Here is a 105,912-nt window from a genome sequence, read left to right as displayed (position 1 = left end):
ACATTTGTTTGAGTTTTTCTCTCACACCCCCTCCCCCTCTCTCTTTCTTTCTTTTCAGGAAAAAAAAATCTGAAGTAATTCAAGCCTTTAATGCACCCCGCTCCCATTCCTTCTTCTGTTGTCCTCCCTCCTATTTTCCCATCTGTCACCACCCACGCTGTCCCCCCTTTCTATTTCACACTTTGTTTATCTCGAAGCTGGAAAAGGGTGAATTACATTTTGTTTGATTTTTGATCCCCTCTTTTTAAACTTTTCACTTTAGCTTTGTGTGTTATGCTCTGAGCAGTACTACAGTAGTAGTGAGTTTTGTTTTTAGAAGTGTTTTTCTCGACTCCAAACAAGCCTGCCGAAATGAACTGCACAGCTACATGTCATCAGTTTGGTCAGACTTAATACGATTATTATCTGCTGTAATTATCTTTAACACTTTCCATTACAGCAGTAACCCTAAGTACAGGATGAGTACAGTGTAACAATGCAGGAATAAGGGCACTGTAATGTAAAGTGAAACCCCATCTATCATTCCCCTAAATCACAGACGGGTCAACTCAAGATCGGCACCTTTGAGAATGGACATTCCCATGACGACAGGTGGGTGGAGGGAAGGATGGCCCATCTGAGGAGAGCCACAATGTCTCGGGTAAGAACCAACATTAGGCATATTAGTTATGAGACAGTAATAACCACTAGTTTAATAAGAGGGGTGTTGGTGGTGGCTGATATAGCAGAGGTACTCATGATGACAAAGTAAAAATGTCACTGTATTGATCTGTTCATGGTGTGCATGTAAACATGACCCTAACATAAATGTCCCAAAACAGATCAATCTAGTGGTAATGGGGTACTTCTCTGCTTTGAAGTTGTGGCAGTTGTCAATTGTTAATGTCTCACCAAGACAGGGAGCAAAGAGACAACACATTTAGAGTATACTTCAGAGATACTTTTCATTCATGTTTGCTCTTACACACACTGTGTAATCAAATCAAATGTATTTCTAAAGCCCTTCTTACATCAGCTGATCTCTCAAAGTGCTCTACAGAAACCCAGCCTAAAACCCCAAACGGCAAGCAATGCAGGTATAGAAGCACGGTGGCTAGGAAAAACTCCCTAGAAAGGCCAGAACCTAGGAAGAAACCTAGAGAGGAACCAGGCTATGAGGGGTGGCCAGTCCTCTTCTGGCTGTGCCGGGTGGAGATTATAACAGAACATGGCCAAGAGGTTCAAATGTTCATAGATGACCAGGGTGCAACAGGTCAGCACCTCAGGAGTAAATGTCAGTTGGCTTTTCATAGCCGATCATTCAGAGTACTCTACCGCTCCTGCTGTCTCTAGAGAGTTGAAAACAGCAGGTCTGGTGAACAGGTCAGGGTTCCATAGCCGCAGGCAGAACAGTTGAAACTGGAGCAGCAGCACGGCCAGGTGTACTGGGGACTGCAAGGAGTCATCAGGCCAGGTAGTCCTGAGGCATGATCCTAGGGCTCAGGTCCTCCGAGAGAGAGAAAGAAAGAAAGAGAGAGAGAGAAAAAGAGAGAATTAGAGAGAGCATACTTAAATTCACACAGGACACCAGATGAGACAGGAGAAATACTCCAAATATAACAGATTGACCCTAGCCCCCCGGCACATAAACTACTGCAGCACTGGAGGCTGAGACGAGGGGTCGGGAGACACTGTGGCCCCGTCCGACGATACCCCCGGACAGGGCCAAACAGGCAGGATATAACCCCACCCACTTTGCCAAAGCACAGCCCCCACACCACTAGAGAGATATCTTCAACCACCAACTTACCATCCTGAGACAAGGCCGAGTATAGCCCACAAAGATCTCCGCCCCGGCACAACCCAAGGAGGGGGGGGGGGGCATCAACCCGGACAGGAAGATCACGTCAGTGACTCAACTCACTCAAGTGACGCACCCCTCCTAGGGACGGCATGGAAGAGCACCAGTAAGCCAGTGACTCTGCCCCTGTAATAGGGTTAGAGGCAGAGAATCCCAGTGGAGAGATAGGAACAGGCCAGGCAGAGACAGCAAGGGCGGTTCATTGCTCCAATGCCTTTCCGTTCACCTTCACACTCCTGGGTCAGACTACACTCAATCATACAGTGAGGGAAAAAAGTATTTGATCCCCTGCTGATTTTGTATGTTTGCCCACTGACAAAGAAATTATCAGTCTATAATTTTAATGGTAGGCTTATTTGAACAGTGGGAGACAGAATAACAACAAAACAATCCAGAAAAACGCATGTCAAAATGTTATAAATTGATTTGCATTTTAATGAGGGAAATAAGTATTTGACCCCTCTGCAAAACATGACTTAGTACTTGGTGGAAAAACCCTTCTTGGCAATCACAGAGGTCAGACGTTTCTTGTAGTTGGCAACCAGGTTTGCACACATCTCAGGAGGGATTTTGTCCCACTCCTCTTTGCAGATCCTCTCCAAGTCATTAAGGTTTCGAGGCTGACGTTTGGCAACTCGAACCTTCAGCTCCCTCCACAGATTTTCTATGGGATTAAGGTCTGGAGACTGGCTAGGCCACTCCAGGACCTTAATGTGCTTCTTCTTGAGCCACTCCTTTGTTGCCTTGAAAGTGTGTTTTGGGTCATTGTCATGCTGGAATACCCATCCACGACCCATTTTCAATGCCCTGGCTGAGGGTAGGGGGTTCTCACCCAAGATTTGACGGTACATGGCCCCGTCCATCGTCCCTCTGATGCGGTGAAGTTGTCCTGTCCCCTTAGCAGAAAAACACCCCCAAAGCATAATGTTTCCACCTCCATGTTTGACAGTGGGGATGGTGTTCTTGGGGTCATAGGCAGCATTCCTCCTCCTCCAAACATGTTGAGTTGATGCCAAAGAGCTCCATTTTGGTCTCATCTGACCACAACACTTTCACCCAGTTGTCCTCTGAATCATTCAGATGTTCATTGGCAAACTTCAGATGGGCATGTATATGTGCTTTCTTGAGCAGGGGGACCTTGCGGGCGCTGCAGGATTTCAGTCCTTCACGGAGTAGTGTGTTACCATTTGTTTTCTTGGTGACTATGGTCCCAGCTGCCTTGAGATCACTGACAAGATCCTCCCGTGTAGTTCTGGGCTGATTCCTCACCGTTCCCATGATCATTGCAACTCCACGAGGTGAACTCTTGCATGGAGCCCCAGGCCGAGGGAGATTGACAGTTCTTTTGTGTTTCTTCCATTTGCGAATAATCGCACCAACTGTTGTCACCTTCTCACCAAGCTGCTTGGCGATGGTCCTGTAGCCCATTTCAGCCTTGTGTAGGTCTATAATCTTGTCCCTGACATCCTTGGAGAGCTCTTTTATACAGGTAACAAGCTGAGATAAGGAGCACTCCCTTTAAGAGTGTGCTCCTAATCTCAGCTCGTTACCTGTATAAAAGACACCTGGGAGCCAGAAATCTTTCTGATTGAGAGGGGGTCGAATACTTTCGAATACTTTACCTCATTAAAATGCAAATCAATTTATAACATTTTTGACATGCGATTTTATGGATTCTTTTGTTATTATGTCTGTCACTGTTCAAATAAACCTACCAATAAAATTATAGACTGATAATTTCTTTGTCAGTGGGCAAACGTACAAAATCAGCAGGGGATCAAATACTTTTTTCCCTCACTGTAGGACCTACTGAAGAGATGAGTCTTCAAAAAAGACTTAAAGGTTGAGACCAAGTCTGCGTCTCTCACATGGGTAGGCAGACCATTCCATAAAAATGGAGCTCTATAGGAGAAAGCCCGGCCTCCAGCTGTTTGCTTAGAAATTCTAGGGACAGTTAGGAGGCCTGCGTCTTGTGACCGTAGCGTATGTGTAGGTATGTACGGCAGGCCAAATTGGAAAGATGGGTAGGAGCAAGCCCATGTAATGCTTTCTATGTTAGCAGTAAAACCTTGAAATCAGCCCTTGCCTTAACAGGAAGCCAGTGTAGAGAGGCTAGCACTGGAGTAATATGATCAAATTTTGGGGTTCTAGTCAAGATTCTATCAGCCGTGTTTAGCACTAACTGAAGTTTATTTAGTGCTTTATCCAGGTAGCCGGAAAGTAGAGCATTGCAGTAGTCTAACCTATAAGTGACAAAAGCATGGATACATTTTTCTGCATCATTTTTGGACAAAAAGTTTCAGATTTTTGCAATGTTACATAGATGGAAAAAAGCTGTCCTTGAAACAGTCTTGATATGTTCGTCAAAAGAGAGATCAGGGTCCAGAGTAAAGCCGAAGTCCTTCAGTTTTATTTGAGACAACTGTACAACCATCAAGATTAATTGTCAGATTCAACAGAAGATCGTTTTGTTTCTTGGGACCTAGAACAAGCATCTCTGTTTTGTCCGAGTTTAAAAGTAGAACATTTGCAGCCATCCACTTCCTTATGTCTGAAACACACGCTTCCAGCGAGGGCAATTTTGGGGCTTCAACGTGTTTCATCGAAATGTACAGCTGTGTGTCATCCGCATAGCAGTGAAAGTTAACATTATGTTTCCGAATGACATCACCAAGAGGTAAAATATATAGTGAAAACAATAGTAGTCCTAAAACAGAATCTTGAGGAACACCGAAATTTACAGTTGATTTGTCAGAGGACAAACCATCCACAGAGACAAACTGATATCTTTCTGACAGATAAGATCTAAACCAAGCCAGAACTTGTCCGTGTAGACCAATTTGGGTTTCCAATCGCTCCAAAAGAATGTGGTGATCGATGGTATGAAAAGCAGCACTAAGGACTAGGAGCATAAGGACAGATGCAGAGCCTCGGTCTGACACCATTAAAAGGTAATTTACCACCTTTACAAGTGCAGTCTCAGTGCTATGATGGGGTCTAAAATCAGACTGAAGCGTTTCGTAAACATTGTTTGTCTTCAGGAAGGCAGTGAGTTGCTGCGCAACAGCTTTTTCTAAAGTGTTTAGATGAATGGGAGATTCAATATTGTCCGATTCGTTTTTTTAAAATATTTTTGGGTCAAGGTTCGGCTTTTTCAAGAGAGGCTTTGTTACTGCCACTTTTAGTGAGTTAGGTACACATCCGGTGGATAGAGAGACGTTTATTATGTTCAACATAGGAGGGCCAAGCACAGGAAGCAGCTCTTTCAATAGTTTAGTTGGAATAGGGTCCAGTATGCAGCTTGAAGGTTTAGAGGCCATGATTATTTTCATCATTGTGTCAAGAGATATAGTACTAAAACACTTGTGTCTCCCTTGATCCTAGGTCCTGGCAGAGTTGTGCAGACTCAGGACAACTGAGCTTTGGAGGAATACGCAGATTTAAAGAGGAGTCCGTAATTTGCGTTCTAATGATCATGAACTTTTCCTCAAAGAAGTTCATGAATTTATCACTGCTGAAGTGAAAGCCATCCTCTCTTCGGGAATGTTGCTTTTTAGTTAGCTTTGCTACAGTATCAAAAATAAATTTAGGATTGTTCTTATTTTCCTCAATTAAGTTGGAAAAATAGGATGATCGAGCAGCAGTGAGGGCTCTTCGATACTGCACGGTACTGTCTTTCCAAGATAGTCGGAATACTTCCAGTTTGGTGTGGCGCCATTTCCATTCCAATTTTCTGGAAGCTTGCTTCAGAGCTCGGGTTTTTCTATATACCAGGGAGATAGTTTCTTATGACAATTTTTTTTTGTTTTTAGGGGTGCGACTGCATCTAGGGTATTGCGCAAGGTTAAATCGAGTTCCTCAGTTATGTGGTTAACTGATTTTTGTACTCTGATGTCCTTGGGTAGGCGGAGGGAGTCTGGAAGGGCATCTAGGAATCTTTGGGTTGTCTGAGAATTTATAGCACGAATTTTGATGATCCTTGGTTGGAGTCTGAGCAGATTATTTGTTGCGATTGCAAACATAATAAAATGGTGGTCCGATAGTCCAGGATTCCGAGGAAAAACATTCAGATCCACAACATGTATTCCACGGGACAAAACTAGGTTCAGAGTATGACTGTGGCAGTGAATAGGTCCGGAGACATGTTGGACAAAACCCACTGAGTCGATGATGGCTCCGAAAGCCTTTTGGAGTGGGTCTGTGGACTTTTCCATGTGAATATTAATATTCACATTTTTGGTGACTTTATCTGCCATGACTACAAGGTCCGATGGGAATTCAGGGAACTCAGTGAGGAACGCTGTATATGGCCCAGGAGGCCTGTAAACCGTAGCTATCAAAGGTGATTGAGTAAGCTCAAAAGACGAAAACGTGTTTTTTTTGTTGTAAATTGATATTTGCTATCATTGATTTCTAACTTAAGGGGAGGACCATTCTCATTCAATTTCATTTAAAAAAATGTTTTAAAAACATTTAAAAGTTAACCTTTTTAGATAAAACTATACTAAATGTCACCAAATAATTTATTAAAACACACTATTTTGCAAAGGTCTACAGTAGCCTCAACAACACTCTGTAGGGTAGCACCATGGTGTAGCCGGAAGACCGCTAGCGTCCATCCTCTTCTGGGTACATTGACTTCAATACAAAACCTAGGAGGCTCATGGTTCTCACCCCCTTCCATCCTCTCAATCTACACGGGTGTGCATCCCTCCAAGAAAATTGTATTATTACACTGGTATTAGCTGTCTATAAAACAACCTTAATAGCCCTCTCACCAGTCATAATGTTTCATCTCAATCTCCGTCCTTTTGCAGCTGACTGTGTTTGGCCTCCAACATAGTCTCCCTGTTGGTTGTACTGGTCTCCATTGGCTACAGAATACGCTACATTGTACATAGCAGATGAGGGATGGCGCGTGGAAAGATATGTGAATTCTGATCCTGAAGTTAAAATAAAGAATATATGGCAATCTGTTGTGGCGTACAGCAGGTCAGCCACCAGGGGAAGACTCGTCGAGGTCCGGTGACAGACGGAGTATACATCACAAGGCGATGGCTCCATCTGCTGGACGTGCCAGGTCTTGACGGGCTCTTCGGCCAGGACTAATTGGGCTGATTGGAGATTGGTGAGTAATCAAGGGCTTGCTCACCAGCTGTACAACTCCCATAAAGCTGCCAGAAGGGCAGCACACAGGGGAGAGGCTGGGGAGGAAAGGACTCCCGTATAGTTGGGGACGGTATCAGAGGTAACAGGAGGGAGTTCAGTTTTTGATCCCCACAGGATACAGCAAGACCCGGAGCCCAGAAGACGGTATCCCAGAGAGGGTCTCTTGGGGGAGACCTATTATTTTCTTTTGGACTATTATTTTAATAAACACCTTTGAAACTGAGCTAATCCTACTCTGTCCATGTCTTTTCTGTGTAAATGTTTTGACCCAACCCCCTGGTCTGCCACAAGTGGTGGAGAATGCGGGCACTCTGATAACGTGGTCAGATCAGGGTTGACGTTTATGCAGCATCAGCATGGACGAGTTGATAGCTCAGTTCATCCAGGCCCAACAAGCCCAACAGGCGGTTCAGGAACAAATGCTGGAGGAACAGCGGCTACAAAACGTCCGCCTCATTGAGGAAATCAGGAAGCTACAAGGAGGAGCGTCTACTGAATCACATCCAAACCAGTTTTTAAATCAAGCTAACAGAAGATGACGACATCGAAACACACATCTGTACGTTTGAACGGACAGCACTAAGGGAAGGATGCCCAAGGCAGAAGTGGGCCAGTCTGCTGGCCCCGTGCCTCTCTGGGAATGCCCAAAAGGCGTATTGGGACCTAAACGTTGAACAGGCGGCTAACTACGATGGACTCAAATGGGAGATACTCAACCGCTACGGGTACAGCCTGACCCATCGGGCTCAACTATTCCACGACTGGAGGTTCGTAGCCGATGCATCCCCCCGAGCCCAGGTGAGCGACCTACTGCACATCACCAGGGGATGGCTCCTAACTGACGTATCCACCCTCTCCATCCTAGACAAAATGGTCCTGGATTGCTTCCTACGGGCACTACCCCACGACATGAAGAGGGCAGCGAATCTATGCGCGCCCCAGACCTTGGAGGGCCTCCTGGAAGCAGTGGAGACGCATCAGAACACTCAGGCCCTGCTGAGTGGGAGCCGGGCCGAGTCAGCGACCCGTTTGAGGAGTCGGAAGGACAGCCCCACTGCTGTGTACCCCGAACTGACAGTCGGCAGGACCAAAAGACCGCAAACCCGTGGAGAGACAGCTGGGGTAGGGCCGACCCGCCACCGATGACACCAGGTAGATGGAGACCAAAGGAGGTGTTTTGAATGTGGTGCCCGGGGGCACATTGCCTGGAATTTCCCTGCTTGAGAGGAGTCAATGCCATCAGCAAGCCTCGGAGGCGAGGTGGGTCACGCAGTGAACTACATCACCTCCTGTTGGGCACACCATGAATCAACTGCACCCATGGTCCCGGTGAAGGTTGACGGACACGACACGGAAGCTCTATTAGACTCCAGAAGTATGGTTACCCTCGTAACCACGAGCCTGCTGAACCAGAATACTGAACATGGTAGGGAGATGTCAATTTCCTGTGTTCACAGGGACACAAAGCGGTATCCAACCGTATGGGCCAACATCGTGACACCACAAGGGAACTGCCAGATGATGGTGGGTGCAGTACCAGAGTTGCCGGTACCTCTCCTAGTGGGACGAGATTGTTCATGACCCTGTGGGGGCACGAGATGAGGAAGAAGGTACAAGCTGGACCAGGATGAGAGCGAGGATGACCCGTTGCCTGTGCGGCCCGGAAGTAAATGGTTGATCAACCTGTATCTACTGGGTCGGAGTCGGAGGGGGTGCCGACCCCCCCCCCCCCCCCCCCCCCGGGGAACCACGGGAGGAAGAGCCTAGCCTCCCCCTCCTCGATTTCGAGGGGCCAGTCGAGACACCCCCCTGGGGGCCAACTGAGGGGACAATTCGGGACGGCCCAGTGGGAGGATCCTAACTTGAAAGCGATACCCCCATTTCCAAATCAAGAGTAACCTTTTGTATCAGGTGTCGCGCCAACAGGGGGAACTTCAAGAGGTATTGTTGCTGCCATGACGGTATGTGGGAACCGTTCTTCAGCTGGCCCACACCCACCTGCTGGGGGTGCACCTGGGAATGGAGAAGACCCGGGAATGGATCGCCGCCCGGTTCCACTGGCCCGGAATGAGGAGGGCCGTGGAAGATAACTGTCGCAGCTGCCCGGAGTGTCAAATGATTGCCCCAAAGGCACACTTCCGAAACCCACTGGTCCCCCTACCGATCATCGGGGTGCCCTTTGAACGTATCGCCATGGACATAGTGGGACCCCTGGTAAAAACAGCACGAGGACACCGGTACATCCTGGTAATAGTGGACTATGCCACCCGGTATCCCAAGGCCATTCCCCTACGGGTGGCGGTATCCAGGGGAATCGCCTGGGACCTGTTCCACCTCTTTAGCCGGGTGGGCATCCCGAACGAGATCCTGACAGACCAAGGTACTGAGTTTGTGCCGCCTTTGTGTGGAACAGGTCACAACAAGCACACAACAAGATTTGTGTGCTCTCCTGCAGATCAAGCAGATCTGGACCTCAGTCTTCCACCCACAGACGGATGGGCTCGTCGAGCGGTTCAATAAAATGCTCAAACAAATGCTGCGGAAGGTCATCGAGCAGGACGGGAAGAACTGGGACCGGCTACTACCCCACCTAATGTTCTCAATCCGAGAAGTACCCCAGTCCTCCACTGGGTTTTCCCCTTTCGAAACTCCTCTATGGGAGGAGGCCACGAGGCCTACTGGACCTTGCCAAGGAGGTGTGGGAAGCCCAACCGACCCCCTTACGCAGCGTGGAGACGATGAGGCAGCGAATGACAGCCATATGGCCAGTCGTGAGGGAACATATGGAGATGGCCCAACGCGCCCAAGCCCATGTCCACAATCGGGGAGCCCAGCCCCGAGAATTTCAGGTGGGAGACAGAGTGTTGGTCTTAATCCCCACAGCCGAAAGTAAGTTCCTGGCAACATGGCACGGGCCATACGAGGTGATCGAGAAGCTGGAACCTGTCAATTACCACGTACGGCAGCCGGGGAGACGGAAATCCCAACAGATTTACCACGTGAACCTGTTGAAGAAGTAGCACGAGAGGACAGCCTTGGCCGTGTTATGGTCGGGACCCAGGACGGCAACAGTACCAGTGGTGGTCCCGAACAATGAGGACCTTGACCCAGTCCAGAAGCAAGAGCTCAGGGAGCTTGTCGATCGGAACACGGCGGTGTTCTCCGAGAAGTCGGGCCGCACGACCCTCATTGAACACCACATCCGTACCCGGCCCGGGGAAACGGTACGAAAGAGGCCATATCGGATTCCGGAGGCCCGAAGGAAGGCTGTGAAACAGGAAGTGGAGGCTATGCTGAGGATGGGGGTCGTTGGAAGAGTCTCACAGTGCATGGTGCAGCCCCATCGTGTTGGTGCCCAAACCGGACGGTAGACTGCGCTTCTGTAATGATTTCCTGGGTGTGAACGACATAAGCTTGTTCGACGCCTACCCCATGCCGAGGGTGGACGAGCTCATCGACCGATTGGGAAAGGCCGGTACATCAGCACCCTTGACCTGACCAAAGGATATTGTCAGGTAGCGTTGGCAGCCTCCTCCCAGGAGAAGATGGCGTTTTCGACACCAGAAGGATTGTATCAGTACCGGGTTCTCCCGTTTGGTCTCCACGGAGCCCCACCCACATTCCAGCGACTGATGAACAAAGTACTTCGACCCCACCAGCAGTACGCAGCGGCCTATTTGGATGATATCATCATCCACAGCCAAGGTTGGGAAGAGCACCTGACGCGCCTCCAGGCGGTGCTGGACACGCTCAGACAAGCCGGGTTGACCACGAACCCCAAGAAATGCAAACTAGGGTTCAAGGAGGGGGAGTACCTGGGGTATTTGATCGGACGTGGGAACATCAAGCCCCAGGAGAAGGAAGTTCACGTGGTACGTGACTGGCCCGTTCCACGCACCAAGACACAGGTCAAGTCCTTCCGGGGACTGGCAGGATACTATAGCCGGTTTATCCCCACTTGTCCGTGAGAGATGAACTGTTCACTGACTCACCTAGCCAACAGGCAGGCTTTTGGCTCTTCAACAAAGATATTGTTTAGCAATAGCTTCTTTCTGTGTGTGTGTGGCTAACTCCATCCTCATCTTTACCTGTTTTTATTTCATTATCCAGCAAATATCATCCACCCAGCCTGATATGTCAGAAACAATTGAGCCTGGGGACAATTAAAGTGAAACCTAAAAATGAGAAGACATACTATTCAACCTACTCCTGCTAATCTTCACTTCAGCAGGCCTATAATCACTAACCAATCAAACGTGTTCATTTGAGTCTTTCTGGGTAAGTCTCTAAGAGCTTTGCATACCTGGATTGTACAATATTTGCTCATTATTCTTATAAAAATGATTCAAGCTCTGTCAAGCAGGCTGTTGATCATTGCTAGACAGCAATTTGTCTTGCCTTATATTTTCAAGCCGGTTTAAGTGTAAACTGTAACTAGGCCACTCAGGAACATTCAAAGTCGTCCCATCTATATTTGGCCTCGTGTTTTAGGTTCTTGTCCTGCTGAAAAGTGAATTTGTCTCCCAGTGTCTTTTGAAAAGTAGACAAACAGGTTTTCCTCTAGGATTTTGCCTGTGCTTATTAGCTCTATTCCAATAGTTTAAAAAAAGTTGTTTTGGTTTTTATCTCTTGCCGATGACAAGCATATTCAAAACATGATGCAGCCACCACCATGCTTGAAAATATGAAGAGTGGTACTCAGCGATCTGTTATGTTAGATTTGCACCAAACATAATGCTTTAATTATGACATAGTTAATTTGTTTGCCACATATTTGTTATTCTGTGCAAGCTTCCGTCATTTCATGTTTGTATTGTGAAGTAACTCCAATGTTGTTGATCCGTCCTCAGTTTTTTCCTATCACAGTCATTAAACTCTAACCGTTTTAAAGTCACCATTGGCCTCATGGTAAAATCCCTGAGCGGTTTGCTTCCTCTTCAGCAACTGAGTTAGGAAGCTCCCGAGTGGCGCAGCGGTCTAAGGCAGTGCATCTCAGTGCTAGAGGCGTCACTACAGACCCTGGTTTGATTCCAGGCTGTGATTGAGAGTCCCATAGGGCGGCACACAATTGGCCCAGCATCGTCGTCATTGTAAATAAGAATGTTATTAACTGACTTGCCTAGTTAAAAAAAAATGACTATCTTTGTAGTGACTGGGTGTAAACTTCACCATGCTCAAAGGGACATTCAATATCTGCTTTCTTTATATTGACCCATCTTCGAATAGGTGCCCTTCTTTGCGAGGCACTGGAAAACCTCCCTGGTCTTTGTGGTTGAATCTGTGTTTGATATTCACTGCTCGACTGAGGGACCTTACAGATAATTGTATGGATGGGGTACAGAGATGAAGTCATTTAAGAGATAGATCTTCCATAATATTTGGAACCAAGGACTGATCACCCCAATCCACAAAAGTGGAGACAAATTTGAGCCTAATAATTATTGTGGGATATACATCAACGGCAACCTTGGTAAAAAAAAATAATCTGCATTAACAGCAGACGTGTACATTTCCCCAGTGAAAACAATGTATTGAGCAGATGTCAAATTGTATTTTCACCAAATTACCATACGACAGACCACGTATTCACCCTGCACACCCTAATTAACAAAAAAGGAAAGATTTGTTGATTTCAAAAAAGCTTTCGACTCAATTTGCCGGACATTGGTGTTGTAGGAAAAAATACGACAAAACCCATGTACACAAACAAATGTGGTAAAAAGACAATTCTTTCCACAAGGCAGTGAGGGATGCAGCTTAAACCCTGCCCTCTTCAACATGTACAGTACCAGTCAAAAGTTGACACACCACATTCAATTTTTTTTTTATTACATTGTAGAATAGTGAAGACAACTATGAAATCATGTAGTAACCACAAATGTTAAATCAAATTGTATATTCTTCAAAGTAGACACCCTTGGCATTCTCAACCAGCTTCATGAGGTAGTCACCTGGAAAGCATTTGAAGTAACAGATGTGCCTTGTTAAGTTCATTTGTGGAATTTCTTTCAATGCATTTGACACAATCAGTTGTGCTGTGACAAGGTAGGGGCGTACACAGAAGATAGGGCTATTTCGTAAAAGACCAAGTACGTGAAGAAAAACCCTTGAGTAGGTGTGTCCAAACTTTTGACTGGTACTGTGTATATATACACACACACTACCGTTCAAATGTTTGGGGTCACTTAGAAAAGCACATTTTTTGTCCATTGTTAATATTGTAGCTGGAAATGGTTGATTTATGGAATATCTACAGGCATACAGAGGCCCATTATCAGCAACCACCACTCCTGTGTTCCAATGGCAGATTAGCTAACACATCATTAAAAAAAAATTCTGCAATTGTTAGCACAGCTGACTAGTTGAGCATCAAAATGTGTGGGTTCGATTACAGGCTCAAAATGGCCAGAAACAAAGGACTTTCTTCTGAAACTCGCCAGTCTTACAAGAATAATTAAGGCTATTCCATGCAAGAAATTGACAAGAAACTGAAGATCTCGTACAATGCTGTGTACTACTCCCTTCACAGAACAGCACAAACTGACTCTAACTAGAATAGAATAGAGGCCCCAGTGCACAACTGAGCAAGAGGACAAGTACATTAGTGTCTAGTTTGAGAAACAGATGCCTCAAATAGCACCCACAAAACACCAGTCTCAACGTGAAGAGGTGACTCTGGGATGCTGGACTTCTAGGCATAACTGCAAAGAAAAAGCCATATCTCAGACTGGCCAATAAAAAGAAAAGATGGACAGAAGAACATCAACACTGGAACTCTGCCTAGAAGGCCAGCATCCCGGAGTCACCTGTTCACGTTGAGACTGGTGTTTCGCGCATACTATTTAAGGAAGCTACCAGTTGAGGACTTGTGAGGCATCTGTTTCTCAAACTAGACACTGTACTTGTCCTCTTGCTCAGTTGTGCACCGGGGCCTCCCACTTTCTATTCTGGTTAGAGCCAGTTTGCGCTGTTCTGTGAAGGGAGTAGTAGATAGCATTGTACAAGATCAGTTTCTTGCCAATTTCTCTCATGGAATAGCCTTCATTTTGCAGAACAAGAATAGACTGACGAGTTTCAGAAGGTCTTTGTTTCTGGCCATTTTGAGCCTGTAATCGAACCCACAAATGCTGATGTTCCAGATACAACTAGTCTAAAGGCCAGTTTTATTGCTTATTTAAATCAGCACAGTTTCCAGCTGTGCTAACAATTGCAAAAGGGTTTTATAATGAACAATTAGGCTTTTAAGATGATAAACTTGGATTAGCTAACACAGCGTGCCATTGGAACACAGGAGTGGTGGTTGCTGATAATGGTCTATGTAGATATTATTATTATTTTTTTTTAAATCAGCCGTTTCCAGCTACAATGGTCATTTACAACAATAAGTGTCTAAACTGTATTTCTGATCACTTTGTTATTTTAAATAGACCAAAATAAATGATTATTTCAAAAACATGGACATTTCTAAGTGACCCCAAACTTTTGAATGGTAGCATATAAAAAAATAATATATATATATAAAACAAATAAAATTTAAGTACCCACCTCATGAAAGTCGCCATTACAGTTCAACATGTAGGTTCTATACATTGTTAATGTCACATTTTCAGCAAATGGCGTTGTTAAATGTTTTGTCCATTTATTAATTAACAGACAACACCCTAAATGTATTCCCCCCACACACAGCATTCGACACATTAACAGCAATTTTTTAAACCTTTATTTAACTAGGCACGTCAGTTAAGAACAAATTCTTATTTACAATGACGGCCTACCCCAGCCAAACCCTAACCTGGACGACGCTGGACCAATTGTGCGCCGCCCTATGGGACTCCCAATCACAGCCAGTTGTGATAGAGCCTGGAATCGAACCAGGGTCTGTAGTGACGCCTCTAGCACCGCTGCGCCACTCTGGAGGCCCAAGTTAATACATTTCACATTTATTTATTTTACTCAATCTGTTTATGTAGTAAAATAACTCATACAACTGGGTTGTCATAGGGGAATGTTGTCATTGCAGGAATGAGAAGGGACGGGACGTGTACAGGTGACATTTTCTGCATTCTGTGGTCCTTGTCTGATGTGTGTTGTCTAGTCAGTAGACGTAGTTAGCTGTGTGCAGAGACTGCATGGAGGCCTGGTCAGCGCCGCTCACCGCTGTGTACTCTCCCTTGGAGGCAAGGCCATTGCTCTGAAAATGTACATTTGTGATTCAGTAATCAAGGTATGTGGTTCCAGAATGAAGCTTTGAGAGCGAGAAAGGAGAACGCAAATGGGACACTACTTCAGGATACAAGAACTCCACCATACAATAGTGTCCCAATGATGTCCATGTAGCCTGCACCTCTAAGCAAGGTGTCAACCCTACCCTAAAATAGCATAGCCCCTCCATCTTACCTTGGCTCTGGAGGTGAAGGCATCCTGTGCCGCTTTCTTGTTGGCGGCCTTGCCTTTCCAGGCGGCGAGGGCGGAGGCCTGGAGTGCACGGCCGTAGGAGAAGGAGAGCTTCCAGGGCCGGTGCAGGGCCGTCTGGTTCATGGCGTTCAGGTTCTGAGTGGCCTCTTCCTCACTCTGGCCTCCAGACAGGAAGGTGATGCCTTAGGGGGGGGGGGGGGGGGGTAGAATGTTTAGCAATTTGGTGACGGTTTCATTTTGGCATCACCGATCAACCAAATATACGTTTTTTTACTTCAAGTCTACCTTTACACCTAACCCCACCTGTTTGGGACATTCATTGTATTGATCACATCCCACTACCTACATTACCATCACCTCGACAAACCCCCAACCCAGTCTCACCAGGCACGGCGGCAGGGACGGTGCGCCTCAAGGCAGTGACGGTGGCCATGCCGACCTCCTGAGGAGTGAACTTCTTGGGGCAGGAGTGTCCGGCGGTGACCATGTTAGGCTTCAGCAGGGTGCCCTCCAAGTAGACATGGTGATCGTTCAGGGCCTTGTAGGTGGCAGCCAGGACCTGGTGAGGGGAGGGTTGGGTTTAGAGAGGCGTTTGGTTCAGGTTCAGTGATGTGAACTTAAATTGGAGCATGACTAAGAGGAGAATGAGGTATGAGTTTGTAATTCCATGCTGGTAAACCAGTCCAGCACTGGCTTTGTGGAAGGGAGAGAAAATGAGGACAGAAATGTGATTCACAAGTGTTTAACTGAAAGCCAACAAAGTATTTGAGAGGATAACAAGGTTATGATCACCTTCTCAGTGACGTACTGAGTGCGCAGCAGGTCATGGTCTCCGTCAGGCAGAATCTCTGGCTCCACAATTGGCACCAGGCCATTCTGAGGAGAGGACAGTTATCACATGTGGACACTGTGTGGACAAACCTTGCCTTTGAGGAATTTCTCAGCTCATATGTTAGTTTTGTGCGTGAAGTCAGGTAGTGTATACAGTAGCAGTACTGTGCATCTAAGACAATTTCCCCCTCAGGGACATTATTTTATCTTACCCTAAACACTACAGTTTTAAGACGAAGAAGTTCTCACGGCATGCACACACCTGTTGGCAGATACTGGCGTATCTGGCAAGTACGTTAGCGTTCTCTGCAATGGCGAGGGCTGAGGGGCAGGCGTCTGAAATCTTGAGCACACACCTCCACTTGGCGAAGTCACAACCATCCTTCTTGTACTGAGCACAACGGCCCGAGAGGCCATCAAGACCTGATGAAAAAGGTTTTTATATTACATTGCTTCCATGGTCATGCCATCATGTCAAACTGACTAAATGTGGGCTATGGAGATTGGAGAAGCTGGTTGGTTTTAATGTATAGCTTTAATGCATTTGTTACTTACAGAGTTGCAAAAGAAATGAAGAGCTATTCTTACCCTGTGTGGTCATCTCTCCATCTGTTCCATTCAGACCAGCTGTGCCACTGTCCACCTAGAAAACAAATGGTCAAACTATAACCCCTTTCCTAGGGTTGGGCGGTAGCCAGATTTGCATACAGTGATAGCGATTTTGTACCATACCGGGGTATGTAATACTTGAAAGTGCACACAGGGGGCGTCATTTCCCCCAAACCTTTTTTTATGGGGGGGGGGGGGGCACAAAACAATTTAAAAAACTAATTTTATTGGTCACATACACATGGTTAGCAGATGTTATTGCGAGTGTAGCGAAATGCTAGTTCCGACAGTGCAGCAATATCTAACATGTAATCTAACAATTCCACATGTTGGGTTCCGAGAATATGAAATATGCTTATTCATGTCACTGAGGGAGTGCTGAGGTTTAGAGGGTCTACACCAGAAGTTAATGGTTATAGGAGGAAGGTATATAGTGTGTGCAATTAAGCTTGGAATGTGTTGAGTGCAGGGAAGCGATTACATGTGGCAGGCATTGATAAGGGGAGAAAGCCATGGATTAGTGATGGAGTGGGGTTGAGGTCAGGTCACCTTTAATAAGGGAAAAATAAAAGTTTATGGCCCGTATCACTTAGTGTCCTGCCTAGCAGTAAAGAACAATGTTTGTACAGAGGTGTAGGAGGAGACTCATCCTATGAGGTACGGTTAAATATCAGCGCTTGTGTGAAAATGTCTTTGTCTGATGCAGCTGCATTGACACTCTGGGAATTAGAACCTCACAACTACCTAATAAACACAAATCTAAGTAAAGGAATGGAATAAGAATATATAAATATATGGATGAGCAATGACAGAGCAGCATAAGCAAGATGCAATAGATGGTATAAAATATAGTATATACACATGAGATGCAAGATATGTAAACATTATTAAAGTGGCATTATTAAAGTGACTACTGATCCATTTTTTTAAAAGTGTCCAATGATTTCAAGTCTATGTAGGCAGCAGCCTCTGTTAGTGATGGCTGTTTAACAGTCTGATGGCCTTGAGATAGAAGCTGCTCCCTCTGTTTCCTGAAGTCCACAATCATCTTTGTTTTGTTGACGTTGAGTGAGGTTGTTTTGCTGACACCACACTCGAGGGCCCTCACCTCCTCCCTGTAGGTTGTCTCGTGGTTGTTGGTAATCAAGCCTACTACTGTTGTCTGCAAACTTGATGATGGAGTTGGAGGCGTGCATGGCCACACAGTCATGGGTAAACAGGGAATACAGGAGGGGGCTGAGCATGCACCCTTGTGGGGCCCCAGTGTTAAGGATCAGCGAAGTGGAGATGTTTCCTACCTTCACCACCTGGGGGCGGAACGTCAGGAAGTCCAGGACAAAATTGCACAGGGCGGGGTTGAAACCCAGGGCCTCAAGCTTAATGATGAGCTTGGAGGGTACTATGGTGTTGAATGCTGAGCTATAGTCAATGAACAGCATTCTTAGATGGGTATTCCTCTTGTCCAGATGGGATAGGGTAGTGTGCAGTGTGATGGCGATTGCATCGTCTGTGGACCAATTGGGGCAGTAAGCAAATTGAAGCGGGTCTAGGGTGACAGGTAAGGTGGAGGTGATATGATCATTTAGGCAACAGGGATCTTGATTGAATGTCTCGGCTGTAACCAAGAAGCTTGAGCTTGACATTTAGACACTTAGCAAACAAATGCATAGCTTGAGTCCTGAGCTGGAAATAGTTCATTTGACACATCATAGATTTCTTATAGTTATACTTAACTTTGTAATAAGTGATGGCATAACACACACTTTCAAAATACCCCAGTATATACAGTATAGAGCCCAAGCCTACCCTTTCCCAGTAGTGTTTGATCGTTATAGTGCCATTAGATTACATCACACACAACCTTGATAAGTGAAACCAGTAGATACTCCAGGAGTGAGTTGTTGGCTGGTTGGGCATATGGTTATAATTGCCTTCACCTAACCAATCTTATCAGTAGACTATGGGAAGAGTGTGGCCGTGTCCAAATACCCATACTAGCCTACTACATACTTCAACTGCATACTAATTTCAGCGTTTGATCTAGTACAATTCACTGCCCTGATCAAGGATGGCATTGCTGGTCCTCACCTTGATGCCGACAACAATGCCCTTGTCCTTGACGACCTGGGGGAAGAGGACACCCTTGTCAGACTTCTGATACAATGTCTCGTGAAAAAAGATGATTCCACCAATGCAGTTGGGGTCAACTGCAGAGAACAGGAGGTCGCGGAAAGTCCGACGGTTCTCCTCAGTGTTTTCCACGTTTATCTTCTGCAGGCGGTTACTCATGGTGCCTGGATGGAGAAATTATTGGCAGGAAAGAACATTAGTGGCATTTCAGGGGGGAGAACAATATCTAAGAATTACAGATTCCTACAACTTCTCAAATTAAGGCTACCTCCAACTCTTACACTTCAGATGCCAAACCCATACAGGCCACCACTACTTGCTGAGAAAATGCAACAGCTGTTTCCCACCTCGCCAACACCCTCTCCACCCCACTCATCCAGTCCTTCCATGGCCAGTTTGGCCTACTCACCTGTGGACTCGTCTGCTGCCAGAATGCCCTTCCCTGGAGCCACAATCCTCTGGGCTATGTCAGAGAGCTCCTTCTTCTGCGCCGGAGAGAGGGATGGGAACTGGGTAGTCATCCTGTGTAGGTGAGAAATGTCAGTTAAAAGAAAACAAAAAGGAATTTAATAAATTAAATCCAGTAACCTAAATCCAGTTATGTAGGCTAGTTTGTCCTGATGGTGGTTCAAGTGTGGTTTATTCTCAAACACTGACAGTACCCACTACCACTGTACAGGAACTGTCAACATTTGGCTTGTAGTTTGAACTTTAGTCTGAAAGCTGGGGTGTATTACGCTGATTCTGTTGCAAAAAAAAAACGTTTAGTTGGCTCTATAAAAAAAAAAATAAGTGGCTGGATGAAGTTTAAAGGAACCGAAGACATCACTCCACTTTAGAGCATAGAAAAATCTATAATTTATATGTGTAGCTTGTGACAAACACGTCGCTGACTTTCCAGATTGGAATGGCAACGTGTTTTAGACATTAAATTAAAACTGCTACAACTTCGTTTAATAATGCTTAGCGATTAACCGACATTTCATTTTTTTCTGATTATTAAACAACTAATTGACCGAGTTCTGTTCAATTACTTGAATTCACTTTAGTTCGTTTTTTTTTGTGAGCCCAACGTGCCTTTTCTCAAGAGAGGAATCAAATAATTCACGAGAGAAATCAAGTCAAGAACTATGTGGGACGCTGGGCTGAAAGGAGTTTTAGTTTTCATTAAGCAAATATTCAACCTAGTTCTGGTTATGGTAATTAGCTACCATAATCAGCGCCTGTTTCCGGCTCCGACAGAGACTGATCAGAGATCTGTATATAATGACGAGATGCTCATATCGCCGCCCTAACAATGGGAGTCGTTGTCCCAAAGGCGGGAAGACAGGTGACAAGCTTTGGCCCAAAATAACCCATAAACGCATTTTTGCAAGAGTGAAATCTCTCGATTCAGCTCTTCCCTCTAGAGTCTAGACATATACTTTTACGCCTGCTACGTTCGATACAGACTGCATAGACAGCATGGGAGAGGAATGTACACAACTAAATGACAGGTTGAAAGTGTGCTATACTTTGAAGAACTAGTAAAATTATTTTGTCAATGACAGCTCTGCAGCATAGGCAGGTTAGCTACATAGGTTGGCTAAAGACAGTAAACCTGGGGAGCACAGATAACGTTAGATTTGTCTGGTTGGCTGCCAGATACTGCCTGAGCAGAGATGAGATGACTGAGGAATTAAAAATAGTCAAATAAAAACGAATATACACATATATTTCATTGAATTTCCTATTCTTCTATTGATGTCTACCCAACGTGGACCTGACTGAGACAACGTAATATTTTCAATGTTTTGGCAGTACTAATGTTCACTATTATTTCTGTTGTCTTATGTCTGTGCTTTGTCGCATTTGTTTTTTATCCCAGCCCCCGTCCCCCACAGGAGGCATTTTTCCTTTGGTAGACCGTCATTGTAAAAAAGAATTTGTTCTTAACTGACTAGCCTAGTTAAATAAAGGTTACATAAAAACATTGGCTTTGGAATTTCCATTATAAAGCGCCAAAAATCAGTTTGTCATTATTTTATAATGCATTTAATGTTTTAAAACGAAGTAATCGAAAACTGTGATTATCCTAATAGAACTGAAAACGACCTCGAAATGCATTAATCACTCAGCACTATCGTTTATGTACCCAACAGCTTTTACGTCACCTTTAGTGTTTGGTATAAAACGTTTTGCAACAGAATCTGATAATGAATACACCCCTGATAAATTACCCTCTCCCTAGGACAAAAAGATTCACAGTAAACTGGGAGTCAGTCGAACCATTTAAATTATAATTGAAAGAGCGTTCCGGAGGACCATAAAAGTATATTTGCCAACACATTCGCGATAACAAGATTACCCTACATAATTAACACAAGTTAAGCCAGCCAGAACATAAGCGCAGGTAAAACGCGGATTTAAATCTACATTTTGTGGGGCATTTCAGACTACCTAAACACTGACAATCACGCGCTGTCGAATTACAGAAACCATGATTTCAATTATATACGTGTATAGTTACATTTGAGATAAGCAAAACAATTGTAGGCTTACACTTGCATTAAAAATGGTTAGCCTACACTGTTTTGACTAGACAGAAGAGGTATCTGACGCATAGGTTGCAGAGTTTCGCATACTTCATTGAGCCTAAACAAAAATGCTAATTTCCAAAGACTGTCTTGCAACATCGGGCTGAAACATTGTAACCTACTACAATCCCATTGCAACATTTCAGAGCATCTATTTTCAGCTCTGCTGTGCACCGGAAAACTTTTCCAACGTTTTAATACGTTTAGGCTAAGCATGAAGCTGAAAGGAAAACTTACTTAAAAGTATGACAAAGTCGACAGCTGCAGAAAATGAATAGACAAACGGTCTCCTACTTCCAAGCAACAATTATGACTAATTGAGAAGGCCGAATCCGGTTTACAAAGCATTATTTATTGGACGGGATGACGGAGGCGGGAGGCTGCAATTGGTCGAGAAAGTCGGACCGGGGCTTGTTAGTGTATCAATGCATCTTTTGTGTACTTTGAGTTGTATCAGAAGTTGATAGTATGACTTCCAAGAGAAAACACCACATATACTCAGCAAACCCTTTGTTATACATTACAGCACGCATTGAGTGCATGATGATGGTGTTTATTTTTTTATTTCACCTTTATTTAACCAGGTAGGCTAGTTGAGAACAATTTCTCATTTGCAACTGCGACCTGGCCAAGATAAAGCAAAGCAGTTCGACACATACAACAACACAGAGTTACACATGAAATAAACAAACATACAATCAATAATGCATTAGAAAAATCTATAAACAGCATGTGCAAATGAGGTAGGATAAGAAAGGTAAGGCAATAAATAGGCCATGGTGGTGAACTAATTACAATATAGCAATTAAATACTGGAATGGTAGGGTGTGCAGAAGATGAATGTGCAAGTAGAGATACTGGGGTGCAAAGGAGCAAGATAAATAAATAAATACAGTATGGGGATGAGGTAGATTGGATGGGCTATTTACAGATGAGCTATGTACAGGTGCAGTGATCTGTGAGCTGCTCTGACAGCTGGTGCTTAGAGCTAGTGCGGGAGGTAAGAGTCTCCAGCTTCAGAGATTTTTGCAGTTCGTTCCAGTCATTGGCAGCAGAGAACTGGAAGGAGAGGCGGCCAAAGGAAGAATTGGCTTTGAGGGTGACCAGTGAGATATACCTGCTGGAGCGCGTGCTACGGGTGGGTGCTGCTATGGTGACCAGTGAGCTGAGATAAGGCGGAGCTTTACCTAGCAGAGACTTGTAGATGACCTGGAGACAGTGGGTTTGGAGACGAGTATGAAGCGAGGGCCAGCCAACGAGAGCATACAGGTCGCAGTGGTGGGTAGTATATGGGGCTTTGGTGACAAAACGGATGGCACTGTGATAGACTGCATCCAATTTGTTGAGTGGAGTGTTGGAGGCTATTTTGTAAATGACATCGCCGAAGTCGAGGATTGGTAGGATGGTCAGTTTTACGAGGGTATGTTTGGCAGCATGAGTGAAGCATGCTTTGTTGCGAAATAGGAAGCCGATTCTAGATTTAATTTTGGATTGGAGATGTTTAATGTGTCTGGAAGGAGAGTTTACAGTCTAACCAGACACCTAGGTATTTGTAGTTGTCCACATATTCTAAGTCAGAACCGTCCAGAGTAGTGATGCTGGACGGGTGGGCAGGTGCAGGCAGCGAACGGTTGAAGAGCATGCATTTAGTTTTACTTGCATTTAAGAGCAGTTGGAGGCCACGGAAGGAGAGTTGTATGGCATTGAAGCTCATCTGGAGGTTAGTTAACACAGTGTCCAAAGAAGGGCCAGAGCTATACAGAATGGTGTCGTCTGCGTAGAGGTGGATCAGAGAATCACCAGCAGCAAGAGCGACATCATTGATGTATACAGAGAAGAGAGTCGGCCCGAGAATTGAACCCCGTGGCACCCCCATAGAGACTGCCAGAGGTCCGGACAACAGACCCTCCGATTTGACACACTGAACTCTATCGGAGAAGTAGTTGGTGAACCAAGCGAGGCAATCATTTGAGAAACCAAGGCTGTTGAGTCTGCCAATAAGAATGTTGTGATTGACAGAGTCGAAAGCCTTAGCCAGGTCGATGAATACGGCTGCACCGTAATGTCTCTTATCGATGGCGGTTATGATATCGTTTAGGACCTTGAGCGTGGCTGAGGTGCACCCATGACCATCTCTGAAACCAGATTGCATAGCGGAGAAGGTATGGTGAGATTTGAAATGTTCGGTAATCTGTTTGTTAACTTGGCTTTCAAAGACCTTAGAAAGGCAGGGTAGAATAGATATAGGTCTGTAGCAGTTTGGGTCTAGAGTGTCTTCCCCTTTGAAGAGGGGGATGAGCGCGGCAGATTTCCAATCTATGGGAATCTCAGACGATATGAAAGAGAGATTGAACAGGCTAGTAATAGGGGTTGCAACAATTTTCGGCAGATCATTTTAGAAAGAGAGGGTCCAGATTGTCTAGCCCGCCTGATTTGTAGGGGTCCAGAATTTGCAGCTCTTTCAGAACATCAGCTATCTGGATTTGGGTGAAGGAGAAGTAGGGGAGGTTTGGGAGCGCTGTGGGGAGCGCAGGGCTGTTGTCCGGGGTAGGGGTAGACAGGTGGAAAGCATGGACAGCCGTAGAAAAATGCTTATTGAAATTCTCAATTATTGTGGATTTATCGGTAGTGACAGTGTTTCCTAGCCTCAGTGCAGTGGGCAGCTGGGAGGAGGTGCTCTTATTCTCCATGGACTTTATAGTGTCCCAGAACTTTTTTGAGTTTGTACTACAGGATGCAAATTTCTGTTTGAAAAAGCCAGCCTTAGCTTTGCTAACTGCCTGTGTATATTGGTTCCTAACTTCCCTGAAAAGTTGCATATCACGGGGGCGATTCGATGCTAATGCAAAACGCCACAGGATGTTTTTGTGCTGATCAAGGGCAGACCGGTCTGGAGTGAACCAAGGGCTATATCTATTCCTGGTTCTACATTTTTTGAATGGAGCATGCCATCTTAAATAAGATGGCGAGGAAGGCACTTTTAAAGAATAACCAGGCATCCTCTACTGACGGGATGAGGTCAATGTCATTCCAGGATACCCCGGCCAGGTCGATTAGAAAGGCCTGTTCACTGAAGTGTTTTAGGGAGCGTTTGACAGTGATGAGGGGTGGTCGTTTGACCGCAGACCCATTACGGATGCAGGCAATGAGGCAGTGATCGCTGAGATCTTGGTTGAAAACAGCAGAGGTGTATTTGGAGGGCGAGTTAGTTAGGATGATATCTATGAGGGTGCCCGTGTTTACGGATTTGGGGTTGTACCTGGTAGTGTGTGTCCCTTAAATTAAATCCAGATAATATTTATTATAATGTTGCTTTTCTGGTTTCATACTGTCTTGTCTTTCCTGCTATTGTGTGCGTGTCTGTCTGTCTGTCTGTCTGTCTGTCTGTCTGTCTGTCTGTCTGTCTGTCTGTCTGTCTGTCAAATCAAAGTTAATTGGTCGCTTACACAGTTTAACAGATGATATAGAGGGTGCAGTGAAATGCGTATGTAGCTAGCTCTTTACAAAATAGCAAAATGTCAAACAAATACACCAAAAACAAAAAATAAATACAAGAAATGGCACTTTAAATGGGGAGGAGGCTCACAGTAATGGCTGGAACGGAATTTCTGCTGATCCAGTTTCTGCCGTTTTGCCTGTGGCCATGGCACCTCCCTGACCTGTTTACCAGACGTGCTACCTTGTCGTGTTGCTGCTCCAGTTTCAACTGTCCTGCCTGCGGCTATGGAACCCCTGACCTGTTTACCGGATGTGCTACTTTGTCCCGGACTTGCTGTTTTAGACCCTTTCTCTCTCTACCTACCACACCTGCTGTCTCGACCTCTGAATGCTCAGCTATGAAAAGCCAACTGACATTTACTCATGAGGTGCTGACCTGTTGCACCCTCTACAACCACAGTCATTATTATTTGACCCTACTGGTCATCTATGAACGTTTGAACATCTTGAAGAACGATCTGGCCTTAATGGCCATGTACTCTTATAATCCCCACCCAGCACAGCCAGAAGAGGTTCCATCCTTTCTAGGGAGTTTTTCCTAGCCACCGTGCTTGTACGTCTGCATTGCTTGCTGTTTGGGGTTTTAGGCTGGGTTTCTGTATAAGCACTTTGTGACATCTGCTGATGTATTTAATACAATATGAATGATGAAATGGTCTCAAACACATCAAACACCTGGTTTCCATCACAGGAGGTTGGTGGCACCTTAATTGGGGAGGACGAGCTCGTGGTAATGGCTGGAGCGGATTTGGTGGAATGGTATCAAATACATCAAAAAATGTGAATACAATTTTATTGGTCACATGCACTGAATACAACATGTGCAGACCTTACAGTGCAATGCTTACTTATAAGCCCTTAACTAACAATACTTTAAGAAGTTTGAAGAAAAAAGTGTTAAGTAAAAAATAAATAAATAAAATAAATGTTTAAGGCCGTCCTCTGACACTGCCTGTTATAGAGGTCCCGGATGGCAGGAAGCTTGGCCCCGGTGATGTACTGGGCCATGGTTTCCATGTGTTTGATACCATTCCATTCACTCCATCCCATTCATTATTATGAGCCGTCCTCCCCTCACAAGATATACTAAGAAGGATATGTACAGCAGTACATATATTAGAGCGAGCTATGTCAAGAATCCAGTATATAAACAAATATGCGGTGTGTGTATAAACAGTGTTAACTAAAATGCAATGTACAGTAGAATGAGCTATGTCGAGAACACAGTATTTAAATACTCAGTACAAAACCCCTTGGCATCTGAGACATCTTTCTCTACGTCTGGGTTTGTCGGTTTTAGAATGGAGTTATCGTCTACAATGGATTGGTGTCGAAATTACAGAACCCCCTAAAACTCAACTAATAAGTAATTTATGTCTGCATAGGTCAGCAGTATCTGATATATTGCTCTGATAAGGTTCCTTTGGAATCACGCAATACCACTTTATAACAGTTCAGGAATACAAAGGTCAACTGATGTGTGCCAACCAAGTAAGTCATGTTTGAAAAATAACTTATTTGGTGGAAATTGAATTGTGTTATGTGGTGTACACATTGTAATCATTTACTGGGGACAGATAAGTATTACTCTAATGGCCATGGGCAGGGACAACCTACAGTGCCTTCAGATAATATTCACACCCCTTGACTTTTTCCACATTTTGTTGTGTTACAGGCTGAATTTAAAATGGTTTAAATTGAGAATTTTTTGTCACTGACCTACACACAATACCTTATAATATCAAAGTGGAATTATGTTTTTCTAAATGTTTACAAATTATTTAAAATTTAAAGCTGAAATGTATTGAGTCAATAAGTATTCAACCCCTTCGTTATGGCAAGCCTAAATAAGTTCAAGAGAAAAAAATTTACTTTACAAGTCACATAATAGGTTTCACGGACTCACCTTGTGGGCAATAATGTTAATAATAACATGATTGGTTAATGACTACCTCATCTCTGTACCTCACACAAACAATTATCTGTAAGCTCCCTCTGTCGAGCAGTGAATTTCAAAAACAGATTCACCCACAAAGACCACGGAGGTTATCCAGTGCCTCGCAAAAAGGACACCTATTAGTAGATCAAAAATTCAAATTAAAAAAATAACCTGACATTGAATATTCCTATGAGCATGGTGCAGTTATTAATTACACTTTGGATGGTGTATCAATACACCCAGTCACTACAAAGATACAGGCGTCCTTCCTAACTCAGTTGCCGGAGAGGAAGGAAACCGCTCAGGGACTTCCCCATGAGGCCGATGGTGACTTTAAAACAGTTACAGAGTTTAATAGCTGTGATAGGAGAAAACTGAGGATGGATCAACAACATTGTAGTTACTCCCTTATACTAACCTAATTGGCAGCGTGAAAAAAAGGAAGTGTACAGAGTACAAATATTCCAAAACATGCATCCTGTTTGCAACTAGGCACTAAAGTAATACTGCAAAAGAAATGTGGCAAAGCAATTTACTTTTTGTCCTGAATACAAAGTGTTGCGTTTGGGACAAATCCAACACAACACATTACTGAGTACCACTCTACATATTTTCAAGCATAGTGGTGGTTGCATCATGTTATGGGTATACTTGTAATCGTTAAGGACTGGGGTGTTTTTCAGGATAAAAAAGAAACGTGATGGAGCTATGCACAGTCAAAATACTAGAGAAAAACCTGGTTGTCTGCTTTCCACCAGATACTGGGAGATTAATTCACCTTTCAGCAAGACCATAACCTAAAACACAATGCCATATCTACACTGAGGTTGCTTACCAAGAAAACAGTGAAGGTTCCTGAGTGGCCGAGTTTCAGTTTTGACTTAAATATGATTGACAATCTATGGCAAGACCTGAAAATGGTTGAATAGCAATGATCAACAACCAATTTCACAGAGCTTGAAGAATAAAAAAAAATGTAAATGGGCAAGTATTGTTGTATCCAGGTGTGCAAAGTTCTTAGAGACTTACCCAGAAAGACTCACAGCTGTAATCACTGCCAAAAGTGATTCTTACATGTATTGACTTAGGGTTGTGAATACTTATCTAAATGAGATATTTCTTTATTTCGTTATCAATCAATTTGACATTTCTAAAAACATGTTTTCACTTTGCCATTATGGGGTATTGTGTGTAAATGGGTGAGAAAAACAACAACTTTTTAATCCATTTTGAATTCATGCTATAACACAACAAAATGGTGTATGAATACTTTCTGAAGGCACTGTAAATCCCTGTTCCACTACAGATATCAGTCATGAAAGAAACGCTTAGATTGATCGAGATAACAGGCCAAAACAACAACGTTGTGTGAGAATGACATTGGGAAGGGGTGCTCTGCTACACAGCAGGGGTTGTGTGAATGACTGCATCAGACAAACGTATTTGAACCCTGGGTATGAGGTAGGCAGGGTGGGACGCTAATGCACAACCTCTTGCAAATCAAGCTTACACAAGATGGACCATGAACCCCTGATCAATGGTCTTACAAATACTCTCGGTCAAAGTACATTCCCATCAGACTCTCATTCACTTGAGAGAGGTGTATGCATGTGTAGCGGGTCTACTATGCACCACAGGAGAACCAAGAAATGAAGAGCGACACCACGGCTGTCTTTTAGGCTTTTATGTTGATCTGCAATAGTATTGTGAAAAGACAGGACAGGAACACATCAGTCTCCAATGCACCACCTGACAAGTTGTTCTTTCTCTCTCAGTGTTTTCTCAGACTCTCACAATCACACTCATACATAAAGCCATAATGTATAGTATAAAATAATAACCAGTCCTTAATACAAAGAATGTATAATCTTAATTCTTAGACAATAGAACCATACCTGCAATAGTATTGTGAAAAGACAGGACAGGAACACATCAGTCTCCAATGCACAACCTGACAAGTTGTTCTACACAGGAGCATGAAGAAAGGTAAAACACATATCCTGTCTCACATCCCCAATACATTGCTAGGTGCTTTCAGTGTTGACAGTACCAAAATACAACAACTCATGTACAAAAACACTGCAACACAAACAAGTTACAACGTGAAATCGCCTTTATCCCATTCAGACCTTAGAGGGCCAAAACGACATGTCCCATAATGCAACACCATCACAAGTCGGCAGCTCAGCTTGCCGTCTGCATCACAGAAAGGCATGCTAGCTAGCAACACTTTTAGCACTCTGTAAACTATATTAATAACAACAATAAAACTCTGAAAGTTACGTGTTTCAATAGTCTCACACTCCCTTATAACAATTTCTACAGCATTAACCTTGAGACGTTTTATTTATTTCACATTACGGACTTCTACAAAGGAGTAATCTGCAACCCATACCTTTCTCTCTCAGTGTTTTCTCAGACTGAGGAGAACGGGAGCTACGGGTAGTACCAGGGTGTTAGTAGGTGACGCAAGCACCCAGATAAAATAAAATACATTTAATGAAACAAAACCCGAAGATGTTAACATCATTCAGCTACTGTAGCTGCCTACCTAACATCAACAGGCAGCACCAGTAGCGCAACAATTAAAATTAGAAACCAAAAGTAAAATTCCTGGCGATCATAGCGATCTGTCCCCCCTTCTGAACTTGGAATATTCCTGTTCGCGGGCTTTGGCCACTGACCCTCAACCTGATTGTTCTGTTTTGCGTTGTGTACTATTCTAATAATTTGAAGTTTGATGGAATAACCATTTTAACTCTACTACACATGTGTTAGAACGAGAGAGCCACTTCTCCATCTGCATAAAGCCAAGCCTGTCTTCAACTGCCCTCACTGACCTGGTCACATTCCTGGTAGCAATATGATCTCTCTCTAGTTCTCCAGCTGCAGTCTGCGGTCTAGTCTAGTCTACACTACACTATCTATTGCATTTTAGCCGCTCTGTCACTGCTCATCCATATATTTTATATTTATATATTCTTATCGCATTCCTTTACTAGATTGTGTGTATTTGGTTTTGCTGTGGAACTTATTCGATATTAGGTTTTGTTGTGGGATTGTTACATATTACCTGTTAGATACTGCTGCACTGTCGGATCTGGAAGCATAAGCATTTCGCTACACTCGCAATAACATCTGCTAAGCATGTGTATGCGACCAATACAATTTGATTTGATTTGATTAGTCTACATGATTGCTCATTTAATTTATCCCACCACGTGGTGGCGGCCTTTCAAATGATGAGCGGTTCAGCCAAAGATTGTTATATCTGTGGTTCGGCTTTCAATATCAGTGGCTACTTCCGTTTCTGGAAGACAGGCGAAACATCAACATTCACAGACAGAATCAGTAAATAACACAATTTTATCAAAATTGGTAAGGAATTGAAATCAAACCACTGAATATACATGAAATAACAGATAAAATGTATTGATTGAAAGTTCCCCCGTAAGGTTTCTGCCCAGAAAGGCTATTTTATAGCATGTGGTTATTTGAATTAGCTAGCGTACTAACTGGCTAACATTAGCTAAACGTTACTGCTATCTAAGTTACAAAGTATTTGTCAATTAGCCAATTATCTAGCTAAACGGGTTAATTGAACATGGCCAAATAGCCGAAATGGCTTTGGCATGAATTAAAACAAATGTCTGTTTTGAAATTATATAGCTAGTTAATGACTCTAGCTAGCTAATGTACCGTTAATAACGGCGTTATGTAGCTAGCTATGTGGGGTTTCCAAAACGAATATTTAAAGGTAGACTCAGCGATATGACGTAGGTGCAAATAGTAAACAGCATAGCGGGTAAATGTCCATAATAACTAAGAGCGTTGAAGCCAATGATGTGTATAAACCCATCGCCTACAAGTGTGATTGGGGATTTCTATTGGAGAAGCAGTTTTAGCCTATCTTCATAGCGTACTGCCTTTGCTACCACGCTCTAACAACTTCAAGTGAACCCATGCGCAGATACTGTGCGTGACTGTATTAGAACGTCCTGCATCTCACTCATTGCAATATCTGCGGTGCTGCTCGTGGCAACGTAATTTCGCTGAGTAAAGCCAGGATGTTAATGTACTAATATTCAATCTCTCCTTTTATCTAATGCAGTGGTGTGAGGATGTCGGCACAGAAGCGTCTGTGTGACTCCAGCATCCCCTCTTCATCCTCCAGTGCTCCCCCCGAGAAACGGAGGGAGCGAGAGGGAGGAGAGGATGGGGGTCCAGGGGTCAGCTCTACTGCAGGAGGGAGCACTGCTGTGGAAACAGTCATCAAACTCGGAGGGGTTTCCAACTCGGTGAGAGAGCTGAAAAGTGCCTAACCTGTATTTCTCCTGCTGTGTCTGTTTGTCAGTCTGTCTGCCTTTACATCTGATAGTTATGACTCATCAGCAGTGTCAGTGATCGTGTTGTTTCCATCATTTGATTGGTCTCTTTTTCTTGTGCTCAGGAAGAACAGGATGTCAAAGCTCTCCAGGTGAAGAACAGGAAGTTGGGAGAATCTCTCGATCAGAGACAGGTATATACAGTCGGTCTGTCTCACTCACTCACTCTCTCACACATACACACACAATCCCTGTTTTCATCCCGTACATCTATAATACTCAACAAGGGGATTGATGCTTTGCAGGTGATTGAGGACGAGCTGAGAGAGAGAATCGAGAGACTGGAGACTCGTCAAGCTACTGATGACGCAAGCCTACTGATCCTGAACAGATACTGGAATCAGGTAACTATTCAAATAATGAACATTATACAATTAAAACATTGCACATAGATCAACATTTGCAAATAAAACTATTATCTGTATTCTTAATAACATCGACGTCCCCCTCTCTCCCCTTCCTCTTAGTTTGACGACAATGTGTGCCTGATTGGAAGGCGCTACGATGAGTCAGGGAGCGAGTCTGTGGAAACCCTGGCTGGAGAGGGGCGGAGCCTGAAGCCTGACACCCCAGAACCCGACGGCGACTCCAACCAGGAGAGAGCCAAAGACAGAGGTACAGCGGGAGAGAGAAAGATGTGTAGAAAGGAGGGATGGAGAGAGGAGAACACTAAGAGGAGAGGACGGGAGTTTGGTCAGGAGCAAGAGACCGAGGAAGAGGGTACTCTGATGAGTTTGTGACAGGGTACCTAAAGCAGAGCAGAAGAGTACAACGTACAGAGATTGATTAAATAAAGCCTTTTTTGTTCAGAGTAGAGAGCTGTTATCTGTTGTATGCCTATTACAGGGATGCAACCTCATCACTTTTCGGTGAATATCGCCGTGTTGATTTCAAAATAAGTCATCCACGTGAATCGTGAAGATCTGAAGAAAAACGTCAATTTTTTGGTGGGGGGGTATATTTCTCATATTGAAAATGATTGACTGAGCACAACCCTACAGCTGCTTCTCTCAATCAGTTTTAAAATGTAATTTAGCCGTGATGTCCATCTGGGGTGTGCAGATAGTGATGAGGCTTCTGTTGTTACATTTGTTTACTTATTGGAGCGTCTCGCAGCGCAAGCGAAGTGGATGCAATGTATATTTTAACTTTGCCTGTAAGAACAAGAGCAAAAGCCAGTCTGACTAGGCTTCACTGTCACGCAGCCTCTGAGTGCCAGAGGAAAAACAGAGCACAGTGACAGTCATGCTTGTGCCTTTACATTGCTGAAAACCGCATGTCTCTAGCCCAAACCACTCAAAGGTTATGCACCGTATTACCGGAGCTATATCTTCTCCCCTTTCTACCAGCATTGGCGTACATGTGATATAATTCCAGAAACCATGTCACTGTCCCCATTTTGTCACTGATCCAAAAATGACGGAGGGCACTGTTTATCTGAATTAGAAATCTCTTTCTCTGGTGTTCTTTCAATTCTGTTTGGTGCATAACTTTTGTCTGAGAGTGGGAGAGAGAGAGAGAGAGCAAGAGGGTGTGTGTGTTTGAGGGATGTAGAGGGGGAGGAAGGGGAGGGAGAGTGTGTAGGCTATGTGTGTAGGCTATGTGTGTAGGCTATGTGTGTAGGCTATGTGTGTAGGCTATGTGTGTAGGCTATGTGTGTAAAGTTGTCTGAAGAGTAGGCTAAAGATGGTTTCATAGAGTGTTTTCCCCCTTACTGCCACAAGGAAAATGCAGATCATTATGCATTTCTATTCCTTACTACATTCCTCCTGCTAAATCACAGGTAGGCCTTTGGATATGAGAAAATCTGCAATTTTCGCAGTAGCCTATTCTATTGAGCAGTGTGAAGTTAAATCCAATGGTTTGTATTGGGTAGTGGTGTGAATATCAGGGGCAGGTTTCTGTGCAGAACGTATTGAAAACGGTATAGTGATACTTGACCTGGTATCACATCGTTGGTAAAATGTTGGTATCGTGACAACCCCACTCTGAAAATAAGCACATTTTCTTGCAATTTACTTGTGTTTGCGCCCTCGACAGTTTGCATCCCTGGTGTTAAAAGCACCTATTTGTCGCACTATTCACTTAGGCTCATTCTTGGTCCTTTGAGTTCAGTAGCCTACCTCTCCTCTCTTTTTATGAGCATGCAATATCATGTATTTAATGTATTTTAATATGTATCATGTATAGCTAATATATATTTTCTCAATTAAATAGCCTGTAGGCTATATGCATGGGCGGCAAAGCATGGTGCAGTTGTCTTTCCATAGACATTATTTTCCTAAATATGATAGGCTATTATACAGGACTATACAAGACTAACATTTTCCCCTGGTGGCACTAACTTTTTCAGTTGGTTACACCAGCCCCTAATTTGGTGGCACAGAGAAAGAAAAAAAAATGTTTTAGCGGTGTCGCACAATAGAATCTATTTGAGTCATCATCTTATAAAGTAGTTCAATCTTTTAATAATGGGATACTTCTCATGCTAGACTTCTGGTCATTGCGCTAACGCTAGTTAGCATTGGTATGCAACACTAACTCTAACTTCCTTCATAGTGGACACAGAGACATAAAAATGGTATCCACAAGTTCGTTTGACTCTGGGGAAGTAGTTAAAGGGCCTCGTTGCCAAAATCCCGAAGTTTTCCTTTCAGAAGTGTAATAGACTACTGAGATGGTATTCAATAAAGAAGTTGTTACATCTAACATGTCCAAGCAGGAATGCATGATTCTAAATATTTTGATATGCAACCTAATCCAGTGATTGGGTTGACAATTGGGCTATTTTTATATTAACAGTACCAGTCAAAAGTTTGGACATACCTACTCATTCAAGGGTTTTTCTTTATTTTTACTAAATTCTACAATGTAGAATAATAGTGACGACATCAACACTATGAAATAACATATGGAATCATGTAGTAACCAAAAAAAGTGTTAAACAAATCAAAATATATTTTAGATTCTTCAAAGTAGACACCCTTTGCCTTGATGACAGCTTTGCACACTCTTGGTATTCTCTCAACCACCTTCACCTGGAATACTTTTCCAGTAGTCTCGAAGGAGTTCCCACATATGCTGAGCACTTTTTGGCTGCATTTCCTTCACTCTGCGGTTTGTGCGCTCTGTATATTTCTTATAAGATATCTTGATTGTAAAACAGTGTGCTTTGAACTCCATAACAATCATTGTGAAATAAATATCATACCTACAGAAAGCTGAGACCTTTGTGTCTTTTAATAGTTGCATTTTTAAATTATATACAATCCCAAGGGAGGAGAGTGAGTGTGAGAGGCTCGCTCATTACAGCAGCCGGACTCAGCAAAACAGGTAGGCACAGCGGACACTTTCATTACAGGAATCATGAGGATAATGCGCTTTCCTGTTTTAACTTATTCATGTTTTTATCTGCCCAAAAAATAGGTTGTTTTGATTGAGGTGACCAGGTAGAATGTGCAGCTCGCACCAGTGCGGTCAATCAAACATTTAACTCGCACAGCCAAGTTAAAGGGACGCAAAATGTGACTAAATGGTCAGTCTGGAGTCCTGCTATAATTTAGGCTCTGACATTGACTAGAAATAAATATTAATAACACATTTATTTTACTCTGCCTGCAAATCGTCCCAACCCTAAAAGTTATCCAAAACATTTCTCAAGTCAAGTGAAAGTGTCCGCTATGCTATTCTATTTTGCCTCAACTCTGCTCTTTCAAATTACGTCTAGCCTATTGGCTGATATAGCCCAATAATACCCATAGTCTAATATAATGGGCCACGTGAGAATCACTGGTCTTTAAACCGATTTCTTAGGCAATATTATTTACATTTTGGGGGGATCTTGCCTGAGCTTCGTCACTTACACCTAAAATAACATTGTGGGACTGCGGTCGGGTTCGGGACCAGTTCTTGCAGAAGCAGGTGGGAGTTGGACAAGAAGTCAGCGGGCAGGAGCGGGATGAAGAAATCAGTCCCACGGAGACCTCTAGTTCAGAGTAGTATTAACTCCTGTCTTCACCTTGTGGTTGTCCTCCAGGCCACCAGGGGGAGACGACCACATCCTTCCTGGCCACGCTGGCCAGCAGCAGCAGCGAGGAGATGGAGGCAGAGCTGCAAGAGAGGGTGGAGTCCAGCCAGAAGCAGGCCAACCGCGTGGTGGAGATCTACGACAGCCTGAAGACCACCGTGGAGCAGCTAAAGAAGGACCAGGCCTCTGGAGCAGGTGACAGGGGAGAGAGGGGCTGGGGGGAAGGGAGGCATGGAGGGGGGAGAGGGTTGAAGACTGATGTGGGGTAGGGGTTAGAGGAGTGAGGGAATGAGATGTGAAGGAGTGTAAGCAAGTGAGGATTGTGGGTAGGTGTGGAGGGTAGGGTTTTCGGGATGGTGAGAGCAACAAGGGTGTTGAGTGTCTTTTGTCGTTTGGGGCAGGTACAGTGGGGGGAAAAAGTATTTGATCCCCTGCTGATTTTGTACATTTGCCCACTGATAAAGAAAGGATCAGTCTATCATTTTAATGGTAGGTTTATTTGAACAGTGAGAGACAGAATAACAACAAAAATATCCAGAAAAACGCATGTCAAAAATGTTATAAATTGATTTGCATTTTAATGAGGGAAATAAGTATTTGACCCCCTCTCAATCAGAAAGATTTCTGGCTCCCAGGTGTCTTTTATACAGGTAACGAGCTGAGATTAGGAGCACACTCTTAAAGGGAGTGCTCCTAACCGCAGCTTGTTACCTGTAAAAAAGACACATGTCCACAGAAGCAATCAATCAATCAGATTCCAAACTCTCCACCATGGCCAAGACCAAAGAGCTCTCCAAGGATGTCAGGGACAAGATTGTAGACCTACACAAGGCTGGAATGGGCTACAAGACCATCGCCAAGCAGCTTGGTGAGAAGGTGACAACATTTGGTGCGATTATTCGCAAATGGAAGAAACACAAAAGAACTGTCAATATCCCTTGGCCTGGGGCTCCATGCAAGATCTCACCTCGTGGGGTTGCAATGATCATGAGAACGGTGAGGAATCAGCCCAGAACTACACGGGAGGATCTTGTCAATGATCTCAAGGCAGCTGGGACCATTGTCACCAAGAAAACAATTGGTAACACACTACGCCGTGAAGGACTGAAATCCTGCAGCGCCCGCAATGTCCCCCTGCTCAAGAATACATATACATGCCCGTCTGAAGTTTGCCAATGAACATCTGAATGATTCAGAGGACAACTGGTGAAAGTGTTGTGGTTAGATGAGACCAAAATGGAGCTCTTTGGCATCAACTCAACTCTCCGTGTTTGGAGGAGGAGGAATGCTGCCTATGACCCCAAGAACACCATCTCCACCGTCAAACAGGGAGGTGGAAACATTATGCTTTGGGGGTGTTTTTCTGCTAAGGGGACAGGACAACTTCACCGCATCATTTGACGGGGCCATGTACTGTCAAATCTTGGGTGAGAACCTCCTTCCTTCAGCCAGGGCATTGAAAATGGGTCGTGGATGGGTATTCCAGCATGACAATGACCCAAAACACACGGCCAAGGCAACAAAGGAGTGGCTCAAGAAGAAGCACATTAAGGTCCTGGAGTGGCCTAGCCAGTCTCCAGACCTTAATCCCATAGAACATTTGTGGAGGGAGCTGAAGGTTCGAGTTTCCAAACGTCAGCCTCGAAACCTTAATGACTCGGAGAAGATCTGCAAAGAGGAGTGGGACAAAATCCCTCCTGAGATGTGTGCAAACCTGGTGGCCAACTACAAGAAACGTCTGACCTCTGTGATTGCCAAGAAGGGTTTTGCCACCAAGTACTAAGTCATGTTTTGCAGAGGGGTCAAATACTTATTTCCCTCATTAAAATGCAAATCATTTTATAACATTTTTGACATGTGTTTTTCTGGATGTTTTTGTTGTTATTCTGTCTCTCACTGTTCATATAAACCTACCATTAAAATTATAGACTGATAATTTCTTTGTAAGTGGGCAAATGTACAAAATCAGCAGGGGATCAAACACTTTTTTCCCCCACTGTAGTATTGTCATTCCTTGAGGGAGTGAGTGAGTTCCTTGAGGGAGTGAGTGAGTTCCTTGAGGGAGTGAGTGAGTTCCTTGAGGGAGTGAGTGAGTTCCTTGAGGGAGTGAGTGAGTTCCTTGAGGGAGTGAGTGAGTTCCTTGAGGGAGTGAGTGAGTTCCTTGTTGTGGGAGTGAGTGAGTTCCTTGTTGTGGGAGTGAGTGAGTTCCTTGTTGTGGGAGTGAGTGAGTTCCTTGTTGTGGGAGTGAGTGAGTTCCTTGTTGTGGGAGTGAGTGAGTTCCTTGTTGTGGGAGTGAGTGAGTTCCTTGTTGTGGGAGTGAGTGAGTTCCTTGAGGCGGGAGTGCGTGAGTTCGTGAGTGAGTGCAGTTCCTTGTTGTGAGTGAGTGAGTTCCTTGTTGTGTGAGTGAGTGAGTTCCTTGTTGTGGGAGTGAGTGAGTTCCTTGTTGTGGGAGTGAGTGAGTTCCTTGTTGTGTGAGTGAGTTCCTTGAGGCAGTTCCTTGTTGTGAGTGAGTGAGTTCCTTGTTGTGTGAGTGAGTTCCTTGTTGTGTGAGTGAGTGAGTTCCTTGTTGTGTGAGTGAGTGAGTTCCTTGAGTGAGTGAGTTCCTTGTTGTGTGAGTGAAGTCAGGAGTAGTAGTAATGTCATGACATCAAGTCTTGTATTTCCAGAGGGCTCCGTGTGGCAGGTCGCCGCCCAGCTCAACACCCTCCTGTCCAGTGAGAATGACCGGCTGCGTCAGCTGACTGAGGACCTTCAGCAGAAGCACAGTCACATGACTAGCGAGGTGATTTGATGTCTTTCATCATAACACGTCGGGTCTGTTTTATTTATCTCCCGCTACACTATGTACATTACTAATGGATCCCCACCGCGATCATATTAACAGTGATTCTGTGTCCCTGTCCATCTGTAGTCTCGTTCTCTGGGCACGGCAGTGGCGAGGGCAGACACGCGGGTCAGTGAGCTGCAGGGCCTCATCGAGGAGCTCCAGTGGGACATGGAGAAGATCCGACGTAGAGAGAACCGCCTCAACACACACCTGGGGGAAATCCTGGAGAGGGTAAGACTGCGGCTGTATGTTTTTGTGAATCCACGTCAGACTGAGTCTCTCTCTCTTTGCAGTAATGTGTGTTTGACATCTACTGTGGTCTACCATTTTGTAATGAAGTATTTCTGTGTCATTGTGTTCATATACCACAGAACTATATTTATGTGAATGTAAAAGTGTTTATTCCATGGCCACTGTGCAATTCCTCCCAGGTGAACAGTAAAGGCTACAAGGTGTGTGGGGAGGCCAGCAGTGTGTGTGGAACCATTACCATCAACAAGAGAAAGGTACAAAAACATCCTCTTTGTTCTGCCATTTGTACTTGTCAGAAACTGCATGGACCTGGAGTTATAACTCTTTCATTCTCCATCCCTCTTCCTCTCCTTTCCCTTTAACCCCCTCTTTCTCTGCCCCCCTCCTCGTCATCCCACTCTTCTCTCTCCCTGCCAGTTTGAGGAGATGAACAGTGAGTTGGAGGAGAACAGGGAGCTGGCGGAGAACCGTCTGAGCGAGCTGCAGCGGCGGCAGCAGGACCTGCAGACGTTTAACCAGGAGAACAACAACATGAAGGTGAGCCTGCAGAGCCTGACCCAGGGCCTGGGCCGCCAGAATCCTATGGCTCTCTCCCCCAACCCAGCCATTGGATTAGCTGAGGTCCCACGTCCTTATTCAGCCATCCAAACCAGTCAAATGAAGGTAAATAGATAGATGGAGGTTTTTACTGCTTTCTCTGTTGCTTTGCTCACTACCAATCTGTGTCTCCTCTCTCACTTCTCCCCCCCTTTTATGTCTCTCACTTCTATCCCTGTCTTTGATCCGTCTCTCTCTCACTTCTCTCCCTCTCTTTTCTCTCTCTCACTTCTCTCCCTCTCTTTGATCTGTCTCTCTTTTCTGTCTCTCTCACTTCTCTGTGTCTCTTTTCTGTCTCTCTCTCACTTCTCTCCCTCTTTTCTGTCTCTCTCTCACTTCTCTCCCTCTCTTTTCTATCCCTCTCTCACTTCTATCCCTATCTTTGATCTGTCTCTCTCACTTCTATCCCTCTCTCATGCTGTCTGTATCTCTTCACCTCTCTCTCACTCCATTTCATTTCTCTTGTCTCCCTTTCTCTCTCCTTCTTTCTCTGCCTCTCTCTGTCAGGTGGAGTTGTTGAGTCGTGCTGAGGGGGTGGTGAGGGAGAGCTCAGAGTACCGCTGTCTCCAGTCCCAGTTCTCTGTCCTCTACAACGAGTCTGTGGGCCTCAAGTCTCAGCTGGACGAGACGCGCACACGCCTCAACACCACCAGGACGGCACGCCTCCGACAGCTAGAACACATGGAGGTGTGTTTGCGTGCATGCGTTAGTGCCTGTAAGCGCGTGTCTGACTTTAACGTCTTTTTAATCGAGAGTGACGTGTGTGAGTTTAGCCTCTTTATTCAACAACGACGAGGCTGTGTGTGTGTGTGTGTGTGTGTAACCGCCTCTTGTCTGTGTTCCAGAATGACGAGGTGTCTCTCCAGAGGAAGGTGCGTACTGAGGTGTTCCAGCTAGAGGACACTCTGGCCCAGGTCAGGAAGGAGTACGAGATGCTCCGGATCGAATTTGAACAGACCCTCGCTGCCAACGAACAAGCAGGTCAGCGTCTTCACCACAAATGAAAATAAATTTGGCCTCACGCTCACCGGCTAGTGTTTAGGCACAGTTTTGAGATACTCCTTCAAAACGTCATCTTTCTTTTTTTAGTCTTTTCTCTCTCTCTATCCCTCTCTCAGGTCCTATCAACAGGGAGATGCGTCACCTGATCAGCACCCTGCAGACACACAACCAGCATATGAAGGGAGAGGTTGTGAAATACAAACTGACACTCAGAGAGGCACAGACTGACCTCAGCCAGGTAAGGGAGGAAGAGAGCGAGACAAAGAGAGCAAGAGGGAGATGGAGAGAGCGAGGGTGTAAGAGGCATGCAGGGAGGGAAGAAGAGAGACTGTAAGGGAGTGAAGACCATAAAGAGAAAGATATTGTCAATCTGCAAAATTCATCTGTGCGATTCCCTCCTCTCATAGGCTCGTACTACGAAGGGCAGTGCTATCCTTCAATCACAATCCAGTACGGAGCTGGACCTGAAGGAAGAGACCACCTCCCCCCAGACACCCGCTGCCTCTGCTGATGTCACCATCAAGATGGAGTCTGACAATGGTTCAGCCACGCCCACCAGCACCAGTATGTGTTATTAAGTGTTAATCATCATTAACTCTTTATTAACTCCTTATTAACTGATATTCATCCTCTCTCTCTCTCTCTCTCTCTCTCTCTCTCTGTAGTTACCTCAGTGAAGACAGAGCCTGGGACAGAAACAGAGGGAGAAATCAAAGAGGAGGAGAAAGAAAAAGAGGTGAAGAAAGAGAAGGAAAAGGAACGAGAGAGAGAGAGGCCAACCCGTGGAGGGGGTGGGACCGAGGAGAAGGAGAAGGCTGGGACCAGCAACCAATTGGAGGAGGTTGCTCCGGAGCGCCCGTTTGTGATTGGAGGACCGAAGAGGAAGGAGGTGGAGCAACTGAAAATTGTCCGGGCGGAGCTAAAGTAAGTTTGATTGTGGTGACAGTCATGATTGGTGATTGATAATTGGGGTGATAATGAGGAGGACAGTAGGAGTGGCTGACGAAGGCTATGTCCCTGTAGGAAAGCCCAGGAGTCTCAGAGGGAGATGAAGCTACTGCTGGATATGTACCGCTCCGCGCCCAAAGAGCAGAGGGACAAAGTCCAGCTCATGGCCGCTGAGAAGAAGGCCAAGTCAGAGGTATACACTTGGCTGACGCTACTTATAAAAAGACAAGTGAAACTTCGCCAGCAAGCATTGTGTGCTGTTGATGGGTTTAATTGATTGGTTAGTTGTATGATAGTAATGCTCTGGGGATTGGCTTGTTAGTATTGAGTGGTAGTAATTGATTGATGGTATAACAGTGATGTAACCACTATGTGCTCTCTGTATATTGAGTTACTATTGAGTGATAATAACCCAGTGAGCACAAGATGTTGGAAAGCCATATTTTCACTGTCTTTTCAACCAAAAGGACGTATTTTCAACATATTTTGCTCATAGGGAAGCGATTTATTGACGGTGATAACGGCTTTGTATTCACTGTCAGGCAGAGGAGCTGAAGCAGCGTCTAAGGGATCTGGAGGAGAGGGAGAGGAGGGAGGGGAAGAAGATGGCCGATGAGGAGGCACTCCGGAAGATCCGCTCTGTCGAGGAACAAATCAACATCCTCAACAAGAAGCTCTCCCTGGCCAAGCAGGTGTGTATCTGGGTTGTGTGTGTGCGGGTTGTGTGTATGTGTGTGTGTGCGTGTGCGTGTCTTTGTGCATTTGAGCATCATACTTTTGACTAATTTCTCTCCCTGTCATTTCCCCCCTCTTTGCTCCTCCTTCCTTCCATCGATCCATTCTTCAACCTACTTTTCTGTCTCTGTCTACCACTCCCTCTTTACCACCCCTCCATTGCTCTTCTTCTCCACCCCTCCACTACCCTCTCCCTACTTCCCTATATCCTTCCACCCCTCTGCTACCCTCCCCTCGCTCTTCCTACCCTCTCTCTCCCACCTCTCTCTCTCTCTCTCTCTCTCTCTCCTTCCCTTTTCACCACACCAATACCCCCCCTCTCCTTCCCCTCTCCCTCCCCCCTGTCTCTCCCCCTTCTCCCCAGGAGGAGGATGCGTTGCTGAGTGAGATGGACGTGACGGGCCAGGCCTTTGAGGACATGCAGGAGCAGAACATCCGGCTGATGCAGCAGCTCAGGGAGAAGGACGACGCCAACTTCAAACTGATGTCGGAGCGCATCAAGTCCAACCAGATCCACAAGCTGCTCAAGGAAGAGAAGGAGGAGCTCGCCGACCAGCTGCTCACGCTCAAAACGCAGGTGAGAGCAGGTGATTGAAACAGTGCAGTAAAGGGATTTGAACGTCTAAATGGCAGGTGCACGGTTCAGGCTGACTTTTGTGTTAGGGAAAGACAGTATCTTGACACTAGCAAATAATGGAGCCTATGTCTGGCCATCTCTCATTATTTCTCTATCGCTCTCTCCATCTCTCTATCGGTCTTTCTCAGGTGGATGCCCAGCTGCAGGTGGTGAGAAAGCTGGAGGAGAAGGAGCGCCTCCTCCAGGGCACCATCGGTACTGCAGAGAGAGAGCTGGCTCTGAGGACACAAGCTCTGGACATGAACAAACGCAAGGTATCAAAATCACACCTATGGAAAATGATGCGCGCGCACACACACACCATGGACACACACACACAACGAGTATAAATAAGTACTTAACACAAACTTCCTTTAAAAATGCCAACGTGCAAAGTATCTGCTTTCTGCACCCCCCCCCATCCTCCCTCCAGACCCAGGAGTCAACGGTGCTGTCGGAGGAGGTGCGTAGTCAGCTGGACCAGGTGCAGCAGAGACTGGGCACCGTCAGAGAGGAGGTCATTGAGAACAGCATCTCCAAAGAGAAGCAGTCCTTCAATGCACGCCGCGCACAGGTCAGGCCACAAACACATGCTACATTTTGGTAACTGTCCATGTGCACGTGTAACCACGCACACACACACACACACACACACACACACACACACACACACACACACACGACAATTCAAATCCACTTGAACAAAATAACAATTCAGTTTATTTACTGATTGGAGCACCCTGCTGAACTATTTTCTTCCTTCCCCTGTTGTGTTTTAGGAGGACATCTCCAAACTGCGGAGGAAGATCGAGAAGGCCAAGAAACCTGCCGAGACCGTCCGCAATGGCGATGACATCCTCAATGAGGAAATCAACGATTACAAGGTAGTCTGGATGAACACGCTTTTTACACCAGGTGTAATACGGGTCTGTAAAAATGCCACTATAAAGTTAAAGGTGGGTGAACACTACACGGTTTTAGCCTGATCTACATGTCCCGATCAGCTCTCGGTGCATTTTTCCAAATATGGAAGAAAATCGAAGCAAACCCAAAGTAAAACGTAACGCTGCAGCCCATAAAGTGAAGCTCATACCCGATTTGCAGTTGATGCCTGCCACACTTTTTCAAACATGTTAAATATATTTGGCCCCATCTGCCATTATCTACAAGTGTGAGGAGTGCTCAAAGCGGATAAGAGGCATGTCCCAACGTCAGCCAAAGAGCTACTCAGAAGTATAAGGTTTCTCTTCACCTACCCCACAAGTTCATCACTCTCTCACACATACAGTGCCTTCGGGAAAGTATTCAGACCCCTTGACTTTTTCCACATTTTGTTACGTTACAGCCTTATTCTAAAATGGATTAAGTAAAACATTTTCCATAGCAATCTACACACAATACCCCATCTCTGCAGCACTCCACCAATCAGGACTTTATGGTAGAGTGGCCAGACGGAAGCCACTCCTCAGTATAAGGCACATGACAGCCCGCTTGGAGTTTGCCAAAAGGCACTTAAAGACTCAGACATTTAGAAACAAGATTATCTGGTCTGATGAAACCAAGATTGAACTCTTTGGCCTGAATGCCAAGCATTACATCTGGAGGAAACCTGGCACCATCCTATGGTGAAGCATGGTGGTGGCAGCATCATGTTGTGGGGATGTTTTTCAGCAGCAGGGACTGGGAGACTAGTCAGGATCGAGGCAAAGATAAACTGAGCTAAGTACAGAGAGATCCTTGATGAAAACTGGCTCCAGAGTGCTCAGGACCTCAGACTGGGGCGAAGGTTCACCTTCCAACAGGACACTGATCCTAAGCACAGAGCCAAGACAGCTCAGAAGTGGCTTTGGGAAAAGTCTCTGAATGTCCTTGAGTGGCCCAGCCAGAGTCCGGACTTGAACCCAATTGAACATCTCTGGAGAGACCTCAAAATAGTTGTTCAGTGACACTCCCCATCCAACCTGACAGAGCTTGAGTGGATCTGCAGAGAAGAATGGTATAAACTCCCCAAATACAGGTGTGCCAAGCTTGTAGTATCATACCCAAGAAGACTCGAGGCTGTAATTGCTGTCAAGGGTGCTTCAACGAAGTACTGAGTAAAGAGTCTTAATATTTATGTAAATGTAATATTTCAGTGTTTTTAGCAAAATTGTCTAAAAACCTGGTTGTCTTTGTAATTATGCGGTATTGTGTGTAGATTGGGGGGGAAACTATTTAACCCATTTTAGAATAAGGCTGTAACGTAACAAAATGTGGAAAAAGTCAAGGGTTCTGAATACTTTCCGAAGGCACTGTATACACACACACACGCACGAGTTAGCTGGTCTGCTGGGCTATGTTGCATTTAAACCTGTTGTTTTCTCAAGCTCTTTTTGCAAAATTGACAATCCATATTGTCCTCTTCACGTTTTATGGGTGAAACGTCCATGCTGCATCTGCATGCCAACCAGTAGATCCCAATCAGTTTCATGGGAATATGCATTTGTGATCTTATTCTTCTTGAATTATGTAGGCTAAGTAACTTAACTACTGTTTAATCGGATTTTAGAGCAGAGGGAGTTAAGAAGCTACACTTCCATTTATATATATTTTTTTTTAAATCAAAGCATATTAAGCCTAGTGGCACGTACCTTTGAGTTCTGGCCGCATGCGTTTTTTTAATTTTTTTTTACCATTTCATCACAATCATACAAATAAAATGTCGTAAGTAGCCTAATTACGTGTTTTTTGGTCTAACATTAGAGCCTAGCATACTAATGAATCATTAAGAGATCTTGCGAGACATTGATTTGGAAAAAATCTAAACTTTTTATAAACGAGAACCATTCTGAGAAGTGGAAGAGCGTCGCGCACTAGACCCCTGATAACAATGTACATTAAGGAACGCAGCATTTTCCTCAGTTGCCATGATGTTTTCCTTACTACACATGTGTAAACCTGCCCAGCAAATACAGCCAATTCTGTCCCAATTGTCCAATCGTACTGCCGCGGCGGCGCCTTTACAGATTACTAGTTAACTAGGATTTGGCGTGACTGAGTCATTAAACGTGAGATGTTTTCTGATGTGTAGAGCCCGTAGACCCAGCAAAAAATCATGTGGTGTATTTCAGCCCTAACTCACCTGTTCTATCAATCTCTCTCATTGCTCTCTTTTATCTTTCTGGCCTCAATTTCTCTCTTTCCCCCACTCTCTTTCTCTCTCTCCCTCTCCTTCTCCCTCCCCCTCTCTTTCTCCCTCCCCCAGGCACGTCTGACCTGCCCGTGCTGTAACTCCCGGGTAAAGGACGCCGTCCTGACCAAGTGTTTCCACGTCTTCTGCTTCGAGTGCGTCAAGACGCGCTACGACACGCGCCAGAGGAAGTGCCCCAAGTGCAACGCCGCCTTCGGCGCCAACGACTTCCACCGCATCTACATCGAATAGAGAGGGAGGAGGGGGGAGACCTAAATGCAGGGAGCGTAGGGGGTAGGATAGTAGTGCCTGGAGGGCAGCAGTATCCACACAGGCTTTCTCTCCAGCCGAACAAAACTGTCTTTTATCACCCCCGCTACTAGCGTGTGAGATGGAGTGAGACTAGACACGTGTAAATCTGAGAATATCGTCTGGGCATGTAATCAATATGGAAATAGATCCACCTTGCACTCTGATTGGCTAGGTGGAATTTCTGCCATGTTGCTGGGGGGGGGATGCTTTGGGTTGTTTCTGGACTGGGCCTACATTACATTGTCTTATGGAGATCATGATCATGGTTATATTTGCTGGCTGTGCTTGGCTGGCTGGGTTACAGTACATAGGGCCTTGTGTGGGGGAAAAGTGAGGTTTGACTTGAAGCTTTTCCATAGTTGACTGTAGCTATTGGTGTTTATAAAAAAATACTATCGCCCTCTCCCTTCTTTTTGGATGGACTAGATAATTACAGACCTTTCACTGAATTCTAGTCCTGAAGGGCTAAAGTGATGCACTGAAGACCCTGATAACCTTTTTATAATGACTGATACTTTCAGCTTCTCTCTCCCCAGTACTCCTACGGCTCCTGCCCCACGGAACGAAACACCAGATAACCTTCTGGGGGCCCCTCTGGCTCTAGTTTTAGACTGGTGTGGTGTCTGTGCGTCGGCATGTCTGCTTACATGCGTGTGTATGTGAGGGAGAAAGAAAAACGGACTAACCATTTGCTTAGATGGTTAGAAAATCAACGGTGAGTCCCTTGATCAGCATGCACCCTTGTGTGACCAGTCAATGTTTTCCTTGTATTTGTATGCATGTATTTTTTTTATTTTTTTATTTGAAAGCTGCCTCATCAGGGACACACTGACGGGCTACCAATACCTTGAATTGATGCTAATGTGTAATATTGCTGCTCCACAAGTTATTAAACTGCCATCAAAACTAGATACTTGTCTTGCGATTAGTTCTTTATCAGTCTAGTTTGTGCATTTTATAAGCTACATAGCCTATTCATTATCATCAAAATCCTATTTCTGTTTTAACCTTTAACATGTGTTGAAGAAACCACAAACTCCAGTGTGCAAATCTCAAAACCTTTCTTATTATACAGTGCCTTGTGAAAGTAATCACACCCCTTAACTCTTTCCACATTTTGTTGTTACAAAGTGGGATTATAATTGATTTAATTGTAATTTTTGTTGGAACAATCTACACCAAATACTCTGAAATGTCAAAGTGGGAGAAAAATTCTAACTTTTATGAAAGATTTATGAAAAATAAAATGAATATCTTGATTAGGTAAGTATTCACCCCCTGAGACAATACGTTAGAAACACCTTTGGCAGCGATTACAGCTGTTTCCAAGTCTTGCCATACATAGTCAAGCCGATTTAACTCAAAACAGTGACTAGGCCACTCGGGAACATTCAATGTTGTCTTGGTAAGCACTCCAGTGTAGATTGGCCTTGTTTTATGTTATTGTCCTGCTGAAAGGTGAATTAGTCTCCCAGTGTCTGTTGGAAAGAAGACTGAACCAGGTTTTCTTCTAGGATTGTGCTAGTGCTTAGCTGTATTTCGTTTATCTTCATCCACCAAAGCAAAAAACTCCTTAGTCCTTGCCGAAGACAAGCATACCCATAACATGATGCAGCCACCCCCATGCTTGAAATTAAGACATGGTACTCAGTGATGTGCTTTGTATACAGGACAAAAAAGTGAATTTCTTGGCTACATTTTTGTAGTGTTACTTAAGTGTGTTAGAAACAGGATGCATGTTTTGGAATATTTTTATTCAGTACAGGATTCCATCTAGGTTAGTATTGTGGAGTAGCTAAAATGTTGTTGAACCATCCTGTTTTCTTATATCACAACTATTAACCTCGAACTGTTAACTGTTAAAATCGTCATTAGCCTCATGGTAATCTTAGTTACCCAGAAGTAAAATTCTTGCAAAGTTGTCACTTCACTTGCCATTTACATGTGAATCTGTCCACGAGAGATTAGCCTCATGGTGAAATCCCTGAGCAGTTTCCTTCCTCTCCGGCAACTGAGTTAGGAAGGACGCTTGTATCTTTGTAGACTGGTTGAATTGATACACCATCCAAAGCCTAATTAATAACCACCATACTTAAAGGGATATTCAGCGTATGCTTTTTTATTTGTACACGTCTACCAATCGGTGCCATTTGAGGCATTGAAAAACCTCCCTGGTCTTTGTGGTTGAATCTGTGCTTGAAATTCTTTGCAAGATTGAGGGACCTTACAGATAATTGTAAGAGATGGGGTTTAAAAAAAAATCATGTTAACCACTTATTTGTATACAAAATAAGTCCATGCAACTTGTGATTTGTTAACCACATTTTTACTCCTGAACAGAGTATTAGGCTTGTCATAGAGTTGAATAAATTTGACTCAAGATATATAAGCTTATTTTTTATTAATTTGTAAAAATTTCGAAAAGCATTATTCAAATTTGACATTATGGGTTGACAGTAAATCAAATTGTAATCCATTTTAAATTCGGGCTGTAACAACAAAATGTGGGAAAAATCTAGGGGTGTGAATACTTTCTGAAGGCACCAAACCGGTCTTGTCTCCCAGACCGGTTTGAAGGAAGAACTGTCGCATTGTACTAAACCAGAAGCCAGCGTCGCTTGACGGCAAGGTGCGCCTTTAGGGCAGCAGCAACTACGGCGTAGTATACCTATAAAAACAAGCTTTTATGCAAGACAGTCGATCGTGGTGTTGAACTTGATGCAAACCCTGGAACAAAGGAATATATATAGCAACATCCGTGTGGAATACTGAAGCCGAAGACGAAAAATTGAGGGCCCGCGCATGGTCTACACAACGTCATCGCGCCTGCAAAAACGTAGCTTTTTAGCGCAAACCTAAAAAGAAACTTGTAAAGTAAATCGATAACCTTAACGTTAAAATATACTGTATCCACCAGGGAAAGGATACATTTTCAGAAATTAACGCCATTCTATTCTTAACCAGTTCAATACCAAATAAAGGCATTGTGTTAATATTAAATGTCCTAGAACGATGCCCTGGTTTGTGGTAACGTTGCCAAAGTTTAGAATTTAAAAAAAACGTTGAGCTGCTATTAAGTGATTTAATAACTTGCGTGTTTGATCATACAACCAATGAGTAGCCTACTAGAGTATAGGGCCCAGCTAATTATGTTTTCTCAATAAGTTTGCAAGGCTAGTGTTTCCATATTTTAATACCCCTGCAGAGCAAGCCAATAATAGGTCTAACAAGCTACAGCTCGGTCGCGTTGCTTGAATGACTGACTGTCAACAGAAGCCATTTTTAAACCTGCTTTTTAATACGCCGTTTGAAGCATTTGCACATACATCGATCTGGGCTCTATAGATCAAGGCGCTGATCCTCAAGAAACCGTTTTTATATAATCGCCTATTCTATTTATCACCTGAATGAGCCTACATTTTGATTTCCCAACATGACTTCCTACAACCGTGCAGATTCATCCCCAATACCAGTTTTATTATCCACGCTTGTTTTGATGCTTGGCTTGGCAGCGCGATGCGTCGTGCAGGCCATGCCTTCGGAGGATAGCCCTCAAGCGGCCCAGGCATCAGTCAGCCTCCGGTCCCTGGTCACCGGGACCTGCAAAGATGTCCACAAATACGTGGAGTCCGTGGTGGGAACCAATGTAATCGAATCGACTGTTGAGGTAAGGAGGATTGGAAAATAAGCCATAAAATGTACGCTACCTAATAGTAGACTATTTGAGTAAATCTAACCAGCACTTAATCCTGGGGCGTATCTATTACGCCGTTTCTTTTCTTAACGGTACGAAACGGGGAGGGACCTACCTGAATTTGTGGAATAAAAACTCGTTTGGACTAATGATTACACCCCTGTTTCCTGTGTTATTCTATTCTTTAATCAATTAACTATACTTAATTTATGTATTCTAACTATCTTCCTTCTAAGGGTGACATTTGCTAAATTTAAAAGCATTGCTTAATTGTGGTTTTCTGTCAACTAAAATTGTCTTTCTCAAATCTTACTGTATTCCTTGCTTCGTCACCACCCCTCCCCCATCTCCTTTTCTTCTCTGACCCATATCTCCCTCTCTTCCCATGCCCCACTACCCGATAATCTCTCCTCTAATCACCCCCCTCTACTCTGCCCTAATTTCATGTATGCTTATATCCATGCACCCTCTCCCCTGCTGCCACCACTCTGTGCACCCTACCCCAGAGTGTGCTGTTATATCTAGAGTCAGTACTTGGTCAAGAGAACGTCTATACCATGGCCATGGTAAGAAACCACCAGGTTCCTCATCTAACTAACCTCTGCTCTGACAATGGGCCCAAAACAAAGCTCCTTATAGCTCTGTTTGCAGGGTACATGTCAGTCACTTCATACAGCATGTGTGTTATACAGATAGGCAAATGACTACATCACTCTTACATTTTATGCCAATTGTGGGTATGGTTTATGTGTTTGTGTAACTGTGTATAGCCTACATTCATAGCCACATTCATGCCCATGTTTTAGATTTTCAGATTGCCTTTTTAAAAGTTACATGCGGACACATTACAAGGTGACAGAGATGGACAGTTGTCTCTGGCCTGCTCTGACACACAGAACAGTGGTGCTTGTGTAGGGTAGCAACAGGTGCAGAGGAGTCAGGCTGTCCTACTATGACTACCCTTGACCTCAGCTAAGCCGTCTGTGGGGGGGGTTGGAGAGGTTTAAGAGGGGCTGCTCCAGTATGGCAGAATGGGGGAAGTTATCGGTCTAGCTGTCAAGTCTTTTTTTTGTTTTAATTTTAATAACAGGACAGCTTCGATCTCACACACCACACACCCGTGTTACATCATCAACAATACCCCCATGATGCCAGCTGGGAAAGCCATTTGTGCATAGGGACCCAATCATTTCGCTCAATACAAGTGGATTGCACTTGTATGGTGACCGACTGGCCATTGTGTTTAACTAAATAAACTAACGGCATGCCTAGGTATGATCAAAGCCAACCTGTATTGTAGGAATCAAACATGCCTACCACTCATAAAAAGATCTAGGTCAGCGTTGAGTGGGACGATTGAATCAGTGACCCACACCTGCAGACGCCACCTGTTTATACTGATTGACAGCTGGCCTTGTAGCAACAGCTGGGGTCATTCTAATTAGTATTACTTGTCGCACTGTCAGTTGTGCTGCTCTATCACTCACTACAGGATCATGGTAAGAAATACATTTTACTGTACATAACGTAAGCTATAGGTTAAAGGCAGGGGGAAATGAGCTGACTTCGTGGGCCACTTTAAAGTGAACGTATGTCCCTCTACTCTAGAATAGGACTAGAATATTTTTTCACCAGAGTAACAGTTTTAATTCTCCCCTTACAGTACAAATATGTAAGCTGTACTGTAAGTCATGTCAAAATTCTTCTCACCCTTTCTCTCCCCCGCCCTCTTAGTTCTTTGAGATGTTGATCCGGTTTATGGCTGAAGGAGCAGCCAGCGGCCTGAATGTCATCGCGGTTTACGTCACAGAGATCCTCAGGGTCACAGGAGTTGATGGTGGGTGACCGAGTGTGTGTGCATGTGTGTAGGTTCATCCTTTCTACATCACATCTACTTTGGGTTTAGAGAGCTAAAATCATCATGTATTGCTCTCACTTGCACACATTAAATGCTCACTTTTTGTCCGTCAAACCTGTATCTGAGAAGAACTCGCACTCCCTCTCTGTAATATGGGAACTGGGCAGTGTGGGTTTGAATTCTTCCACTTGTCTTTGATTTGATCTCTCTAATAGGATCTAAACAGCACACAGGCTATTGGTTTTCAAAGAGATTGCTCTTCAAATTCACTCAAGTTCAAGAGTAAAGATAGTGACAAAATAATTGAATTACCCCTGGCGATATTTAAACACTCGTCCTCTCTCTCCCTCCATCTCTCAGTCCACCTGCCGTTCCCTCACTTCACACCAGAAGGCGTGGCCTCGGTAGGTCAATGGGCTCTGCTGGCTCTGATTGGCTACTGGGTGCTGTCCATTGTCCTGCGCCTATTGGTGGGCGTGTTGAGGAGGGTGTTCTGGATGCTGAAGGCGGGCACAGCGCTGTGGCTCTTCGGCCTGATCGTCAGCGACGCCAAGGCTGGTTCAGACACCACAGCTGTCCGGTTGGCAGGCCTGGTGCTCGGGTGTGCCCTTCTGGGGCTTGCCAGCTACGGATCAGAAAAGACAATCCACGTGGAAGACCGCCTGAGCATCCTGGAGGGAAGGGTGAAGGCGGTGGAGAGGAGGAAGGGAGATGAGTGATGGGATGGGAGGATAGTTGGAAGGATGATGGTCTCTGTTTCTCAAGTGAAAATAAAGCAACCTCTGGGATTTTTGATTGGAAATGCAAATAAGAAACCGGTTTCTCATTTCTTATCCCATTAGGTGTGTTTGTCTGTTACATATAATAACATCTGAAATCTATGATACATGGAGAATACAGGTATTTAAAAAAAAAAAAACAGAACGGGCAAGTATTAAAGTGGTTTAATACGTTTGTTTTACTCCAAGATACGTCACACAGACCATTTTAAACACAGTAGTTTGAAATGGTTTCTATTCTCTCCTGCAAGGCTGTCAGTGTTTGCATTTACACTATCTTGCCTATATTGATAATACATTATTCACAGAAGACATTAAAACAGTGCAATACATGAAACCACAAAGCCAAGATACATAAGAAAAAGTACATCTCTACAGTACAGTCGTGGCCAAATGTTTTGAGAATGACATTAATTTCCACAAAGTTTGCTGCTTCAGTGTCTAGATATTTTTGTCAGATGTTACTATGGAATACTGAAGTATAATTACAAGCATTTCATAAGTGTCAAAGGCTTTTATTGACAATTACATGAAGTTGATGCAAAGAGTCAATATTTGCAGTGTTGACCCTTCTTTTTCAAGACCTCTGCAATCTGCCCGGGCATGCTGTCAATTAACTTCTGGGCCACATCCTGACTGATGGCAGCCCATTCTTGCATAATCAATGCTTGGAGTTTGTCAGAATTTGTGGGTTTTTGTTTTTCCACCCGCCTCTTGAGGATTGACCACAAGTTTTCAATAGGATTAAGGTCTGGGGAGTTTCCTGGACATGGACCCAAAATATCGATGTTTTGTTCCAAGAGCCACTTAGTTATCACTTTTGCCTTATGGCAAGGTGCTCCATCATTCTGGAAAAGGCAGTGTTCGTCACAAAACTCTTCCTGGGTGGTTGGGAGAAGTTGCTCTCGGAGGATGTGTTGGTACCATTCTTTATTCATGGCTGTGTTCTTAGGTAAAATTGTGAGTGAGCCCACTCCCTTGGCTGAGAAGCAACCCAACACATGAATGGTCTCAGGATGCTTTACTGTTGGCATGACACAAGACTGATGGTAGCGCTCACCTTGTCTTCTCCGGACAAGCTTTTTTCCGGATGCCCCAAACAATTGGAAAGGGGATTCATCAGAGAAAATGACTACCCCAGTCCTCAGCAGTCCAATCCCTGTACCTTTTGCAGAATATCAGTCTGTCCCTGATGTTTTTCCTGGAGAGAAGTGGCTTCTTTGCTGCCCTTTTTGACACCAGGCCATCCTCCAAAAGTCTTCGCCTCACTGTGCGTGCAGATGCACTCACACCTGCCTGCTGCCATTCCTGAGCAACCTCTGTACTGGTGGTGCCCCGATCCCGCAGCTGAATCAACTTTAGGAGACGGTCCTGGCGCTTGCTGGACTTTCTTGGGCGCCCTGAAGCCTTCCTCACAACAATTTAACCGCTCTCCTTGAAGTTCTTGATGATCCGATAAATGGATGATTTAGGTGCAATCTTACTGGCAGCAATATCCTTGCCTGTGAAGCCCTTTTTGTGCAAAGCAATGATGACGGCACGTGTTTCCTTGCAGGTAACCATGGTTGACAGAGGAAGGACAATGATTCCAAGCACCAACCTCCTTTTGAAGCTTCCAGCCTATTATTCGAACTCAATCAGCATGACAGAGGGATCTCCAGCCTTGTCCTCGTCAACACTCGCACCTGTGTTACCGAGAGAATCACTGACATGATGTCAGCTGGTCCTTTTGTGGCAGGCCTGAAATACAGTGGAAATGTTTTTGGGGGATTCAGTTCATTTGCATGGCAAAGAGGGACATTTGCAATTAATTGCAATTCATCTGATCACTCTTCATAACATTCTGGAGTATATGCAAATTGCCATCATACAAACTGAGGCAGCAGACTTTGAAAAATAATATTTGTGTCATTCTCAAAACTTTTGGCCACGACTGTACAGTTTCAAACTTTCAGGGTACAGTTGAAGTCTGAAGTTTAAATACACTTATGTTGGAGTCATTAACTTGTTTTTCAACCACTCCACACATTTCTTGTTAACAAACTAGTTTTGGCAAGTCTGTTAGGACATTTACTTTGTGCATGACACAAGTCATTTTTCCAATTGTTTACAGACAGATTATTTCACCTATAATTCACTGTATCACAATTCCAGTGGGTCAGAAGTTAACATACACAAAGTTGACTGTGCCTTTAAACAGCTTGGAAAATTCAAAAAAATTATGTCATGGCTTTAGAAGCTTCTGATAGGCTAATTGTCATCATTTGAGTCAATTGGAGGTGTACCTGTGGATGTATTTCAAGGCCTACCTTCAAACTCAGTGCCTTTTTGCTTGACATCATGGGAAAATCAAAAGAAATCAGTCAAGACCTCAGAAAAACAATTATAGACCTCCACAAGTCTGGTTCATGCTTGGGAGTAATTTCCAAATGCCAGAAGGTACCACGTTCATCTGTACAAACAATAGTACGCAAGTATAAACACCATGGGACCACGCAGCCGTCATACCGCTGTTAGGTTCTTATTTTTCAAAGTAAATAACTCACGGACACTAGAGAAGCTTTAACCAAGTTTAATTATTCCCAAAGGTTCTGTACAGCTGTATTCAGACCACCCAACATTTGTCCCATTCAGATATATATATTCCACTTAAGACCCTCCTCCTCCTCTCCAATGGTTACATCTTATGGTTTCACAGGAAGAGAATAAAGAGGGTAACAGGATACCAAACCTTTATTACTCCCAGATGAGAATCTGTCCTCACCTCCTGACCTCAACCCCTCCATCTAATCCACAGATGTCTATCTGTCTCCCCTGTATCAACACGTTGCTCTCCTCTTGCCACCCAACACATTCCACAGCTATCTGTCTTTCTACAGAGACCCAGTCTCTTTCACTCCTTAATATACTATGTGTCTGATCTATCATGTCTTTAATATCTCAATGTTCAAAATGTCAAATCCAACAGTCCCTCCTCTTGAACAATAGCATCCTAATGTTCAAATCATATAAACATGGAAATTAATAATAAATGTATAAACAATGATAATAAAACATGAATAAAAAAAACGAACAAATGATTATAAAACATTAACTAAACAAATGAACAAACAGTCACCGCGAGGTGTACAAATGCAGAGACTTATGTCCTCTGAACTATGATCACACAATAAAATGCCATTCCAGCTGAATCTGCGGTCTCGTTCAATGGCAGATGGAGCAGCTTTTAGTTTCTCCACTTCCCCCTTCTGGTTCCTAAGAGAGTGATAGCACAAGACTTGGAAAGCAAAAAAAAAACCATAAAACATAACAGTATTAACAATGTGATAAGCTATGCATAATTATATATGCATGAAAACCAAAGTCTGAGACCATGACAATTCCCACTCTCTCTTCCCCTAACTCTATGCCTCCAGGATACTTTCCTGCTGAGTTCCACAAAAATGGAAGCTCTAAAAAGCTTCCTCATGCTTATGCCCAGTCTTCCCCTTTCGGCCCCAGGTTCCGAGAGGTGTTCCCAAGTCATGTCATTTTCACTTTGTTCCCCATCTCCTTCATTTCACATGATAGGCACGACACCTGATATGCAAGTGCCTATCCCTAATCCACGTTCCATCCTCTTGATGTAACTCAGCACTGTATATGCTTTCACATCAATGCCTTCAACATTTTGTTAACATGCCAATTACCCCTCTATCCTCTATCATATGATGCATTAACCAATAAAGCAACTATGATGTTTATAGTAGTTCCCAGACCCAACCCATCTGTATGTCTTACCATGGACTAGTCTCTCTCTCGCTCCGCTTCCTCTGTCATGGTGTCTTCACTCACCCATTATGCAGTTGGACCTCCCCAAGGAGAGACATGATGATCTTAACCGCTGCAGGTACTGTACGGAGTAGTCTCTCAAACCAATACTGTTCCAACAACCTCACCTGGTGTCTCTTGATGTACACTCAATCTCCAGAATTCAGCCTGTGCCCTTGGTTATATCTCTGCTTTCACCTGAGGATATACACACTGCAACACATGGGTCATTTCCTGACATCATCTGTGATATTTGAATAACCGCATCCCCTGTCCTCCCATCGGTCCCCTAGTTACCAATAACCAATCCATGTGACATGACATGAGTCGTCATCAAACTGATATCCCAACAATGCTACTAAAGTAACCATTGCTACTTCCAACATGGCCCATGACTATAGACTCACAATACCCCTCATTTGCGCAGTAGTCCAATTCCATGCTATCAATATAGCATCCTACGCTACTAGTACTGCTCCTTCAGTTACTGTCCCTACAGCGCCTCTGCCGTGAGAATACCTCCTGTATGTAATCTGTCATATGTTCGCCGGCTGTTAGAAATTGGAGAAAAAATGATGAGTTGGGAATAATATCCAACCTAACAAAACTCTGAGTCACAGGTGTCCTGAAAGTTTACCATAGTGTCTGAAATGCCACCACTATCTCTTCCACTCTCACCATGATCCAGGTATGTGCAATGTTCAATTAAATCCCCATATTGTGTACAGTTAGCTGCTCTCCCTCTTCTATGAGCTATCTCCTGTAACAATATACAGTCTCTGGGAATGATACTCCTCTATCATTACATCTAACCCATAACACACTATACGGTGAGGGGAAAAAAGTATTTGATCCCCTGCTGATTTTGTACGTTTGCCCACTGACAAAGAAATGATCAGTCTATAATTTTAATGGTAGATTTATTTGAACAGTGAGAGACAGAATAACAACAACAAAAAAATCCTGAAAAACGCATGTCAAAAATGTTATAAATTGATTTGCATTTTAATGAGGGAAATAAGTATTTGACCCCCTCTCAATCAGAAAGATTTCTGGCTCCCAGGTGTCATTTATACAGGTAACGAGCTGAGATTAGGAGCACACTCTTAAAGAGAGTGCTCCTTATCTCAGCTTGTTACCTGTATAAAAGACACCTGTCCACAGAAGCAATCAATCAGATTCCAAACTCTCCACCATGGCCAAGACCAAAGTGCTCTCCAAGGATGTCAGGGACAAGATTGTAGACCTACACAAGGCTGGAATGGGCTACAAGACCATCACCAAGCAGCTTGGTGAGAAGGTGACAACAGTTGGTGCGATTATTCGCAAATGGAAGAAACACAAAAGAACTGTCAATCTCCCTCGGCCTGGGGCTCCATGCAAGATCTCACCTCGTGGAGTTGCAATGATCATGGGAACGGTGAGGAATCAGCCCAGAACTACACGGGAGGATCTTGTCAATGATCTCAAGGCAGCTGGGACTATAGTCACCAAGAAAACAATTGGTAACACACTATGCCGTGAAGGACTGAAATCCTGCAGCGCCCGCAAGGTCCCCCTGCTCAAGAAAGCACATATACATGCCGGTCTGAAGTTTGCCAATGAACATCTGAATGATTCAGAGGACAACTGGGTGAAAGTGCTGTGGGCAGATGAGACCAAAATGGAGCTCTTTGGCATCAACTCAACTCGCCGTGTTTGGAGGAGGAGGAATGCTGCCTATGACCCCAAGAACACCATCTCCACCGTCAAACATGGAGGTGGAAACATGCTTTGGGGGTGTTTTTCTGCTAAGGGGACAGGACAACTTCACCGCATCAAAGGGACAATGGACAGGGCCATGTACTGTCAAATCTTGGGTGAGAACCTCCTTCCCTCAGCCAGGGCATTCCAGCATGACAATGACCCAAAACACACGGCCAAGGCAACAAAGGAGTGGCTCAAGAAGAAACACATTAAAGTCCTGGACTGGCCTAGCCAGTCTCCAGACCTTAATCCCATAGAAAATCTCTGGAGGGAGCTGAAGGTTCGAGTTGCCAAACGTCAGCCTCGAAACCTTAATGACTTGGAGAAGATCTGCAAAGAGGAGTGGGACAAAATCCCTCCTGAGATGTGTGCAAACCTGGTGGCCAACTACAACAAACATCTGACCTCTGTGATTGCCAAGAAGGGTTTTGCCACCAAGTACTAAGTCATGTTTTGCAGAGGGGTCAAATACTTATTTCCCTCATTAAAATGCAAATCATTTTATAACATTTTTGACATTGCTTTTTCAGGATTTTTTTGTTGTTATTCTGTCTCTCACTGTTCAAATAAACCTACCGTTAAAATAATAGACTGATAATTTCTTTGTCAGTGGGCAAACGTACAAAATCAGCAGGGGATCAAATACTTTTTTCCCTCACTGTACACTGAGTATCCCAAACATTAAGAACACCTTCCTAATATTGAGTTACACCCCCTTTTTTCCTCAGAACAGTTTCAATTTGTTGAGGTCTGGACTCTACAAGGTGTCGAAAGCGTTCCACAGTATACATGGCCTATTTTGACTCCAATGCTTCCCACAGTTGTGTAAAATTGGCTGGATGGGCTTTAGGTGGTTGACTATTCTTGATACACACGGGAAACTGTCGAGGGTGAAAAACCCAGCAGCGTTGCAGTTCTCTACACAAACCAGTGCGCCTAGCACCTACTACTACCATACCCTCTTAAAAGGCACTGAAATATTTTGTCTTGCCCAATCACCCTCTGAATGGCACACATACAAAATCCATGTCTCAATTGTCTCAAGGCTTAACAATCCTTTAACCTGTATCCTCCCCTTCATCTACACTGATTTAAGTGGATTTAACAAATTACATCAATATCATAGCTTTCACCTGAATTCACCTGGTCAGTCTATGTCAATGTTTTGTATACATATAGGTATATAAGTTTATTAGGTACACCCATCTTGTACCATGTTGGACCCCCTTTGCCTCCAGGACAGCCTGAATTATTCTGGGCATGGAAACGTTGCTCAATTGGTATCAAGGGACCTAATGTGTGACAGACAAAACATTTCCACACCAGTACACCACCGCCACCAGCCTATACCATTGACACCAGACAGAATGGGTCTATGGACTCATGCTGTTTAAGCCAAATCCTGACTATGCTATCAGCATGACGCAACAGGAACCAAGATTTCTTATTTATTATTATCACGAAAATGTTTCGCTCCTACAGACAGTGAGTCACATGGCCTGCTATATAAAGCAGGCAGACAGGCATCGAGGCATTCAGTTGCTGTTCGATTGAACGTTAGAATGGGCAAAATGAGTGATCTAAGCCAGGGGTTCCCAAACTTTCACTCAGGCCCCTCTTCCAGCATTGGGGAACATCCCGCGCCCCTCTTGTGCGCAAGCACACACCATGTCTATTTCTATGAACAAGCACTGTTCATGACACAAACTGTTCATACCCCTCTTGTTGCTGGAGAAAAGTTTGCCGTTTTAAAGCGAATTTTATTGCAATTCTATACATTTGGCCATGTCTAATATGTATTCATGTGATATTTGAGTGACAAAAAAAATAACAACAATATCTATGGGTTAAAAAAACGAAATAAATAAAACGTTAGCGAACATAGGCTAGTTGATCGGGACATTTCTGACAAGTTATAAATAGCTCTCTAAGGTATGCAATCACTAACATGACAAGAGGAACTGATGATGCACTACCCAATTTCGAAATTGCACCTTGTGCCTTCTACGATTACAACTTTGAAGCGTAAGTTTAAAGCAGGACTGAGTTCTGCTAGCTCCAATCAGGCATAGCCTATCCAACTGTAAACAAAACGTTAGCACATTATGTGATTGAATATTCCAATCAACTCCAGCCCAACACACAAATACAATAGATTCTGGCTCTTTGATTGGACTTTCAATGTCCCATTTATTTCCTACATTCCGTAACCAAGACCCAGTACAGAGCAGATGTGCTGTAGCCTGAACAGCCGCCAGTGGTTGCTGTTTACCTGTCTCTTTTGACGGTCGTACCAAAAACAGTACAGTATGAAGATAGGCCTTATTTCACTTTTACATCATAATGTAAACAAGGTGTTGCACTCTGCGATCGATAGGGGGGTACATTCTGTCAAATTCAAAAGGGCCCACTGTACCTGTGTGGCTGGGGCAGGTGAGAAAGGCAATCATGTGGCTGGACTTCTGTTTGGCCTTCTGGATACATTCAGCACCGGCATCAAACCTGCACCCCCAAGCTGCTGTTCCCAGGAGCAGAGATAGCACCAGCCCTCCAGAAAGGCCAAGAAAAAATTCTTAGACCTGTAAGAGTAGGTAAGTGTCCTGACCTGTGTCAGTGATTTTCCTATACAGTAAATATAGTAATATTGAACACTCTTGGCATTCTCTCAACCAGCTTCATGAGGTAGTCACCTGGAATGCATTTCAATTAACAGGTGTACCTTGTTAAAAGTGAATTTGTGGAATTTCTTTCCTTCTTAATGTGTTTGAGCCAATCAGTTGTGTTGTGACAGAAGATAGCCCTATTTTGCAAAAGTTTGGAAAATAGCCCTATTTTGTAAAAGCCCTATTTTTGTAAAAGTCCATATTATGGCAAGAACAGCTCAAATAAGCAAAGAGAAATGACAGTCCATCATTACTTTAAGACACGAAGGGCAGTCAATACAGAAAATGTGAAGAACTTTGAAAGAGTCTTCAAGTGCAGTCGCAAAAACCATCAAGCGCTACGATGAGACTGGCTCTCATGAGGACCGCCATAGGAAAGGAAGACCCAGTTACCTCTGCTGCCGAGGATAAGTGCATGAGAGTTACCATCCTCAGAAATTGCATCCCAAATAAATGCTTCACAGAGTTCAAGTAACAGACACATCTCAACATCAACTGTTCAGAGGAGACTGCATGAATCAGGCCTTCATGGTCAAATTGCTGCAAAGACACCCCTACTTAAGGACATCAATAAGAAGAAGAGACTTGCTTGGGCCAAGAAATACAAACAATGGACATTAGACCAGTGGAAATCTGTCCTTTGGTCTGACGAGTCCAAATGTGAGAGTTTTGGTTCCAACCGCAGTGTCTTTGTGAAACACAGAGTAGGTGAATGGATGATCTCAGCATGTGTGGTTCCCACCGTGAAGCATGGATGAGGAGGTGTGATGGTGCTTTGCTGGCGACACTGTCAGTGATTTATTTAGAATTCAAGGCACACTTAACCAGCATGGCTACCACAACATTCTGCAGCGATACGCCATCCCATCTGGTTTGCGCTTAGTGGGATTATCATTTGTTTTTCAACAGGACAATGACCCAACACACCTTCAGGCTGTGTAAGGGATTTTTGACCAAGAAGGAGAGTGATGGAGTGCTGCATCAAACGACCCTGCCTCCACAATCACCCAACCTCAACCCAATTGAGATGCTTTGGGATGAGTTGGACCGCAAAGTGAAGGAAAAGCAGCCAACAAGTGCTCAGCATATGTGGGAACTCCTTCAAAACTGTTGGGAAAGCATTCCAGGTTAAGCTGGTAGAGAGAATGCCAAGAGTGTGCAAAGCTAAATATTGATAAATAAGATTGCATGGGAGACCTTAGAGATGTGAAATCATTGTTTGGTTATAGCTACCTTGGGTAGGGGTATATCCAGACATGCCAGAGACTGTAGTACTGAATGATGTGAAATCATGCACGCCCCACCGGCACACCACACCTTCAGTCTACAAAAGGAGGCCAGAATTGTATAGCAGAGCACACGGTTGAAAGATGATGTGCTTCCAGTAAGTGAGTGGGACTTTCCTTCCAAGTATACGCCACTGCTTAAGCCTGCCCATTAACCTCTCGACATGAATGCGTACCCTTGCAATGGCCACCAACTCTACCAACTCTGGTATGCCAATTTTGCCACTGGGGTGCGAGGTATCACAAGGCAAATGTTCTGCTTTGCCAGCGCCTCCCTCACACTGAACCCTCTATCTGCCATGATGGCATCATTTGCCTCAATTTTTCTTACCAGCCCACTTTCAAACACTATTTGTTTGTCTGAGATGCTACCCTCGAAGAGGTCAGAGATGAATGTGGGTATACTGTTTGGACTCATACCAATGAGACCTTTCATTATATTGCAGCCTTTCATAGTTTGAGTATGTGGCTGCTTGAACCTCAAAGTCTGAGGGTCTCTCTAGAGCTCTTTCTGTACACTCAATTAGCACTCTCGCGTCCTTATATAGCTTTGAAAAGACCTGAGGGCTATGTTTGCAAACTTTACCCTTTGACATCCAAATGTATATGCTACTCAAACCACTATGCATGACGTTTACCCAGGTGACAAATATCCTGGTAACTTGGGAATTGCTTATTCCAAACCCATCATAGGGGTATTGGTTTGCTGAAACCTGCTTCGGTTTAACAAGAGTCAGAAACATCTCATCAACGCGGGGGAAACAGCGTTTTCAGTGAATCCTCTGATTTGTCCTCCTGACAGTTTTTTAGATCGCCAATAGACCAAGTTGGAAGCTTCAGACTAACATATGTGTCGAAGGTTTTCAGTGCGCCATAGCTGTAAAAGCCTATCCAAAATCTAATGACATTTACATTTACATTACATTTAAGTCATTTAGCAGACGCTCTTATCCAGAGCGACTTACAAATTGGTGCATTCACCTTATGATATCCAGTGGAACAACCACTTTACAATAGTGCATCTAAATCTTTTAAGGGGGGGGGGGGGGTTAGAAGGATTACTTTATCCTATCCCAGGTATTCCTTAAAGAGGTGGGGTTTCAGGTGTCTCCGGAAGGTGGTGATTGACTCCGCTGTCCTGGCGTCGTGAGGGAGCTTGTTCCACCATTGGGGTGCCAGAGCAGCGAACAGTTTTGACTGGGCTGAGCGGGAACTGTGCTTCGTCAGAGGTAGCGGGGCCAGCAGGCCAGAGGTGGATGAACGCAGTGCCCTTGTTTGGGTGTAGGGCCTGATCAGAGCCTGAAGGTATGGAGGTGCCGTTCCCTTCACAGCTCCGTAGGCAAGCACCATGGTCTTGTAGCGGATGCGAGCTTCAACTGGAAGCCAGTGGAGAGAGCGGAGGAGCGGTGTGACGTGAGAGAACTTGGGAAGGTTGAACACCAGATGGGCTGCGGCGTTCTGGATGAGTTGTAGGGGTTTAATGGCACAGGCAGGGAGTCCAGCCAACAGCGAGTTGCAGTAATCCAGACGGGAGATGACAAGTGCCTGGATTAGGACCTGCGCCGCTTCCTGTGTGAGGCAGGGTCGTACTCTGCGAATGTTGTAGAGCATGAACCTACAGGATCGGGTCACCGCCTTGATCTTAGTGGAGAACAACAGGGTGTTGTCCAGGATCACGCCAAGGTTCTTAGCACTCTGGGAGGAGGACACAAGGGAGTTGTCAACCGTGATGGCGAGATCATGGAACGGGCAGTCCTTCCCCGGGAGGAAGAGCAGCTCCGTCTTGCCGAGGTTCAGCTTGAGGTGGTGATCCATCATCCACACTGATATGTCTGACAGACATGCAGAGATGCGATTCGCCGCCTGGTTATCAGAAGGGGGAAAGGAGAAGATTAATTGTGTGTCGTCTGCATAGCAATGATAGGAGAGACCATGTGAGGATATGACAGAGCCAAGTGACTTGGTGTATAGCGAGAATAGGAGAGGGCCTAGAACAGAGCCCTGGGGGACACCAGTGGTGAGAGCGCGTGGTGCGGAGACAGATTCTCGCCACGCCACCTGGTAGGAGCGACCTGTCAGGTAGGACGCAATCCAAGCGTGGGCCGCGCCGGAGATGCCCAACTCGGAGAGGGTGGAGAGGAGGATCTGATGGTTCACAGTATCAAAGGCAGCAGATAGGTCTAGAAGGATGAGAGCAGAGGAGAGAGAGTTAGCTTTAGCAGTGCGGAGAGCCTCCGTGACACAGAGAAGAGCAGTCTCAGTTGAATGCCCAGTCTTGAAACCTGACTGATTAGGATCAAGAAGGTCATTCTGAGAGAGATAGCAGGAGAGCTGGCCAAGGATGGCACGTTCAAGAGTTTTGGAGAGAAAAGAAAGAAGGGATACTGGTCTGTAGTTGTTGACATCGGAGGGATCGAGTGTAGGTTTTTTCAGAAGGGGTGCAACTCTCGCTCTCTTGAAGACGGAAGGGACATAGCCAGCGGTCAAGGATGAGTTGATGAGCGAGGTGAGGTAGGGGAGAAGGTCTCCGGAAATGGTCTGGAGAAGAGAGGAGGGGATAGGGTCAAGTGGGCAGGTTGTTGGGCGGCTGGCCGTCACAAGACGCGAGATTTCATCTGGAGAGAGAGGGGAGAAAGAGGTCAAAGCACAGGGTAGGGCAGTGTGAGCAGGACCAGCGGTGTCGTTTGACTTAGCAAACGAGGATCGGATATCGTCAATCTTCTTTTCAAAATGGTTGACGAAGTCATCCGCAGAGAGGGAGGAGGGGGGAGGGGGAGGAGGATTCAGGAGGGAGGAGAAGGTAGCAAAGAGCTTCCTAGGGTTAGAGGCAGATGCTTGGAATTTAGAGTGGTAGAAAGTGGCTTTATCAGCAGAGACAGAAGAGGAGAATGTAGAGAGGAGGGAGTGAAAGGATGCCAGGTCCGCAGGGAGGCGAGTTTTCCTCCATTTCCGCTCGGCTGCCCGGAGCCCTGTTCTGTGAGCTCGTAGTGAGTCGTCGAGCCACGGAGCAGGAGGGGAGGACCGAGCCATCATCAGGTCCCTGAAATCTGTCTAAACAAAACCTGCTATCCAAGTTAAGCTCCATGACAGTGTCAAGCTGTTCTTCTACCCCCTGTTAACAGCCTGGTTACCACCATCAATAGTTCTTTCAGTTTCGTAATGTCATTTAGACACTGTGGCAGTCAAGGAGGTCATGATGCTATTCAGCAGCTGTTGTTGGTCGTTGTTGACCCGTAGCTTTGTAGAGGGGTAGTAGTGTACATCAGCCTGAAAAAAAAAGAGCACAGATTAAGGGCCTTGATTCAACTTATTAGACTCCTTATGTAAATGTTTTTAAAACTTAAGTTTGATCCTGTCCATTTTGCATTGTATAGTCAGAAAACAATGATTAACTGCTGTTACATCGTTCAGTCAACACAGTGCTTGCGGTGCCTTCTCCCACTGTGTACAAGGATCCTGGATGAGCCTGAAAGCGACAGAAGGTATTACACTTCTTCTCCTCTCAGAAACATGAAACAATGCCTCTCTCTCTCACACACACACATACACCAGTTCTGAGTGAGAACAGACTATATTTAATTTACTTTACCGTAATTATGGAAATACAACTTGCAGCATTTTTGTAGTATAGTACAATAATGTTTAAGTGATCTTACATCATTCACTGTCCACAGCGCTTGAGGTGCCTTCTCCACTGCCTGCACGGGCCCAGGAGGAGCCTGAGATATATTATTCTTGCCTCTCTCAGAGTCAATAACACTATGTCATTAATATAATAAAAAACAGATGCATCTTTACACAAATGGCCCACACAGCAAGATGTTATTATAGAGGTAAGTTATTTGGCCAATAGAGGTCTACAAGGTTTGGGCATATTCCTATTTCCCTTTTAACGACTGTGGTAAGAATGAATGAATGAATGAATGAATGAATGAATGAATGAAACAGACAAGAATCTTGTCCTTGTCCCAAACCTGAAACCTGCATATCAACACTCCAAACTCATGAAAGTCACATTGTCCAGCATGCTTTTTGTGGTGCGATAGGTAGCATGACTTCATGAATGCGTAGCAAAACATTTTAGTGGTCATTACTCAACACCTGAGAAAAGAAAAAGTGGTTTTGAACAGTGTCTCTACTCTCTTAATTTTCTTTTGTCGGATAGCCCAATGCTTGTTGTTTGGAGTCAGTCGGTTAAATGTAACGTTGTGTTGACTGGAGTCTGATCGGGAGTACGGTACACAACAATAAAGCTAACATATATGCAATCTAAGCATACTTCAGTGCAACAAAAAAACATTTTGATCATTTTTGATTGACACTATATCTATTGGACTTCAGCACATTTCTTCAGATTGTATTGAAGAAAGCTCAGGACCCCTTTGAGAAATATGTTTTCTTTAGCTCTCTATCTACTACCATGGCATTCTCTCTCTCTCCTCCATGGGCCAGGAAATATGGGCTATTTCCTGCTTAGGAGAAGGAATGCAAACTGGGATTGGTTAAGTGAATCCTATTGTATGTGCTCAGCTGTATGTGAGCGCTAGGAGGCACATAGATCGGGGAACTGCTGAGCATAAACACAGATCACGTGGATCACCACTGTTTGCAACGACGTTTTGTTTTTGACCAATCACATTTCCCATCATTACTGCATCACACTAATATCATGATTGCGTCACCTTCCTCTTTTTCAACAACAGACCTCCTTGTTCCTCCTCGGGATGCAGAGCTGATCAAGAATGTCACACAAAAGGTGGGAAAATGAGTAGTGGATGGACAGAGTCCTGATGAAGAATGTGGATTTAAAACTTTTTGTTGTTGATTGACTTGAGTTTCATGTATGTTTTTGTGAAGTTATTGTGTATTTGTTTGTCGGAGTTAATGATTGTCCTATGTTTACATTTTTATTTTATGACGCTATGTATATAGTTGCTTTGAAGTGGGTCCAATTGTATGAAATCAAATACTTCTTCTCAAAGGCAACCAAAGCATTTATCCACAGCAATTATGTAAAAATGTACATCAACCAAAATGCTTCTGTTTTTCGATCAATTATTTTTATTTAAAAAAAAGAAGTCTAACTGTCGTTCCATGCTAAACTACGCCTGTGCATGCCTTCAGTTTGTCACATTAACGAGGTTGGAATAATAACATGTTCAACTACTTAAGACATTGTCTAGATTGTGCCTTTAGATTTGGAGAAAATTAAGAACTAAGGACGAATATTTCACTTCTCATTGACTTCTCGAACAGCAAACCACGGACTGGTCTGATTCGCAAGCGCTCTTGGAAGTCCTGCGATGTTGCGCCTCTGGATTTAGAAACTGTGGTCGTACGTTTTCACCCTTCCTTAAAGTTTCTCCGTTTTCACCCCACCCAGTAGGTGGCGCCACACATTTGTTGTTGTAGTCAGTAAATACAAATTTACAGAAGAAGAAGCTGCACTCAAGCTTGCTCCAGAGCTGTGTTGATCACGGTTATTTCCCTGCTACAGAGAGAACGTTAGCGAAGCAATCATCATGCCTATGTTTTTGGTGAATACTAATGTGGCCAAGAGTGACATTCCTCCTGCTCTGTTGTCTGAGGCAACAGATGAACTGGCCAAGGCGATGGGCAAACCTGTGCAGGTGAGTCTTCCAAAGTTGGCACAGCAAAGCCCCCCGCCCCTGTTGTAGATAGCTAATTATCGTTCAATTGATACTGATGCGTTTTTCTGCGGTGAAGATTAAATTGTAGGGACCCTTTGTTGCAGTTGGGAGACCCATTTGGCATCCCATAACAAAACTGTTAAAAATCGGTCATGCGCAGATCTTATTCCTAAAATGGAACACGAGATACGTGCTGCGGGTCAAATCAAATGTTATTGGTCACGTACATGGTTAGCAGATGTAATCGCGAGTGTAGCGAAATGCTCGTGCATCTAGTTCCGACAGTGCAGCAATATCTAACATGTAATCTAACAATTCCACAACAACTACCGAATACACACATCTAAGTAAAATAATGGAATAAGAATATATAAATATATTGCTGAACAATGACAAAGCAGCATAGGCAAGATGCAATAGATGGTATAAAATACAGTATATACATTTTAGATGAGTGATGCAAGATATGTAAACATTATTAAAGTGGCAATATTAAAGTGACTAGTGATCCATTTATTAAAGTGGCCAATGATTTCAAGTCTGTATGTAGGTAGCAGCCTCTCTGTGTTAGTGATGGCTGTTAAACAGTCTGATGGCCTTGAGATAGAAGCTGTTTTTCAGTCTCTCGGTTCCAGCTTTTATACACCTGTACTGACCTCGCCTTCTGGATGATAGCGGGGTGAACAGGCAGTGGCTCGGGTGGTTGTTGTCCTTGATGATCTTTTTGGCCTTCCTGTGACATCATGTGCTATTGGTGTCCTGGAGGGCAAGTAGTTTGCCCCCGGTGATGCGTTGTGCAGACCGCACCACCCTCTGGAGAGCCTTGCGGTTGTGGGCGGTTGCAGTTGCCGTACCAGGCAGTGATACAACCCGACAGGATGCTCTCAGTTGTGGTGTTGATGTACTATGGTGTTGAATGCTGAGCTATAGTCAATGAACAGCATTCTTACCTAGGTATTCGTCTTGTCTAGATGGGATAGGGCAGTGTGATGGCGATCGCATCGTCTGTGGACCTATTGGGGCGGTAAGCAAATTGAAGTGGGTCTAGGGTGACAGGTAAGGTGGAGGTGATATGATCCTCGACTATTCTCTCAAAGCACTTCATGATGACAGAAGTGAGTGCTATGGGGCGATAGTCATTTAGTTCAATTACCTTTTCCTTCTTGAGTACAGGAACAATGGTGGCCATCTTGAAGCATGTGGGGACATTGAGATTGAATATGTCCGTAAACACACGAGCATGCGCTGGTCTGCGCATGCTCTGAGGACGCGGCTAGGGATGCCGTCTGGGCCGGCAGCCTTGCAAGGGTTAACACGTTTTAAATGTCTTTCTGACTGTACTTGTAATAGGTCCAGGACAGGAATACTGTAAATCAAACAACATGTTCTTATTTATTAAAAGGTTTACTTGTGCAATTTCACTGTCACGGTTGGAATTTTTTATCGTGCCTTAATCACGTGATTTTTCACATGATTGTTCCAGCTCCCACTCATTGTATGCTCTGTTTTCTCTTTGTGTGTGTGTGTCTCTCTCTCTCTCTCTCTCTCTCTCTCTCTCTCTCTCTCAGTACCTCGCCGTGCACATCGTCCCAGACCAGTTGATGATGTTTGGGGGGAAAGGAGACCCATGTGCCCTCTGCTCCCTTCACAGCATTGGGAAGATTGAAGGAGCTCAGAAACAGTACTCTAAACTACTGTGTGGACTTCTTAACAAACACCTGGGCATCTCCCCTGACAGGTAATGGACACACACACACACACACACACACACACACACACACACACACACACACACACACACACACACACACACACACACACACACACACACAGAGAGAGTAAAATCCACATGAAACATTCGTACACTAACACTCCTCTTGTGTCTCAGGATTTACGTGAACTTCTTTGACATGGAGGCAGCGAACGTGGCCTGGAACAACTCTACCTTTGGTTGAGCAGGAGATCTAAATTGAATTGGGAGCTGACCCCTCCTTTCCCTTACACCTTAACGGTATTATAGCACTAGAGTAGGCTGTGGAGAGATGAGCAGAGATGCCTTGTTGCTGGGCTGATGTTGAGCGGTATTGATAAATGCACTTAAAATGAACCCTTGCTTTATAACAGACCCTTGATTTGCACTGGACCCTTGGCTTTGATATTACAATAAAGTGATTCCCCTTGATCACAACTTGTTCTGTTTTCCCTGTGTTTTTTTTACATGTTTTACAGACCGGATGCTTTGCACTGCCATTAATTGAGAGCATGCCATAAAGCAGTCCAATTTGACCTCACACAGACTAATCTATTGTGTTCAATTGTTAGGTAAAGATTGGTGTATTCACACTCCCAAGTGCACTATACAAACCACCATGAACAGGTGAAGACCGCTAGCTGGACATTTTGACACGTTTTGTCATATCTGTGATGCCATGCATCTGTTCTGGGGTTCAATCAGAGTCAATGGATAGGTATCAAAATACATTGGATACTGTTCTGAATTGAGAAGCTAGTACTGATATTACATTAATAACTCCCGCTCTTGTGGCAGGAAGTATGTTGCCATTGGTGGATAAAAATCACTTCAGCAGCCACACGCAATTCTAATGGCCACAGTTGTCTATCGTCGAGTATCATTGTGAAGGTAAACCGCCTGTGCTGAAGACCAATTGTATACCTCAGTGGGACCAATACGTCTTGCTTCAAGTAAACTTACAACCATACCGGTTTTCATGATGAACACAAATTATGCCAAAGCTTCCGTACCAGCTGCACTTCTATCTGAAGCTATGGTGGAACTGTCCTAAGCTATGGGAAATCCAGGACCTGAGGTGAGTTTCAAAATCCATTGGCGATAATTGTTAATGTAAAGAACCCATTTCAAGTACAGGGTTGCATACTGTGTCTCAACTTCTTCATAACTCACACACGTAATAGGAATGAATAAACTAAATGGAACTAAAATATATAGCTATAATCTGTACCTAAAACATGTAGGACCAGCGCCAGCTCTTAGAACTGAGGGACATTTGAGAAAAATGCTGTGACTGAGGCCACACCCCGCTTACATGCACACATAATCAAAACTGTTTTAAGTGTAGCACTGTAAAGCTACATTTCCTGTTTTAAGGAGTAAAATTGAAGTAACCATCCATGCCTATTTTCTTGGTGAACACAAATGTAGCCAAGGCTGCTGTCCCAGCGGCACTTCTTTCAGAAGCAACAGAAGAACTGGCCAAAGCCATGGGGAAAAATGGCAGAGTTAACTTTGAAACGTGTAGAGAAACGACATTATAATACAACATTGCAGTGTTATACTCACAATTATCATATTAAATTACTAATATGTAATTCTATGGTTATATTGTTGTTTTGTCTTCTGCAGTTCTTTGTTATTCCCATCATGCCAGATCAGCTGATGACATTCGGGCGAAAGACCGCCCCCTGTGCATACTGCTCCCTCCACAGTATTGGAGCTATAAGTGAGGAACAGAACCTGCAGTACTCCACACTATTCTGTGGACTGCTCAACAAACACCTTGGAATTTCCCCCCTGTACAGAACCAACACACCCACTCTACAGAAGTCAGCCTCTCGCTCACTCTCTCTCTCGCACACGCACATACATTGACCCAAACTGATCCATCTCTCTGTTTCAGGATCTACATTAACTTCTGTGAAATGGTGGTACAAAACCTGGCCCTGGACAACACAATGTTCAAAGTTTTCATTGAGGCTTATCATGCCAAGAAGTGAAAGAAGAACCGAAGACGTCTGGTCAATGAATGACATAGCAAAACTGCACACAAATGACCTTTGTTTAATGTTACAATAAATAGTAGAACTTCTATCTGAAGCTACAGAAGAACTGTCCAAGGCTATGGAAGTACCAGCTAAGGTGAGTTTGAGAATCTCTATTTCAATTCTATATTGAGAATCTAGAAGGTCTTCGCTACAGTAAAGGCCTGTTTTATACTGTCTTAGTTTTCTGTCTCTCATAGCTCTTCAGCATAGGTAGTTAATTGAAATATTGACTTTGTTGGAGCTCATGAACTAGAGGGAATGAACTTTCATGAAACAATCTAGATAATAGGTCATCTATTGATTATAGATGCTGCATCCAATAAAAAGGGTTTAGCTATTTGTTTTATTGCCCTACGTTGTGCGTCAACACGGGTTGATAATGATAATTTTCGAACAAAGACATAATATATGATAGATATAGTGACAAGTCAACCATTATTTCTGCGCAATCACATAAGGATGATGATCCTCTTGACGGCATGTGCTTGGGGGCCGCCCATTTCTACAATTTATCTTCTTAAATTGTGATGTTAAACCTAACCCTAAAAACACAGCTAAATGTATGGCTAACCCTAACCTTAAACAAAGACCAAAGCTAATTTTTGTTTTCATACATTTTTACGATATAGCCGTTTGTAATTTGTGGCTGTGGTAACTAGTGGAAACCAATGTAAACACTAGCTAGCTGCTACTTTGAATACAGACAACAAACATTACACCATTTGTGGCACTGGGATGAGAGATTGAACGTTTCCGGCTAGCAGATTGACAACGGCAAGTAATAAAATAATTTTTCTTCGAGACAAATTAAGACGCTGTCGGTATACCCCTGTGTTGTAGCTAGCTAGCCAAGTTAGTTCAGCATTAGCTAATGCTAGCAAGGCAAGCTGGACAAAATTCACAATTTGAGGCACTGGTATGAGAGATTGAACGTTTCCGACTAGCCGATTGACAACGTTTGGCAAGTAATAAGATAATTTTTCTTCGAGTCAAATTAAGATGCTATCGTTATACCCCTGTGTTATAGCTATGTAGCTAGGTAGCTAAATTAGTTAAACATTAGCTAATGCTAGCAAGGCAAGCTGGACAGAATTTTGCTATCTAGCTAGTTAAGTACCTAACGTCAGTATCTCTGGTAGTACTGTTGGTCTACATGAAAGAGTAATAACTAACAATTACACACATAATTTCCTTAATATCTAGCTAGCTATTACTAATAGCTAACATTTTGCTGGCTATTCGTCGCTGATATTCCCTGTTTCACTGACAAGATGACAGTCCACACTGCAGGGTCACCCTTATCATCATGTATTTGACAGTTTGTCCCTGTTTCCAGGTGTACTCCCTGGGTACTGGTGTAATCTGGAAGTTACGTGCCAGTTTCCCAGCTTGTTGAACTCACTGGGAGGCAAGGCAACTGTGAAGTTTGGAAGAGAAGTGGGGTTTATTTTCCAGTGTTGAGCTGATGCTGTTGTAGCTATGTCAGAAGCCATCCTCACCTTCCAATACCAACTCAGTGGCGTTATGGAAACAGTCCTCAAAACCGCCGTGCATGAGATCACTCGGCTGGTGAAGGAAGGCTTCCTGGAGGAGGTGACACGGAGCAAGCAGGAAGCGGACGTCTTGAGGAAGAAGCTGCAGCAGTGGGAGCAGAAATGGAGGGACAGCGAGGAGGAGAGGAAGAGGAGGGAAGTTGAAGAGAAAGAGCAAAGAAAGAAGAGGGAAGCGAGAGAGCAGATGGGGATCTGTGTGAGTTGCAGTTGTGCTGGAGACACTGAGAAAGGAGAGGCTCTGTCAGGTAAGTGAGGAGAGATGCATGTACACACACACACACCCCTGATATAGGATCTCTGACTTTGTTCTGTTCCATCCTCAGGAGCAGAGGAGGGTTGTGTTATCAAACAGGAGGAGATGTTCCAGTCAGAGGGACCCAACACTCTCCCAGAGAGAGAGGGTCCACAGGAAACGAACATGTCCAGCTCTTCCTGTGTCTCTGAAAGGATGGAAGAGAGGGAAGCCCATGTGGTCCACATCAAACAGGAGCCCGATGACTGGGGGGATCTAGTATCCCAGATGGTCACATCCACAGATACTACCATAATGAGCCTGAGTCGTCTGCAGAGATTGAGCTCCCATGCTGGGGCATGGACCAGTGAACCTCAACCTCCACTTCCAGCACCATGGGCCAGAGAGCCTCTACCTCCAGCACCATGGGCCAGGGAGCCACCACCGCTACCTCCAGAACCAACACCATGGACTAGGGAGAAGCAGCACCTACTCCCAGGGTCAGGTATACCCACCCAGGCAACAGAGTGTGCTGTGGGAGCCCTGGAGTCCAGTCCCTATGGTCTCAGCAACAACACAACGGCACAGCTGGGGGTCAAACCCTACAGCTGCCCACACTGTGAAAAGAGCTTCCCTCAGCTCCGAAACCTGAAAGACCACCAGAAGTACCACCACACAGGGAAAAAGGCCTTCACCTGCTCCCAGTGCGGTAAGGGCTTTGTGTACATGTGCCACCTCAGGGTACACATGCAGTGCCACACAGGGGAGAGGCCGTTCAGCTGCTCACAGTGTGGTAAGAGCTTTGTCTACCTGTGCAACCTGAAGTCCCACCAGCAGTATCACACAGGAGAAAAACCGTACAGCTGCTCTCAATGTGGGAAGAGCTTCAGCCTTCAGAGTGGCTTGAAGAAACACAGGGTCATTCACTCAGCAGAGAGGCCTTACCACTGCACGAACTGTGGGAATAGATTCTATTCTAGAGCAGACCTGAAAAGACATGAACAGATTCATGCAGCAAGGTAGAACTTTGAGATGAAGCTGGTTGATTTAGTAAATCTGAGTGAAAAAATAACAGCACACGTGTACTATGTTCAATGTATTTGTAGTTGCTGATGCATTTCATGTTGAAAGGAATAAAACCCTTAATGAAGAAATGATTCTCATCCTTAAATGATTTGTCAAACGGTGTCATTAACTGTTACATACAAAAACAGCGGTCCCCTGTGGCTCAGTTTACATACAAAAACAGCGGTCCCGTGTGGCTCAGTTGGTAGAGCATGGTGTTTGCAACGCCAGGGTTGTGCGTTCGATTCCCACGGGGGCCAGTACGAAAAGAAAAAAAAACATGTATGAAATGTATGCATTCACTACTGTAAGTCGCTCTGGATAAGAGCGTCTGCTAAATGACTAAAATGTAAATGTAAATATATTAAAAGTAAAGTAGCCATATCTGACCCAGAACGGCCCATAGATATCATACTCAGGCAAATAAATAGATTTGGTACAGCGCTTCAGACAGTTGTCTCAGAGAATATGTTGAATTCCAAAGATTCTTGACGAGATTTCAACAAAGATTTAGGAGTTCTGCGCAATTGCATTGGCAGTATGATCACCTCGATGCCACAGATCAGGGGGGTGGAGCCGCAGGACCTCTCCTCAGCTAGTTAGCTGTTAGCTTATTATGTTAGCTAGTACCTGGCTTTGTTACGTCTGTGTACTACAGGCTATGAGAGATTTGACGTTTGTAACTAATTTGTTGACGCACAACAACAATCAACGTCTAGGAAGTGGTAATAATATTTTAGATTTGAGTCAAATGGTTGGAAAGTTGTTACTACAGTGTTGTTCATATACAGTCATTGGTTATTAAGTTAGCTTAGCTAAGCAGCTAGCAAGCTTGAGAAATGCGTTATTTGGTACGCCTAATCACAGGCAAAAAGGGATGTATGGGTTCATGAATTTGTTAGTTACACGCATGTTGCTGGGCTAAATCATTGGTAAGTGACCTTCCTATTACTGGCAAGATATTTGGGGTATATCAAGACCACATTTGGTGTATTTGACAGCTTGCCCTTGTTTCCTGGAGGAAGATTCTTGACTCTGGGCAGTGGTGTGATCTGGAGGAGGCTAAATCCAAGTCTTTCCAGTATAGTGATCCAAACTGGGAAACAAGGGTAGGAAGCTCAGCCAAAGAAGACTGTCTCTGTTCTCTGGGACTGGTACCAATAAGGGAAGTGGGATTGATTTGCCAGTGTTGAGTTGATGTTGTTGCAGCTATGTCAGAGGCCATCCTCAACTTCCAGTACCAGCTCAGTGGCATCATGGAAACAGTCCTCAAAACCGCCATGCATGAAATCACACTATTGGTGAAGGATGGCTTCCTGGAGGAAGTGACACGGAGCAAACAGGAAGTGGATGTCCTGAAGGAGAGGCTGCAGAGATGGAGGGACAGAGAGGAGGAGAGGAAGGGGATGTGTGTGAGATGTGGTTGTGCTGGAGACACTAAGGAGAAAGTAGAGGCTTTGTCAGGTGAGTGGATTTTCACCACTGAATTTCCCCTCTGGGATTGATTAGGTATTCATCTGTCTAATTACCATGGTTATACCATGTTGATAGTTTAGACAGAGGTAACAGAGCTGTAACCTGTATAGTCTGACACACACATCATGTATACTATCACTGGTTCTGGTATTTCCTCAGCAGCAGAGGGTTATGGTATTAAACAAGAGGAGATTCTCCAGTCAGAGGGGCTCGTTGCTCTAAGGGAGGCCCATGAGGTCCATGTCAAAGAGGAGGCCGATGCACATGGAGACTGGGGGGATATGGTAACCCTGACAATCCCATACACCGATGCCCCCCATAGTGACCTTGGTTTGTCTGCACCATGGGCCAGTGAGTCCCAGCCTCTATCAACACCATGGACCAGTGAGGAGCAGCCTTCACACCCAGGGTCAGTAATACCAGTCCAGGGGATAGAGAGCTCTATGGGGTCCCCTGAGTCCATGTGCCACCTGAGAATCGATATGCAGTGCCACATGAGGGAGAGGCCGTACAGCTGCTCTCAGTGTGGGAAGAGCTTCAGCCATCAGAGCGTCTTGAAGAGACACAGGGCCTATCACACCGGAGAGAGGCCTTACCAGTGCACGGACTGTGGGAAAAGATTTATTGCTAGAGCGGACCTGAAAAAACATGAACAAATCCATTCAAGGTAACATTGGACAACATGTTTTGGAGTACTTGTGTACCAGGGAGAATTAGTGTGAATGCTAGTTAGCAAAGGTTAACTCACACTGTTCCTGTTTTTTATATTTTCCAGGGGCATCTGTACCATTTCCAAGGCAAAACTGACGAAGGGAGTCCAAGATAATGAAGATTACGCCGCGCCAGTTCATGTTACATCAAGAACTGGAAGGATTATTCCACTGGCATTATTAGTGAGTTTGAAATGAGCTGAAACTTCTTACACTTCGGCCAGGGTTTGTTGTAAAGCAAAGTAGCTAGCTATACTCTTAGGTTTGTTAGCCTCTCCAATCTCCACTTGGTCAGTTATCTTACTGTGTATTTATTTATTCCTAATAGGCATCAGTAAGACAGGCCCATAAGCAGCTTGGGGAGGAGCTAAAATGGAGATTCGGCCCAAATGACTGGTATGCACTTTATTAACAAGGCTGTAGTGATACTGCTCTTTGAAAAGCTGCTTGATTTCTTAGTTTGATTTATACTTACAGGGATATTTCACACAAATTACAAAATGACATTGGTTTCCTTACATTACATTACATTACATTACATTTAAGTCATTTAGCAGACGCTCTTATCCAGAGCGACTTACAAAATGGTGCATTCACCTTATGATATCCAGTGGAACAACCACTTTACAATAGTGCATCTAAATCTTTTAAGGGGGGGGGTTAGAAGGATTACTTTATCCTATCCTAGGTATTCCTTAAAGAGGTGGGGTTTCAGGTGTCTCCGGAAGGTGGTGATTGACTCCGCTGTCCTGGCGTCGTGAGGGAGCTTGTTCCACCATTGGGGTGCCAGAGCAGCGAACAGTTTTGACTGGGCTGAGCGGGAACTGTGCTTCCTCAGAGGTAGGGGGGCCAGCAGGCCAGTGGTGGATGAACGCAGTGCCCTTGTTTGGGTGTAGGGCCTGATCAGAGCCTGAAGGTATGGAGGTGCCGTTCCCTTCACAGCTCCGTAGGCAATCACCATGGTCTTGTAGCGGATGCGAGCTTCAACTGGAAGCCAGTGGAGAGAGCGGAGGAGCGGGGTGACGTGAGAGAACTTGGGAAGGTTGAACACCAGACGGGCTGCGGCGTTCTGGATGAGTTGTAGGGGTTTAATGGCACAGGCAGGGAGCCCAGCCAACAGCGAGTTGCAGTAATCCAGACGGGAGATGACAAGTGCCTGGATTAGGACCTGCGCCGCTTCCTGTGTGAGGCAGGGTCGTACTCTGCGAATGTTGTAGAGCATGAACCTACAGGATCGGGTCACCGCCTTGATGTTAGTGGAGAACGACAGGGTGTTGTCCAGGATCACGCCAAGGTTCTTAGCACTCTGGGAGGAGGACACAAGGGAGTTGTCAACCGTGATGGCGAGATCATGGAAGGGGCAGTCCTTCCCCGGGAGGAAGAGCAGCTCCGTCTTGCCGAGGTTCAGCTTGAGCTGGTGATCCGTCATCCACACTGATATGTCTGACAGACATGCAGAGATGCGATTCGCCGCCTGGTTATCAGAAGGGGGAAAGGAGAAGATTAATTGTGTGTCGTCTGCATAGCAATGATAGGAGAGACCATGTGAGGATATGACAGAGCCAAGTGACTTGGTGTATAGCGAGAATAGGAGAGGGCCTAGAACAGAGCCCTGGGGGACACCAGTGGTGAGAGCGCATGGTGCGGAGACAGATTCTCGCCACGCCACCTGGTAGGAGCGACCTGTCAGGTAGGATGCAATCCAAGCGTGGGCCGCGCCGGAGATGCCCAACTCGGAGAGGGTGGAGAGGAGGATCTGATGGTTCACAGTATCAAAGGCAGCAGATAGGTCTAGAAGGATGAGAGCAGAGGAGAGAGAGTTAGCTTTAGCAGTGCGGAGAGCCTCCGTGACACAGAGAAGAGCAGTCTCAGTTGAATGCCCAGTCTTGAAACCTGACTGATTAGGATCAAGAAGGTCATTCTGAGAGAGATAGCAGGAGAGCTGGCCAAGGACGGCACGTTCAAGAGTTTTGGAGAGAAAAGAAAGAAGGGATACTGGTCTGTAGTTGTTGACATCGGAGGGATCGAGTGTAGGTTTTTTCAGAAGGGGTGCAACTCTCGCTCTCTTGAAGACGGAAGGGACGTAGCCAGCGGTCAAGGATGAGTTGATGAGCGAGGTGAGGAAGGGGAGAAGGTCTCCGGAAATGGTCTGGAGAAGAGAGGAGGGGATAGGGTCAAGTGGGCAGGTTGTTGGGCGGCCGGCCGTCACAAGACGCGAGATTTCATCTGGAGAGAGAGGGGAGAAAGAGGTCAAAGCACAGGGTAGGGCAGTGTGAGCAGGACCAGCGGTGTCGTTTGACTTAGCAAACGAGGATCGGATATCGTCAACCTTCTTTTCAAAATGGTTGACGAAGTCATCCGCAGAGAGGGAGGAGGGGGGGGGAGGGGGAGGAGGATTCAGGAGGGAGGAGAAGGTAGCAAAGAGCTTCCTAGGGTTAGAGGCAGATGCTTGGAATTTAGAGTGGTAGAAAGTGGCTTTAGCAGCAGAGACAGAAGAGGAGAATGTAGAGAGGAGTGAGTGAAAGGATGCCAGGTCCGCAGGGAGGCGAGTTTTCCTCCATTTCCGCTCGGCTGCCCGGAGCCTTGTTCTGTGAGCTCGTAGTGAGTCGTCGAGCCACGGAGCAGGAGGGGAGGACCGAGCCGGCCTGGAGGATAGGGGACAGAGAAAATCAAAGGATGCAGAAAGGGAGGAGAGGAGGGTTGAGGAGGCAGAATCAGGAGATAGGTTGGAGAAGGTTTGAGCAGAGGGAAGAGATGATAGGATGGAAGAGGAGAGAGTAGCGGGAGAGAGAGAGCGAAGGTTGGGATGGCGCAATACCATCCGAGTAGGGGCAGAGTGAGAAGGGTTGGATGAGAGCAAGAGGGAAAAGGATACAAGGTAGTGGTCGGAGATTTGGAGGGGAGTTGCAATGAGATTAGTGGAAGAACAGCATCTAGTAAAGATGAGGTCAAGCGTATTGCCTGCCTTGTGAGTAGGGGGGGAAGGTGAGAGGGTGAGGTCAAAAGAGGAGAGGAGTGGAAAGAAGGAGGCAGAGAGGAATGAGTCAAAGGTAGACGTGGGGAGGTTAAAGTCACCCAGAACTGTGAGAGGTGAGCCATCCTCAGGAAAGGAACTTATCAAGGCGTCAAGCTCATTGATGAACTCTCCAAGGGAACCTGGAGGGCGATAAATGATAAGGATGTTAAGCTTGAAAGGGCTGGTAACTGTGACAGCATGGAATTCAAATGAGGAGATAGACAGATGGGTCAGGGGAGAAAGCGAGAATGTCCACTTGGGAGAGATGAGGATTCCAGTGCCACCACCCCGCTGGCTCGATGCTCTAGGGGTATGCGAGAACACGTGGGCAGACGAAGAGAGAGCAGTAGGAATAGCAGTGTTATCTGTGGTAATCCATGTTTCCGTCAGCGCCAGGAAGTCTAGGGACTGGAGGGTAGCATAGGCTGAGATGAACTCAGCCTTGTTGGCTGCAGACCGGCAGTTCCAGAGGCTGCCGGAGACCTGGAACTCCACGTGGGTCGTGCGCGCTGGGACCACCAGGTTAGAGTGGCAACGGCCACGCGGTGTGAAGCGTTTGTATGGCCTGTGCAGAGAGGAGAGAACAGGGATAGACAGACACATAGTTGACAAGCTACAGAAGTGTTGTTTCTTGTATTATTGTCTCCTGTGTCTTTAGAGAACTGTTTCACTTTGATATCCTTTTTCTTCTGTCCTGATTTTCTCTTTCTTTTCTTCTGTTAACTAGATATTCTTTGTTGTTCTTCGTTAGCTAGCTAGCTTCTTCCAAAAGAGTCCCTAGCAACTGCTTAGCAACTGGTAAACAATTCAGGATTTGTGCCACAAATGCTAAAACGTTAGCATGTGGAACAGTTCCAGGGAAACTTAACCAAAGCATGGATTGCTGTCATACCTTGTCCATAGACTGCTTACAGGGTAAGGAAACCAATATGTCATTTTGTGTTTTGGGTGAACTATCCCTTTAAATATTCCATTAGTTGTTTTCAGTTGGTTGCACCATTGCAGACGTGGGTTCAAATTCTATTTGAAACTTTGCTTATCCTGCCTTGAGTGTCAAGTGGGTGGGGTTTGCACTTTTGGGATGTTTTGATTTCATATAGTATAGTCAAGTTTATTACATGATCATCACACTCGTATTTCTTTCAATAATCATAACATTATGGTTTTTCAGCTTCAGGTCCCCTCACAACGAGGAGGTGACCAAAGCAGTGATGCAGATTGTAAAGGATGGAGGCAAAAACTGGGGTCCCGACAGCCTCATCAGAAGTGAGTCTTAGCTTTAGTAGCTACCGTATAGTATACATTTACAGAATGTAACAATGTAAAGAATCCCTATCTCTTCAAAAATATATTGTTAGTATGTAATGTCGTCTCCTGCTGCAGCAGCCTATCATGTATTTCATGATTTGAAACTGAATTAATTGAATATTACATTCCGTTTAAAATGTCAATTTAAGTCAATAATTACACCGAACAAAAAAATATACGAAACAATTTCTAATATTTTACTGAGTTACAGTTCGAATAAGGAAATCAGTCAATTGAAATAAATTCATTAGACCCTCATCTATGGATCTCACATGACTGGGGTGTAGCCATGGGTGGGCCTGGGAGAGCATAGGCCCACCCACTTGGCAGGGGAGCCTGGCCCAGCCAACGTACAATTCTCTGGCAACAGCTCTGGTAGACATTCCTGCAGTCAGCATGCCAATTACACGCTCTATGAAAACTTGAGACTTCTGTGGCATTGTGTTGTGTGACAAAACTGCACATTTTAAAGTGGCCTTTTTGTTGTCTCCAGCGCAAGGTGCACCTGTGTAATGATCATGCTGTTTAATCAGCTTCAGGTGGATGGATTGTATTGGCAAAGGAGAAATTGTCACGGGCGTCGTAAGGATTGGACCAAAATGCAGCGGGAATGTGTATACTCATCTTTTTTATTGGCAGAAAGAAGGAAAAACAAAACACACGTATACAAAAACAACGACAAACAGTCCTGTAAGGCATATAGCTATACACGAAACAACTACCCACAAATCCCATAGAAAAAACACCCCTACTAAATAGGACCTTAAATTAGAAGCAACGAGGAACAGCTGCCTCCAATTGAAGGTCAAAACAATAAACTAGACATAGAAATAGAAAAACTAGAAAATACAACATAGAAATACAAAACATAGAACACAACCCAAAAACCCCGACAACACAAAACAAACACACCCCTGCCACGTCCTGACCAAACTACAATAACAAATAACCTCTTTTACTAGTCAGGACGTGACAGTACACCCCCCCAAAGGTGCAGACCCCGGAAGCACCTCACAAAAAATAAACACAAAAAAATAAACCCCAAAACAAACCTAACTAAAGGGAGGGAAGGGAGGGTGGCCACCGTCACCGACGGTTCTTGTGCTACACCCCTCCCTCCCCAACCTCCTACTACAGAGGTGGCTCAGGCTCCGGCCTTACTCCCCAACCTAACCTGTCCACCCCCACTAAATGCTTATTATATTTTACCCCTCCCAAAGTCTCTGGGCTATGGCGCGTCGCTGAAGACCTCGGACTGGAGGGCGACTCTGGGAGCTCCGGACCGGAGGGCGACTCTGGCTGCGCCGGTTCCGGACCGGAGGGCGACTCTGGGAGCTGCGGACCGGAGGGCGACTCTGGGAGCTCCGGACCGGAGGGCGACTCTGGCTGCGCCGGTTCCGGACCGGAGGGCGACTCTGGGTGCGCCGGTTCCGGACCGGAGGGCGACTCTAGACGGGGCACTGTCGCCGGACGCTCTGGACGGGGACTGCGCACTGAAGGCCTGATGCGTGGGGCTGGCTTAGGAGGCGCCAGACTAGGGACACGCACCACAGGGCTAGTGCGAGGAGCAGGAGCAGGACGAGCTGGACTGGGCTGACGCACTGGAGGCATGGTGCGTGGGGCTGGTACTGGAGGTACCAGACTGGAGACACGCACCCCAAGGCTAGTGCGAGGAGCGGGAACAGGATGTAATAGACCGGGCTGACGCACTGGAGGCCTGGTGCGTGGTTCTGGCTTTGGAGGCACCAGACTAGAGACACGCACCTCAGGGCTAGTGCAAGGAGCAGGAACTGGATATACCGGGCCAGGAGTAGGCACTGGAGGTCTGGAGCGCACCTCCTGCACAACCCGTCCTGGCTGGATGGTAATAGTAGCCCTGCACGAGCGGAGTGCTGGCACAGGGCGAACTGGGCTGTGCAGAGGCCTGATGGCTGCCGTGCGTAGAGCAGGCATAGGGTTGCCTGGGCCTAGGAGGCGCACTGGTGGCCAGATGTGCTGCGCAGGCATCCTCCTTCCAGGCTGGATGCCCACTCTAGCACGGCACTTGCGTGGGGCTGGGATCGCTCGCACCGACTGTGCGTGCGCATGGGTGAGATCGTGCGCACTTCCGCATACACCGGCGCTCTCCTCTCCACACGCTCCCCATAATAAGCACGGGGAGTTGGCTTAGGGCTCACCCTTGGCCCAGCCAAACTACCCGTGTGCCACCCAAAAAAACATTTCTTGGGGGGTGCCTCTCAGGCTTCCTTGCCAGCCGTGTTCCCGCATAGCGTCCCCGGTCCTCTTCAGCCTTCCTCCATGGTGACTCACCCGTCAGTATCTCCTCTCTCCTGGCTGCCTCCACCTGTTCCCATGGGAGGCGATCCCTTCCGGCCTGGATCTCTTCCCACGTATAGGATCCCTTGCCGTCCAGGATGGCCTCCCATGTCCAGTCCTCTTTACAGCTCTGCTGCCGCTCCTTCCTCCACTGCTTGGTCCGTTTGTGGTGGGTAGTTCTGTCACAGGCGTCGTAAGGATTGGACCAAAATGCAGCGGGAATGTGTATACTCATCTTCTTTTTATTGGCAGAAAGAAGGAAAAACAAAACACACGTATACAAAAACGACGACGACGACGACGACGACAACAGTCCTGTAAGGCATACAGCTATACACGAAACAACTACCCACAAATCCCATAGAAAAAACACCCCTACTAAATAGGACCTTCAATTAGAGGCAACGAGGAACAGCTGCCTCCAATTGAAGGTCAAAACAATAAACTAAACATAGAAATAGAAAAAATAGAAAATAGAACATAGAAATACAAAACATAGAACACAACCCAAAAACCCCGACAACACAAAACAAACACACCCCTGCCACGTCCTGACCAAACTACTATAACAAATAACCTCTTTTACTGGTCAGGATGTGACAGAAATGCTCACTAACAGGGATATAAACGAATTTGTGCCCAACATTTTTAAGAAATGCGCTTTTTGTTAGTATGGAATATTTCTGGTATTTTCTTTATTTCAGCTCATGAAACATGGGACAAACACTTTACATGTTGCGTTTATATTTCTGTTCAGTGTATATTCAGTTTCAATATGGTATATTTGTAAACTTGATACACAGACAATGATTGCAATCTATCATTTCAAGTTTATCAAAGTTTAATATGTTCAACTCGGACGCATCCAAATTCAGTTCTTTTTAAATTCAGATTCAAAATCAGAGACAACATCCTGGTTCTTTGCAAGGCAGGAAAATATAGAATTAAACGCTCACTGTGGTAAACAGAAGAGTCTGTCAGTTTCTGAAGTCAATGTGGCATGTTGAATTTATTTTCTTCCTATGAATTTGGCTCTAGCATTTGAACCGTTTTGGCCTTAATTTAAACTACTATGACCCCATTCCTGAAAGTTAAGACTGAAATATGGATGTGCTTTCTGTTCCCATCTATGATGATCACAGGCCGCGTTAGAAGCGAATGCCACAAAAACCACAATTTGGTCCACATAAAAATACAGTTGAATTGCCCTGTCATAGCCCATCTAAGGATAGTCGTTCCATTCCCTATTTAATCTTGCTCTTGTGACTGACTGGGTTCGAACTAGATCTCCTTCATGTCACAAGACAGTTAGCCCACTTATCTAAAGCCTATAGGGATAAGTTCAGGAAGTTGATGTAAAGGACGACATGTTGCTTAACGAGTACCGCTTCCCCCCCGATTCAACTCATACGAGACTCGAACTCAGGACTTCTGCCTCGCAAGCACACGTGACTACCTTCCTGAAGTGTTCCAACCCACCATGCTATTGTAGAGGTCTTGAGTCATCGGATGCCACCTTTCCAACGAGTCAGTTTGTCAAATTTCTTCCCCGGTCAACTCAAGTGCTGTTATTGTGAAATGGAAACATCTAGGAGAAACAACGGCTAGGCCGCAAAGTGGTAGACCACACAAGCTCACAGAACGGGGCCGCCGAGTGCTGAAGAGCGTAACGCTTAAATATTGTCTGGCCTCAGTTGCAACACTCATTACCGAGTTCCAAACTGCCTCTGGATGCAAGGTCAGCACAAAAACTGTTTGTTGGAGCTTCAAGAAATGGGTTTCCATGGCTGACCAGCCGCACACAAGCCTAACATCACCATGCACAATAATAAGCGTCGGCTGGAGTGGTGTAAAGATTGCCGCCAGTGGAAACGCATTCTCTGGGGTGATCACGTTTCACCATCTGACAGTCCAACGGACAAATCTGGGTTTGGCGGATGCCAGGAGAACACCACCTGCCCGACTGCATAGTGCCAACTGTAAAGTTTGGTGGAGGAGGAATAATGGTCTGGAGCTGTTTTTTATAGTTCTAGTGAAGGGAAATCTTAACGCTACAGCATACAATGACATTCTAGACGATTCTGTGCTTCTAACTTTGTGGCAACAGTTTGGGGAAGGCCCTTTCCTGTTTCAGCATGACAATGTCCCAGTGCAGAAAGTGAGGTCCATACAGAAATGGTTTGTCGAAATCGGTGTGGAAGAACTTGACTAGCCTGCACAGAGCTCTGACCTCAACTCCATCAAACACCTTTGGGATGAATTGGAACGCTGACTGCAAAGTGTTCCAACATCTAGTGGAAAGCTTTCCCAGAAGAGTGGAGGCTGTTACAGCAGCAAAGGGGGACTAACTCCATATTAATGCCCATGATTTTGGAATGAGATGTTCGACGAGCAGATGTCCACATATATTTGGTCATGTAGTGTATTTCCAAAACGATTTGAGCGCTCGAGCCAAATTCATAGGACGAAAATAAATTCAACATGCCACATTGGTTTCAGAAACCGCCAGAAGCTTCCGTTTACCACAGTGAGTGTTTAATTCTTTCTGTTCTCCTCTGCTTTTCCTGGCTGGCAAAGTACCAGAATGTTGTCTCTGGTTTGAATCTGAATTAAAGAACTGAATTTGAAAACTGAATCTGAATGCATCTGTGAAGTTGAATATATGAAACTTTGAAATGATAGTACCATATTGAAACAAATATAAATATTGAATTTGAATATTGAATTAAGTTGAAATTGAATTTGAAAACTGAACGCAATATTCACTTAATTCAGTTTCAAATCAGGAGGAAATACAAGTTCAATTTATGAATGCAATTATTGAATTTGTGCATTACAAATATTAAATTCAAATGTATGCAATTCAAATCGCTCCATAACATACAACAACTTATGAAGTTGTATCACATCCACAGTATTTTAATATAATCATTGTTCCTTTCCATAGAGGCATGCAACAGAGCTTATGAGTATTGGAAGGCTCAAGGGAAGATTGAGCTGGAGGGCAGTGTGGAGGTCATCAAGAAGAAGAAAATCCTCACCAGCAGGCGAAGCAGGGTATGTTATCAGTAACACACAACATCACTCAATATAATCACACACTACTCAGACATAAGAACATGTTATTGTGCATCTAACTTGTGGAATTTTTCATGTAGGATATCATTCACGTTGAAAGCTTATATATACACAATGTCTGTACTCACAATTTCACCAATAACTTACTTATGTATTGCTAGTCTGAGTACCAGTGTCTTTAGCTATTTGTTGCCAGAAGCTCAGTTACAGTCACTAACGCTCTAGATAACATAAAAACAGCCTAACCAGCTCTGCCAGGGCGAGTCAAATGGTCAGAGTGCGGTGTTCTCCCATTTGTGTCTGGAAGTAGCTAGCAAACTTTAGCCAGTTAGCTTGGGTGCTTGAATGCCATTGTGAGGTCAGGTCCCTCGGATCAACCCTACTCCTCGGCCAGAGCGTCCGGTGTGCGCTCTAAATGCTCCAAGATGTAAACATTCAGAATTTAGGAACAGACAATCTGATAACGCTCTGAATTTAGAAACGACCCAGAGCACACTCTGACACACTTGAGGCAATCTATGAACGCACCCTAAATATGCGCTGGAGTTGCTCATTGATGGTTGTAAATAACGTTAAAGGAAAAAGACACTCATACAGTGTTAAATAACACTTATGTTAACAATATTTTTTCTGAACAAATGTTTCATTTTGGCGCAATAACGTTGGTAGCAACATGGAAAATCGTTTCAGCTCAAGTCAACTACAAAATCCACAATGCAATGCTCTCTATGGGCTTGCTAGCAAAACGTAGCTACACACAATAATACCAAAGACAATATCAGCATGTGACATAGCTAGCTGTAAAATCACCTAAACAAACTACACTATCAATTTAGAAGTCTACCATCGCACCATGTTCAACCTGCAGATCGATGTGCCTCACAGAGTGGAGTCTTAACATTTGCAACGGTGGATATTATTTTGAGGAGATGGGAAACGTTGCCCATGCTACGTCAATGGCCGATTCTGGGACAAGGAGCGCACTCCTTCGAGGAGTGAATGGGAATCTATTGTGCGCTAGCTTCAAAACCCAACATTAGCACGAATTTCGTCAGCAAGAATTACAACATTACAAATCGTTTCCGAAATATGAGATAATTAACTTGCTATCTGTAGTACCATATAGCTTTTGAGTCGTGACATTACGTACTTTCGAGGAAAATAGGCACGTTTCTCGACATATACACTGACGTTGAGAAGGGGTTGCTTGACGCAGCATGACAACTTGAACGTGATTGGTCTGCTGGATGGGGCGTTACACATTCCTTCATTCATTGGATTCCCATCTACTTTCTATAATATTTCTGACAATGGCACCATGCAATGCACCCTGGACTAAAGAGGCAGACAAATAGGAAACATGTGGTAGACCCTCTTAAATTACACATTTCTCTAGGAATTAATATTGCAAAAATATGATCAATGCCCTATTCGAGAGAAGACATAATCCCGAGTTATGACCGGTGCATGCGGAGGAGTATTTCTGTCAGTAATAAAGCACTTTTGTGGGGGAAAAACTAATTCTGATTGGCTAGACCTGGCTCCACAGTGGGTCGGCCTGGCTCCCATGGCTGCGCCCCTACCCAGTCATGTAAAATCCATAGATTAGGGCCTAATTTATTTATTTCAATTGACTGATTTCCTTATATGAACTGTAACTCAGCAAAATCATTTAAATTGTTGCGTTTATATTTTTGTTCAGTATAGTTTGAGAATTTAGAGTGAGCTAGCAAACTGGTTTCATCTGGACAAATAACTGTTGCTTCTCAACCGGATACCAAAGTGTTCTTTGAAGGAAAAAAGCTTTAGTTCCAATATTTGTATAATCGTTGTGATTGGAGGATAGCTGTGAGGATTTGATCCTGACTCGAGCACCCTATGTTCTTTTAGAGCTCATAAATGATAGAATGTTCATATTTGAAGATGGCGGAAAGGCCAGGCTCTTTGGCACATGACATGGAGTACAGGGAGTGGATTATCTAAAGAGACTGGTACCCAGGCTAATGTATTGCTGCTTATTCAAGTCCTTTCTCTGTAAAATTTCAGCTCTTCCAGAAGAGAGTAAAGGTGGGAGGAGAGCTCCTCGCCCCAGAAGATCTGGACTTCCTGGTTGGAGCAGACCCCAACTTCATGTCGGACGAGGAAAGTGATGCTGAAGACAAGTTCACCTATCATGTGCTCCCTCCCAGGTGGCGTTGCTCGAGGTTGACCCAGATCGTCCGACTCTGTCAGATAACCTTAGATGACAATCGCCTTAAGGGCGTCGAGCCAAAGTCGGCTCGCTCCAGAAAATTACAGGGGGGTAGATTTACCTCCCGCCATCCCCCAAAAGGAGAGGCTAAACAAGTGTATGTGAATAAAAATGATAAATGAACTGAATTGTTGTCATTATTTCTTAAATGGGTTAAGTGAATGGTCAAACACACTATGAATCAAGACTTCTTACTGAAATTTCCTTCCGTTCATTTTTTAAGTGGAGAGTCTCTAGATTTAAGTTGCCTCTAACCAGTGATTTAGGATAAACTAAACCTAACCCCATCCTGAGCAGTGATTATAGGAAGTGGAAAGCAAAACTGACCCTAGATCAGTGTCACAGAGGTAAAGGGCTGTCCATTTTTGGTTGTGCCAGAGCTAGGACCAATTTAGCAGGAAAAATGGTTTAATGCAGGCCACAATGTTGATACCTGCCATTGAACAGTTCTGGTGTTATGAGACTGATGGTTTCTTGACACAGATGATTTGTTTACATAACAGGTTAGGAAAATGGTTAGGCGTAGATACAACGCTACAGTTGTCAACAACCATTGTACCCGGCGAACAAGCCACAGACCAATTGCGAGCATCAATGGGTGTCAACTTGATATCAAGAAACGCCTTTATCAGAAAACGCCCCTAATTGCGGTCTGCCAACGCAACATCGAAATCCTTAGGTAAAATCGCGAGGATAGGTCGCCAAAGCGAGGAAGTCCACATGGAAAAATGGTGGCTATTCGAGTAGAGTTTGCATTACAGCGGACAGTTCAACAACAGTAAACATTGTTATTGCATTCTACATACGTTGAAGATATACACAACGACAAATTCAACGGAGTCCGATGTTTTAGGGACCGTTGTTTTTGCAGGTTTGTGTTTTCCGTTATAGCCATCAATGTGACATTCTTCGCTGCCATGTTTACTTTTCGCGCGCGGATTCTCCTCTAGCTGTGCATATTCCAGCGTGTTGTGTTCAACTTGCTCGTCTGTAAGCAATGCATAAAGCTTTGTGAATGATGGCAACCTTATAAACAGTATACCATGCAAGTATAGACGTATTTTATACAGTTAACTAGATAGCTAGCTATTGTGACATGGCATCTTACATCGTTTATGCTAGTTAGCCCACAATGTCTTCATCTGAGTCGAGTAAGTTACTTGAATGTTAAATAAAAAGTATTTGAAGTTTGTAACTAGATGACAAAAACATCCCATTACTAGCACCTGCTGCAAGACCGCTTTGATCACTAGTCAACTATTACTCAGCATCTGTCTTTTTAGTTTGAAACAGCTTTATCTACCGACTTTATTTAGTTAAATAAACACCCCAAATACTTCACCTTGCCTTGGATACATTACAGCGGTGGTCTACTGTATGTAACTAACTATACCACCTTGCCTGTGGCCTTGACATGATTCTTCTTTATTGACAGTTTAGCATCCAGCTGGTGCAGCTGGGTGACTTCACACAGACCTGAGTCAGGCGGAGGCAGAGCCACTTAAACCAGAAATGTCGGAGAAGGTGCAGAAGGCCTTCAGGGTGCAGCTGTCCTCTGTCATGGACTCCCTGCTCACTGCTGCCGTGTGTGAGATCGCCAAGATCTTTGAGGGCAGTCTGAATGAGCAGCAGGAGGAGTTGACACAGAAAGGAGACGAGATCTCTGCATTGATGGAGAAGCTGAAGCAGGCAGAGAGGAGGTTGAAGGAGGGAGCAAAAGGAGGAGAGGACCCGGACAATACCTCTGGACAAACAGTCTCTTCCGTGACGGCAATTTCTGAGACAGAAGGTAAGTTGATAATGCATAGACATAGCAACATCATTTCAGGGCTTGTGGACTGTGGAGATATGCATGTTTTCTCTCCCAGTTGGTGTCAGCTGAGCTCTATTATGTTTCTCGTTAAATTTGTATCTTTGGGTTTCTATGCAGTACCCGATTGGTGCGAGCCCCTTCAGTCAGAAGATTCCTTAATTCCGCCCTCAAAGATCAAAAAGGAAAATGACTGGTCATGTGTGGACCTGCGACCACTGAGTGTGTCTCTATGGCGCATCCCTAACATCAAAATAGAGGTCAGTGACCGGTCCGGTGTAGGAAACCTGAATAAATAAACAGACGGTCATTATGCACACCCGAATGTAGCCAATGGGCTGAACAAAATAAGTGGCTTCTGTTTAGAATTAGGTTAAATGTCTGCTTTATTCGTACTTTGGTGGTGTATTTGGTTGCGATCAGAGACATGATACTCTTATCATATTCATTATGAGTGTGTTTTAGCAGGCTGAAGATTTTGATAACCACCTGCTGACGGCCCTAGCCAGGAGTCCTCCACGAAAAGGTAAGAGTAAATCATCCTTGGCCCTCGTAATTGTAATTCAGCTCCTGGTGCAGGACATCACTGACTCCACGCTTTTTGCTCCTATTTTGCAGGGTTGGCTGCGGAGTGGTTGTTAAACAGACAGTTAAGAGACTTGCCTGAACTGAGTGCGACCGGGTCAGGGTACAGTCGTGTTTCAGTGGGTCGGGGCCAGGGGCTGAGGAAGACCCATGGTCGTATGCTGAGCATGTTCGAACAAGAAAACCCTGAACCCCAGAGCAACCCGGAACCCCAGAGCAACGACCTATCAAACAAGTATGTCTTAAGTCACCACACAAGACAAGGAAAAGATAGTGACTTACAAAACAAACACAGTGAGGGGAGTCAAGGGAAAATGAGTGACGTAGTGAAGAAGGTAGGAAGGAGAAGAAAGCATTTCAAAATGGAACCTGATGCGGACGGACAAGCGGTAATCAGTGGAACTGACAAGAGTTTCAGCTGCAAATACTGTGGGAAGGGCTTTGGCCGTGAGTTTGGTCTTTCTGTGCACATGAGGTCTCATAAAAAGGTGAAAATCAAGGGAACATACAAATGTCCTAAGTGTCCCAAAAAGTTTCAGTACCCAAGTGCTCTTAGTGGGCACACACGGGGCAGCCACGAGAAGGGGAAACCTTGCTCCAGCGTCAAAGAAATTTCAGACTCAGTCAAGTACGAAGTGAAACCCCTCTCCCCCAGCAGAGCCAAGCCTACTTCCTGCGACAACAAACCTCTCTCTGCCAGCAAGGCTAAACCTATCTCCCCGAAAGACAAACCCGTGTCCCCAAACAATAACGCTGGCACGCCCAAAGAAAGCGGCACACATCCAAAAGTGTATTCTTGTTACGTTTGCCATAAGAAATACACTTCTGCACATTCCCTGCGGGACCATGGGCGTATTCACACAGGTGAGAGGCCATACCCTTGTAACCAGTGTGGGCAGAGGTTCCGTGTAAAGCAGTTCCTGATATTACACTTGCGTAAAGCCCATGCGGACGTGTACGGAGGTGAGGAGAGCAGCGGAGACCTCTCCTGGACTGCACCAGTGGAGGAACCCATGGCAAACAGTGCAGAGCAGCAACCTGCCATCAAGTCAAAAGGTGAAGATGATCTACGAGCAAACGGCAACCTGAAGCAAATGACAGAAACAGACGGCCTGTTCCAATGCACAGTGTGTAAAATGCTGCTAAATTCACAGATTAGCCTCGTTCAACACATCCGCATCCATACAGGTGAGAAACCACTGAGCTGCGAAGTGTGGCAAAAAATTCCGCTGCCATCCCGTCTTGATCAGCCACTGGAGGTTCGCCCACCCGGGGAAGAAGTACTGGTGTGTGAAGCAATTAGAGACGATGGCAGAACTTAATAGACATTTGCTACAAGTTCACCAGTTCAAGAAACAGATCCCGCTGTCTTCGCTGTAGCAGGACTTTCCACAACACTAATTACCTTAGGATCCACTAAGAAACTGTCCATGCCTGAGTCCACATGGCTCCGCCCAGTCAAATTGGAGTATTCAGTAGGGCTGGGGGTCAACTCCAATTACATTCAGGAGATACATTTGTTACTTCTATTTGCAGTTAAATTTGGGATTTGAAAAGTGCTGTTCATTTTCAACAAAGGTTTTTGTAATCATTGACTGATGAAAAAGGAATTGACCCCAAACCTAGTGCCCCCGCGAACTAACATGATGCTGAGAGAGGATGAAGAAAGAGAACTCAACTTGATATGGTGATCAGTCAGTTGTCTTGTGGGTAACTTAGCAGGTTCTCAGCTGATCACTTTTATCTTTTTTTTTTTATGTCAGTGCCAGACAGGTTTATGATTTTGATTTGAAAAGTCTTGGCATGGTTTTTGTTTGATGTTTTTGTTCCATGTAAATGTGTCTATTGATTTATATTCTGTATTATGACAAATGTAACATTAATTGTACTGTATATTCCCCCTGTTAAGAAAATCACAGGGCAGAGAAGACCCATGTTTCTATCTCTTCTGATAATATGTTTGCTCTAACTGCTTTTTTAAAAACAGAAATAAAATCTGACTACTGGAGGTTGGCATTTTTTAATAAGGCATACTCCAATTACGGTTTTCAATGATTACCAAGATTCTTAGTGACCTTTTTATGAATTACAATGATTTTACTTTTTTTTATTTTTTTATTTACTTTATTTAACTAGGCAAGTCAGTTAAGAACAAATTATTTTCCATCTACTTGCCATTCTCTGGCCACTCTCAACATTTCCTCTGCCAAGTTCTCTGAAGTGTGGCTGTCGCTGAACTCAAAGCGGTCCAGAAGACGGCTAGAAAAATCTTCAATGAAGTGACATGTAACTGATATGTAAGAAGTGGTTCCCCTGGACTCTCCAGCAGTCAGTGGTAAGGCAAACTGCAGTAGCTTTTTGGACTCTTTCCCACACTGAAGCCTGTGTGCTCTCGTACAGTTGTGGAATAAGAGCCGACTCGTTCGCAACCGACCCATCAATAGGACAGACTGTTTGTTCCCACACTCTCTATTGGTTACACGGACTTTTGGACTCCCATCCTATTCTAACCACCGCTCGCTGGCTTTGTATTCATGTTACCTGATGAAATTGCTGTATAATATGATCTTGTTGCCATCTAATGCACATTCAAATGTCATAAATCAACACTGCAGAGGTCTCCCTATCCCCTGTCGTGCCTTGATTGTATTACTGTTGATGATATCTGTAAATGTGCATGTTCACCCTGGCCCATCTACTGTTGCTAGCCCCAACTCTGACTTGTGCTCTGTTATCTGCTTCACTGATTTCTGCTCTTGTAAAAGCCTGGGTTTTCTGCACGTTAACACTAGAAGCTTATTACCTAAAATGGATCAATTGAAAGTGTGGGTTCACAGCTTCAATCCAGATGTGTTGGTCATTACTGAGACGTGGTTAAGAAAGACTGCTTTGAATACTGATGTTAAACCTTCTGGTTATAACCTTTTTCGGCAAGACAGATCTTTCAAAGGTGGGGGAGTGGCAGTCTTTACCAAGGATCACCTTCAGTGCTCGTTTGTCTCCACAAAGTCTGTCCCCAAACAATTTGATTTGCTGGTTTAAGCATTAAACTTTCAAATAGCTCTTCGTTGACTGTTGCTGGGTGCTATCGTCCTCCATCGGCACCGGCCTGTACCCTACCTGCCCTAAGCTCTCTCCTGGCCACTTACACTAAGTCTGAATTTGTCCTGCTAGGTGACCTGAACTGGGACATGCGTAAACCACCTGACCAAGTCCTAAAGCAATGGGACTCCCTAAATCTTTCTCAGTTTATTACCAATCCCACAAGGTATGACTCCAAACACCCAGAAAAGGCTACTCTCCTCAATGTTATCCTCACAAATAATCCTGATAGGTATCAGTCTGGTGTTTTCTGTAATGACCTTAGTGATCACTGTTTTACAGCCTGTGTTCGTAATGGCTGCTCAATGAAATTACCTGTCCTGATTTGTCATAGACGTGCTAAAAACACTTTCATGAGCAAGCCTTCCCTCTTGACCTGGCCTCTGTAAATTGGTACAGAATCAGCTTGATCCCATCTGTCGAAGACGTTTGAACCTTCTTTTTGATATTTTCAGTAGTACTGTTAACATGCCCCCATAAAGAAAATTTAAATTAAAACATGTTCAGCCACTGGTTCGACTGTGATCTTGCAGAGTTACTCCACCTTAAGAATTGCATTCGGCAAAATGCTCAACACACGCATACTCAAGCTGACTGGCTCTCGTTCAGGCAAATGAGAAATAAGTGCACTCAGGTTATCCGGAAGGCCAAAGTTAGTTACTTTAAGCAGTTCTCTCTCTGTGGGTCTAAATGTTGAAGCGGTTTCTTGAATCAAAGGATGCCATCGTCTCTACCCTGGCCATTGTCAATGCACCTGTTGATGCTCTGACCCAAGAGGAATGGGAGGTGGTGGAGGAGGTGTGCAGAGTCCTGGAACCCTTTGAGAAGGTCACTGTGGAGATCAGTGGAGAGAGGTACAGTAAGCAGTTATTACTACATCATTATTTAATCCAGTATTATATATGTATATGAGCAGTAGATGCGAATGTAGTATCAGTAGACAAAACACGAACCTGAACAAATAAGTTACTGTTCTCTCTTTTCAGCTGTGTGACAGCCTCAATAATGATACTCCTGTGTAAGGGTCTGCAGCGAATCACAGCTAGCCTCCAGAGAGAAGCAAATGTGACCACAGGACATGTGACAGAGTTGATGGACACCATATGTTCATCAATGGACAGAAAGTTCCATAGAATGGAATATAATCACATACTATCAGAAACCGCTGCACTTGACCCCAGGTTTAAGAAGTTAGCCTTCAGCGATGCTAGAGCGACTGACGAGGCTCTTAAAAGAATAACCTCAGCAGCAGGGAGGGACAGCCCCAGCAGTCAACTGGCTCAGGCACCAGGGCAACAGAAAGAAGAGGGATCAGATGGAGCAGAAGCACCAGCAGTAGTGCCACAAATGTCTGCTGTTTGGATGCTGTTTGACGAGAGAGCAACTGGGGATGCAGCACGAAGGAATCCCTCAGCAGATGCCATAACGGAGGTCCAATCCTATTTGGAGGATCTGCAGATCCTCTGAGCTGGTGGAAGAACAAGGCCTCTGTCTACCCACGGCTTACTAAAGTCATGACAGGGAGACTGCATAGTGGCCACATCCATTCCCTCTGAGAGGGTCTCCTCGAAAATGGGACAAATAATTACTGAGAGAAGAAACCGCATTAGCCCCTCAAAAGTGAGGCAGCTTGCATTTCTGAATGCAAATCTACCATAAAAGCAAAATATGGTCAGCATTGCTGTGTGCTGCTGGTTATAACATGGCAATAAAGAAGAGAGAGAAAAGAGGGACCAGTTTAATGTTTTAAGCGGGATGCTGCAGTTTTGCACATTGTTATTTATTTTTCTTTATGGTGCAATATTCTATTATGTTGTTCAGATTTGTATTTGTTTTTAATTGTTACATTTATATGCACTTTGTTTATATACATTAAAAAGTTATACTTTAAATGCACATGCGTAATAGCATCCTTTTTTGCATTTATTTCAATTTGTGGGATGCTGCAGTTCTGCAAATTGTTATTTATTTTTCTTTGATATGGTGCAATATTCTATTATGCTGTTAAGATTGTATTCATTTTGAATGGTTAGATTTATACGCACTTTGTTTATATACATTAAAAATTTATACTTTTATCATTTTAATAGCATTATTTTTCATAACAAACCAATGCAATTTTTAAATACATTGTGGTTAAGGTAGAGTATGATTTCATTTAATAATTTAATTAGAATTGTTTTAACACCAATCATAGTCAAACTATCGCAAACTGTTTGACTTGAAAAAATACAAAACATATTTTGTTTTAAAGAGCCGTCTCTTTTTGGTGAGCTGATCCGAACGAGCCGGCTCACTGAAAAGAGCCAGGATGCCCATCACTAATCCCACTGTTAGGTAAACAAGAAGGTTTGTGATTGCACAAACATTGCCAGTAAAAACCTCAATAACAAATATGAAATGTTCCCCGTTTGCTTGGTCATTAATTATTATTTCAAGCCATTGGATCTTCAGGTTGATGTGTCGTTTCTGTTTTGTCAATGTGCAGTATAGCTCCATACTCTGGTCACCTTTGGTTCCACTGCTATTCATCTCCCGTCACCCGTTTAGTGAACTACGAGAAACTGAAATCACGCTATCGCGAGAATGAGAATCAACATGGCTTGCTTCCATAGATTTCGCTAGCCATTTTAATCAATAGAAACATTTTGAATTCTGCAAATTTGAGTTGTCTACTCAAATTCCAAATGACTCGGCTACTACAGCAAGTACTGTAGCTACATGTAGAAGTTGCTCTTATAGGTTTCTTGCATGTCTGTTAACGAGTTAGCTAGATAACGTTAGCTGAGCCTGCCATCCAGAGCTAACCTTGTTTAGCCATCCAACGTTAGCTTGATTCGCCTGGTTGCAGTCTTCACAGTGCTTGTTTTGTGGTAAGTGTCATCTTTTATTATTAGCATGTAGACTGGATGCTAGTGGTCTAGCTATCTAACGAGAAGAGGTTCTGGACGGGTGTTGGCTACTTGGCTATGTAGCTAACGTTTGCTAGGTCGTTATGCTTCCGACTGGCTCAGAACAAGATTATTGTGGTGGAGAGGAGACAGACGCAGGTTGACTCCCACATCACTGTATGTCAGAGGGTCAAATCTTTGTAAAATACTGCTGCGTCTTCTACCTTAGTGACCTCCTCCTCTTAACCACGCACCTGGGTAGCACACCCCACCTGATTGACAGCACAGAAGTCCTCCTCTCCTTGAGTCTCGGTGTAACCATCCGCCCTATCTATCTACCCCTGGTTCTTCCAGAGCAGGGGGTAAGGGACACCACTATCGCTACGATGCTGGACTCTGTGAGGAATGCTTTCCACGCCCAGCTAGCCACCGTCATGGACTCTCTTCTGGCGGCGGCGGTGTGTGAGATAGCCAAGATCTTCGAGAGCAGTCTGTGTGAGCAGCAGGAAGAGCTGATGCAGAGAGGAGAGGAGATCACAGCCCTGAGGGGGAGGCTGGAGCGGGCAGAGAGGAGGCTGAAGAAGGAAGGAGATGGAGGAGATGGCCTACTGGATGTGATAGAAGGACCAGCAAGGAAAATAGGAGGAGAAGACAGCCCAAGGCAGCAGTCTGAACCTAGAGCTGGTAAGAGAATCAGATGTGTCTCTTGTAATGATTTTAGGAACATTTATTTTGAAACGAACACTAAACTACTGTCTGTCCTACTCCGTCTGTGTAGGTTCAAGCTGGGAGTCAGATGCCGCCTCTGAGACCCCCCCACTGGTCCAAGACAGGGGGTGTAAGGAGCCCCCCAGGATGAAAAAGGAGGAGACAGAGCTGGAGGGGAATTCCATCAAAGAAGAGGTCAGTCACAGTCATTCTCTAACATGATAAGAATGTCTGTCTTTCAGTCTTGTTACTGAGATAGTCATGTTGAGTTGTATTTTCAAAGATTAACTATTCAAATGCTTTTAACATTGCAATGATGCTAGCCCCCAAATTAACTTTTTTATTTTCTTCCTTCAGCTTAAACATTGCCCTCTTCCACAGTTTGGGGAGTCCCACCCTGCCCCTGTGGAGGGGAAGGGACAAGGGCCAGGGGGGAGCTGTGTTGCTGGGGGCCAGAGGCTGGGAGACCCCCTGTCTGATACACCAGGGACCAAGGCAAAGTGTAAGGACTTTTAACCTTTAACCAATCAATCTGCACATTTGTGCTTTAGATCAAGTGAACCTCTGTTGCATTGGGCTTATGTCTGCAAACGTGGAGTAATTATAGATGTAATTATTGTGGAGTTGTTGGTTTGTATGTTTTGTCTTCCATTCTTGATGTTTCTTTAAATATCTCTGTTCCTATCTCTTGCTAGTATCCCATTGGGAGGGAGACCATAGACCTCTTCAGAGCCAGAGCTCCACTTCCTTCTTTCAAGAACCCCGGGTTGGACATTTTTCCCCCAGACCTGACCACAGGTCTCCTGGGCTTGACCCCTGGGCGAGTGCGGTTCCTCTAGACCTTCAGGATCCTAGCTTCCTGGACCAGAGCCCAGACCAGGTACTAGAGCAGAGAGAGCCCCGACAGTCACAGGACCAAACCAACCAATCCCAGAGAGGCCTGAGACCAAGAGACGACAGAGGGAGGGGCCTAGTTCATCAGAACCGCTGGTCATTGGCTTCCAAGGACCCAATCAGGCCACACCCCAACACACACACACACGCTCACAAACATGCACATGGTCACGCACACACACTTGGCGGGGCAAGACCCTACACCTGCCCATACTGCGGCAAGAGCTTCAGCTACCCATCCCACCAGCGCAGGCACCTGCTGCGCCACACAGGTGTGAGGATGTACCCCTGCTTGGTATGCGACAAGAGCTTCCTAACTCCGTCAGAGCTCACAGTGCACACCCGCGTCCACACAGGGGAGAGGCCATTTGGCTGCACCCAGTGTGGGAAGCGTTTTGCCCGCAGCGGGAACCTCCGGGCCCACCAGCGAGATGTCCACCTGGGGAAGAGACCCTTCGTCTGCCAGGAGTGTGGCAAGCGGTTCGCCCACAGGGGCAACCTGAGGGTGCACCACCAGAGGGTACACCCGGGCCTGCCATACCATGAGGATGAGTATGACCAGGATGGCATCGCTCTCCCCTCTACTGGGTAAAGGGTCAGGATAACAGGGTCAAATTCAGTAGGCGTTAATGGGAGAATATATTTTAAGATGGAAAATGAGTGTTCCTATTTAGCATCTTTGTCTTACGTGAATTAAGCCTGCCCTGTAACTCTCTTTGCATTTTGAACGAATGTCCCGTAGGAATGACTTTACCTGTCGAGAGACAATGTTGAAGAGACAGGAAATTGAGAGGCAGAGAAAGAAAAGCAGCACTCCCTACAAAGACGAATAGGGGGTATTTCTAAGTGTTACATCATTTCAAAGGATGGCTTACCTGAAGTTGTTTTTATACTGAGAGGAACGGTGCTTTGTTGTTCTTTAACCCTTTAGTTACTGTACATGGTTGTGTATGTTAGCAACAGTGATACAAGTACACGCTGATTATGTGTGGTATGATATCATAACGTTCCCTATTTCGTCTCAGTGCTGTTCATCCTCCGTGTACTGTTCATATAAAGTAATTAACCATAATAAAACAAGGTGTATTTATGGTCAATCTTAAAATGATGATACAGTATCTTATTTCTGAATATGCTTTCTTTGGTCCTTAAGGTCAGGGTGTTTGTCAAAGGGAGAGAGGAAAAGCAGGAAGAAGATATTGGTTTCTGGGTACGTGCAGTACCATTGATTGCCACTAGAGAGCATTCTTACTGCTGTATTCTCCATTTTAAATGCTTAGAAATCGAATCAAAATGTATTTGTCACATGCGCTGAATACAACAGGTGTAGACCTTACCGTGAAATGCTTACTTACGAGCCCCCAACAATGTGTTTTAAAAAAGGAAGTAAGAACAATTTGCTCAACTAAAGGAAAAATATTAACAATAACAAGGCTATATTCAAGGTGTACCGGTACTGAGTCAATGTGCAGGGGTACCGGTTAGTCAAGGCAATATGTCATATGTATGTAGGTAAGGGTAAAGTAACTATACACAAATAATGATCAGAGTGTAGTAGCAGCGTGTGTGTGTACAGTAAAAGTCAAAAGTTTGGACACACCTTTTCATTCGAGGGTTTTTCTTTATTTTTACTATTGTCTATATTGTACAATAAAAGGGAAGACATCAAAACTATGAAATGACACATGGAATCATGTAGTAACCAAAAAAGTAGATTTTTAATTTGAGATTCTTCAAAGTAGCCACCCTTTGCCTTGATGACAGCTTTGCACAGTCTTGGCATTCTCTCAACCAGCTTCATGAGGCATTCATCAGGAATGCATTTCAATTAACAGGTGTGCCTTGTTAAAAGTTAATTTGTGGGATTTCTTTCCTTCTTAATGCGTTTGAGCCAATCAGTTGTGTTGTGACAAGGTAGGAGTGGTATACAGAAGATGGCCCTATTTGGTAAAAGACTAAGTCCATATTATGGCAAGAACAGCTCAAGTAAGCAAAGAGAAACAACAGTCCATCATTACCTTCAGACATGGTCAGTCAATACAGAAGATGTCAGGAACTTTGAAAGTTTCTTCAAGTGCAGTCGCAAAAACCCATCAAGCGCTATCATGAAACTGGCTCTCATGAGGACCGCCACAGGAAAGGAAGACCCACAGTTACCTCTGCTGCAGAGGATAAGTTCATTAGAGTTACCAGCCTCAGAAATTGCAGCCCAAATAAATGCTTCACAGAGTTCAAGTAACAGACACATCTCAACATCAACTGCTCAGAGGAGACAGTGTGAATCAGGCCTTCGTGGTCAAACTGCTGCAAAGAAACCACTACCAAAGGACACCAATAAGAAAAGGAGACTTGCTTGGGCCAAGAAACACGAGCAATGGACTTTAGACCGGTGGAAATCTGTCCTTTGGTCTGATGAGTCCAAATGAACGATTTTTGGTTCCAACCGCCATGTCTTTATGAGACACAGAGTAGGTGAATGGATGATCTCCGCATGTGTGATTCCCACCAGTGGTGGAAAAAGTACCCAATTCTCACACTTGAGTAAAAGTAAAGATACCTTAAAAGAAAATGACTCAAGTAAAAGTCACCCAGTGAAATACTACTTGAGTAATAGTATTTGGTTTTAAATGTACTTAAGTATCAAAAGTAAAAGAATAAATCATTTAAAATGTATTATATTAAGCAAACCAGACACCATTTTCCATTTTTTTTAATGGATAGCCAGGGGCACAAAATTCCCAAACGAAGCATCAGAGGCAGTAAGGATGACCAGGGATGTTCTCTTGATACGTGTGTCAATTAGACAATTTTCCTGTCTTGCTAAGCATTGAAAATGTAAAGAGTACTTTTGAGTGTCAGGGAAAATGTAAGGGGTAAAAAGTACATTATTTTCTTTAGGAATGTAGTGAAGTAAAAGTAGTCAAAAATGTAAATTATAAAGTACAGATACACCAAAAAACTACTTAAGTAGTACTTTAAAGTATTTTACTTAAGTACTTTATACCACTGGTTCCCACCGTGAAGCATGGAGCAGGACGTGTGATGGGATGGGGGTGCTTTGCTGCTGACACTGTCTGTGATGTATTTAGGCCTTGATTTGTTCATTGCATAGAGATTGAGGACTCTAGTGCCCAAAAGACCGTTTTAGCATGGGCAGCACCATTGAGCACTTTCACTATTTTAAAGTAGTCAACTAGGTGGGACTTCCTATGGGTTAGTTCTATCCAGTTCACCAGGAGGGATCAGCCAATTAATTATACTCATGAGCAAACATTCCATATCTACAGGTGGCAGTAAATCGCCAACCTTGGCTTTATACCTTTTCAAACAACACACTTCAGGTGGCAGTATGCACCCTTTCAGTTTGTTTGCCAACTTATAAAAATATTAGAAGAAAATGTACTACTTTAAAATGGAGATGGCCTCAATGGTGCTGTCCGTGCTCTCACAGATGCCGTAATGTCACAGATACAATGATGCAATGTCTACCTAAGTCTATGGTTCATTGAAACATTACATTATCGGACCCCCCCCAAAGTGGAGCTCTCCCCTCCCCCAAGGTCACCAGGCTCTCTCTGGGGTTGAACTTTTCCATTACCGACCTCTGACCCCACTGCATTGTGTTCCATTAAAGACCACTGACCCAAGGCTTTAGTGTTATAGTGTTATACCAATCTCTCAGCCCCCCAAATAGACCACATAGAGAGAAAGGGAGAGGGAATATGTACAGGGAGCACTATCTATGGTGTGTGTATCAATGGAACACTATCAATGAGTGTTGGATATTTGTGTACACTGGGTGTGAGTTAGGTCCACGGGTGATGTGTGTGTACACTGAGAGGGAGGATCATCTTGTCATCCGTGTTTGTGGGGACTAGAAAGAGTGGAATCAGACAGAGACACATAGATTTAGGGCATAGAATAGCTTTGCTCTGTGTGCGTATATGAGTGTATGTGTTAACGGGAGGGTCATAAAAGCTTTGCTGTGTTTTCTGTTTATATATTTTGGGGCATTTAATCGCCTTTCAGCCCCTGTGAGCCTAAGCAGCTTTGCAACCAGGGAGAGGAAACAAATGAACATTTAATCAGACAGATTGTGTGGTTATGTGTGTGTTGGCAATGACATCACCCAACTATTATCAGACGTTTGTATGACCTAAATGGGGTGGCTTTCAGTGGGAATGTTTTTAATTGTAAATGTAATGTCAATTTCCGTTGTTATTGATATATTTCGACTAGGGATCTAACTATAATGCCATGTTTTCATAGGCCTATGTCTTCTCTGCCTCTGGCTGCTTGTTAAATTTTCCAGATAACTATTCCATTGCCTCTCCCCTGCCCAAGGTTCCATTCCATCACAATCTCCAATTAGGAGTAAAATGATCCACCCCTCAAAAATGTCAGATGGAAGCAATTTGCTTCCAACTGTGGCTCAGTTGGTAGAGCATGGTGTTTGCAACGCCAGCATGGTGTGTGCAACACCAGGGTTGTGGGTTCGATTCCCACGGGGGCCAGTACAAAAAAAGTAATAATAATAAATGCGTGAAATGAAATGTATGAAATGAATGCATTTACTACTGTAAGTCGCTCTGGATTAGAGCGTCTACTAAATGATTAAAATGTAAAAATGTAAAAAAAATGCAAACTTATGGAATCAATCTAATTATCGCTCCTCTGATGTGTATGTGTTTGTTGGGTGTCTGTGTACCGTACACACGTTCCTGTGTGTGTGTGTGACTTAACAGTGGGGGCTAGGGGTTCAGTGTCGCGTAAGGCTGCTCATAATCTACTCTAACGTCTGGTCCCCAGGGGCCATTTTTTCATTTAGGTTGCCATTACTGACGGTACTGAATCCTGCTTTAGGAGATTACAGTGCTGTCTGTAGCTGAAGGCAGCATGTTTTTCCATCTACCAGACTATACTCAAGCACTCACTTGATGTGCTAACAGTGTTAGCGGATGCTGGTTTAAAACGTTCATCTCTGGCGTTTATCTTGTAAGCCCTTTTGTGTCTGTGGAAATGTGGATTTTGACACTGTTTTGAATCCCGAACCATTGGAGATCATTTGGTGTCACTGCATTGCATATAGAGCATTCTAGATCTGGTCACACTTTATTTGGGTAGTCTGGGCAGTCCGCTAAAGATGCTCTATACAAATGGTCCTACTGTCAACAAACTGTCTGTTGATAAAGTAACTGCTTGCTAAGGGGAAGGACTGGGAGACAGGAGGGATTAGAGGAAGAGTCAATGAACCGGATGCTGTTCGAACCAGTCTAGAGGAACACTCGCAAAGTTCAAACCTCAACTGTCAGACATAAACCTCAACACGAATCCACTGTTCTAACGAAGTAAATAGATGATATGATGGGATGGGATGACTTGATGGTGAACTGTTGTTTCATGAATCACTGATGATTCAGTAGAATCTCACATGGCAAAAAAACATTTATTTATAGACACTTAGTCTACAGATTCTGATGAACCCCAATTTGTGTTATTTACAGTGCTTGCTGGACAAATGAACTTTGTCACATAAAGCACACAGCATGATAATGGGGCTAGCACTATTATCATGGGCACCAAACGATCCAATCAGAGAGCCTGATGCTTGTGAGCGACTGTCTGTTCCTAGTGACCCGGGTGCTCTTCCCTCTCCCCTCCTCCAACCCCCACTCTGGAACACTCTGCTCTGCTCAGACACAGAGTTGCCTAGCAACCCGCAGAGGGAGGAGCCACTCTGAAAACATAGGAACTCGAGAGCATCGGGAGAATGAACTCCCACTCCATCCCGGCATCCCTCTTCCCAAACGAAAATTGGATGCAAATTCACTGTAATTCCATCTATGTTTTTCCCAAAGGGGGAATACACTACACGCCAACCTAGTCAGTCCGGTCTCACCCCTTTCATACACACTGGGTCGATGTTAGAAATGTTTCTAAATCCTATAGACATCCTGTAATTGATTCTATATGCAATTCTATGATAAATCCACAGTTGTTTGCAGATAGTGCTAGAATGCTCAAGATATTTAGATTATAGATCTAGGGTAACACTTTATTTGGATAGTCTGTAGAGCATCTACAGATAACCTATCTTCAATCTATTAGTAACATTTCAACTATCTACTAACCCTAACCTTAACCTGTATCATAACCTTAAACTTACCCCTTACCCTAACCTTAACCCTTATTCTAAACCTAACCCTAACCTTAACCTTTGGGAGGATGTGCCCCGTAGTTTGGGACACCATGGCTGCATCTCAATGGTCTTGCTCGGTAGGTCTAACTTGCTCGGTAGGTCTATGTCCTCATTGTGGTTTTACAGAAGTGTTTAATACGTCTTATTTACACACTTTACTCGAATATTTATGAAATGGATATTGTTATATTTGGTAGCACTTATTTGTTTTTCCTTCTCCGCCAACCCCTTTCGATGCGTGGAACGGGTGTGGGTGTGGCTAGGTCTACATAAGATAAGGGCGCTAATTTAAAAAAAATTCACAAAAGCTCTGACGAATGGCCGTGAGGCCGATATGTAAAGCTTATTAAAGATCAGTGATACTATCAAGAGCAGTGTGCAGGTTTCCTTTTTACTCCATCTCAATGGTCTAAAATGTCTGCCTAGCCCTTGTCTCCTTCCCTTAATCTGTACTGACATGAACGAACTGGACAGGTGGAAGTGAATTCCCAGTAGGTATAGTCCCACCGTGTTGCTGTCACCTTCTCTGCCTTTGCAGATCAGTGCAGATGAAGGGGAGAGGAGGCATGGAGAGGAAGCCACATTAGACTATTGAGATACGCCTGGTGCCTTGGGTCCAACCTAGTGTCTCTGCGTTCCAGCATCGCCAAGGCAACAGGCTCAGTCTGTGGCCAAGCCTTCACGGTTGAGTGGCGGCGGCACCGCGGGATACGAGCCCAGGGTCTGTCCCTCTCATCTGCACACATGCAGGGCCAGGGTCAGGGATGGCAGCCCGTGAAGGACACTGCGCTGGAGCGGATGATGATGGAGCGGGTGATGATGGAGCTGGACTATGGTGTGTGGGTAAGATGTAAAAAGGTGTGTTTGTGTATATGTACAATACCAGTCAAAAGTTTGGACACCTACTCATTCAAGGGTTTTTCTTTATTTGACTATTTTCTACATTGTAGAATAATAGTGAAGACATCAAAACTATGAAATAACACATGGAATAATGTAGTAACTAAAAAAGTGTTAAACAAATCAAAATATATTTTATATTTGAGATTCTTTAAAGAAACCACCCTTTGCCTTGATGACAGCTTTGCACACTCTTGACATTCTTTCAACCAGCTTCACCTGGATTGCCTTTCCAACAGTTTTGCAGGAGTTCCCACATATGCTGAGCACTTGTTGGCTGCTTTTCCTTCACTCTGCGGTCCAACGCCATTTGTTTAACACTTTTTTGTTTCTACATGATTCCATATGTGTTATTTCATAGTTTTGATGTCTTCACTATTTTTCTACAATGTAAACATTTTTAAAAAATAAAGAAAAAGCCTTGAATGAGTAGGTGTGTCCAAACTTTTGACTGGTGCCGTATGTGTATGTGTGTGTTTGAGATGATAGATGATATTTTTTAGGGACACGTTGAGGATGTTTAAGTGGGATGGCAAGACTATACGGTAGTGGGTTAACGTAAGATAATCGTTTCATGGGATTTGTAAGGAGCTGTGGGCTGTATTGGTTGTGGGGGTTGTAGCTGTGTTTATTGGTTGTGAAAGCTGATGAAT

At 44.5% G+C, this 105,912-nt stretch overlaps 8 protein-coding genes across 18 annotated transcripts; 7 read left to right on the top strand and 1 right to left on the bottom strand.

Moving 5' to 3' along the window:
• Nucleotides 1-14,714: 14,714 nt before the first annotated feature.
• On the bottom strand, nt 14,715-29,415 carry LOC106604855 (fructose-bisphosphate aldolase B-like). 2 transcript variants are annotated; one of them, XM_014199918.3, is made up of 9 exons: nt 29,403-29,415; nt 19,404-19,516; nt 18,953-19,158; nt 16,844-16,898; nt 16,518-16,678; nt 16,217-16,300; nt 15,809-15,983; nt 15,407-15,606; nt 14,715-15,200 (listed from the first exon to the last, which is right to left on the bottom strand). In XM_014199918.3, exons 2-9 carry the CDS (start codon nt 19,513-19,515, stop codon nt 15,105-15,107), a joined length of 1,089 nt encoding a protein of 362 aa, XP_014055393.1. In that variant the 5' UTR covers nt 19,516; nt 29,403-29,415; the 3' UTR covers nt 14,715-15,104. The 2 variants fall into 2 exon arrangements, with proteins under 2 accessions (XP_014055393.1, XP_014055392.1); XM_014199917.3 differs by lacking the exon at nt 29,403-29,415 and adding an exon at nt 21,808-22,009.
• Nucleotides 29,416-30,294: 879 nt separating this feature from the next.
• On the top strand, nt 30,295-46,786 carry LOC106604856 (E3 ubiquitin-protein ligase BRE1A). Of its 3 annotated transcripts, none has more exons than XM_045718229.2 (22): nt 30,295-30,385; nt 31,119-31,305; nt 31,458-31,526; nt 31,638-31,736; nt 31,860-32,007; nt 35,429-35,614; nt 38,086-38,201; nt 38,331-38,477; nt 38,678-38,752; nt 38,916-39,035; nt 39,603-39,782; nt 39,941-40,076; nt 40,214-40,335; nt 40,505-40,661; nt 40,763-41,021; nt 41,121-41,238; nt 41,588-41,737; nt 42,145-42,357; nt 42,546-42,671; nt 42,830-42,970; nt 43,176-43,280; nt 45,641-46,786. In XM_045718229.2, exons 2-22 carry the CDS (start codon nt 31,129-31,131, stop codon nt 45,815-45,817), a joined length of 3,021 nt encoding a protein of 1,006 aa, XP_045574185.1. In that variant the 5' UTR covers nt 30,295-30,385; nt 31,119-31,128; the 3' UTR covers nt 45,818-46,786. The 3 variants fall into 3 exon arrangements, with proteins under 3 accessions (XP_045574185.1, XP_045574184.1, XP_045574183.1); XM_045718228.2 differs by having other exon boundaries at nt 38,916-39,161; nt 42,148-42,357; XM_045718227.2 differs by having other exon boundaries at nt 38,916-39,161.
• A 1,619-nt stretch (nt 46,787-48,405) lies between these two features.
• Nucleotides 48,406-52,244, top strand: LOC106604857 (uncharacterized). 2 transcript variants are annotated; one of them, XM_014199922.3, is made up of 4 exons: nt 48,406-49,544; nt 50,078-50,137; nt 51,306-51,408; nt 51,790-52,244. In XM_014199922.3, the coding sequence occupies exons 1-4, from the start codon at nt 49,311-49,313 to the stop codon at nt 52,146-52,148; spliced, it is 756 nt and encodes a 251-aa protein (XP_014055397.1). In that variant the 5' UTR covers nt 48,406-49,310; the 3' UTR covers nt 52,149-52,244. The 2 variants fall into 2 exon arrangements, with proteins under 2 accessions (XP_014055397.1, XP_014055399.1); XM_014199924.3 differs by lacking the exon at nt 50,078-50,137.
• Nucleotides 52,245-67,188: 14,944 nt separating this feature from the next.
• LOC100136498 (macrophage migration inhibitory factor) lies at nt 67,189-69,556 on the top strand. The gene is made up of 3 exons (NM_001123609.1): nt 67,189-67,343; nt 68,933-69,102; nt 69,253-69,556. The coding sequence occupies exons 1-3, from the start codon at nt 67,236-67,238 to the stop codon at nt 69,317-69,319; spliced, it is 345 nt and encodes a 114-aa protein (NP_001117081.1). The 5' UTR covers nt 67,189-67,235; the 3' UTR covers nt 69,320-69,556.
• Nucleotides 69,557-71,642: 2,086 nt separating this feature from the next.
• On the top strand, nt 71,643-74,104 carry LOC106604858 (uncharacterized). Of its 2 annotated transcripts, none has more exons than XM_014199926.3 (3): nt 71,643-71,939; nt 72,502-72,963; nt 73,042-74,104. In XM_014199926.3, exons 2-3 carry the CDS (start codon nt 72,645-72,647, stop codon nt 73,971-73,973), a joined length of 1,251 nt encoding a protein of 416 aa, XP_014055401.1. In that variant the 5' UTR covers nt 71,643-71,939; nt 72,502-72,644; the 3' UTR covers nt 73,974-74,104. The 2 variants fall into 2 exon arrangements, with proteins under 2 accessions (XP_014055401.1, XP_014055400.1); XM_014199925.3 differs by lacking the exon at nt 71,643-71,939 and adding an exon at nt 71,953-72,130.
• A 473-nt stretch (nt 74,105-74,577) lies between these two features.
• LOC106604860 (uncharacterized) lies at nt 74,578-88,293 on the top strand. Of its 3 annotated transcripts, XM_014199934.3 has the most exons (8): nt 74,578-74,947; nt 75,225-75,479; nt 75,651-76,158; nt 76,267-76,384; nt 76,530-76,597; nt 80,389-80,483; nt 85,789-85,898; nt 87,966-88,293. In XM_014199934.3, the coding sequence occupies exons 2-8, from the start codon at nt 75,227-75,229 to the stop codon at nt 88,290-88,292; spliced, it is 1,479 nt and encodes a 492-aa protein (XP_014055409.1). In that variant the 5' UTR covers nt 74,578-74,947; nt 75,225-75,226; the 3' UTR covers nt 88,293. The 3 variants fall into 3 exon arrangements, with proteins under 3 accessions (XP_014055409.1, XP_014055408.1, XP_045574182.1); XM_014199933.3 differs by having other exon boundaries at nt 74,579-75,479; XM_045718226.1 differs by having other exon boundaries at nt 74,580-75,479; nt 75,654-76,158.
• Nucleotides 88,294-88,385: 92 nt separating this feature from the next.
• LOC106604859 (uncharacterized) lies at nt 88,386-94,180 on the top strand. Of its 2 annotated transcripts, none has more exons than XM_014199930.3 (5): nt 88,386-89,041; nt 89,606-89,959; nt 90,101-90,240; nt 90,449-90,506; nt 90,599-94,180. In XM_014199930.3, exons 2-5 carry the CDS (start codon nt 89,683-89,685, stop codon nt 91,885-91,887), a joined length of 1,764 nt encoding a protein of 587 aa, XP_014055405.1. In that variant the 5' UTR covers nt 88,386-89,041; nt 89,606-89,682; the 3' UTR covers nt 91,888-94,180. The 2 variants fall into 2 exon arrangements, with proteins under 2 accessions (XP_014055405.1, XP_014055403.1); XM_014199928.3 differs by having other exon boundaries at nt 90,446-90,506.
• Nucleotides 94,181-96,234: 2,054 nt separating this feature from the next.
• LOC106604862 (uncharacterized) lies at nt 96,235-99,265 on the top strand. 3 transcript variants are annotated; one of them, XM_082975210.1, is made up of 5 exons: nt 96,235-96,540; nt 96,788-97,242; nt 97,337-97,461; nt 97,648-97,768; nt 97,962-99,265. In XM_082975210.1, the coding sequence occupies exons 2-5, from the start codon at nt 96,945-96,947 to the stop codon at nt 98,750-98,752; spliced, it is 1,335 nt and encodes a 444-aa protein (XP_082831336.1). In that variant the 5' UTR covers nt 96,235-96,540; nt 96,788-96,944; the 3' UTR covers nt 98,753-99,265. The 3 variants fall into 3 exon arrangements, with proteins under 3 accessions (XP_082831336.1, XP_014055411.1, XP_014055410.1); XM_014199936.3 differs by having other exon boundaries at nt 96,236-96,540; nt 96,913-97,242; nt 97,624-97,768; XM_014199935.3 differs by having other exon boundaries at nt 96,236-96,540; nt 97,624-97,768.
• The last annotated feature ends 6,647 nt before the right edge of the window (nt 99,266-105,912 follow it).

Source organism: Salmo salar, chromosome 05, assembly GCF_965601325.2.
Source record: "Salmo salar chromosome 05, fSalSal1, whole genome shotgun sequence".
In the NCBI taxonomy this organism is placed as follows: Eukaryota; Metazoa; Chordata; class Actinopteri; order Salmoniformes; family Salmonidae; genus Salmo; species Salmo salar.
This window is presented reverse-complemented; position numbering and strand designations above follow the sequence as displayed.

Bases quoted from the DNA above. Each gene is read 5' to 3' on its own strand.
- LOC106604855 (XM_014199918.3), bottom strand. From the start codon at position 19,515: ATGACTACCCAGTTCCCATCCCTCTCTCCGGCGCAGAAGAAGGAGCTC. The intron at 16,301-16,517 runs GTGTGTGCATGC...TCCTCTCCTCAG, and splicing joins ACGCCAGTATCTGCCAACAG to AATGGCCTGGTGCCAATTGT. The intron at 15,201-15,406 runs GTAAGATGGAGG...GTACATTTTCAG, and splicing joins CCTTCACCTCCAGAGCCAAG to AGCAATGGCCTTGCCTCCAA.
- LOC106604856 (XM_045718227.2), top strand. From the start codon at position 31,129: ATGTCGGCACAGAAGCGTCTGTGTGACTCCAGCATCCCCTCTTCATCC. The intron at 31,306-31,457 runs GTGAGAGAGCTG...TCTTGTGCTCAG, and splicing joins TCGGAGGGGTTTCCAACTCG to GAAGAACAGGATGTCAAAGC. The intron at 31,527-31,637 runs GTATATACAGTC...GATGCTTTGCAG, and splicing joins AATCTCTCGATCAGAGACAG to GTGATTGAGGACGAGCTGAG.
- LOC106604857 (XM_014199922.3), top strand. From the start codon at position 49,311: ATGACTTCCTACAACCGTGCAGATTCATCCCCAATACCAGTTTTATTA. The intron at 49,545-50,077 runs GTAAGGAGGATT...ACCCTACCCCAG, and splicing joins TAATCGAATCGACTGTTGAG to AGTGTGCTGTTATATCTAGA. The intron at 51,409-51,789 runs GTGGGTGACCGA...TCCATCTCTCAG, and splicing joins CAGGGTCACAGGAGTTGATG to TCCACCTGCCGTTCCCTCAC.
- LOC100136498 (NM_001123609.1), top strand. From the start codon at position 67,236: ATGCCTATGTTTTTGGTGAATACTAATGTGGCCAAGAGTGACATTCCT. The intron at 67,344-68,932 runs GTGAGTCTTCCA...TCTCTCTCTCAG, and splicing joins CGATGGGCAAACCTGTGCAG to TACCTCGCCGTGCACATCGT. The intron at 69,103-69,252 runs GTAATGGACACA...CTTGTGTCTCAG, and splicing joins CTGGGCATCTCCCCTGACAG to GATTTACGTGAACTTCTTTG.
- LOC106604858 (XM_014199926.3), top strand. From the start codon at position 72,645: ATGTCAGAAGCCATCCTCACCTTCCAATACCAACTCAGTGGCGTTATG. The intron at 72,964-73,041 runs GTAAGTGAGGAG...TTCCATCCTCAG, and splicing joins GAAAGGAGAGGCTCTGTCAG to GAGCAGAGGAGGGTTGTGTT.
- LOC106604860 (XM_014199934.3), top strand. From the start codon at position 75,227: ATGTCAGAGGCCATCCTCAACTTCCAGTACCAGCTCAGTGGCATCATG. The intron at 76,385-76,529 runs GTGAGTTTGAAA...TATTCCTAATAG, and splicing joins TTATTCCACTGGCATTATTA to GCATCAGTAAGACAGGCCCA. The intron at 76,598-80,388 runs GTATGCACTTTA...ATGGTTTTTCAG, and splicing joins AGATTCGGCCCAAATGACTG to CTTCAGGTCCCCTCACAACG.
- LOC106604859 (XM_014199928.3), top strand. From the start codon at position 89,683: ATGTCGGAGAAGGTGCAGAAGGCCTTCAGGGTGCAGCTGTCCTCTGTC. The intron at 90,241-90,445 runs GTCAGTGACCGG...AGTGTGTTTTAG, and splicing joins TCCCTAACATCAAAATAGAG to CAGGCTGAAGATTTTGATAA. The intron at 90,507-90,598 runs GTAAGAGTAAAT...CCTATTTTGCAG, and splicing joins CAGGAGTCCTCCACGAAAAG to GGTTGGCTGCGGAGTGGTTG.
- LOC106604862 (XM_014199936.3), top strand. From the start codon at position 96,945: ATGCTGGACTCTGTGAGGAATGCTTTCCACGCCCAGCTAGCCACCGTC. The intron at 97,243-97,336 runs GTAAGAGAATCA...CCGTCTGTGTAG, and splicing joins GCAGTCTGAACCTAGAGCTG to GTTCAAGCTGGGAGTCAGAT. The intron at 97,769-97,961 runs GTAAGGACTTTT...ATCTCTTGCTAG, and splicing joins ACCAGGGACCAAGGCAAAGT to TATCCCATTGGGAGGGAGAC.